The 144,179-nt window shown below is 39.2% G+C and overlaps 4 protein-coding genes across 4 annotated transcripts; 1 reads left to right on the top strand and 3 right to left on the bottom strand.

The window, feature by feature from the left end:
- Positions 1–63,407: 63,407 nt before the first annotated feature.
- gdf3 (growth differentiation factor 3) lies at positions 63,408–66,361 on the bottom strand. Its single transcript, XM_084724044.1, has 2 exons — positions 65,982–66,361; positions 63,408–64,370 (listed from the first exon to the last, which is right to left on the bottom strand). Exons 1-2 carry the CDS (start codon positions 66,358–66,360, stop codon positions 63,517–63,519), a joined length of 1,233 nt encoding a protein of 410 aa, XP_084580170.1. The 5' UTR covers position 66,361; the 3' UTR covers positions 63,408–63,516.
- A 5,535-nt stretch (positions 66,362–71,896) lies between these two features.
- Positions 71,897–96,947, bottom strand: trappc10 (trafficking protein particle complex subunit 10). Its single transcript, XM_084724820.1, has 23 exons — positions 96,783–96,947; positions 90,516–90,597; positions 89,254–89,389; positions 86,782–86,981; positions 86,158–86,353; positions 85,813–85,924; positions 85,435–85,682; positions 85,136–85,282; positions 84,668–84,782; positions 83,593–83,669; positions 83,264–83,355; positions 81,823–81,963; positions 81,320–81,429; positions 80,404–80,933; positions 80,029–80,170; positions 78,732–78,890; positions 77,522–77,751; positions 76,603–76,703; positions 76,243–76,366; positions 75,475–75,639; positions 75,027–75,207; positions 73,588–73,782; positions 71,897–72,392 (listed from the first exon to the last, which is right to left on the bottom strand). The coding sequence occupies exons 1-23, from the start codon at positions 96,841–96,843 to the stop codon at positions 72,145–72,147; spliced, it is 3,792 nt and encodes a 1,263-aa protein (XP_084580946.1). The 5' UTR covers positions 96,844–96,947; the 3' UTR covers positions 71,897–72,144.
- A 1,105-nt stretch (positions 96,948–98,052) lies between these two features.
- cnga4 (cyclic nucleotide gated channel subunit alpha 4) lies at positions 98,053–104,020 on the bottom strand. Its single transcript, XM_084724043.1, has 7 exons — positions 103,732–104,020; positions 103,337–103,438; positions 103,115–103,221; positions 101,635–102,218; positions 101,219–101,464; positions 100,338–100,503; positions 98,053–98,962 (listed from the first exon to the last, which is right to left on the bottom strand). The coding sequence occupies exons 1-7, from the start codon at positions 103,881–103,883 to the stop codon at positions 98,133–98,135; spliced, it is 2,187 nt and encodes a 728-aa protein (XP_084580169.1). The 5' UTR covers positions 103,884–104,020; the 3' UTR covers positions 98,053–98,132.
- A 2,037-nt stretch (positions 104,021–106,057) lies between these two features.
- fhip1b (FHF complex subunit HOOK interacting protein 1B) lies at positions 106,058–135,623 on the top strand. Its single transcript, XM_084724819.1, has 12 exons — positions 106,058–106,382; positions 112,782–113,277; positions 116,739–117,143; positions 118,835–119,065; positions 122,158–122,403; positions 122,920–123,087; positions 124,609–124,688; positions 125,264–125,433; positions 126,655–128,052; positions 129,864–130,042; positions 131,087–131,249; positions 132,518–135,623. Exons 2-12 carry the CDS (start codon positions 113,149–113,151, stop codon positions 132,826–132,828), a joined length of 3,480 nt encoding a protein of 1,159 aa, XP_084580945.1. The 5' UTR covers positions 106,058–106,382; positions 112,782–113,148; the 3' UTR covers positions 132,829–135,623.
- The last annotated feature ends 8,556 nt before the right edge of the window (positions 135,624–144,179 follow it).

Here is a 144,179-nt window from a genome sequence, read left to right as displayed (position 1 = left end):
ATAAAGGCCAGCAGAGGTGGTGAATGTGGCAGAGGCAGGACTAGTGTGAGTCACAGCTGTAAACAAGCCTGGCCAGCCGCAAGAAGACTGGCAACCAGAAACACCAGCTGGCAACCCAACAACTGCATCCAAACATACACAAACAATCCTGAAAAAAAACTGTGTGCAGGGCAGATGTGTGCATCGTCATGCACAGTTTCTATTGTGTTTATCATGTACCCAGCATGCTGCAGGCCATGTGTGACTGCGTGCCAGAGCATCTATGGACAGTGAGTATGTTTGTGTGCAGCACTGAGAGGCAGGCAGACAGGCAGACAGACACAGATCTGGGGTGAAGGAGGGGTCAGACGAGGAGGAATAAGTGGAATCTGTCTCTTTTTCTCTTTATCAATCTCCAGGGAGATTTCAGCACTTCACTGTCTGATTTCCCTTCTCTTGTCATTCTGTCTCTTAGGCCATGTCCACACTTAGAAATCTGAAATTGCATCTTTTTCTGTCTCCATTTTGGAACTTCATCCACACTAATGGGAGCTAAAATTGCTCTTCAATGTTTAGGCATCTGAAAAAATGGCAATCTTACGTTGCCTTTTGAACACACAAACAAAGATTTTCTCTCACCCTCTCATGCTTGGCAATCAATATTCACCAACATGGTTGAAATCTTGTGTGTAATTGGGAAAAACAAAGTTAAAGTTAAAATTCCCCACTTTTCATGTCCAAACAGTGTTGATGGTAAATGTAGTCAACCTAGATTGACAGAGACAGCTGAGTTCTTCTGCTCCAAAATCTGTTGTTCTTCCCTCGTTCATTCATGTCACAGTGATGTTAGTGGCGTAGTGGAAGAACTGTTTCAACCTGGTCTCCTCCTCTGGGTAGCCAGGGTGCATACAAGATGAGTATTTTTGTGTAAAGCTGTGTTTTGGCCAACAAAGCAATGGATGAAAACAAGGGAAGTGATACCCATCAACATGGATGAGAGCAGCCCACCCAGGTACTTTGCACATGCATCATGATCCCGCCCCTTTTTGGGTGAAAACAACATTGCTAATTTGAATGAAGGCTTTGCCAGTTTAAATGAATAAAATAAGAAAACCATACAACATTTGAACTATTAGGAGCCCAAATCCTATGGCCAGTCGGGTGAACGATTATGCTATTCATTTGTCGATCAATTATTGGCATGGTGACATACAAAAAAAAAAGATGCAGGGGTAGATGAGTGTTCTTTCAGTATGCCTCCTTCAAAGTGGAGGAACAATCCCACGAGTAGCTGGAGGTGGTATATCCTGACATATGAAGCTATCTTATTGAATATTGAGGAAATGTATTTCTGACATTTGTCAGCTGTTTTAGTGGTCTGTCCACTGAGGCGTTATGGTAAACTAATTATAGCATTAACATGCATACAACTGACACTCTTTTTTTTAATTTGGTGCCTGCACTTTAACAGCACTTGTTTTCACCCAGAAGGGGGTGTGGTTGAAGTGATTTATAGCTGCTCTTATCCATGGGTGTGTGCATCAGAAGCTCATGTACGATGTATCCTGGTACATGCAGACACTACTGGCATGGCTCCATGATGAGATTGGCAGCATTTACCATCAATACTCACTGGACTTGAATTTTCCCTTAAAACGTTTATTACAGGAAAGATGCAAGTGGATGTGAACATGCACTGATTCTCACAAGGTGAAGAATTTCGGCTTATGTTGAAAATTTCTGACTCCTTTTTTTGAACATACAGAGAAAAGAAAGACTAGGAGAATATTTACAGAAAAACTGCAGCAGTAATGTGCTTCCTCCCATCCTGTTTTGATTATTGTGAAGGTGGCACAGTTCTCCAGACAGCAGGCTGGACAAAGAACAAACACAAGCCAACAACAGTCTTTACTTACAGGTAAATGTTGCATGCTGCCATTACTTCAAGGTAATTAAACACAAGTGTAATGGCTATAGAGCTATACTAACTGTGCCCAGTATTTAACCTCCACGCAGCCAATACTGCAAACATACAGATATTTTGAGATGTCTGATGCTCTGAACGCTCACGAAATGTAACCATGGGACTCTTGAGATGAAAGTGCAGGTATAACAGGAACATCCACACACAGTATCACCAGTATCACTGTACAAACACTTACACAGGCAGTGACACTGCACTCTGAGCTGGACAGAGAAGAGCTACACATGAATGTTTTTTTTTCTGTTTGTACACTCATACACGCACACACACGCACAGAGCCCACTGAGAACACCCCGAACTTGAACACATGACAGAGCTAATTACAGGAGATTTGATTTGAAGCGGTGGAGCCACAGATTGAACAAACAAGCAGGTCTGCTCGACTCATATCTACTGATAATACAGCAGCATCCTCTGAGCCGCTCATAATACCTCAACAGACATACACACACAGACGGACAGACAGACACACACAGACGTTTGGACACATGTTCACTCATGTACACACACTGGCAGATTCACAAAGGCGAAATGTGAAAACACCTAAACAAGGCAAAACCAAAGAAAGTTTTTGGGGGGAAATAAAGCAGTGCTAAGAGGAACTGGGTTAGTTTCTTGAACTAAAAAAAGAGGTTGAGGTGTATTTTTCTGGAGTTAGATGTGTCTACTTGTTTTAAATGGATTAGGAAAGTGAAAACAGACAAGAACAAATGATTTGAGTGATTTTTTATTTTAGAGGTTTATGTTGGAGGACCACCAAATAAAATGAAAGTTGGCGGTGGTCCATGTGCTGTTGATCTGACCCAGAAAGCCAGGCAGCAGATAAATATGGTAAATCTTGACAATGAAATGGCTGTGCACTGTCGTATTGTATCCCCCCTACTGTGCCTCTCCTCTCACCACAGCACACAAGTCACTAAAATACCAAACAGGTGCAGGACAAGAAAAACATTTGGCATGCCTTAAGAAAATACCACTTCACCAGTGCAAAGCTTTCCATGTATCCACAAAAAATAAATAAACACTATATTGCATAGTCAGAAGTGCAGTTTAAAGTTTAGATTTTAGTTTAGACCTTTAGATTTTAATGAAACCAAACCTAATAGATGATTCTATTTTTTTCTGTTATAGCTATTTATGACAGCTGTTCATAGTACAGTGCAAAAAAGTCAACGATTAGCTGACTTCTGTGTTTGTTTGGCTGCACTGTAAACAGACACAGCAGCTGCTCCTCTGTTTCAGACAAAGTACTGTAGCTGCTGGGGTATTAAACCACACATGTTGTTACCATGGTAATCATACATGTCATTAAATTAACCAGCACTTAAATGTTAAACAGACCCCAGGCAGTTCAGATTGGTGTTCTCACCTCCTCCACTCTGGTGCTCAACACTGGAGACCCCCAGGGCTCTGTGCTACACCCCCTCCTGTTCACGCTGACTGCAGCCCCCAACATGGAGAAAACTCTATTGTGAAGTTCACAGATGACACCACCATCATCGGCCGGATTTCAAACAACGATGAGGCTTAATCGTGGGAGGAACAGTCTTGCAGAATAGTGCACAGAAAACAACCTACAGCTCAATGTCAGAAAAAAACAAGGATCTGATTGTTGATTTTTGGAGTAAGGAGGCAAAAATGTGGAGCTCAGAGCTCAGTAGAGCTCAGAAGGCTCAGAGACAGTGTGTACATTGCAGCTGAGATATTTAGTTGTTTCCTGGGGAATTTGAAACTGTAGGCCACAATACTACTTAGAGCAAACAACCAATTCATCCGGTCAGTCAGGAAACAGACCCTGACTGGAAATATCTCAAACCTGCACAGGATGTGCACGACCAAGCACAGAAGGACTCTACAACAGGTCATTGAAACTGCCCAGAACATCATTGGTACCCATCTACCAAGTATCAGCGATATCAGGGAGTTGAGGCGACTGCACAGAGCCCAGAGGATACTAACAGACAACACCCACCCCACCAGCCACAGCCTGTTCACCCTGCTGCCATCAGGCAGAAGATACAGAAGTATCCACGGCAGTGCCACCAGACTGAAGAGCAGCCTGCTCCCCCAGGCTGTGAAACTGCTTAATTCATCTTCAGCACTTCTGCATGTAAATTAATTTGTTCTATATTTTTATTTATTTCCTCAACCAATTCCAATCAATCAAAGAGAGAACTACACAGAAATCTCATTATACAACCTTGTAAACGATAAATAAATTACCTTGTATCCCCATTACAGATTATTTTACATGGTGAAATTACACTGTATGTCAAATACATGATGATTATTGGCCTTTAATAAGGTAATTTTTCACACCCTGATATTGATGTTTCTGAACTGTTTTCAAGTCTTTCAGAGCTTTTTTTTTTCAGACTGTTTTGAGTCTTTGGTTACAGTGAAGTTGAACATTTTCTTTTAAAGCTGAGCTTAAGTCCCTTCTAAACAGAAAGAATTTGTTGACTCCAACTTGAAACTGCATTCAGCGCTGACTTCTGTAACACTGTGGCAGAGGTGCTGCACAAATTTGATAGACTGGTTATCTCAATTACTGATAAGCTACTTAAGTTAAAATTTAGAATGCTGTTGCAAAATAATTAGATTTGCTAACAGCCTGTTAGCAAATGTTTTGTGGCTCTGTACTGGGGATGTCACAGTGTCAAAGGTTTTGAAACAAATACCAGTGAAATTGCACAACTCTCAGTGCCCAACTCAACCACAAAACAAAAACAAAACCTGAATCAAATATACATATCGACAGATAATAGACTGAATGGTACGAATCAGGAAGGTAACCTCGACTACAATCTATGGTTATGTTACGTTGGCCTGAACATTAGCCTTTAGCGTTTAGCCGTTGCAAACATTGTGGAACATAGCTGGCCACACAGCTGCCTTACACTGGAAGTGGTAGTGTGTATTTCGGCATAAGCATAACAATAATTACACTTTGAATACATTGTTAATGAATTGTTAGCGTGAATTGAAACACTCACCATCTGGATGACTGTTTTTGAGGTGTGTGTGTCAGAGGCAGAGGCAATCATGCGTGAATTTCAGGAAAAACCAGGGGGTGGGAACCTCTTGACTCACAAATTATTGTTAAATGAATATGGATCCATATCCGTGTTAGTGCTTCTTACTGGTAGGTAAGAGGAAGGTAGAAACTGATTAAATATTGCAATAGCAGAACTAGAATTGAACATGCTGCTATACACACAACATGTCATTGAGACACTTGAGCAAGACAATGCGGGAAATGTAACTAGCGTCCAGTGAGGCTCTCTGTCTGTGTCCCTACACTGTGTTACTGAGGAGGTGAATAACAGCAGATCATGTGGAGAAGAGGCAAACCCAAACAGGAGGCTGATAAAGACTGTTCACTGGAAAGGTTGACTGTCCCCTAGGGTGTAACACGCACGCACACACACACACACACACACACACACACACACACACACACACACACACACACAGTCACCAAATTTTTTGGTTGGGTTTGTGAGAGAGATTTGTCAGACTTGCTGCGTTCACAGCTCTGATCAACACGACAAATTTCTGTGACGAAAGTGACTCTGACTCCTGATGCCCACCTCCTCCTCCTCTTTCTCACCTCCTTTCCTCACTTCCTCCCTCTCCTCTTCCTCACTTCGTCCCACACTTTATCCCTCTCTTTTCTTTATGCTCCTTCACCACCCACTCTTCTCTTCCATCCGCCCACCTCCTCCCTTTCTTCCATTCTCTATCCCATGTCTTCACCTGTTCTTTTTCTTCTTCCTCCTCCTCCTCCTCCTCACCTCTTTCTCACTTTAAGTCTTCCACTGTCTTTCTCCTCATCTTCTTCCTTACCTACTGATCTTCCTCACCATGTCTGTTTATGTCCTTTAAAATCCACATGAAATAGAAATCAGAGTGCTATTTATCTCTGCATAATTTGTTTCCTGTTAGGAAGGGACTTGCAGTTATCAATGGCGCTTAATGAGAGTGGGAGCTCCCAGTGAACACGGTGACACTGGGACCATACACTGCCTCTTACACTGACAGGTTTGATAACCAGGAATACAATACAAAGGTGGTTTTCACCCGTGAACAGAGAGTTGTGCTTTTGTTCGAATTATAAAACTGTACTTTTGTACAACCAGCCCGTTGTATGCTCTGTGTAGCTAACATTAGGTAGTTGCTGATGCAGTCTTCGTAATCTGCAGTCACAAATACCACGTTCCCCAAAGTGAATGAATTCAAGCCAGCAGGCCTGTAACTTACGTGAACAGAAGAGGGTTTGAGGTGGCAAACACACAAAGACACATTGACAGGCCATACTGTTGCTAGCTGGCTAATTAATGAATTTTAGCCCCCACTGGTTGTGAATGAAGCCTTTGCTCTGCACCACTAAAGGAAAGACTAAAAGAAACTGATTTTGTGGCACATATTGTTGAAAAGGAGCACACTACAACTGGAGATGTGCTCTAAAAGCATTAAAAGCATTTTTCATTTCATCTCAACTTTTCAGGTTTCCTGCCGCCTCTTCTTTTCTTATTCCCTCCTCCTCATTCTATCATTTTTTCAAGACTTTTTGTCTTTCTTTCACCTCATCACCCCTTTCTACACTTGTTTATCTCCTTTGCTCTCCTTCCTCTACTTGTTTTCTTCTCCCCTCATTTTACCCCATTTAACCTCCAACTTCTTCACCACTTCACTTTAATCTCTTCCTCTTCACGTCCTCCACCCTTAGTTTATGTCTGTCTCTGCCTCATCATCACCTCTCCCTCAGTCTCCTCACTTTCTTCCTCCTCTTCCTCCCCCGTTTCCTTCCTCTTTCCTGAAACACAAGTCACAGCCACATGAAGTTACATAATGCATGAACTTACCGCCTCCCCCTCTTCCTCCTCCTCCTCTTCCTCTTTCTCACCTAATCAAACATAGAGCGGAAACTGTCGAACAAGCAACATTGTTAGTTTTAGAAGCTGTACACCGGTTTGGTTACATGAAAGCGCCTCCTACCAAAATGTTTGAATATGGAAATATCTGCTTTGTGTTGTCTTTGGTGTAATGAGCTCCCCGTGTGCCACCACCACATCTGGGCCATTAATAAAGAATGGGTGAGGAGAGGGGGAGGAAGGGGGAGGAGAGGAGAGTGCTGGGTGGAAAAATAGAGGACACATGAAACACAAAGCAATACAGCCGACAGCGATGCCACGCTTTGAAGCATCTCCCAGTAGGTGTGTGTGTCTCCTGGTGTGTATGTGCGTGTGTGTTGATAAGCTAAGGTAAAGCAAAGACACACACACACACACACATACACACACACACACACACACACACACACACACACACACACACACACACACAAATGCAGAATAAACAACAGTTTGTCACTGTCAACTGCTAAATTCACAGAGGCAACTTGCAAGTAAGAGCTCCCAAAAAAGACTGCAGACACACACACACACATGCACACACACACGCGCGCATGTACACACACACACACAGTATTGCCATTTTTATGGATTCTTTACTGATTTGAACTTTTTCTTTCACTAACCCTTGAATCTTAAAGGAACATTTCCAACAAATTTGTGAAAAGTTCTTCACTGGCAAGTAGCCAAAATGGCTTGACCAGATCTGATCTAAATCTCATGCGAGACTCAGAACGGGACAAGGATATAGGACAGCAGATGTCCGAGATTGGCCCAAGAGTTACAAACTGAAGCTCAGCCTGAATCTCTGAAACCTAGGCTGAAGTGGCAGTCATATCTCAGCCACATTTGGTCCCCCTGTCCACAGTCTTATGGAATCCCAATACTCTGGGTATAAATAAAGTCAGTGTACCTTAATAGCTAAATAATTAACATTCCTTCCAAATGTATCACAACCTGTAACCAAGTTTCAAGTAAATCTACAAAAGAGTAAATCTAAATGAATGCTTGTTTCCAGCCACCACCATAATGTAATAATTAGGAGTTGGTTCATATAAATAAGCAGTAGGTGGTGCTAATCCTACAGTCAGAAAAGCATTATTATTATTTGGGGAAAAAGGGTTTAGCAAGATTCAATTAAAAGAGCACCAGTCAAACCTCAAGTTATAAAACACAATATAGAAAACACAACTGACAAGGAACAATTCTGTTTTTATATTAATTTGAAGAAGGTCTTATCACACCAGGCCAAAAAGAGGACTCAGATGCTGGACTCAAACACTGAGTTCTTAATGAAAAACGAGAGCCTGCAAAACAGGAACAAAAAGCAGGAACAGGTCCAAAAGTAGGATATCTCTAGAAAAACTTGTTGAGCTAGAACACTCTCTCAAACAAAGAGACAAACTGACACAGACAAGGGGTGGCACAAGGACTAAATACACAAGGGAGGAGGGGTAATGAGGGACAGGTTAAACCAATTAGGGTGGGGCAGGCAATCACACAGGAGGGAAACACACAGGGGCAGGAAGTGAAGTGCCTGAAACAAGAGACAAGGGTGAGTACCAAAATAAAACAGAAAAAAACTGACAAAAACAGAAAACAAGGAAAACATAACCTTCAGGATGTGACAGGTCTGTGTGGAGTGTGGATCAAGTGGAATAAGTCTAATGACTTGATTTAAGCCACACTTAAGTCATGTTTTTTATCGGTGACTAACATTGATAAAAGACTTGACGTAACTTGGTTTTCATGACTTCAGACCTGACATAGACTTGAGACAGATAACACGAAAGGACTTGACTTTCTGAAAATTAAATATCAGCATTTTTCTAGGTAGTCCAAACAGCTACCAAATCCAAACAGATGTGTTAATAGGCCAAGAAGACATGGTGTGATCCTCCTGAAGGAGAGTCAGGAGGCTAAACATTGTGGTGTAAAGTTTTTGTCATCCTTCACTTTAGAGCCCTTTAGAGCTATAGGGCTATATCATGATTTCAGAGCCCCACTCTCCATTGTTGTTTATGGAGGAGGCTTTTTATTGATGTCACAAAATGTCAAATATCAGAAACTGTTGCAGGCTGCAATACTTTTCCTTAATGTTGAAGAAGAGGTATATAGAGAGGAAAATTATTAAAATAAAACACCATGTGCAGACTTGCCATCATATAAACAGATAAAAAAAAGAGCCAGTTTAACTAAGTAACCTATTGACCCATGGAAAAAGCACAAAAATCAAAGAAACTCCACTTCTGAAATGCTGCTGGTGGGGCGGATGCAATGTGTCCAGTGAAATCAATGGGTTACTCCCACCTCCCAGAAAAAGGACTGTTGGAGTGAAAACATCTAATTCGTTGATTTGTCATGTCAGTTAAATGTTCATCAGAAATGATCATCAGAAGTGTTCATCAGACCCCCCCAACCCACCCACTCCTCCATGTTTCCCCTTTGGAAACACCCCTGCACGGTATCAACAAGTTCATCAGTGCCAACCTGCTCAGCCTCTCCTGTCTGGCGATCTTCTGTCAGTATCCACCAGCTCAACCTTTCAGTGTGAGACAGCAGGTCTGTGTGTGTGGTTGTGTGTGTAGGTCCTTCCCAGCATGTACAGTATCCAATTAAAGCCCAGAACCCAATTTACATTCTGCTGCTGCCACGGCCAGGTGGCTGAGGGGAACGGAGCGAGGGAGAGAAGGGCTGAGAGGGAGATAAAGTCCTCCCCTCTAATTAAAACTGAAACACGGCTTCAGTCTGAAGGTGCAGGGCACTTTTTCTCCAAGGCTTTATCTAGGTCAGCATGGTTGTAAAGTGACATTCAGCAATACAACCAATGGGGGCATTTCATCTCAAATTTAAATTAGAGCCAGAGTAAGCCTCTTGCTGAGTGCAGTAGTTTACCTGCAGCCCAAAACTCAATTTTATACACAAGCATCGCCAGCACACATTCAGATTTATACAGTCATTACTTCTGCACTTCACTGCATAACTTTTTAACAGAGACCTTTAAACCGGAGCTTCTTGCTGGCAGGTGAAAAGAAGCAGCTGGCGATGATGGTGCATCTTGGAGGAAACACATGGTCATTCATTTCCCAGACCAACAGCAGAGTTTGCATAGATGATAATTTGTGAGCTACTCAATTTGATATTTAACATCAAAGTGAAGAGGATTTTGTAGATAACATGAATATACCCTCATATGGTTGATATGGCTCTTTTTCTCTGATTACAGCTCTCCTTCTTTTTCAGATTTTAGTGTTTTAAAGTAAAAACAAAACATGTTTTTTCTTCCTTAATAGACAATAATCGTGTTATCGGCAGAAAAATGTTAAAACTGCATTAATCAGTGTTTTTATACTAACAATAGAGCATCTTTAATCTCATTGTTTTGTTGCTTTGACTCAGTCTTGTGCACAGCTGTTTTTAGAGAAATGGCTCTTGATAGGCTCGTTGTACTATACCTGCCCAGTGCCAAAAAGAAAAAGTGAAACATTTAGCAGCTAAAACGTCAGGTAGTTCCTGAGTTTATAAAGGGATAATGTGTCAATGCGTTTATAGCTTGTTATCCTGCTTCATGTAGCCAAAAATGATGTGAAGAAACAGTGTGTGGGATTTAGTGGCATCTAGTGGTGAACCTGCAGATTATAAGTGCCTTGTGTCACTCTCTCCTTCCAAGCATGAAGGAAAAACTACGGTGGTCATGAAACTGGCAAACCCAGTGTTTGGTTTGTCCATGAGTTACAATAGGAACAGAGCAGTTCGACAGAAACATGGTGGGCCCATGTCTTCTGTAGATATAAACGGCTCATTCTAAGGTAATGAAAACAACAGTCCTAATTTTCAGGTGATTGTACGCTAATGAAAGCATGAACATTGTTTTCCATTGCAACCATCTTCTGCTAATAAATCACTGTAAATCTTACACACTGGACCTTTAATGCAAGTTTCATTTGATAATGCATGAATTGTTGATGATGTCTTGTGACTGTCCAAGAAAATATATTTTTTTCTGATTGGCTGGAAAGTGTAGTTTAACTTTTACCGACTACACATGTAAACAGACATAGATAATTTTTCCCCAGTGGCCACTTGTGGTATTGCAGTGCAAAATTTCCCCGTGGGCACAAAATAAGTCAGAAAAGGCAAAAAATTGCCTCAGTGTATATTCTCTGCACAAAGTGGAGAGTTGCCTCAAGGATAAGCTGCAGCATTTCTGGTGGAATCACAAGCATTGAGCAGATTAGCCACAGTCAGCTCCGGTTGCCATCACACTTCTGGCTCAAATGGTGCGGCCCTTCTTGTTTAGCTTGATATTGCCTAGCAATGCAAACTGTGGACTGTGGGGCGCAGGAACTATATTTTACAATGTTTAAAGCAGAAAAGCAATATACCAATTATTCAGTGACTTATACTTTAAATTGACTATGTATCACTGTTTTTTTTTTTGGAAAGTGGTCACAGTGTAAGCACGTTAACACCCTACAGGATGTACATTCCATGACTATAATGGCTTTTGTGGAGGCAAAACTCTCTGCGTCATCCGTTACCCTTAATAAATCAGGTTACTTTCTCAGGTCTTTCTCTTCAGCACCAAGGACAGCAACATTTCAAAGGTCTGAACAGCCGAGTGCCTTTGCCTGCTCTTGACTTCATGAGTGTTCATAGAAAGGTTCATTGAAAATCTCCTCAGCACACTTTCACTTTAAATTATGAAACAGTGGTGATGAAACTCTCCAGGGAATTCTGATCCTGTCAAGTTGCATGACATGTATCAACATGCGACGTGGTCTCCCAGCAGAGAGCCTGCTGTGAGCGAATGTTTTGTTTTGGAGCTGGCTTCCTGTGTCATCGCTGTTTTAACATAATGAACAAGTATCTGTCAGGACGTCAGCTGGTTTTCACCCTGTGATCAAGTCTGTTTTCCGCTCTCTGTATGTGTGTCTAAGCGACTGTGTGTACTCAGTGCTGTATTATTTATCAGCCTGGGGAGAGGTGCTGTTCACATCTCATTTCTCACCCCTCATGTGTTCTGATTGTCTCTGCTAATTCTGGCTTGTTTAGGCAGGTGAGATGCAAATCCAGTTGCTCTGATTTGCATGCTCACTGAAAAAAAATGGAAGAGGAATTTGTCCAATATATAAGATGTGTTACTGTAGCTTCCCTGTGTAATACTAATCATCTTCTTTCTTTATATAGCAACGTGTTATCAATCATATTTTTCTCAGTCTTACTGCATTATGAATTCCTGTAAAAACCCTGTTTTCTACAGGTTCTCATCTTATCTCATTGGATCAAATGTTTTGTTTAGTATGCTTTCACTGTCACTCTTTGTCCCCCAAATTATGTTTGTTACATCTGTGATTATTTCACACTGTGATGATGTTTAGCATATCTTAAAACACTATTCTGGAATACCCCCTTCTCACTGTTACTATGTAAGCTGGTGATTTTTAGTTAGGGTATGTGTACCCCAAAGGGTACGTCTGCATTTGCCAGATTAATTGTGATACTCGGAGTAGCTTGGAGTAAAAAAATATATCCACAGACTGTATTTGTGTTTAGGAGAAAAATAAATAGGATTAGCAAAAGGTTTGAGGCTTTTCTATAGTGCATTAAATGCCACAATGAGCAATAAACCACCAGCTATGATAAGCTGACTGCTCAATATACGTCTCTCAGACTTACTTTAGCACCATGTGCCATAAGCGAGTGTGAAAAGATTTGGCTTTATTTAATTGGCAGATTTCTGAACGGCATGATCAGTGAGATGTTCACGGTGACAGCTAAGTTCATGTAATACAGTAAACCAGCCAGGTTAAAGCCTGGATATGTACTCTTACATGGACACCCTCAGATCTAATGTGTGCTAACTACACTAACGATGGATTGGAAATGTGTTTTGCCAACACTACATATCAGACAAAAACCATAGACTATATTGTATAAAGTTGCTATCAGAAAACAAGATTATTTCTGAGCTTTAAAGGGCCACTCACTTACCTTACTGCTACACAGCTATGGTGTTTGCAGCTGTGTTGTTGCGCATCTGTTTGGGAGTATATTCTGACTCACACATCTGGGCCTGCAGCTACCTGCACCCATCACAAACGTCTTCACCCAGCAGAAAGGATGATTTGACAAAGTGGAATGAAAAAGTGAGGAGCACTCACTCTGCAGCTACTTCTGAGGACAGAAAGGTTCACTGAAATACACTGCACACTGACTGACAAAAGGAAGAAGAAAAGAAAGACTGTTTGACTTGAAGAAGCTCAAGGTCTTTGATTTTCATTGGGCAGCACTACAAAGTTAACAGAATAGCAAGCAGAGGAGTCAGAATAGAGTCAGAACTCCAGCTGGCAGCAGCACTTATGCAACCACACTGTGAAGGTGATTGATTGATTCCAAGATCACTATGAAAACATATTAAACAATATTGATTTATATATGTTGTGTTGAATAACACCCAAATTCAACATATCAATTCAATGAACACATCTGGTGATGATGGCGTACTTGAGCTCATCTCAAAGGATTGTGGGAGGATGAGGCTGAGACCTGCTGCCATGAACAGGGATGAGCATTGATGTTCTACAGAGGACTAACAGTCTGCACTGCAGGTTTTCATTCTGACCAACCAGCTCAGCAGGTGATTTCACTCATTCCTCCCTTCATGAAGGAGGGATAATCACTGAAATCAGCTGGTGGAGTCTTTGGACCCACACCGCTAACACCGCAAACACCCTGACAAGCTGAGCGGCACAAGCTCACACTTCACTTGGGTTAGGTCTCATCAGCCAAACACCATGTACCTGTAGGCAGGTTTCCATCCAAATGTAGTGCAAATTATATGTGTAACATCAAATTAAAACCAACCTTGCAAATAAAATTTAATTGATCATGTGACATGTGCTGTTGGGTCCAGCAGTGTGCATATTGTTAACTACCATGTTTCATTTGTGTTCATTGTGACCAGTAGCATGAGGAAAGAAGCTGTTTTGGTGTTTGGTGCAGATTTTAAGGCTGTATAATCAAAAATATGATCAGATATTGGATGCTAGGCAAGCTTACAGAACAACACTAAAATACAACAGAAGAATAGAGCAGTTAGCAAACACATGTGCTCTAAAACTAGCAAATAGAAACCATCCAGCATGCAGCTCTGAACTCGCAGTCTTTCAGCTAAGACATCCTGGCCACTACAAATCTAGGATGCTGGAAATTAGCAGAGCTCATCTCCTCAGTGTTGGGAAAGCCCCCAGGAAGTGTGTTGGGATTTGAAGCCAATTTGACATAGTGTAGTGCTACAATGTCACATCATGCATATTTGCTCAAAAAGACTTCCAATGGACTTTGAAGGACATTGTGAAAAAATTGGCAATATATCATTCTTTTAATTTCACAACTCCCACAAAATGACTTCCACTAACATTTGGAAAATCTAGAAAAGTTTGAGAAGTTTTGTTGTAGTGGAGCGTGAACAGTGCCTCTTTGTATCCAGGTCTCCATATGGACTTTTCAGATGGGGAGCAATTGATGTGCCACATGACTCATTTTTAATGGGAGATGAGCAGGCAGGTAGGGAGGCACGGGCGATCACTCAGGCGGCGCAACAAGCAGGTGCAATCCCGTGAAAGTGTCATGTCATACCCCATTTTTTAAGATGATTTTCTTATCAGAATGCTGAATGTTTGGCCTGAAGGAAAGGCAGCCATTGTTTTTAATATTTAATACAGTTAGTGTTTACAGGGAGCAGGAGATTTTTGGTCTGTCTTCAAAGTTCAAAAACACAAGATTTTTTTTTTTTTTTTCAGCAATCAGAGCAAGTTTGTACATGTTACCTACAGAAACTACATGATATCAACAAGGTCTGCAGAGTTACTGTATGTGTGTGTGTGTGTGTGTGTGTGTGTGTGTGTGTGTGTGTGTGTGTGTGTGTGTGTGTGTGTGTGCACTGTTGACAGGCTAACAAATCTACTTTGACATTATAAGACACATTGGTCACCATGTTAAAATCTATTCAGGTGCTGAAACACACTGATGTGTTTTTACCAGATTCTCTTCTCACTTTTTCTCTTGTGTGGGTGAGTTATGATCACACCCTTATGAACACAACTATTCACAGACACCCATATGCACACAAACACACCTCAGCCTTGGTCAAAGCCCCAGATGGCCGTAAATCGTCTTTTATGAGCAGGACTTGATGAAAGCGTCTCCCTGGACACTGGGTTTTTTTGCCCTCTGGCAGGCTGTTGGTTTATTTCTGCACACACCACCGCCTTTATGTGCCGTCTCTATCATTCTGCTCTGACAAGGACCAGATACAAGCAATAGACCACATCAGATGTATATGAATTATTCAGATTTGGCCAAAAGCAGGTGCACAGCTTGATGAAAAGTTTGAAAATTTAAAAATTAGATACTTGATTACCACCTAATTCACTTATACATCACACATACACAATATTTCTTTGGCGTCCTTGAAGGCAATACTGGGTGCTCCCATATTAAGCCCCTAACAAAGAGACATAATGTGTCTAGACAAAGCCTGGTATATCATATTCCTCTGTGCTTTAAAGCCCCATTGGTGACCAAAAATATAAAAATCCTGGAAATACTCACTATATCACCAAATTGGATCAATCAGCCATGGAAAATTGTCCCAGCAAATGCAACAGTTCCTGTCATGTTATTTTTTTGATTGCTTCAGAGCGGTTAAATTGCTCTGTCTGTGTGTGTGTATGTGTGTGTATCTCTCTGCAGCTCTAACAGACAGAGAGCAGAGGAAAGAGACGGAGAAAGTTAAAAGTTGATGTTTACATTTTAGAGTCCCAACCTCACACTTCCCAAAGGCTGAAGTCCAACCACCTGAGACGTTGGGCTGAGAAAATAAAAATAATTATGACTGAGTATTATGTTCATATGAGTCTATACAGTTTTTTGTTGTTGTTTTTTAGGGAAATCCTGCATAGTGCACATTTAAAGTCCTGACACACCCACACAGTTGTGGTCAATTGACTGATTAGACCTTTGCTCAGGTTTGAAGTTAGGAGGTGTTATCATAGACCTATACATGTAGAAGCCACATCGGCCTTTGGATTGTATGCTAACATCACTGCCTTATTGTCCTGCCCTAACAGGAGCAACAAAGCCAACAGAGTGAGAGGCAGTGTAAATCAAGCACAGTCTGTATACACCCACACAGTCTTGAGTAGAGGTCTAATCAGGCAGTGTAAAAAATTGAGTAGGTGTTAATTAAGCTACCACAAATGGAAATGTGATGACTGAAATGTTAAAACAATGGTGCTCTGAAACTACTTCGACATTTTTTTTAGCATTTTAAATAACCTAAACAATCTTACCTAAAGGAAACTGACTCATCACCGTGGTTACCCACTGACGACGTAACCGTGAAATCTTGCTGCAATGGATCTTGTAATTTCCCTTATCTGGCTGCCTTAAGTCACTGCCATTTGTCGTTGCCGTGACAAATTTTTTGTCACAATGTACAGCAGTGAGCATGTCACTCGGAAAACCGAGCTCCCAGTGCCCTCTCTGCTGATTTGACAACTATGAGAAGAAAGATGGGAAACAGGGGAATGCAGGAGTGAAGAGGCTGATGGAGACGGAGAGGTCTGCAGTCCCCTGAGACTCAGCTGTGCTTCAGACGAGCTTTCAGAGAGGAGACGGAGATAAAGAGGGGAGAGAAAGATCGAGATGGAGCCAGATAAACGGAGAGTTCTGGGGGTATGAGAGAGGGAGTTGATTAAAAGAAGAAAAGGAAGCAGTGTGGAAGAGATAAATTTGGAAAAGAGGAAAGAAAAGTGCCCCTAAAACATTTTTAGGGGCACTCCTCTTTCTTCTTCTTTAATTTGCCAGCAGCTCCCTCTGACATTGACCCAGGGGTGTAAAATAATGGTGCTTTGTCTCTTTCATTCTCTTTCTCCCTCTCCTCTGCTACTCTAATAGACCTCTGAACAGACCTCGAAACACAGTGCTTTATATGGTCAACCTCAACCATGCTGTTGACAGTGACAGAGTAAAAGAATAACCCTAACCCATCCTACACCCGCACTTTTTGTCTTTTGTTGTTTATGTTGAATACTAAGTTAAGTTTTGCAAATGAAGCCACTACTACAACTGTTGTGAAAATTAAATTTTTCTTCTCTTTTAAACCATCAGAGTCTGCAAGAGGTGGATGCAAAGGTGAATTATTTAACTTGTATACACAACCTACATTGTCAGTTATTTTGAATATTTGTACTGAAATTAATTAAAAACACAAATCAACAAAGTGATTCTTAAGTTTCACCTCTTATAAGATTGGACAAGCCTGGTTCCAGTCCTCTGAATAACCATCCACATTTTCAATTTCTTAATTCGTTGATCTGGTCTGGCGGCTGTATAATCCAGTACTAAAAAATATCTGATCAGTGTTTTGTACGTCATATTTTGTGCCAGAGCCTGAAAAATAGCAATAAAAAATGCTGATAATCTCTGCAGAATGTTGTAAATTGACTTACAGAAAGAATACGTCTGTAAAAAAATAAAGCTGTAATAACATTTCCACATTAAAACATCTAAAAATGTCAGACCTATGTTCTGTATTTTATGGAACAGAGTACTACCCCAAATGTTTCCAACAGTGTTCCAATCCAGAGAAATCTGTTTTTTTATTTAAGGTAATGGTGCATTTTCTAGCTGCTAGTTGCTATAACTTCAGAGAAAACATATGTTTGATATGTCAGACAGTGAAGAAGGCAGGCCTGGTTCTACAAGGGTGCAAAAGTATGCACTGCACCCTCAGTTTGATATTTTGCAACCTCAGTTAAAATTTGAATAATCATCCATTATCCACAGCTGTCCATATGCATGTCTATTTAGTATAATCAGGACAGATAAACTGTGCGTCTCCATGTGCACCTTCTATTTTGGTCCATGTATGTGCAGCAGCACCATATGCAAAAGGACTGGGTGAAGGTCAATATAGATCAGCAGGTGTGGTGATTTTTAAGTAGTATCTTAACCAATCAAAACACTGGGACTGCAATGTGTTTCTAGGATAAAATATGAGCTACTTTTGCTATGAGCCTTGAAGGACATGTCCTTTATACACCAGCAAAATACTGAGTAATAACCGACCAGTGTGATGTGTATAGAGGTCTCTACAGTTATACTGTAGCAGCCTGGTGTTGCTTTAGGCTTTAATGAACACACTTTACAGAGACTGTCGATATATCAATATATAACCGGTGCACTCTTAATCATAAGCAAAGTGCTGCTCAAACTGAATGACAGGCTGTATACACTTCCTACTGTTTTTTACAGATAGATTTCTATTATCTATAGTGGTTGTTTAAAACATAACTCCCATGATCCCACGCTACTTTACAACTCTATCAATATCATTATTGTTTTAATGTGAGAGAAAGTCTGATGACAGAACTTGCATATTACGTGTGTAAATTAAAGGATTTCATCATTAAAATGTTAACTACTCTCAGTAACCAGGGTGTCAACAGAAAATGGTTTTCATTAGGGAAAAAATGTCAGTCCTCACAAACAGAAAATGGCTAACATGAACACAGTGTCAGACTGAATAATGAAGTGATTAGCAGGCTGGGAATGGACGGCCCTTACAGGGCTCAGTGATGTTGGCTGTGTTACATCCTTCCAAGAGTACAGTCCATAAAGACGATTCTCCTCAGAGGACTAAGGGCCAGAGGGCGTCTCATCATGCTCACAGAGACACAAACTAATGGTGTGTTCAGGTGGTCCTCTTCAGCTTGTAAAGTTGGAAATTTACATGTTTGCCAACAGGAATTTGCATTTAAACCAGCGGATGGTCCCAGGTGAAAGCAACATCAGCGTATGAGCAACAACAGAGTAAGGGCTGTACCAGGTGTGACTCAAATATGTCTGTGAACTCCTGTTTGATGTCTGCATGTGCCAGTATATGCCAGCGTTTGCACCTGTGTATGCGTGTGTGTAAGGAGGCATCCACGGTGGAGCGGAGCAATTTGTTTTTTGTGATGCGTGACCTGTCACAACATGAGGCAAGCAGAAAAGCCTTGGGCTGAAGTTGCAATCCAGACCTTTTTATCCCATTCTCACAGTGCCCCTAGTCTCTAATTTCAACAAAATTATTCCATGATGCCTATAAATCGTATATGTAATAGCTTTGTGGTGAAGGCAGGGTGTTTTCAGCGCTGGCTGGAGGCACAGAGGGGAGACTTGAATCCCTCTGTTCCCTCTAGCTTTTATTATTTACATCCTGCTGTGGCTTTTTCCCTGGATCAGTTCATGTGATGTGTTTACCAGAGACTGATGACCACCTAAACACAAACATCTGGAAAATACAATGAGGTTACATGATACAGTACAAAGTTTTCTGAATAGTTGATGACAGCTGTCAAGAAACACACAAATCACACTGTGAGTTTTAGTAGAGCCCTTTTACCACCATGGTGGCCATAAATAAATATATGATAAATGATGGACTTTTCTGTCTTAGATACTGAGCAAAAAACAGAAATTCTTTGAACTTCGAAGACAGTGGAGCCTGAATTCTATTACAGTTACAACACCTGATATCATGTGATATCTGTGTCATTACAAAACTGTATATATATTAAATGTATAGTTATTTTCTACATCATCTACTGTACATCTACTGTACTTGCCCTCCTTATGTGCTGCATACTACCGGGCATTTTATTGTATTATATTTAGAATTACATTGTTTCTTGTTGAATTCTGTTTTTTGTCCTGTTTTTGTTTCTGTGATTGAAAGCAATTAAACAATAAGGCACTCTATTTATCCACATATTCCTCTGCATAGCTACTATTGGACAAGCTAATGAAATGAAGAGCCTCTGGGACTATTTTTGTTTTCACAGTGGTGCCCCACTTGTTTGAAAAAAACCCTCGCCCTGGGTCAATATTCAAGAAATTTCACACACTTCCTTCACCTCGACTCTGCCTTTGTTTTTCTGTAGAAACATCGCAGTGCGACATGGAGGCCTGTGTGAAAGAGGACCAGCATCCTCTGTAGATCTAAAGGGCTACAGGGGCTCATACTCTAATGAAGACATACCTATGAATAGTATATTCCATTTCTGCCAATAGATCCCCATAAGTCTTACATACTGTAACTTTAAAGGCTAAATTGTATTTCTGACATGTTTTCTTCCTTTCAGCAACAAAAATCTATTAACAGTATATTTGAAAATGTCTTGGAAATTGTTTGCCATGAATACAAATGCTAGAGCTTGTTCTATTCCTATCTCTCTTCTCGATGTTTCTCAGTCACTTCTCTCTCTCTGTCTTTCTCTTCTTATGTACTAACTTGGCAATGGGTCAACAAATTCTATACAGCAGGGAAACGATCCCTCTGAGTCTCTCTCTCCCGCGCTCTTTGTTTTAGTAAAGGCTAATTGGCCCTCTCATTAACAGTATAGCAACCTTCAGCTGTTAATGATGTGGAACTTTTTGATTTGGCTACAGGCTCAACAGACGAGTTGGGAAGTTTGTCTGCGATGTTGGGATCAAATTAGGGGAGGTGTGGACCCAGTGCTGAGGGGGAAATAGTGTTTCCCTCCTCATTTTGTTGTGTTTGCTGTTTGCTGCCATTAAAGCTTCCCCAGAGGAATTTCACTGAGATGCATTATGCAGGTTGCCCTTTAACAGAGACACTTTTCAATTCTGTACAACCCACACTGGTCAAATGAAGGTTAAATTGGTTAAAATAGAACTGATCTCTGTCTTTTATTATCGGTGCAAGGGAAAGGGAGGGGGCAAAACTGTAGCAAACAATGTATCCACTTTATTATATTTGAGTTTTTGTTACCATTTATGTCTACATTCTTTAACTGTCAGCAGAAGGACTTGATGGTCGTCTCTGTGTTGAGACCACTCAACACAAATAAAGATGGATTATGTGCAGTGGTGGACAACCCTTTTATTTGGTTGGGCACCTTGTTCTGTATTAGGCACCCTGCAAAAAAATAAATAAATAAATAAAAGCGGCCTGTATGGCTGTCTCTGACTGGGTGTAGGATTCACGCCTGCTCTAATTTAGAGGAAGGCTTCAACATTGTTGGTGCAGCAGGTCCCATCTTACCCTAAGACCCTTTTGCAACCCGCCCTTGACTGTCATCCTGTAAGGGAACGGGTTGCGTTCAACCACAGGAAGGCTTAGACCTTCCTGGTGCAACAGGCCCCTATGAGTGTTCTACACAGAACACTCAGGCTACGAGTACGACCATCGTAGCCACGGGCCTGTTGGCAACCCGCCCCTTAAGTCATCCTGTAAGGGAGCGGGTTGGCTTGAACTTAGTCTATAATCATCTGCTCAACCTATATATACTAACTTTTGCACCTGTGACATCACTGTGATATCATCAACCGTGACATCATCTGTGATGTCACAGTATATGCTGATGCTTTTGAACTGGTGACATCATCTCTGAGCTCACATATCCTAAAAAAAATATGTGAACTGTAACGTCATCAGTGAGGTAATAAAACAGGCCAACCCTTTGCTTGAACAAACAACAGCATGATCAGACCTAACTAAAATGTCAGAAACCAACTTTGGGAAAAATACACTTACCATGCACTTTGATGTTTTAGTGTGGTCCTACTTATAAACATTGGAGATGCAGGGTTTATGACCTATACTGCAGCCAGCCACCGGGGGGGCGATCAAGGTGCTTTGACTTCACTTTTAGGAAGTTGTCATGTTGTGCATTTCTTTACACACTCAATAGTGGAAACAGCTCTTCTGTCCCCTCTGCCCTATCTTACATTCAGCCTGCCCACTTCAGTTCACCTGTTGACTGCCGTGGCGAACACCACACACACTTCTCCACTATTGGTTGAGGCTGAAACGTTGCCAATCGAAGATCACCAAAGTTGAAGTGAAGACGTAACTTCGCACATGCATAACCGTGGCCTCTCAGTCAGAATTACACTTTCTGCATCTCCAAGTGCATGCTTGTCCAGTAGAGTGTGTGTGTATGTGTAGGCTCTGTGCAGACATCTGTGTAACTACAATTTGTTGAACAGGTATTGATCTACTGTGCATGTATGGAACATATCCTCCAAGCACACTCCAGATAGTAGTATAAACACAATATGTGTCTGGGTTGTCTGTAGCCATCCATGTGCATATCCATTTGGGAGTATAATTCAGCCCTACTGACCTTCTTATTCAGTATCATTTCAAGCCATCTTATTCTGTGTCAGTGTTCTGACTGTATCTGGGTCTTTTCCTAAAACCCTGACAGACAGAATTTGATCATTGAGAAGCTTCTAAATGTTGCTGCCATAGCACCCTGTATCTGACCATGTTTGTGTGGGTTGACAACCAAAGATCAGTATTTTGAGAGTCAAAATTCAGTCGTTATCTACTCACCCTCTCGCAATGTAAGTGAATGGTGACCAGTTTTCAAATGGAAAAAACAACCAAAAAAAAACAAAACAAAAACCAAAACATAAAATGCCTCCATCTTGCTTGTCTAGTCTAAGTCTCATATAGCCCCAACCTGCTAAGATGACTTTAAAAAAATGTCTTTTACACCATGTTTTAGCCTAAATCATCACTGTAGATCCTTAGCTGAGAGCCACTTTCATTTTTGTATGCACACTGTCTGTGGTGGGTGCGTGATGGCGTCCGAACCACATGTTGTGGTTTTGGAAGACTTGGATTACAGCAGTGTTTTATGGAATAAATAACTAAAACCAACCTTCAGCATGAGAGTAGGTAGATAAGACTGAATTTGAATTTTTGGATGAACTTTCCTCTTAAAACAGTGAAAGTGTGAATGTCAAGCCAAAACAGAAAGGGAAAAAATATATATTTTCAAATGTATCTGCATTCATAGAGATATGGTATTTGCAGACCTCAAAGCTCCTCCTATGTTTCTTTTGTTTGTCTTAATGAAAAAAAAATCCACTAATCACAATCAGTCCGAAACATCTCTCCTCATTTCTCCCGAATATGAAGGCCTACAGTACAGTCTGTTGTGTTACCCACACGTCCATCTGTTTGTAGAGCTGGACTGATGGTGATGTGAAGTCTGTTAACACCCATCACACACTTCAGTGTGAGCACTCTTCAGAAAATGACTGGCTGCCCTTCTGCCCACTCAGACTGTCAGCTGTAATGACATTTAACCATCCAGCTCAATGCGCCTCTGTGTGTGTGTGTGTGTGTGTGTGTGTGTGAGTGTCTTCATTCAGGTGTGTGTAGCATCAGTTTGTGGATACAGTGGCAGTATTTTCAAATATTTATTACATGTAAGTTTACTCTGACATCTGGGAACATATATTAAGTGGTTCTTGACCTTTCAGGCCAGTAGAAATGAAACCAGCTGCCTATTCATGTCCTTTTTTATTGTGTGAGGCATATTGTATCTTTCTCCTTTTATTGTTACTTGACATTTGGCTGTTTCACTCTTAAGAGGTCAGGTCAAAGTGTTCACTGTGAATGTCTGAGCCACTGAGAAGATTTTTATCCATTTCTATTCAACTCTTTTTTTTCTTCTTCCATCAAAACTTTGTGATACAGTTATGCAAAATGCAGCTACAGTATGTGTTGTAGTCTGTATATGGGTTGCTCTTGAGCTTAGTGACTGGACCAAAAAATATAAAAACAACACCTTTGACTTGTCTCAATAAAAAGCCACTCCTAAAATGAACAGTTGGATCTAAAAAAAAAAAAAAAAAGACTATTAGAGACGTAATATTAAATGGTGCACAGTGGTGCACAATTTATCTCAAAAGTAGTATCTCAAAATAATAACTTACTTAGCCTATCTCAAAAAAATGATTAAATGTCAAAAGTGAAGTTTCCATAGATGCAGATGTTTAGGAGATGAGTATCTTGATCAAAGAAAATTTTATAAATCACTGTCTGTTACACTTCACATGCTCTCTCTCTCTCTGTCGCTCGTCCTGTGACCTCTTACCAATTCAATCCAATTCAAACTGCTTTATTGGCATGACATAACACTGTGCATATCGTCAAAGCAAAATGCTAATCATATAAAAGCACAGTGAAAAGAGACTATAACAAATCACATATACAAAAAAAAAGAAAATACTACAACAAAGGAGCACATTGCAGAAAAGAATAGCACAAAACAAAACACAAGCATTATCATTAAATATCATTAAATACATCAGTAACCAGCATGTGGAATCAATTAATCATTTTATCGCTCTTGTTCTCCTACAATGGATATTTTTTTCTAATACTTCCCACATCCATGATTAGGCTGTTTTGGTGCCCAGTGCACAGTGGTGCTGCTTTTTCACATCGGGCTACAGATACTAAATTTTGTCCTTGGAGAGCAAAGTCAGGACCTTCCCAACTCTGTCTCTGAATGACTAGTACTGATTGCCTGTGTTGGTTGGGTTAGTTAGGTTTAGGCATGATGAGTGATTTGTTAAGGTTAGGGTGAGAATATCAGGGGCAGAGCAGGTCAGGTAAAAAACAGATATTTGTATCCCTTTGTGACTTATTTACTTTATTTATAGTGTATAATACTTTGTTGACTGTTTAGGGACAGCTTCCTGGTGATGAACCTGAACATGTTTGATTTTCTAATTTTAAAAGAGGCTGCTTAAATGCACCATTAGTTTTGGCTTCTGTGAGATCACAATGTCTTATTAGAGGAGAAGGACGTCCAGCTGAGGCCTCATGTCCTCTGAAGGATAAACCTTTGTGAGCCATGTGCTTCAAGGATCCAGTCCCTCAGCAGGGACGCGGCAGTGGACATCCATCAACGACAGATTTTTGCTGCAGTTTTAAATGCTTAAGTCAACGGGACAGATAAAAAAAAGTGGGCAAAATTTTGAATAAAGACTAGTGGTGTGTGAGTCATGAATAAATTGAAACTTGAGACCCCACTAATTTGTTCACTAACTCGGCCCTCCTGCCTGCTATTAGCTAGTGCAAAGACAAAGCAAGACCACATGCCACTCACACTTATATTAACAGAATTTGTGGACATGTATCAAGTTAGTCTGTCCCAACTCCCTGCCCTGAGCTGAGTGTCTGACACGGGCTGCACTAATCACTCATCAACTCACCTACAAGTTAAATCCCACAGTTGTCCATGAATGAACGCAATCACTGCAAAATAATTCATTTCACTATTGTTCCAATAACATTTGGAAAGTCAAGAGGTAACATGAGGTAGGGCACATCTGCTTTCAGCATTTAAACAAACCAAATCTTTTTCTCATTTGATAAACCTGACTTTTAGGAGACGGGTTTGCAGTAATAATTAGGCCCAACAATTGTAATGTTTGTCCAGCCCATAGTGAGCACATTTCATGACCTCTTTGCTCAAGAAGTCATATTCATAATGATGAAGGTTGTTGAAGTTGTTGTGGATGGATAGCTGCAGAGCAGAGTATCCTTTTATGACACCATTAACATAATGCTGGTCATTAATATGGAAAACTCCGAGACTCATGTAACAAGCAATAAATCAAAAACCGACCTTGAGAGGTTGAGCGATTGAGACTCTTTCCTTCGATGCACTTCAAAAACACTTCACAGGGTCGGAGCTGGCTGCCTGAAGCTCCTTTACCTTTTGGATTTCATACACATCCTCTTGCACAACATCAAAATGTTCACTTCTGGGAATTTCTTATCAATTATTTTTTAATACATATCTTTCCTCTGAGGCTTGATTATTTGGTTTTCTGTTTAGCCTGCAGAGGATTTAAAACAAATTCTTTGATTCTTTGATTAATTTGATGTCTCTTTTGCAGTTCACATAAACTCAGAAATCAAACTGAAGACAAAAGCATCCCTGAAGGCGAAACAATCAGTCCACTGGAAATGGACTTGATACCATATAAAAATAACATGTAATGTTTTGGCAGATGGACAAACATCTTGCACACACATTTGTTTTTGTTGCTTGTTGATTCAAAGAGTGGACTACACCCCTTAGCATAACACTTGCTTGTTTTTACAGTTTGATTCACTTTGTAAGTTCGAAAAAGTTTGAAGTTTGTGGTTCAAACTCTTTGACCTGTTCAATGTCACGGGACCAGCATACATACATTGCAATTGTTCCAAACTAATCCATGAATCTGATTATTAGATTCATCCTGATCTTTAGTGATTTAACCTTGGAAAATAGTTTAAAACCCACAAAGCCAATGAGGCCAAGAGGTTGTTAGAGTTTTTGGCACAAGAGCACATCTCCAAATTCAGTGTGTTTTTTTTTTCCCTCCCACTGCCATTTGCAGTTTCTCATTCCCTGTAGATTTTTAACATTTCCCCCTGACCTTTACAAAATGACCAGGAAATGGGAGGTGTATTCATTTCCCTCTTCTCATTGTTGCTTCTTCCTCCAAATTATCATTTGACCTTCACTGCTGTCCGATTTCCTCGCCACAGCTCAGGAAGGATGCTCGAGTGCCGTCGACACACATAAAGTTGAAAGACTGGACTCTAGGTGTTTACTCCAAAAATAAAATGAAAATAACAAATAGAATGAGTGTTGTCTGCAAAAGTGTCTTTATGTGGAAAAAATAAATACTCGTACTTTATTAATTTGTATAATATAGATAGCTGCAAATTCTAAAAACTGATTGAAATGTAGTAATCATTTTATTTTACCAGTAAGTTTCTCAGTAATTATCCATATGAGACAAAGAAAAAAATACTAGTAACTGATTGCTAATTCTGCCGAATGTCTTTTCTTTCTTTGGATGTCCATGTTCTACATTTGTACATGATTGTGGCACTTAAATAGTCCTATCTTTACCCCCCGTCTTACATTTTCTCTTCACATAATGAGGAAATTTTGTAAATAAACGTACCTGGCAAGTTGCAAAAATGTTGATATTAACATTTACACAATGTCAGATTTTGTTTAAATGCAGCCTCAGTCTGCTCTGCCTGTGTGTGAAACTCATTCTGCAGCTCTCAGCAGATGAAAAAGATCAGAAAATGCAATGTAACCATTGGTCTTTACATTTTTATAAAGTCCCTGTACCCAACAAAAGATGTGAAAATAAGGGAATATGGGCAGAGGGCAGATACAGACTTCATCACACACTTCTAACGGGTCGTACGTGATGACTGAGAAGGATTTTTATTTTTTTTTTAAGGAAATTGTTGCATATTATCCCTTTCACTAAAGCACTTTTATTACTTTTACTATTGTAGAAATCAGAACATAAGCCTTGGACTGTCGCATACTTTGTATACCTGGCATCCACCGCAACTATCTCCTTACAAATCCAGTGCATTACGTAAACGTACCGATTCAAAGAAACTTTGTCTGTGAACACAATTCAGGCAGGAATTTCATTTTTCACCACAATATAATTATGGGGAAAAAATTAGTTATACATGTTATTTCTTGGAGACAGGGCAGGGTTAGTAATGGACATGAAAACAAATGTTTAAAGGTCAGTAAACATCATGTATAGTTACTATTGTAACACTGTGTGGGCTGTTGGTGCGGTGCAAAAACTCATAAAGAAGGACAGATAAATTTGTGTCTTTGGCTTTTTTTTCATGAATATAAATTGTTCTTAGTCTCTTGAGCATGTAACCACACTCAGCTGTGATGTGCAAGGTCTGAGCTGCACAGTGGGTGTGGATAGATCAAGCTGCAACCATTGGCAAAACAAGCAGGATTATCAGCCTGGGTGTGGTTAAATCCTAAACAATCTCTAAACAAACACACGACAACGCCCAGCTTACATATTGGAAATGCATGAAAGGGTTACTTCTACATATTGAATGTGCTTTTATTCATCCCCACCAAAGAAGGAACACCTGAGTCCTGCGGGGGACAATAGACTGGTCAAACTGAGCTGCTGTAATGGCCATGAAAACAGGCATGTGCACAAACCACATAGACCAAGTTTATTTTGATGTCTACTCTAAAATGAAAAATAATCACATTTATCTGCCATTTGTGGTCACCACTCTGCTAACACTGCGTCAAGCATTTTATACTGTATTAATTAAACGAGGATGGACTCATGGACTTACTGACTTTAGATGACTCTGATTTAAAAACGGTTAGTAAGACACTATGAGAGGAATTATAGATACCACATGTATAATTAGGTTTGAATATCTTTTTGCATGTGTATTTATAATCATGTTTAATTCTTATTATGCTTCAGGCATAAAATAATCACAGTTATTATCTATTAAGTTTGAATATTCTGAACTTTAGTGCTTTACAAGGCATCAAAAATATAACATAAGGTATCAGAGATGTGCGTAACAATAGGTCTGTTATAAGTTTAAAATTACAATAAGATTCAAACATTTGGACGGTTCATGAAATAAGAGTAAAACACTAGAGGCAAAGCTGCCTCTGAAAGCTGTCTTGTAGGAAGGTTCACAGAAATAATGAGCTTGACTTGAGGAATATTAGAGAAGGTGGCTAATTTGTAACAGTCAGAAAGGTCAGGAGAGAAAGTGATGCAGGGGGACAGTCCAGGCCAAAGAAAGTCTCAACAGGACAGAGACAAGGATACAATGTGATCTATTCATCATATACAAATAGGCTGTAATATGCGATTTCAGTGTAGTTCCCTCTTTGACTGATTGTTTGGAAGCGGCTGAATAGATAAATAAAAATAGAGAGGAAACTATTTTACATGATGGAGTGCTGAGGATGAATCAAGCAGTCTCACAGCCAGTGGTAAGAAGCTGCTCTTCAGTCTGGTGGTACAGCAGAGGATACTTCTGTATCTCCTGCCTGATGGCAGCAGGGTGATCAGGCGGTGGGTGTTGTCTTTTAGTATCCTTTGGGCTCTGCGCAGTCACCTTATCTCCCTGATATCACCTGTTACATGTGTTGAGTAACCTGGTAAAACAAAGGATGGACCCAAAAAAAACGGCAGACTGAAGTTAAGCTTGAGTTAATTACAAACAGTATCTGAGGAACAGGGTTACATGAATGATGTGGTAGTCCAAAAAACTAAATGAAAACTGGCAAAATCCAACATAAGGTCAAAGTTCCAAATTACAAGAAAAACACAGACAAGGCTCAGATACTCAAGACAAAGGATAACAATGAACTGACCAAGAAACAGAGAAACACATAGACGAGCAATTAATCAGACTGGTGAAACAAGTGGCAGACAAAAAGTGCAGGAAAAGGACAAAGACAGGAAGTAAAGTCAAGACACATGAGGGTGGACCAGGACTACAAAATAAAAGAGGAAATAACCAAAAAAAAAAAACCTCAAACCCTCACAATCACCACTGTGTCATAGATGGATACCAATGATGTTCTGGGCAGTTTTGATCACCTGCTGTACATCCCATGACAGTTTGTGATGTTTCCAGTCAGGATGCTTTCTATTGTTCTCAGTGGTGGACAAAGTACTCAACCCCAGTACTTGAGTCAAAGTATAGATACTCAACTACAAGTGAAAGTTGCTCAGTCAAAATTTTACTTGAGTTAAAGTACCAGAGTACTTGGTTTTAAAAATACTTAAGTATTCAAAAGTACATGTTTTTAAAAATCTTAAGTATTCAAAAGTACAAATTACAAAGTACATTTTCTAATACCAGTACATGCTGTATTATTTCATGATGCATTTACAGAAGCTTGTAATTCTCTGAAACCATCTAATGATGCACTGATGCTTGTAGAACCACTCTGCTACACAAAGCCTATAGAAACACCTATAAAAACAAAAAGGACATAGTTATTGTCATTTTCTGACGTAACTGTATTAAAATCACTGTATAAAAGCAGATTGAAGCCGACTGTAAGGAGTTCTCCAAGTCTGTTAAATAACTGAGATTTCTTTCTGTCTTCAGAGGCAGTATATACATGAATTATGTGGTATTTTTCACCCCAATAAAAACAATCCAACTTTAAAAGCTACCTGAAATAATCAGTAATTATAATAACATCTTAAGATTTAATTTTGTATTTCTCCTGCCATCACCATTACCGCTTTTTGTTTGAATAAAAGAGGGAGAGCTTGCTTGTGCTTGTTAGTGCGCCTGGACGTATTTCTGCTTTACATCAGTCCCATTTGAGAGGAGCTACTGTGATTGGTTTCTTTCTGTGAGGAACACAGCATGTGACCAATTGCAGAGTCAAAAGTACAATATTTGTCTTTGAAATGTAGTGGAGTGAAAGTCATAAGTTTCCAAAAAAAACAAAAACAAATACTCAAGTAAAGTACAGATACTCAAAAAATGTACTTAAGTACAGTACTCAAGTAAATGTACTGTGTTACTGTCCACCACTAATTGTTCTTCTGTAGAAGTTTGTTTCCTACGTTTCCTCAAGACATACAGCCGTTTGTGAGCCATTCTTTACCAGGGTGGAGATGTGTGATGCTCATGAGAAGTTCTCAGTGATTCACAGGAACCTAAAACTGTTCACCTGCTCCACCTCAGCTCCAGAGATGTAGACAGCAGTGAGTCTTTTTGCCTAGTTTCTCAAAAGTCAGCATTTAGCTCCATGGATTTGCTGACTTTGAGCACTAGGTAGTTTCCTGCACAACAGTCTGCAAGACAGTCTGCAAAACTGTTGATTTCATCCCAAGACAAAGAAAGAGAGTCAGGTTATGATGGTTAAAAGGTATATGAATGGTTACTATTTGGTGTGCACATGAGTGAAGTATGAGTCTATTTTATAGAAATAGCCTTTGCTATTTAGGCAATGTCAGTATGGAGAGTTGTGCTGCTGTTTTTAGTTGTGATCAGGACTAGTTTCTTTTAATGTTTTGACCAGCGCCTTCATAACCAATATGACCCAGCACATCTCATATTCTGGCGAACAGCGAAGAAACACCACTGGCATTATCACATTCCTCTGTGGATACACACAAACACACACCAACACAAGCGCCCAAATGCATGAATGCGAGCAACGTGCACACATCTCCCCGGCAACTGTCTCAGGCTACTCTCCTCTCTCTTGTTCTGCCTCCTATAATATATTTCCAGGCTGTTGTGTCTGCACCCACAGGAATCATGTAATAACAGCTTGTCAAGGCTTTTTGTGCCGGGAAACATTTGCATATTCAAATGTGCTGAGGAGTGAAGCTTGCCACGGCTGATTCTCTAATGTGCATATTCACAGAGTGAGTTTGTGTTAACGTTCTGCACAGCTAATGGACGAATCAAGCTAATTGTTTTCAGCTTTCTTCTTATTTTTCACTATAAAATATATCGCAGAGAGCGTGCCTGAATTTGTGTTCCTCACCTGCATATTTATGCTTGTGTTCATGTATGTCTGAAATCCCTCATACCCATGCACAAATACATCTCTGATTTACAGCCCATTTATTCCCTGCCAAGAGACACTATCAGCCTACAAATAAAAGATAATGGAGGCCAAGTAAACACTGGGTGCACTGAGACCATTCCAACTCTGCAGCTTTATCACATCCACACACACAGATGTAGAGATTTCCTTTAAGGGTTTTTCGAATCACACCAAAAACATATTTTACCACTTAGCCTCAGTGGTTTCCAGTCGTGATGACTTTCCGTTTCATTTGCAGTTTAAGGATTTCAGATAACCGTCTCTAAGACTTCTACCACTTCCTCAATGCAATGGAGCAGGATGGAATTTTATTTGTAGCATTCAAGTAATTCAGAATGACATTTAAAACTCAGCAGCGAAGAAAAATCTACCAACCTCACTTTAGCTGCAGATATGAAATTACTTCTGGAATCACAAGCTGCTGTTGAGTTTCCCAAATATAAGCTATTTAAGCACCACACTAAATTTCATCAATGCATTGTGGAAATTTGTGCAGTAGATATGAGCAAACCACAGCAAATAGAATCAAACATGAGTAGATACCACAAGAGGTAATTAGAAACATTAGTCTTTTTGCAATTAGTGTGAAGTGACTTTTTAACACCAGTGTATCAGAACTTTAGTTGACTGATTATTTAATTAAAAAAAATATTTTAAGTTGTCATTTGCAGTTTATTTAGGTTTATGCAACAAAACTATTTAGCCAGGTTTAGGAAAAGATTACGGTTTGGGTGAAAATAATAAGTCAGCATTGACTCAGGGTTTCACATGGGACATGAACAGCAAACAGCAGCATTAACTTTCCTGTTTTTCATAGTGTGTCCACAAAGCCAGCTCCATAAGGAAATGTTTTTTTCATATTCAGTAATGCTCTTGTGGCTGAATGGGAGCAAATCCCTTCAGCCAGGTTCCAAAATCTGGTGTGAAGGCTGAAAGCAGAGAAGAGGATGCTGTTGTAACAGCGTGCTAATTTGCATGGTTTGGGAAAGCAATGTTCTACTGTCAATCGCACATGCCGTGTTCGAATGTCTGCATACTTTTGGCCTTCTAGAGTATCAAACAGTGGCTGATACTGACTGGACTGTGTCTGTCTCAGAGAAAAGGACCATGTTATGAGGAGCCCAGTATGTCAGTGTAACCCTGGTGGGCCGGCTGTATCAGAGAATTAGTTATAGCCTGTCAGGTCTTTGGAAGCTGCTTTAAATGGACTTGTCAATGAGAAAACACATAAACATTTATATTGCTTAAGGCTGAAATATGGGAAGCAATGAGCCTTTCATAAACCCAATTGCTCTCCTAGTGTTGAGTCATCACACACATTAATGACAATTTCAATACCTTCATTAGCACAAGCACACATACACACACACACACACACACACATAATGACAATGCGTGCAATAGGAGCAGTTCTAATATTTCTAGCCTAATTGTAATGGGTGATGTGACTCGTGGCTGTTTAGAGCTATTGACTGGAGCTAAAGACACACTGTTTGTTTAAGTCATCATTAACACAACCTTCAATAAGGGTCACTGGCAGCAAGTGTAACGCTGATTAGTGTGTGTGTGTGTGTGTGTGTGTGTGTGTGTGTGTGTGTGTGTAGAATGTGCTTCAGTAACAGTATATAAAAGAGAGCAAAATGAGTGTGTGAAAAAGCACTTACCGTTTGATGCTGTCTGTTGGTCTATCACCATTTGGAATTTTCTCTTAGGTACAAAAGCAATTTACGAGCAGTGCAGACCTGTCCTAAGAATCATGTGCAATTAGTCTGCCTAAGTTTTTCACTAATAACCGTGTATTTCAGTACTTTGAAGCAATTTTGAGTTTTCAAGTCATATATAAACCACAATTCATAATTATCATATAATCAATGTAAACTGACTATTACCTACTGTCAGGTGTAATGGTCCCATCCCTTGCTGTCCAGGGAAACATTTCTGTTGTAATGCCTGATGGTGCAACATCACCTGTGATGGCACATACTCATACTTGATACCTTTTTCAGGTATTTTACTTTTTACTTTACCATTTACTATTTTCTATTGTAAAAAATGAATCCAAATTTCTCAATTTTAACATTGAACATTGATTTATTTCAAATATTTTGTCATTTATTTGGAGCATTTTACACACCTCATTCCCCTCTCAAACCTGTCCTTGCAATGTGCAGCCTGTCAGTCTTTCACCAGGGCAATGCTGTTGTTTATGTCAGGAAAGGAGCACATGCGATATTCTTCTGTTATGTTACTGTCATTTAAAACAGTTTAAACTCTCCTTTGTTTTCAGTTTGAGAAGATTAGCACCACAATCAGATAAAGAGAGGACTGAGTGGATAGACAGTTGTGACAGACATGACCTGATATTTCAGCAGGTCAAACCTCAAGTCTGTCAAATCCATGTGACTGATTCTTGGTGTTAAGACAGATAAACATCTTTGTGTTTGGAGGGCAAAAGCACAAGTCTAAAATTGCCAAACAGCATCTCCTGAATGGTGCATCTGTCCAGTCAGTGTTGGCTGGGTTGATGTTGATGTCCTCAGTGAAAGAGAGAAATGTCAATCATGTGCTGCACAGCTCGCTGCTAATGTTAAGGTTAGAACAGTGCATGCAGGGGACATACGTGTACTGTATTAAAATGGGATAACGTCAAGTTATATGATGGATGGGACACAGTGTACTGGCTTACATATATAGGCTACTGTAACACTGATCAATACTTGAGTGGTTTTACATGGAGGACCTTGACCTGAATTGATCCAGGGACATTTATCAGGTTCCGCTCACTATGGATTAATGTTTTGTCATTTTTCAAATCTGGAGACAACACTGGTTACATCGCAGAATTTTATTTTTGTTGTGCAAAAATGTTTTTTTTAAAAAGTACCTTTAATCTCAGCAGCTTTCAGTATAAAGGAAGATCACTAAAGCTTTTAAAAATCTAAATATTGTCTACATTTTTCATTCACTCAAACAGGTCTGGTGTTGTCCTCATCTTTGACAGCTGTTTGTACCAGTTGAAGAAACAGTTGACTAAATCAGAGTTTTGCTGGTGGGATTAAAAATAGGGACATCATTTTCCCACTGCTAGCTAGTTGACTACTGACATCCATGAAAAATAGAGACAAAACAGAGACAAGTGAGCATGAGATCTATGCAGCACAGAGAAAGGTCTGGTTTCATACATTATCATTATGCCATAGGTGAAAAAGCACTCTGCCTTGTTTGTATTTCTCCAGACAAATCATAATTGTCTTGGGCGTTGCTAAACCCAGGATAGAGCGACAGCGCCACTGCAAAATTGTGTTTGTGGGGAACTTGTTTGGAATATTTGCCCATCAAGAGACAATCCCTGGAATTAAAATGTCTAAATCACCTCAGAGGAAAAGGTAACAGCTTCTAGTGTTTTTACATTAATACTGATGACCCAGGTGCTAGTTTGCCATTTTCAGCACAGAGGTAGTTGCTGTTTCCTGTAGGGACAGGGTACTTTGAAAACACAGATAGAAGATGCCGACCTCACCGCCTGAAACAGGTGACCAATGGTAGGCTCATCACACAGTTCACAGTGTGTTACACCATAAGTTGACTTACAGAACAAAATTAGAATAATAATTGACCCCTTCTAAGTCACAGTTTTGATCTGTATTCCAATAGAGAGTCAAAGTCTCTGCTGATGGACCGCCGTGGGACCTAAGTTTGGAGAAAATATGAACATTAGTCAAGAGAGAGAGATTAATTATTTTTTGATCCCATTTGAATTGTGGCATGAATTATGGTGTTTGTTAAAAAAATATCTTTTCAAGTCAAGAAACATCGACATTATCTGCTGAAGCTACGATGCCTGTGTCTTTCAAAAGAGGATGTAGTCACATGAGTAACAGGTCTTACTTGTTCTTTATCTTCTTGGCTGAGAAAAGGACCAAGAGTTGCTGACTGAAACACTTAAATTAAGATAATGTTAGGGAGAACAACTTTGGTGTTGACGATGTATATTGTAGGAGATGAGAGATGTAGTTCACTGAGTGGTTTCACATAAAACTCAATTAAATTACGACAAACCTACACCAAACTGCAACTTAATTGTCGAGTAAAAATAAAAATGTTTAAATTGTCAAACAACATATATGTAATTGGTGGCACAAATCAAACGTGATCAAAACTTAATTTGTCTTTCACCATAGATTACTGATAAAAATAATATTTTTTTTCTGAATTTAGGTCCAAATGCAGTCCACCAAATGAGGTGTGACTTCAGCTCTTTATAACAGCAAACTTGGTACCCTGGTCAATGTTTTCTTTTTCCTGTAAAAGCGATATACAGTATGGGGTCTCATCTTAAGTTACATACTGTTAGCTAAATGCTTGCTAACTAGCTAGCCAATGATTGATGTAGATTAACAAGCATTTTGCTGATTCAAGATGTGATGTTGCTTTTACAGGTCCTGCAACAATGTCTTTTAAACATCTTCAAATATAGCATATAGTATATCAAAGTAAAAAAAAAAAACAGGAAAGGGGAAAGTTGACTAAGGTACCAAGCTCGCTCAACTGCTACTGGAGCACAGACAGAAAAGGGGTGGGACTTAGGAAGTATCAGTTATTAAATCTGCATATTTCTTATATACTTGTGAAAAACTTGAAGTTAACTGCACCCAGAAACCACACCCACAGCCTCTGTGTCAACTAAAAATGTTGTTTTTTTCCTTGAGTTTGGTTCAGTGGTTGGCTCTAAATATGGCAACCATCAGCAGCCATTGTTGTGCCACGACACCAGGTTTGTTTCACACCAAAATGCTCCTCGGGAGTTTAGTTTACATCCCTCAGTTCTTATGTACACAGTCTTGTTTTAACTTTTTATCAAAGAACCACAACTTTCTAACACAGTTGTCCATATTTTGCCCTGATGATTTGACTAGGAGACCCCCCCCCCCTCCACCTCACCACCCACCCCCACATCTGTCAGTCTCTACTTGTGGAACCCTGGATGCTTGAAATAGCTCCTCCTCCTCCTCCTCCTCCTCCTCCTCCTCCTCCTCCTCCTCCTCCGCCACCACAGAGTAAGTTACATCATCTAAAAGCTTCCTGCTGTGTCCTCACTCTGGCTGTGCTGTTTTCTGCCCCATGAACTCCACCACCCTGATCTTTCATTCAGCCTCCTTGCTTCCTCCATCATTATTCTTCTCCCTCTCCATGTCCCAGTTCTCTCTCCATTGCTCTGCTCTCTTTTCCCTCCGCCTCTCCTCCCTCCCTCCCTCCCTCTGTCGCCTCAGGAAGAATTCAGCACCAACTGACAGTCTGATTTAGTTCCAATACCAACCTCCCATCTCTCTTTCTCCCTCTCTGTCTCTCCCTCTCTATTTCTCTCTAGAGAGAGGGTGTCGCACATAAATCTCCTCTGTAGCCATCTATTACCTTCTACATTCGAGCCCTGACCTAATTCCTCCCCGTCTCCAATGTGTCAGTAGGTCCAGGATATAGTGGTTCCAATGTAGTCCGTCTCCCTCTCTCTAATCCAGACTAAGTCTCTTCTGTGTTTTATGGTTAATAATTTTACCAACACCGTCTCATATTACCTCACACCACTAATGTAAGATGACAAATTGCCCATATATACTTCATTTCCCTAATCGACTCTTTTTTGTCTCTGGAGATATTCAGAAGCAGTGTGTGAGTGTGTGTGTCTAAAATGATGACATTATATATCTCACTCTTATTGAAAATTATTGCATCAGTACTGTAGGGTAGCAGAATGATAAAAGGGGCAACTTCAGCCATTTTTAAGGGGTCATCATTCCTCTTGAGGTCGAGATTTATTTTCAGTCTCATTCCTAAACTTAAACACCCTCTTTTGGGTCTAAAGCCAAATTTACCTCCAGTGTTAGTCACTGATAAGAATCTATTTTCATCAGCACAGTCACAGGCCGATATATTGGGGCGAGGCATCGTTAGAATCACTGGTCCCTACGGGCCCCGAAACAGTAAATATTGCCAGCCCTGGAGGCTCAGAGCTTGATGTGGGCATTTCCTCACCTATCCGGCCCCCCTGCATGGAGACGCTGGTGACTTCTCATGTGATGACTTTTTATTGCACTTCTGAGACCGCACATGCAATTGTAGTTAATTAGACAATTCATTTTAATTAACAAGTCATCATCAGTTAATCAGAAAAGCATGGTGGCTCAGTGGTTAACATTGTCCCATCGCAGAATAAAGACATGCAGGTCAGGTGAAGTGGAAACAGTTTTTTTTTTCCAACTTTATTGGTAAAAACTAAATATGATTTAAAGGGATAACAAAAACAACATGTTACACTAACACTGGAAAGCGATCGAAAAACATCAACAGTCAAGGACAAATGAGGAATATGGCAGCAAATGGCAATGATAGGGGTCACAAGTGGGTTGAGAAAAAAATGACCAGATGCAGATAGCTTGAAAGATTAAAAAGATGAAACAATTTTGACTTTAGGCCAAGCTGTTTTTGAGATAATTTCCATAATGTAAACTTGATAGTACAGCTTCACCTTGAGGTCAATGAGTGTCATTACATTTCCCTGAGTGGTAGGTTTGCAACTCAACTGCAGATTTTGGTGAATTTTGGTTTTATAATCTCTTTTAGTTTCCTTGCAAGACTCCAGGAAGTTTCCCAGCCAAGAAATTGTCACATAACCCACATGAAATCAGAATTTGTAGTTTTCTTACACAAATAAATGAAATATAACTGTTTTCACATGTGTACTCAAAACTATGTCAGAAGCAGAAGCAGGTTTCTGTTATAACTTGTTTCTTAATTCTCAATTTTTAGATTGATTTTAGGTTGTCAACTTTACCTCTAGCCAGGGATTACATATGAATTCTAATGTCTCCGAGAAATAAATAAATAAATAAATAAATAAATAAATAAATAAATAAATAATAAGACTGTCAGTGTCAGACGTGTTGACATGTGTTATAAATATTCTGGATGGTTTAGATGAGGTGTGGTTCCTGCAGAACATGTAGAAGTCCATGCTGTCTTTACAAACTGTGATGGAAGCAGAGAGGGATGATAGGTGCGGAGATCAGCAGGCTGCAATGTGCCGACTCAGCAGCGATTACTTTTTTTCACAGGATGGCGGAGGCATGTCTGAGCAGAGACCTGTCTTCACCATCCTGGGAAGAATACAAGCTAAGTGATGTGCTGCTTTTTAAGACTGTATTCTGATGTTTTCATATCACAAATAATGAAGAAATGCACTAAAACCTGAAAAAATATAAGATTCATGTAGGCTGACATTCGGCAGACAGTATGTGTGAAAATGAAACCGTGCTTCACAGGTGAGCTGGTGCACACCATCATCAACACACACACTCACTGCTCTGAACATTGAACAGCTGGATTCACACATGTGGCTCACCCAGATTTAGGACTAGGGAGCTGTCAAGGTTAAGTCCTGTTTACACATGCAGTAGTTTAACACGTGGTAGTTTATGGACAAATGAGTTGCAGTGCATGTGTGGAGGAGGTTTTAGTGAGGCTTACTGGTGCTGGTAGGTAGACTTTGTTACCTTTGAACAAAGCCAGAGTACACATTTACCCCTGTTTCCAGTCATTATGCTGAGCTAAGCTAATTGGCAGCTGGCTAATGGACAGACATGAGAGTGGTATTGATCTTCTCATCTAACTCTTGGCAAGAAAGTGAGCAAACTTTCTTCCCTTACTTAAGCAGGTATAGAAAATTCACAGATATGTGGTTGGATTTTCTTATCAGTCTCCATGTCTTTGTAATTAACTTACTCTTGCAGCTACAAAAGCAAATTTTGAACACTCCATACTGTGATCCAGTTTGACCCTAAAATTGTCAGGCTTACACTAAAATCCTCCTAACTCTTTGCAGCCTTTTAGGGTCCTTTTTTTATAGAAAGTGGATAAGAAAAAGTACATTTTATAAAAGAGAAGAGCATCTTCATCTGTGTTTTAGCTGAACGTCTTGGTTCACAGTGACCCCGCATATACACATTAAGAGCACAATACAGTACTGTGAAATAAAATAATAATTACAGGGGAATGATTAAACATGGAGATCTGAAAAAAAAAAAGAAAATTATATCGACTCAAAACGTATTTTCAGTTCTTTAAAAAGCAGTGATTTTGTGTTTGTTTTCTGTCTTTGCCACAAGTTCTTTATGGAGCCTTGTGTGTGTTGTTATCTTGATGAATGTGTTTCTTAATTTGCTTTGTTTTTTATTCACTGGCAGCTTGCTTACTTAAGTTTTACATATTTGCTGTCAAAGTGGTTAAATTGTTTTTCTTAATTTGCTTGTGTTTTCTGAAGTTGCGGTGTATGAGGTCTTGTCCACTCCACTTTAGGCTGTTGACACACAAAGAGAATGTGGTGGTGATCCAACAATTGGAATGTTTCAGGCTTCAGACAAAATAAACATCAACACAACATCAACAAGACAAGACTGACACCACAACAGTCTCTTGCAGTCTGCCTGTCAGGGACCAAGCAGTAAGGACAGGGAGAATTTTAAGGCTTTATTTAGCCAAATCAATCCATACATCAACAAAATCTTAATGTTTAAAATGCATAAGCAAAGGGAAAGTATCAACAAAAATATGACTCAGGGCCCTTTAACTAAATTGAGGTCATCAAAACAATATGGCAACAAAAGTCTGAACTGAACAAACCTGACCTCCTGAATGACACAAAAGAAGCTGTATACATACACATGGGCTAGTCTACATAGAAAAGAAAGGGGGGAAACCTTAACTCCATACCATTTAAAACCTAAAATAAACCCAACTACCAGTAAAGACCAAAAATAAAAAAAAAACATTTGACGTTTGTTTCCATCAATGAACGTGGCCTCACACCTTATTTTTCTCAATGTATACCAGATGAGAGGGGATTAAAATATATGGAATAATTTAGAGTAACAACAGACTCTATTTCTGATAATTTGCTATTACTATTATAAAGATCAGTTACAGATTCTGAGGATGATATGAAGCACAGCTGCATGAATCATTACACACAAATGACAGGTGAATTACTGTGATTTTAAAGATTTTTTTCAGCAGCTAAGATTGTCATTAAACAGTAGGAGCTTACAAACACATTTTTTAGAAATGTTTATCATAATTTCCTCCTGCAGCAGTGGCAGCTGCACGTTCTGTCATCTGGTTTAAACAGGTGGAATAACATCAACAATCTGTTATTTAATCCAATCAGCGCAATAGATCAGTGAAAACACAATAATACTTGAACATATTTTACAAAAACAAACAGGACATTTTTTAACGACTAAAAGCAAGAATTGTGGCTATGCAGGTAATTTGATCAGAATATTTTCAAAGAGTGAAAAAATTGATCTAATTCATCTAATCCATGTGGATTTGTTAATAACTGAACGAAATGGTCCTCTCATTTGAATTTAGAGTCTTCTTTATTCTAGCGACAGCAGCAGCTTGTTACGCATATGACTATTAATTATTCACAATACACAATAAGGTTAGTGCAGCATTTTTCAATATTACTGTGACATTTAGCCAGATCTCCTCAGCATTCTGGCCTTTAAGTCTCAAGTTAAGTCTCACAGAGACACAGACAGTGAAGAAACAGAATATTTGCAGTTTGCATAATCTGGGTTTTAAGAACTTGAAGATTCTGTCTATCTATCTATCTATCTATCTATCTATCTATCTATCTATCTATCTATCTATCTATCTATCTATCTATCTATCTATCTATCTATCTATGTGTGTGTCAGCCAATCAGAGTCAATGTTTCTGACTTACCAACCAATAAGTAGCTCTGTACCTTACTTATTAAGCAGTCAGAGGATGTTTTATTGAATTGTGTATGACAACACTGATCCATAGATGTATAGATTGATGCGCTGAGCTCAACGTGGGATTGACCTTTCAGTGAAATTTGAGGTTGTGATAGTAATGTTCTCACCCAGCAGGAGGTATCACATGACTCACATGTCACATGACCTGACACGAGCCACGATTTAAATGTCTGCATTCATGCATGCGTGCCTCATAGGTGCACTCTAAATAGCACTACACCTCTGATGGTATGATAATAGATATCAAGTTTTTCATTGAATGAATTTGTCTCTTACCCTTTTTACCAGCTGTTATAGTGATAGAGAGGTGGAGGGCCTGCAACAATTTCAATTTAGACTCAAAATGAAGACGTACGCTGCTGACATTCCTGTTCTTTTTAGTCTTTATCTCAGAGCTTTCAGGTGGGTGGAGGTATGAAATGGTCAATGGCAGCTTGACATGAATGCTTTATCTACAACAGAGGAAGCAGAAGCAAGAATGTCACCGTAAAAGTGTAATCCAGAAATCTTTAGCACATCTTTTTGTTATAAAACTTTTCCATATCACCTGAGCACAAAACCTTTTCCACAATATTTCAGCTTCAAGTTTTTTTTTTTACACTTAAACTGAAAGTGTGCATCGAGGTGGGTGGAAATTCGCCACTGACGTGACTTTTCCGGTGTGAATTTCAGGTAAAGGTAATATCAATGTTGACAGGTGATATTTAGGTGGAGGAGAGCAGAAAGGTATTTCTGGACTTTGGAGGAAGGTTTAGAGGTGGTTTGAAGGTTGGCGGATTAGAGGGGAAGGAAATAGGTTGACAGGGACAGAGGGACAGGTGGATAGGAAAAATGAAGGAGAAAGAGGAGGGAAATGATTTAGTTTGAGTGAGACAAGCAGAGAGGGGAGGTGAGAGAGGAGGATTTGAGATGAAATGTGGAGAAGGGGGATTCAACTCAGCACGGAGCGTAATGAAGAAGATGGTAAAAAAAAAACCCAATATTTAACTTTTGTCTCCTTATTTGTTCCCTTGTGGCTATGTGAGTATGTGTGCACTTATATGTGTGTGCTCTTGTATTTCTATGTGTGATGTGAGGATCAGTTTGAGTTTTATAACTTGATGGCAAGGACATTAAGGACACTTCAGGAAAGCAAGAACTGTGAGTGACATTATGAGTTTCTCTCTGCAAAAGCCAACATAATACACCGAAGCTACTCTCTCGCTATAGACTATAGTTAATATTTTTAAATTAAAAATATATATATACCGGAAGGGGAGGGTGTTTGCATCACTATTATAGATTTTTTCCGTGCCGATAAAAGTTTGACGTGGTCCGAGCCATCTCAGCAAGTGTTGTATTGCAGAATTTATATACTGCTGCTTATATACTGTGTGTGTGGATGGGGTTTATTCTTTGCATTTAAAGCAGCAGAAATCATAGTTATGATGTAAACAAATAAATCACACAGTGCTCAGGCAATTTGGTGATCACCTCACAGTTGTGGTCTTGACCAGTCTTGAAATAAAATCCAGAGTCCTCTTTGTCTTGGACCAGAACACAAACAAGTAAAAGTGCCAATGATTCAAAGGTGGTCTTGAGACTAAGGCCAAGCCTTAGTACTACAACACTGCAAACACTGAAAAAAAACCCCACCATCTGCACCATTTTTACCTGCCAATAAGCAGCACCAGTTACCTCTGCTGCCCTCCCTTCCACCTTCTCTGGCTTTGTTTCCTCTCTTCTCCCATATCCTGGCCTTTTCTCACCTCCTCTCTGTTGTTTTCATCTGCTTTTCTCATTTCCCTGTACTTGTCTGTCTTCTTTCCTGACTCCTTTCCTTGTTTCTTCTCTTGCGATCATGTTTTGTCATTTCCTATTTCCTCTTCATTTCCCCTTCTCTTCTCAGTATTTCTCTCCTATTTCCTTATTTTTTTTTGCCTCTATTCTTCACTCCTGCCACTCTCCTTTTTCCTCTCCCCTCTCCTCACCTCACCCCTTAATGTCTTGTTCCCTATTTCCCCTCCCTTCAATCCTCTTGTCCTCTCCTTAGTTCATGCATTTCTGATTTTTTTTCTTCTGCACTCCCTTTGCTTCCCTTTTCTCCTGTTTCCTCTCACTTTTCCACTCCTCTCCTCCCCTCTGTCCTTTCCTTAACTTGTTTCACCTCATAGACCCCCTCCTACCTTCTTCTTGTTTTCTCTTCTGTCTTCTCCTCAGCCTTGTTTTTGATTTCCTCTCCTTTTCTCCTCCCTTCTCTGTGTTTCCCATTCTCTCCCCTTTTTTCTACTGGTTTCCACTCTCCTCTACTCTGTGCAGGATTATTGATGGCCTGCTATTCTCTGTGGCCAGGCAGACAGGAAACAGAGACCCCTGCAAAGAGTGAAACAGCATCAAAACCCCTCAGGCAGGTGACCAGGTGAGTGACTCTATATGTGTGTGTGTGTGTGTGTGTGTGTGTGTGTGTGTGTGTGTGTGTGTGTGTGTGTGTGTGTGTGTGTGTGTGTGTGTGTGTGTGTGTGATGGGATTTGTGCCCAGGCTGGAGTTATGGTGGTTGCGCTGACAGAGGCAAAAAGGTAAAGGGGGGAAAAAAGAGGAAAAAGAGGAAAAGAATTCATTTTCTCCAGTAGGATGAGAGGTTTGTGTGTGTGTGTGTGTGTGTGTGTGTGTGTGTGTGTGTGTGTGTGTGTGTGTGTGTGAAGAGTAACAGTGGACTCCTGCTACCTCCAGCCTCACAGGCCTCAGGCCTCTCAGAATAAATGGATTTTCTTTTTCTATTCTAGGACGCACTGGACCTTATTTCCTTCTCATTCTCTTCTCTCTTTCAATCTCTGTCTCCATCTCTGTTCTCCTCGAGCTACAAGAACATGCTCACAGATGTTTTAACCCTCAGCTCCATTATCTCATGGAGTACCATTAATAGACTTTAATTTAATTTAATAATACTTTATTACAGAAGACTATAAAAAGGAGCTGAACCAATCAAATCAGGGAAGATGTTCCACTCACGGCACTTAAACTAAGTAAGGTTAGAACGCACTAAAAGGATAAGAGGGATAAACAGAATGATAGCAATGGTAAAAGAATGATAAGCATCAGTATTGTTGCTATGGTTACTAGCAGATCCAAATATTTCATGCACTGCAATGGTTAAACTGTCTATGCTTAAGAGGTTGTAGTATACAGTTTTAACAGACGCATTTCAACCAGTCGGAAGCAAGTATTTTCTGTGTCCAAGCAGGTCTATAAAGTAACACAAGAAGGTTATATGATCATAGAAGAATAGCTGATTCTTTTCATTTTACTTCCTAAGGAAGTGCGATCCTCAGTTAAAATCCTTTTCATGTTTGGATTTCAGATCAGATACCGACTCGTGTTATGACAAGAAGCCAAACTACAGATGGATAAAACAGGTTTTCTCAGTTTTTTTTTTTCTCTGGAACCAAGGACACTGCTTTTGACTTAAGAGATTATTATGGCCATATTCCTTCAAATGTCACTGAAATGTAGGTGGTAACACTGCATAACATCACACTGTCACCAGAAAAACACCCATATAGGTCATCTGTACAAGCAGCTTATTACAGCCCATATTTAGTTTTCATGTTAGGAGAAGGAAGTGATGGAAGTGATGTAGTATAAAAAGCAACAAAAGTTCTATTCATATGGGACTAGTATTATCTGGGGACCTTGGGTAATTTGTTATCATTTTAAAGATTGTCTGTGACTTTAATCCCATGCAAATCTGTCATGTCTGTAATTTATAAAGAAAAAAAAACTAGCACAGACTACATACCATATATCATCATTAGTCCTGTGTGAATCAGCATTTTGCTGATTTGGGTTGGTCATTTTTTAAAAAATCTTTTTCTGTTGTCAGACAAATGAACAAGCATGAAATCTGATTGTGGCTCATAATATGACGAACAGCAGTAAACAGCTCGGCTGTGAAATCAGCTTTATTGACATTTATAATGAATGATGATGACAGAGATGGTTCACTGCAAATGTGTATTTATGCTTTCAACACAGGATGTAGAAAAGTAGAAAGTTGGCAAAACAAAGCTTTAAACTATATTACCAATATACCAATATATCGATATCAATGTGCCTGCTTGAGAACAGATGCTCCGCCTGTAAAACACTGATGTTACACAGAGTCTTGACATCATATCCAGGGAAGGTTTGCACCAACGTCATTGTTTGGTCAGTTAACATCGACAAGTGGTCATTTTGGAGATGCTGGGACGTAAACACAGATTGAATTAAATGCTGGACATTCAATTAATTCAAGCTGACTTCAGGATGTCTAAACCACAGAAAAGTTCAGGAAATATGTGGAACCTGTTAAAACCTACAAAGAAGGACTCGGTCAGCAGGAAAGGCCACAACAATATTTGTTGAAAATCCACATGAGCTGACACCCTCTTCTATTTTCTATTTCCTATTCGGACATAGTGACCTTGTTTTTTGCAAAGCCCACGCACACCTTAACTATTACAAAGGTTTCATGGTGTGTGGATGGTGAGAGAGGCACAGTATCAGCTCATCAGTGATATGTGTATTGTGACAGCCAAGCCAACTTATTTTTATATTTTGGACATTTAATTAAAAAAAAAGTCTTAAAGTCTTTTAAGATTTCGCATCCTGTCTACCAGTATAACTTTTCACATCAAATTTCTGATTTGACATAACAATAAAAACATCTCTATCCAACCAAACTAATTTGTTATTCTTACGGGCTTATATTAAATAGTTAACCAAAACCTGCCTTTAAATGGAACATGTTTGCAGACAGTACCAACAACATGGCTGCCCTCTGGATTGATGGGATGATGCTATGAAAACACGCTATAGCATTAGTCAAATTTGAGTAAAATACTTTGCTTATCCAGTGCTAATGCACTACATGACTCACTAACACTGCAACAAGAAATTAAATTTAAAAAAACAACAACTTATCAACCAAAAGAAACATAAATGTGCAATTTGTCTGTTTTTACAGAGCCCACTTCTCATTTGAAATGGAAAGCATTTTTCTTTTTACTATATTGAAGTCCACAAGGTTTCTTATATTATCAAGCTTACATTAGCCAAACAGGATTAGCTGTGCTGTGTTTTGTGTTCATTACTGGTTACTGCCTTTGTTCTTGTGTGAATGATGTCTCCACACTTGATAAACATAAGTCACTGCCTGCCACTAGCTTTTTAGTTGAATTCATTTGAAAAGGTTGGATATTGCAGCTTTGCGGTAAGTAGTGCGCTTTCTTGTTTAAATAATGGTCCTCTATCCAAAGTCTTACTGCTAACACAAAGCTGCTGAGCTGATGTTTATGTAAGCTTTGTCATTTAGCATTCACACTGTTTCTTGTAAGGCATACTGTTAAAAATCCTGCCCTTGAATTTGACTTTTTAAATTCTGGTGTAGGCGTGTAAGAATCGTCCATCTGCTTTGGCTCTCGGCAGCTCTCAAGCCTGGAATCAAATCTACTGACAGACAGAGAGACAGAGACTCTTGACATTGTCCAGAGAGGATCCATCTCCAAGTGATTGCCATGGTGATAACTGCATTATGTCACAAGGAAAACTGAGGCAGAGGAAAGGATTCAGTTCCATCACAACATGCACGTTTAGACATGAGATACACAAGTAAAGTGAGAAGACATGATCATTGATTATATAAATATAATACAGATAACAGGTCTTTGTGAATATGTGAATGAAATTTAACTTACACGTCAGCTGAGTAAAATCCCACCACAGTGATTGACTGACAGATGGTGTTAAAATGTTTTACATCTCATAGTTCTGGTCCTCATGTGGACAAACTGCTAAATAAGTAAAGCATAATACCCAACAAAGACTGATGAGAAAGGCCTCATTCACCTCCATATCAAATATTTTCCTCTCAATGCTACGTTCAACTGGTTGCCCAAATGCAGATTTAATGTCCCACCTTTGTTTGGCAAAACCACCTCTACTTTGCATCAGGTGGTTCTTGACCCAACGACCCTAGAATGGACGAAACACTGGGTCTAATGTCCTAATTCCTAATTTTTCTCCATGATATGGTTTATCCGTGGTTTACATTTTTGGTTACCCTGTCCTGAATATTTTTCTCTTCTTCATTCTTAAATCTGACTGTGTGGTCAAACATTTGGAAGTAAATAAGGATTTTTAAGTGATAAATGCCAATATAAGACCAATCACAGATCCACACATCCGCGACAAGTCCATGTGTTTTCCTGAGCAACCCTCAATCATCAAAACTCCTGTCCTACACACATGGAAGGGGAGAGTGAGATGATATGTTCACAATCTGCCAGTTCACCACTGGATCCCACAAAATCCTGCACACTGGTCCTTAAAGTGGAGCCATAATACCACTAAAAAAAATCAGATTTTTTTGATCAAGTTGAAACATTTTTCAACTCACATGGATACATCTTCCCCTTTATTTATCCTACTTAGAGCAAATCTGTGTCTGTCCACCTGCATCTTTCCACTGACTTTGTGTGCTATTGTGACACCTCTAAAATTTGCTTCACCTTGAGTCTGAACATTTTCTTTTAGTCTGACCATGAGCTATAATTTGTCTCTTACCTTACTGTCCATGCTGCTGTCTAGGAGCTGTTGCACTCCCTGGTTTGCCAAAGAGCGGCGAACAGTCTAAATTGGAGAAACTGAATTACAATACGAGTACAACAAGGCAGATAATTTCAACATACCAGCACAAACAAAAGTGTAGGATCACTTCACTCTCAGTCAAGGTGAGACATGTGATTATTTCCGCCCCCCTCTGATTGAAGCTCTGCTGCTCTCTGTGGCACATGGTTTCACAGGTTTCACAAACAATCATGTTCAGTTTGATTGTTTGCTTTAAACCTGCCAGGAGCAGCAGATGGGCAGGGATAACCGATTTCAAGATAGACTACTTCATCGTTTATGTTGCCTGGGGAAAATTCAGTGAATCCCAGAAAAGTAATCGAGAAAATATTTTGTACACGCTGTGCATGTGGATAAAGTGAGTGTTTTGGTGGTGTAAGTTGCAGGACCAAAGAAAGAGGAAATGAGGAGGTTTTGCAAATCATCCAGAGAGCCTCATTAGAGCACATCATTAGTTCCCTGCTAGTCTGGTATGAAGGTATTTCATGAATGTTAATGAGATTGTTTCAATAGTTTAACCAAGATGACTTCAATGGAGTTCAACAACATATATGCATGAGTACCATTTATAGTGCACATCAAGTCTACGTATCAGTGTATATACATACATATTATATGTATATATGCATATATATATATATATATATATATATATATATATATATATACATATATTTGCTGACATTTCTAATTAATTATTATTTCTCAACTCTCTGAAAACAATTGTTCATCTTCAGAGTCTTATTTGATGTAACACAAAAAATTATATCTTACAGGGTGGTGAAAGAATCATTTTTATTGATGTAAGCATTTCTTCCACAGGAGAGCTTATTGAATAAAAGAAAGAGGAAATAAAGGACATCAAGAGGATTGACCAGGTGCAGTTCTTTATTTTATTTTTTTTTTGCTGTGTTTCAACCACTAATTGATTGGATGGAAAGTGTTGTAATTGCTGCTGTACAAACAAATGAGAGACAGATCTGGTCTCACTGGTATCCCAAAGTGTACTCATGTAATCGAAAAAGATGAGACCACCCCCAGCAGAAATGTGGTGCTGGGTGTTTCTGTAATACGGCTTGATCAATATTCCCAGGAAAAATAAAAAGGTTAAAAAAAAAAAAGCCTCTTCCTCCTCAGGGAGGGGACAGGTGATCATCGTCTGCTGCCATTTTTCACCGACCTACAAACCAGACGCTCCTCAGGCCTCGTGACAGACGTTTTTTTTTTTTTCTTTTTCTGTAGAGTCAATTTTCTTTCTCTGAGGAGAAATTAATCACTTCTTGGTGAGTGCACCTACTATAAGCTTTGTGTGTGTGTGTGTATGGTCTGACTTAGGCTACCTTCAGGGACACATTTTTCAGGCTAAAGACCAGTTAATTGGAAACGGCTTGTGCAATTGGGGACAAGAGCTGTCTCCCCAGTTGGGAAGAAGCTGGACGAGTAGTGGTTACGGTTAGGGAAAAGCCAATAATATGCTTTCCATGTGTATGTGATTGTGCAAAGATCCACTGGGGTCTATGTGGCATAAATTTTGTCATCAGGGGGTTTACACCTTTGTGCGGCCATCCACATTCCTCTGATTTGTTGTGACTGCCCAGGCTTGTACACATGCTGATCTACTGTGCATGTGTTGAACATGTTCTCTAAATGGACTCCAGGAAATGGTATACACAGAACTAACACAGGTTTTTGTGTATGTGTCCATCTGGGCGTAGCCTCTGATCCAGTCCAAGTCTCCAGGAAATGAAGGTAATGTCCCCAGAAGTGACCTAAGTAAAGGTGTGTGTGTATGTAAATGTGTGTGCGTGCGTGTGTTGGATGAGTTAATATTCAGGTTGTGGAACAAATGCTAATTTAATCAATAAGCTGTAAATCCGACTGGTTGCTTACTCATGCTGGTCTGAGAGTTCCCACAGGGAAAAACACTGAAGCTGTGTATTCACACACACACACACACACACACACACAGTTCACACACACACACACACACACACACACACACACACACACACACACACACACACACGCACACAGTTCAACCGCTCCCAGATCTATATATAGGTCTTCCCGTCCTCTATATCTGTTGTCTCTCTGGTTCAGGTTGTTGCTCTGTGTGTGTGTGTGTGTGTGTGTGTGTGTGTGTGTGTGTGTGTGTGTGTGTGTGTGTGTGTGTGTGTGTGTGTGTGTGTGTGTGTGTGAAATGTTTCCTGGCAGCGATTCCCCTCCATCACCTCAGACTCAGACAGACTAAAGCCTCATTCAGACAGGATTTATTTCTCCAGGGGAGATTCTGATTTAATATTGCATGTGCTGATCAGTGATTTTAATCCTGTCCACAGCACATGTGTCTGTGATTTTCTCACTTTCTTCTAGCACTGATTAGAGTCCAAAATATGTAAAATATATTCTTTTGCTGGGTCCCCCCGAACTGGAGGTACCAAAAGTGATTTTGCATGTTTTAGCCTATTGAAACAACACATAGTTAATCACCATTTTTTAAACCAGGTTGTAAAGCTGTGTATGGCAGCCATTGCTTCACATTTTTATATAGTATAAAAAATCATCACACATACAAATCACACTTAAAATTATATGAAAACTTTAAAATGTTAGCATGAAATAATCTTATATGCTTGTAGGCTTACTAGGAGCATCTGTTGTTATCAGAATAAATGGCTGGTTGGTGTCAAAAAGTGACGCTTGGGCCTGATTCATCATACAACGCAAGAGAGAATACACAACTGCTACACTGGCAGGGCATTTCTGATCTCTAATAAACATTATTTGCAAGAAGAAAGGACCTTTTGTTTTCTTGTGATAACAGGTTGATTATCCTGTTATCTTAAGATACATTATCACATTTTTCTTGAGATAATAAGATAAATTTACCTGCTATCATCAGAAAACCAGAATTGTTATCTTTCATTCATTCATTCATTCATTCATTGTCCGTAAACGCTTATCCTTGATGTGTCGCGGGGGGCTGGAGCCTATCTGAGCTGACATTGGGCAAGAGGCGGGATACACCCTGGACAAATCGCCAGTTCATCACATAGAGACAGACAACCACTCACTCTCACATTTATGGACAATTTAGTCACCAATTAACCTATTATGCTGCATGTCTTTGGACTGTGGGAGGAAGCCGGAGAACCCAGAGAGAACCCACGTGGACACAAGGAGAACATGCAAACTCCACCCCAGCACCCCAGCCGAACTCAGGACTTCTTCACTGCACCACTTTGCCGCCTGATAAAGAAGTAATTAACCTGTTATCACAAGAAAATCATACCTGAAGAGTGACCTGAAGAACCATAAAAAGTTGTGATTTTTAAAACAGAATGTACTGAGTACTACAACACAGAATAAACAGCTTATAGTGAATTACAGTATAAGCAGAATACAACATTATTTCACATTTTTGTTTTGATTTTACACTTCAACAAAAAACAAAATAACCTCAAGTCGTTTGCTCTATGGTTTGCAAAATGAATTCAAAGCAACAGGAGATCAACTAAGGCGATTCACCCTCTGGCAGTTATATAAATGTAGGTCAAGACAGACTTCACACTTCATGTCATAGAGCTGTCTCACTGAACAAAAAACATTCTTTATAAATATGACAAAAGAACACATTAACCTGAAACAGGTCAGTGACCTTAAGAGTTTGGTGTGTCTGACTATGTGACACTGTTGTTAGATCCTCATTATAATCGTATTTGTGTCAGAATTAATGTGAATGTGTTGAACTGTATCAGCGTGAAGCCGGAGATCCTCCGTATGGTTTGTAATTAAATACTCCAACTGCCGTGGCCCCTCCCACTGTGAACACACACACCGACACACACCTGGACACACACACACGGATGCAGGCTGTAGGGTCAGGGGTAATGGTGTCACCTCTGTCTGCTGTGTGTCTGTGTGTGTGTCCATGTGAGCTGTCGGCGGAACCTGCTGCCACCTCATTACAGGACGCCGCCGGCTACAATTCACGCTGACATCCAGGGGCCATATTCACAGAGTATTTTATTTTACCACCAGGAGTTCTCCTAAATGGCACCAAAAAGTTCTGAGCTAAGAGTTTTTCCTCTTAAGAGCCATTCACAAAGCTGCTGGGAGCAACTTTTACTGAGGAATGGAGAAAACTGTCAAAGGCAGAGCCATAAAAGATACCCTCTCTGTGTTCTCATCCTTCTACTCTCTCAAATGTGTTAACAAAGCAGTTTAAAGTATTTAAATATCAGGTTCCTGTTTATTCACGTAGAAATTCATTATCTGATCAAGTGGTTGTGGACAAACGAACCCCTCCCATTGTTAAAACCATATTTTTTCTTATTAGTTTTTAAGCATAGTAGTTAACAGACTGATATAACTGGTTCAGAGGTGTTTGGATTACAGGTCCTCTTGGGTCCACTTGGTTCCCAGAACCCACCACCAGACCCATTTATTAATCATCATGCTGCTGCAAAGTCCCTTTTAGATCAAATATCTTTTTAAAAAACATTCATTTATGCATGTTAGGTTGGGTAGGTTTTCCATGGGCCCCATTCCAACACAGTCTCATCCCCAACTTGTCACCACCCCTCATTGTAAACCTAACCAAGTAGGCTAAACTGCAACCATTTCACAGTGTTAATCACATGTTAACAAGGCTTTCTGTCTTTCTAAAGGGCACCTTGTGCTTCTTATCAGAAGGTGAGAGGTGGTGACAAATCATCAGTGTGTGACCTGTTGGGATGCATTTCATATAATTTTGATCAGGTTCACAATTTTAGATCCAAAACTACCTCTGGTTTTGGCGTTGGTTGGCAAAAATCTTCTGTGCATTTTCCTTGAAAGGGTAATTTTGGTATTCTTACACCTGGCTGGCTGTTTCTACAGAGTTTTGTTGTTATAAGTGTCACTTTGCCATAAAAATGCTGCATTTTTTCATTTGTTCCCTCTGGATCCAACAACATGGATGAGGGACATGTGGCTGGATGTGAATACGAAAACAACTGTGGCTCTCCAGAGACTTGATAAGTTATGCCCACGTTTGAGCGATCAAATAAAATTCCTGTACAATTTAATCAAAACCTTCACAGTATATTTAGAATATTTTCACAGCTATACCTTGCCGTCAGATAACCTTTTCCAGTTGGAAACCAATACTACATAAGCCAAATATTGCTCTCTTCAACAAAAACAGTCATTTTACCTCCAGAACATGGGGGTTGCTGGTCTACTGCTGCCTTGATTGATGAGTTAACTTATTGTGTGACACCTGCATTTTTAAGGGGTGGTTTGGATTCAGATACCTATTTACACATGAGCAGGAAAGGAGCAATATTATGAGCCCAATATTTAGTTTTAGCTCTGTTTTGGCCTCCATCAACTCCTGAGAATTAGAACTGGCTCGTTAATTGCTTAATGTTGCACTTTTATCAACAGCTAGTAGCTAACTTTTTCAGATTTATTGTTGAAAAAAGCTGCCTAATGCTGCAGGAAAAAAGGTTGACAAGAGCGATGAGACTGAACCAAACAGTTAATGTGTTCATCAACACATGTGACACCTTTTTCATATAATGCATTGTTTATATTAAATATCAATGTTGGAGCTTTATTCATCATCAATTTTCTACATGGTGTGTAACATCTGGTTTAGTGTACATACATACATGTTCTAACATGCAAACATGTGTATGTGTGTGACCAAAAGTGTAGGTTAGCATGTTAATGACACAGAGGCTTGTGTTACTAGGCAGGATACACTGTGATTCCATTATCATTGATTAGGTGGCAGAGTGTGTGTGCCAAATGTATATGAGTGTGACACAGACTGTAAAAGGATTAGAAATATGGGAGCCAAGAAGTGTGTCTGTGTCTGTGTGTACGTGTGTCTGTGTCTGTGTGTGTGTCTGTGTGTGTGTGTGTGTGTGTGTGTGTCTGTGTGTGGTGACAGACCATTAGTCAGAGTGCTTGTCGTATTACTGTACTCACTATGGAGGTCAATGGAACGATGAGTCTGTGTGTGTTTGAGGGAGAATAAGTGCCTCACTGTCATCTTAGCCACTCATGTGATCGTCTGCTCATATTAAAGGTGCTGTAAAATGTGCTGCAACTCAGCTTGTCAGTGTTATTCGCCATCTCTCCATGAGTGAGATGGATGTCAGTCTCATGTCTCGGACAGCACTGAGCTGGAGTTAGGGCATGTTTAGCCGAGCTTAGCATTAGGACTGGAAGCAGAGAGAAACGGTTCAAAAATACTCCTACATACACGTAGGTAAAAGATATAAATACTTCCTCCACCACTGAACATCAGTTCCTACAGTCACACTTTTTCTTTTTCTTTGGGAAATGCGTTATCGTGGTCTTACGAAAATGAGATCATATACACTCAAAGAACTAACTGCATGTTTCTTATTGCAGTTGTAGTTTCAAGTGGTGTCGTACTGGACTGCATTATCATTAGAGCTGTTTTTAATATTATGGCCATTCTATTTACATACATTACAGGGGCAGAATAACAGAAACACCTGTCAGTATAATTCCCTCCAATGCAACACCTCCACCCACTATGATCTCACTCTGAAAGGTAAGATTGTTACCTTTCTGACGGTGTCAACGAAAACTGAAAAGGCACTAGTTTTGTAAAAGTAGAATTCATGGCAGACCTGTTACATTGTACAGAGGTCAGTGAATGCATATTGGCACTGTGGACACTATTGTCTCTCATAGGAGACAGAGAGAAGAGTCGGTGTGTAACTGTGTCTCACAATCTATTTAAGGACTTAGTTACTTTTCACCACAGCAGGTGTTTTAGTTGTTGTTTATTGTTATTTGCCGGTGTAAGTGATGAGGAACAAAATCCACAGTCTTAATTCTGTTTAGAAATATATTCCAAAGCTTCTAAGTTATCTGAAGTCACAGTAATATGAGGCTTCAGCTCATCTCAACAGGAAAACACTCTCCAGGGAAACACAAAGACAAACCTCCATGCTAAAAACACTGTAAATGGGTCTTGGAACTAATGCCAACTGTAAGATGCAAAGACTGCAACAGCAAGAGACATTTATAAGGTTAAATCTTCTGTTTGATACAGTGGAATGATCAACAGGATGTGAACTTTTTTATTGTCTAGTGTTATATTAATGACTGATATCAGCATCTTCCAAAGTGGAGAAAAAGATCAAATCAGGCAATGTCATGGTTCTGTCTTCTCATATAGTGATGCTTGATTAATTAAACTTTTTTCCTTTTTATCCAACAATTAGAGCTCCCAGATCAATATCTTATGTCATTATTATGACATATTATGTCATGATTATGAAAACAGCCTGGTTTCTTTAATACAGTGTGTTTCTATAAGATCAAAAGTGAATTACGCTTTATCTCATTTCATGGAGAAAAAAAAAAAGAAACCATTGATATAACCCCGTAGCTGCTATAACCACAATTATTGTTATAATTATTATTTTGTATCTCATTATCTCGACATCACAAGATAATTATTTGACAATTAGTTCATAATAACACACTGATTATCTCATTATCATACAAACACAAAAGATTTTTTTCTAGGATAATGGCTTAGTCTTATTTTCAAACCCAACCCAAAATGTTGTTTATTTGCTGACAAGTGAATCTAAACCCAATAAAAAGTAATCCAGTTAATCTGCATCTTTCATATCGTGTTGTTATCAATAGTTGTTAACTGTGTAGTTAACAGTTACTTCTATGATCTTACCCTTAAAAAGACTTGAATAAAAAAGATAAAATTATCTCATCTCAACACCAAGTTTCTTTCTCAAGATAATTATCTTGTTATATTGAGAAAACAGTCTTTTATTACTTATTTTAATGAATCCTTTATTTCAAGTTGTTATCCCTAAATAATAGGATAATTATGTTGAGACAAACAAAATTATTCTTAGGAAGGTATTACTGTTATTCTCTGGATAAAGGTGGCGCTAGAGAAAAAGTAGTGTTAATTTGATATTCACTCTTGATCTTCATGACTCCTGAGGGAAAGTCTGCTTTTTAAAAATATTTTTTCAAAAGCATTTCAGGGATAATTGACGTAGCTGAAGAGTTTGGGCTTGAGATAGACAGTTTGCATTTTTGTGTATATCATGTTATGCCAGCAAACATGATTAGAGTTGCACAGAGACATCATTATCTGTATCCGTATCAATATCTGTATCTGCTCAACAGACAAAATGACATGTCTCAATATCTGTATTAGGATAGACGACTGGAAGTGGGCATAGTTTATGCTCGACATCACGGGCAAATGCTTTTTTTGCAGTAGTTGTGAAGCATCAAAATTATTTCATCTAGGCATTTCATTAATTATGAAATATATCTTCATGTCCTCACACTGCACTTTATTTCTGTCTTTTTTATTTTTAGATAAAGTTTCTGAACTGTCTGAAGGCCACCACCTCCCTTTTAATCTGGGGATCCTGCAAAATCAGAAACCAACATGTTTCAGAAATTGAAAGATTCTGTTCAGCGATGGATATAGAGACACTACCACTGAAATATGCAAGTTTATAAAAATATCCTTCAGTTGAAGCGAATAATCTTGGTGCATTATATCAGTGATTGATTAAGGTAGATACAACCTTTTTGAGCTATGAATAATAATGAGCAACTTGGAATAGAAGAAATATCTGTTTCCATCACATTATTTATGGTTTAAATGGTAATATATTCAGATCTCTAAATATGATGTTAATCAGTGTAAGTCTGTATTTTTAATATCCTGTCAGTCAATTTGGAAATGATGGCAGTTTGCTCCTTGTGTTCTGATTTTTTATGATGGGGTGACACCAGTGGTTATCACGACAAATATGAGGTCTGACTCTGCTTTGTTGACACACTTACTCCTAAATGTTAGTAGGAGATTATTTAAAAAAATATACCATTGTGCCCGACACAGATACACACAGACAAACACACATCCAGTCCTCACTGAGATTCACTGCTGATGGGCTCTGCAGTGGTCAGCTCAGCACCTACCCACTGCTAACCAGCTACCTCATGCTGAGAGTGTTCACACACACACACACACACACACACACACACACACACACACACACACACACACACATCAAACCAGTAGATACAAAGACAGCTCCAGCAGCGGACTTTAAGCTGAAGCCACATTGCCCCCTGTTGGTTGACAGAAGAATATTTCCTCTCAGTGTCACACGAGTTCAGATCATTTACAAAAATAAAAGAAACTCCACAAAGTATTCCATCAAAGTAAAAGTGAACAAGCATTTGCATTAAAATGTAAACAAGTGTCAAAGTAACTCTTTCAAAGCATTGTTAAATTATTTGGTAACCCAGAAGCAGTAATATATAATGATGTAGTTGGTATTTTGAAATCAAGTCATATGTCTAACCTCATTCAATACTTACTTGTTAAATGTTTTTTTCTGTGAAGTACTGTAGTTGAATTGTGAAACATTGTCTGGAATTTAGTTAAGTATAAGTTAAAAGTAGTATAAAATGGAAATATTAACAATAAAGTACGAGCATGTTAAAATTGGATTTATTTACAGTACTCAAGTAAATGTGGTTACTTTCCACTGTTTCCATTGTTTTCTGGTTTCTTGTTTTCATTCTTGTAATGACTGTTTATTAGAGTAAATGTCATGCCTGCCACGATAGGGAGTTACCTATAATCTCTTCGAAATTTAAGGGGGTCTTTCCGTAATGCCTGTTTCCTTGTTTAATGTGGAGTAAGAGCAGCAGCAAATCGCAGTCGGCCCAGCAAAATTATGTCTTCACATCCTCTTCTATGGGATGAATCCAGTGCTACATAGAGAACTGAAAATATAAATTGGCGTCCTGGTACCTCAAGAGGCAGAGCAATAGCCCCATGTACTGCAGCTTGAGTCCGGCTTTGGGTTTGACTCCTTTGCTGCATGTAATTTCCCCTCTTTCCTGTCATATCTTCAGCCGTCCTATAAATTAAAGTTGGTCCATTCTAGGGACTGTAGAAACATGGTGGTGCAACTGTCATTCTTATGTAAAATGGCTCAGTTTAAGATAACAAAAACACAATGATTCTCCCGGTGATTATATTAATTAAATCATTTATATGAATATTATATTAAATTTCTGCCAATAGATCCTCCTAAATGTTGCACACCTAAGCTTTGAAGTGTGGCCAAACATGGCCAGGGATTGTCACTGTAAGCTTCCTCTGGTTCTGGGTTTTGCTCCGTCATCATCACATCATGGTCTACAGACAGGTGGTGCTTTCTTCCAGGCAGCTTGTAGTTTGTAGACGTGCTCCTTGCGTGCACTGCTCCCCTTTCACTCAATCTCCACAGTAAATGACAAATTTAGTGAAGCGAAAAGCAGATTACTGAGTCAAAAATAGATTTAAGTAAAGAGTAGAGTTTAAAAAAGAACATGTGAAGTATAAAAAAAAAATTTTGTACCATGTTACCATGTGTTAATAATAAACTTAAATAGAAATTTAAGAAGAAGTTCAACATTCAAAAGATCTATCTCCATTTTTGACCCAAGCAACAATTACAATTACCGAACATATCATTCTCAAACCATGAGCATTAATCTGCTGCTTTAACAGCCTCTACTCCTCTAGTTTCAGGCTTTGAAAGAGATTTTTGAACCTGGCTCCAGGGATTTGCTCCCATTCAGTCACAAGAGCATTAGTGAGGTCCAACATTGATGTTGGGTGATACGGTTTGGCTCACTGTCAGCGTTCCAGTCCATCCCAAAGTTGTTGGATGAGGTTATGGTCAGGGCTCTACGCAGGCTGGTCAAGGTCAGGCCTTCCCCGAACTGCTGCCGCAAAGTTGGAGGTACGCTATTTTCTAAAATATCATTGCATGTTGTAGCATTAAGATTTTCTATCATTTCTTCTCTACCTAGGCCACAAGAGAGAACAGAAATTGATACAGGGACTGGAGACAGGCATACAGCCGGACGGAGGAGGCCACATCCAGTCAGGATGGCTGAGTCATCCTGGCTCCACAGGCTCCATCTCGACTGGTATTGATTATTCATTTCTCATTGACTGTGCACATGTGGGAGAGTGAAACTGCAAAAGACTGAAGAGAGAAAGAGAGACAAGCTATTATCCACTAACATTTGACCAGTCGATGAAAGCATATATTTAACAAACGTGTGTATCTAGTTGTATTATTTGCAATCAACAGTAGATGCAAAATTCCATTAGTTGTCCTCGTGTAATAGCCTTATTCCCAAACCATCCAGCTGATAGCTTTGTTAATTAAGTCAGTAGTCTGCTCGTTGATTTCAGAAGGTAAAAGTGTAATTAATGATCAAGTTAAAAGAGGTGTCCTGCAGTTATAAACCCTGTTTTCACTCCCAGCTTGGTTTTTCTAGATAATTTATAGTTAGAAGTAATTGAACACAATCTCTCTTCTCATAGCACTGTTTTTTTGTTTGGAGAAAAATGAGATACAGCTTAATTAGGGCTGTGTTGATTTTAACATGCTAATATGGTGGTATTTCAACACAGTCTTATAGCAGGTTGAAATTAGGTTAGAAATTAGGAAATTCAACTTACATTTGTGTATGTGGGTACACATTTTCCTTTTCCTGTGACATTAAGCACAACTTTCAAACTAATTTATTATCCGTTCTTCTCATTCAGCAGCAATAATAAATATGAAAGGTCTGGATACACCTTCAAAATGCTTGCTGGGAAACGTTTCAGGTGATGGTTACAGGTTGGTTATAGGCACGGGCAACAAAACTACTTGGTTAAAAGATCATGCAATGAAGACTGACTATTTGTAAAATCTGAGATGACAGTTTGGACAACTTTAGGCTACTTGGACACTGGAATTGTACATTTTGCAGCACTGATGATCTCAACAATCCGACAGAATCATTCATCAAACCAAAACAAAACCCAAAACAAAAATTTAAAAAGAAGTTCCCACTGAATAATCACCACCTGTAATGAATACATAAATGAAGGTGGACTGCAGTGGTGAGATAAGATCCTTTTTGAATACAGATTATAACCTTTGTCCCAGACCCAGTGACAAAAGGTTCACCTCTGTCTCTTGTTTTCTGGGTGTGCTGAAGAAGCTCAGGCTGTCCCTGGGCGTCACCACTGACGTAAAGCGTAAAGATGATTTAAGTTTTCTTAAAGTTTATCAGATTCAGATTCGGGAGGAGGAGAGACAGGCAGTCTTATTGTTTTAGAGACAGGAAGAAAAACACTTCTGTGAGTCTGACTGTTACAGAAACAGTAGAGTGTATTGTGAGCCCCAGAGGGTGAAGTGGAAATGACTTTGTCTTTGACAGCAAAGTGCTGCTGAACAGCCTGAGGCGTCTTCCTTCTCCTGTCTGTCTCTTTACTGCTCATTTCTCTCTGTCTCTCTTTCATTCATCCTCTGTTTCAGTCATGTTACACATCAGAGCAGAAGAAGAAAGCAGTATGATGAAGAAAACTGGCAGAACAATAAGCAGGAAGCAATAAAGAAAGAGATGCGCAAAACAAAAACCTTCTCAACCTACACAAATCTAAATATTTCACTGTTCTCAGATCAAGCATCTGTTTTATGTTTATGTGTAATTTATCCTGGTTAAAGGAAAGGTATCAATAAATAATTATCTTATTTTAAATAAAGCCATTTTTAGTATGGCCAATATGGGGTCCACTGGTCCACTTGGGAGCTTGACCTGGGCTGTATTATCAATCACATACTAATTTACTGTCTTCTTCACTGTGGACCACATACTGCCTACTAAATGAACAATTAAGTATGCCAGCAGACTGTTCATGCTGAAGTATACTCAAGAAATACATCACTGCATTACATTACTACTCCGAGTTGCTGTTGAATGTTTATTAAACAATTTAGTGTTAAATATTTTTTCTACAGTACATTATATGTGAGCTCCTACTTTTTACTCTTAACTGTACATTCACGTCCTCAGTCCTGAGCAGCTCCTGCTTCACGTTCACTTGCCATCATTCTTAATCTTTTTATCCAATCATGCCATTCACTCTCTACAGGACAGAGGATGTCCCACTCTGTACAGACAGTAAAGCCTCCTGAAGCAAAAGGTGATTTGTGGTATTGGGCTATACAAATAAAAATTTAAAAAATACAATGCTGTTGAAATGCACTACATAGGATGCTGGAGTGCCCCTTTATTGGGTTGTCAGTATATGTAAAAACAACAAAAAATAAGAACAGAGCCCGCTAGTGGCTCCGCTGTCCTCCCATAATGTCAATTTCAAAAAAACAAAAGTATTTAATTCAACTCTATTGAAAAGTCAGTTTTTGTCATATTTGAAGCAAACATTACATTTTCAAAACTTTCTTTTGCATGAATCCTTATGCACCTTTCTACCAGCTGTGCATTTGGCAACATTTATGAGTCCGGTGTGTAAGATTTATTGGGATTTACTGGCAGAATATGGCAACCAGTGTGGCTTCCAAAAATAATGTAGGGCCTAGCATTTTTCAAACATGGCAGAACTTAAATTTTAACGTCATCCTAACATCACAAAGATACCAAAAATCCTGAAATAATTTGTATTTTAGGGGAATTTAAATGAAATGATGTTCATATCTACAACAGCCCCATTGACACAGTTTTGTACCAATAAAAATGTTTCCTCCTGTCTTGAGTTTAAACATTTATGTCGGTATTAGAGTTTGTTTGTTGTTCAGTGAGAGTTAAAGAGTATAATAGTGTATAATACAGCACACTACTGACAGTATCTAATCATTTTTTTTCTCAATTTAAAGGGAAATCAAAAGTTTTGGTTGTTTTAGAATGTTTCAAGAATGTTCAGTAACAGGAATGGCAAATAATGTTCTTACAAAAAAAGAAAGATGTGGTAACCTTAAAAAACAAACATATAACATTGCAATAACCCACTGGGAACATTAGAGGAACATTCTGAGAGCCAAAAACTGATTACTAGGTCTCTTCTTCTGTCTTCGTTCACACCCCAAACTCTCATCGTCTCTCTCACTAATTACTACAACCTGTCAGCCTCTCCCGGTTGCTGTGGCGACCAGCCATCGTCATGGCAACCCCAGTGGTCTGTCTGGCTCAGTGAGGGAGGCGGTGGGGGTGTTATCAGGCAGGAAGGTGAGATAAGAGAGTTAATTTCTCCTTTAGTAGATAAAAGAGTAGCTGGTCTCTGTCAGTGAAACATTTAAACCACAAGAAAACACGTTCTCTGTGTTTGGTCATCTGGATCTTTGCTGATTATTGAATACTTCAATTATGAGGGTTTAAGCAAAATGCACAAGTCATGGCAGGAGGAATTTATTAAGGTATTCTATTTTCTGTCAGGTAACTGGATAATTATTTGAAAATTACCATTTGTTTTCCAAGAAGATGCAAGTTTTATCTTTGGGCCACAGTTCTGATATGAGTATCTGATTTATTTATTAGTCGATCAACAGAAATCATTTAGACAAAAATGCAAAACTGTCTGTTTTGTATCTTCTTAACTTGACTATTTAGGTTCGGACTAAAAGACACCCCTTTGGATCTTGTAATGGGCACCATTTTCTGACATTTTATAAACTAGAAAATCCACTGAATCACCATGAAATTGCCAAAGCCCCAAAATCATTTGTTCCAGCCCTAATTCTAATCTTAATTCCCCATTTTCATATTTCATATTTTTTATTTTAAAGTAATCACTTTTTAAGCAGTATTTCTGTACTAAACAAAGCAGTATACTGGGTACATGAGAGAGGAGAACAGAAGAGTCCTGCAGCTTCAGATCAGAACTGATATAGAAATGATGCATCATGATTGTTTGATTGAACATCAACAAGAAGCTCAGTTCTGTTGGGGGGAAGGATGCTGAAAATATAACCTCAACTGATGACAGAAAATCTTTTTAGTGACAAAAAACAAAACATAAAAAATGAGAGAGGTGTCTCTCAGTAAAAAAGTCAGTACAATTTTTTCCCCTCACTCAATGGCTGGATTGCTGCTCAGAGAAGAGTATTGCTTCATCATAGTTAAAATTGTCTGTATACGGTCGAAATTTATCATCGACAGAAAACGCTGGATTCTTTTCCACCAAGTGTTTGAGGAGCCCCATAAATCTGATTTTCAGACTCCTGGTTTAGAGAGTTGATTATTAAAGAAAGCGCCACCAAAATTGGAGACTCACAAAAACTGAAGAAAACACTTTTTTTTATTAACAATTTCATAATAAAAGATTGGTCTACATTTCTGTGAGAACAAACTAATACAAATTTTAAATTCTTTAAAATCAGTGACTGCAAACAACACATTGAAAACCTAAACTGACAAATTATCAAACCGCATTTAAGAGACAGGATTATTTGAAGTGGGGTTGTATGAATTAGTTTCAGCGTAAACTATGTTTAGAATACTTTCACCACTTAACCTTGCAGTCAGACAGACAGGAAACCATCATTAAATTAAAAAAAAATAAATAAAATTAATTTCACCTTGCAGAACACTGGAGATATTGGTCCACTGCCTTGATCAGTTAATTTGTTTGTGTCAATATGTGACTACCGGGCAGCGGTAGACCAGCAACTCCTGTGCTCTGTGAGGTAAAATTACTGATTTCTCCCGTGGAGTTTGGTTGGTTTGGAGCTGTTGGTCAGAGCAATACTTGACTTATATGGCTTATATATAAGAGCAGCTTTCCCTCTGGCTGACTGATGGCAAAGTAAAGCAGTGAAAATATTCCAAATATAGAGTATAGATATTGATTGCTTGGCCTCTGTGCTGTCCCTTTAAGTAGACATATTAAGAAACTGAAACTCTTAACTGTAGACCAAGAAGAAAAAAGAACATGGTAGATGTTTGTTAGTCAAGCATTAATCAGAAATGTCCACCAAGCTCATCGACACCCGCACTCATCCACCACCATGTCCTGATAATGTCGAAGCACCACGTTGTCATTGTTGTCATAATAGAGCATGGAGATTGGTGAGAGACGGATGGGGACGCAACAGGGTTGTGGTGTGCCGTGCGGGTCCAGGGAGTGCACCAGGGTCTGCAGGATAGCGTGGTTGGTACCATTCAGGCTCTCACTGAGCGGGAACGGGCACTCGCCGTGGCAGTAGTTGGCCATGTAGCCCTGCGGAGCGATGATCCAGTCCTGCCAGCCAACGTCTTTAAAGTCAATGTAGAGGCGGCGGGCCTTGCACACGTTGCTGGGCGTCACGGGGAGGTGGACGGCGCTCCTTCTCTGCCTGGAGCGACACTGATGGGGGTTGAGGGACACGGCCACCAGCGAGGCCTGGATCAGCGGCAGGGTGAACGCTGGTTCCAACGGGAGGGAGTTTCCAGGGTGAAAAGAAAGAAGCTCCTCTGGGTCCGCATTGAGAAGCAGCAGCTCTAAAACCAAACCGTAGTTGCGTCCCGGTTTGCGCCAGTTCTCTGCCAGCGCCGTGAGGTCCATAGTGATGGAGGATGGCTCAGGCTGCAGTTGGACCGACTGGGACAGCAGGAGCCTGCGGTTGGCCTGGGGATTGGCTCCCCTCAGCGTAGCTCGAATCACTTTATACAGAGACACACTGAGGGCCCGGGGCCCCTGCAGGAGCTCTGCAGACCTGAAGGGCTTCCAGTGGAACTTGATCTCCAGCTGAGCCAGAGACAGCAGCTCCACAGGCTGCAGGACGGACATGTTGAAGAAAAGCTGCTTCTCCAGACAGGCCTGACAGCTGCTGCTCCAGCCAGACACCAGCCGGCCTGCAACACATCAGCAGGGAGACGTGCACTTTAACAAGCACATCACACTTTTTCAAGGGTTTATCAGCTTTTTTATTTAAGTGGAGATTGAGTGCATGATAGCCTAAATCACAGAGAAGAATAATTTGTCATGACCAATTACCTCTCTCTCAAACACACACTGTGGCTGCACTCACTCTGCATTTTTAGCAGCACAGCTGAGTTTTACTGAAGCACATTCTGCAGTATGATTTGGTGAAAACACCTCAGAATAACAAGCCTGTCACAGAGTTGTCATAAGCTTTTATTATCCGTTTAAAACAAATTTTGATGAAATGTGTTTTGATTGCTGTGCCATGTTACTGAATAACACTTTGATCAATAAATAATAGTGTATATTCTCTGTATCTCACACCTGTGTGCAAATTGTTTTCATTATTTCACTTCTTTGGCTGAACCTGCTTTTTTACTTTTAAGGTGTGCCAAGCCAAAAATGTTCAGGTCGGAGAGCTTCCCGAGCTCAAACTGAGTCTCTAATGCAAAATTCACAGAGTGAGGAATGATCTGCTCAAAACTCATCCAAAACACTGTTTTTTCATGAACTACCTGCAGTTATTGTGTTCACTATTTGGGTTAAATTACAGATTTCATCTAGTGTTCTGCACCGTTATAAATGTTAAATATGTTCAAATATGTTCAATATAATGTGAAATATCTACACCACTTAGTCAGGGGGTGTCAGTTTAGTCAATGATTCTTTCCCCTTTTATCCTGTGTTTTATCATGTACTGTTTTTTTTATTATTGTCTTATATGCTGTCTGTGTGATATATGGGTTTATGTGTTTTAAGTGTTCCTGCACCCAATTTCCAATGTAGGACCTATTGTAAATGGTGAATAAACTGACTGACTGACTCTGTAAGAAAAGGGGTCCCTTTAGGAAAAGGTCTAATGGAAGAGGAAACAACACTTTGGGACCTTCTCTGATTTAATCTTAAAGGGATAGTTCACCTAAAAATGAGAATTCCATCATTATTTACCCACCCTCATGCTGATTGAGGGTCAGGTTTATTTTTAAGTTAGTACTTATCAATGAAAATGAAAGGTGATCAGCTTCGTACTGCTCGTCTGGTCTAATCCAAGTCTCTTAAAGTCCTGAAATGCTGTTTACACACTGTCACACACCACACAGACAATTCAGATGGTGTGTATGTGAATGTGGCTCCAAGCTAAGGATCTACAGTGGAGACTCAGCTTAAAACATGGTGTAATAATTTTTTTAGTCAACTTGGCATGTCAGGGCTTTAGGATTTCGCCAGATGAGCAGTATGGAGGCATTCTTTGTTTTTATTCTGTTGTTTTTTTAATGTTTGAAAACTGGTCACCAATCACCTCCATTGTACAATGCTGTTTTCCTGTCAAACTCCAGCAGTGTGTTGTGCACTAACAAAATAAACCCAACCTTCAGTCATCATGAGGGAGAGTAGTTAATGACAGAATTTTCATTTTTGGGTGAACTGTCCCTTTAATAAATTAGTCTTATTTTTTAAACATGAAATGTGCACATTTTAAGAGCTGTATCTGAAAAGCATAATTTACACTTCATGTTACAGCTCGTCTGTTTTCTGCCTACCTTGGTCCTGCACGTATCGGATGATGTTGCCGCGGACTCCATACTCAGACACCGTGCAGGGGTCGCTCCCTTGGGCCTGAACGTTCTCTGACCTCCGGAACATCCTCCAGAGCGTGGAGGGGACGCGGCGCCGCGGCTGGTGGCTCCCCGCGGGCCGCGGCCGCCCGGAGAGCCCGAGGGAGCTGAGGAAGAGCTGCTCCTGGGTCTTCATCTCCTCCACATGTGAGAGGACGCACACACCGAGGAAACACACCGCTAACAGCAGCGAGGGAGGCAGCTTCGGCCTCATGTCGGAGCTCTGTCGGCTGCTCGCCTGTAACGTTGCCCCCAACGAGGACGTTTGTTTTAACCTGTGAAACCTCCCGGTGTGCAGCTGCATGATTAGGCTCATGTTAATGAGAGGCGGCCAGACAGAGATAAGGTGAGGGGGGCGGGACTAATCTCAGGTCAGGCAGGTCAGGAATCGATTAAAAGTTTATTCTGATGTGTCCAGTTCCTTCTCCATTCAGTGTCCCTGTAATGTCCCCATGTAAGGTCCAATCAGTATTTTGAAAAGACTAACTGATTTAAGGTCCAGTCCACCCAAATGATAAAAAAAAAGAAGTTTGTTCATATTAACTTTTAACCAACAAAGAGATCAAATTCATTTAAGTTTAAATTCAGTCATCTAAACTTTAGAGGCAGCAGAGGAAAAATACTCTACACCAAAAAAGAAACTTTCATATCTCACATCCTCTGTTTAAGAGAAATGACCATGCTCCTTTTCTACAGGTAGAGAGAGCATCCTACTGATGTGTCATCACTCTAGTTTGTTTCTGACTGGTGGAACTGAGTGTGTTACAATTTCCCCCTGTTACATTTGCCCCTGGTCTCCCCTACTACTTTGTCGTCCCAGGGGATCTTCTGTTCCTACTCTAGTACGGTGATGCAATTTAAAAAAAAATTGGTGCTCAAAACAATAAATAATTACATTTAATAATGTTAAAAGCAGCATCACTGCAGATATAGTTGAGGTTATTCTGGATGAATTTAAACCTCACAGCTGAGACTAATGTCAAACGAAGGAACAGTCCCACAGAAAACACTGATAGTTAGTGGCATCACATGAAGACACAAATGTCATTCACCTTCTGTAGATAACAAATGTCACTCCCAAATTTTGCAACCACTGAGTCTTCTGAACAATGTGGCTAAAAGTTATTAAAAACAACTAGAACACTGTAACAACATGCACTGCCAGAGGTTGCCTGAAGTCTGTTTTATTTCTATACATATTTGTTTCAAACTTTTAAGTCACCCTTTGTTTCAACACTCAACCCCCTCAAACAGTCAAGTCTCACCAGATTTGTACGTGTTGCGTTTTATAATGCAACAGCAATCCAGAGAAGTTTGGTTTGGGGATAAAAACACTTGGTTAAGGGGTGCTTGGATAGCTCAGTTGGTAAAGTGTGTGTACCCCAAGTACGGAGGCTGTGACTCCTCTGCAGCGGCCATGGTTTGACTCTTTGCTGCATGTCATCCTTCCACTCTCTCTCCCCATTTCCTGTCACATCTTCAGCTGTCTTGTCATTAAAGACATAAAATGCCAAAAAAAAAATATAAAAAAAAAACAAAACAAAAACAAAAATGCTTGGTTAAGGTTGGGTTGGGTTAAAGTAATTACTCCTGAGAAATGTGTCACGGGTCTGAAGTTCCCATCTAAACACACCCACTTCTAACCCCCTCACATACAGAGAATCTAGAAATGAAAACCACTTCCAGTGGAACAGAAAAAAAGAAATAAGAAAAGACTTTGGCTCCCCCTCGTGGTAATTATTAAAAATGACACTATCACCGCAGATTGATAATGAGCCACAGCTCGTCTACCTGGTGTCCAGAAAAGGACTACAAAAAAAAAAAATCTAAAAGTTGTAAAAGAGGGCAGCACATCAGACTGGTGCTGAAGTTTCTATTTATTCACCAATATTCCAATACAATGCTGTGTTGTCTGCAGTGTGTTTCTGAACAGTCTTCCAGCAATTCTTCTGTTCCAGCAGTGAGTTTATTATACCGTCTGCAGTCCACTTCAGGGACATTTCTGATTTGTGATGCAGTGTCATAGTCAATAGCTCAACCTTAGAGTTTCAGAGTGGTGTTTCAAATGCCCAAGGCAGTAAAATATTCATTATTTCACAAAAAAGCAAAAAGGTTCTCCTCAGCCCCCAAAATGTTGTTGATTCTTTAAACTCAATTTTTAGTGCTAAAATTGCCACTTTTCTGTTAAAGTAAAAAAAAAAAATAGAGCCAGGACTCAAGTGACTATTTTTTCACTGAACTTCCAGATGTAACTGATCTTCTTAGTTGTGCTCAAACATTATTACATCATTCCCATATCAATCCCTCACTTCTTGTCTTGACTTTATAGCTCATTGGTTCCCAACCTGGGAGCCTGGGCCCTCATTAGGGGTCACCAAACTTTTACAAGGGGTTGTAAGGATTTCTTGATTTTAGGGGGTGTTAGAAAACTTTTAAAAAATATATACAGTAAGCCTATATCTTGGCATGTCATTACTTTATGCGAATAAAACTAAGTTCAATTGTTATTTTTAATGTTTAGATGTATTATTTAATGTATAAAGTTTTAAAAAAGTTTCTAAAAATGACCAGGAAATCTCACCTCAGATGCAATATTCACAGGAAATAATCTGCTCCAAATTTATTCAATCACTTGTTTTACACAAAATTCCTGCAGCTATTGTGTTCAATATTTGGGTTAAGTATACAGTTAATCAGCGGTTATGCAATAAATATAATATGAAATAGAAATAAAATGTATCACTTATTCAGGGATCATCAGTCTACTCAAAGACAGACAAGTGTTTGTTCAGGAAAAAGGTTGGGAACTTGCTTTAGCCAACATGCTTTTTATAAAAACCACACATCGAGTCAGTTCCAATGATTTTTTAATATAGTTGGCAATCAAAGATGATTTTGATTTGAATCATTATTTACAGATCAGTATGTACAGTGGTCAAAGAGGAGCAGGAGGCTGTAGTTACACTGTGTGTGTGCGCCGAGGGGAGGAGAGGAGGGGGGGAGGGGGCAAGAAGTAGCTGACATTCATTCTTTCAAATAAATGAATGAATAAATGCAGTCACGACTTACTTCATTCATCTATTCAACACCTATCGGTATGTGTGCATAGCTCGGACACGGATTTGGCGACGCACACACACCCCACACACACACAATAAATATACACACACTGTATATGAACAATCCACTGGTAGGTAAGACAATAGATAGACAATAATGTGCACTGGCTGATCCTTGTTTAAAAGTCTCACCTGATCACACACACACTCATACAGACACATACACGTAGACCCTCGCACATACACAGAACTACAGCTGAACAGATACACACGACACACACCGCTAGACTCAGTCCGAGCCTCTCTTGTGTCATCAGTGCTTTTATATTTGAGAGTTCTGTGCTGATGTTTGCATTCGAATCAGAGAATATAAGTCACTGTTTTTGTTAAAAATAAATAGAAATAAAGTACTTTAGTTATATAAATCTTACAGCATTGTTTGAAGAGACACCCATAATCACCACAGATGTTTCTATCCTGCAGGTGCAGCAAGACTGTAATAAAACTGATATTTAGAACAGAGTATATAGTAGTGTACATTTTCACCGTGTTACCCTCAAATATATTTTAACCTAAACTCCGTTGTGGAGGGAGAGCAACATGTTATAGATGGTTTAATTTATCTGAATAAAAACCTCACTACATGAAATAGTTTGTGAATGTTTTGAGAATTTATCATAAAAAATAAATTATATTATTATTATCCTTTTTGTTAAGAAAAAAGCAGCCAAAAGTGCAGTAATTATTGACTGAGGCTCGATTCGTCAGTGAACAAGACAAATAAACTTTGGATCTTGTGTTTCATTAATCTAACAGGCACCAACATTAGTTAAAATATTGCAGTGTTAGTTCAAGATTGTGTCAGAATTTGCATTTTATCTATTTGGAAATCTTTTCATATGACTACTTGGATACAAAATTAATGTTTTTGTTCACTGGTTGGTGGTTGTTCAAATTTTACCTGCCACTCAGCCTCTGAATAGTGTTAATTCTGTGGCCTTACAACTGTCTAAATTGTGGGCTTGTGGTCATTTTGGGACAGAAGATTGAGAAACATTTCCATAGACTGACACTAATGACAGCCTGCCTACCTTTTCTACTGCATGGATACCAAAAATATTCCCTCTAGTGTGACAAAAACTTGAATTTTAACCTGTTTTTGTTGAGGTGCATTTCCATTTATGTAACAAAGATGGCAACCATAAATGACAGCTGCTTACTCATCTGGAAAAAGGGGATATGAAGGGATCAGACAGCACAAAATTATTCCTTTCTGCATGGTCGCTGCATCAGATGATTACTGATTACACAGTCAAAGACTCTTGGTGTTTCTTGCTCCGTAGCTTAATGTTGGGGATGTCCAGAACACCATATTTTGGGCTTCAAAGCATGACATTCACTCGTTCATTGGTGGGAGTGAGAGAGGGGTCCACCAATGATTTCCACATTCTATCAGTGCAATTAAAAAGTTGGGCAGTTCGAGTGACAAAGCAGTAGGGGTGTCATAATTCTCTAAATCCACAATTTCAATTAAATTTTAAGGTCAAGATTTGATTCAATCAAAGATTTATTTATTTATTTTAGCATTTGGCTATGGCGTTGTTAGACTATCAAGTCTTGGTTTGTAAAGATCACCAGTTTTATATTATATTATTATTAGTTTTATTTTTAAAAAGATAAGCTACGCTGTGTCGTCATTGAAATGTTGTTTTTTTCTTCAGACACACGATGCAGGTAGGCTGGGGTGGACAGAAGAAAATACAGCCAGGATCATAGATTCCACCTATGATATCTATTGTTGAAACTGAAAGCTCATTTAGATCGTTTTTCAATTTAATATTGAAATTGTGACACCCCTACAAAGCAGAGTTCAAAATAAGTTATTAAAAACATACATTCCCCGCAATCATCTGGTGTCTGACTCTTAAATAGGGAGAGACAGGTGGGCACGCAGCAACTTCAGCATGAGTTTGACAGGCAAAACACACTGGCCTGAGCAACAACATATATATGTATGAATAGCCAAATACAAATTTTGCTGTTCAAAACTCATGGCAACAAATTAAGCTTCAAATCATTCGGTACAGCTCTACTTGCCACGTTACACAACTTGAACGCAGCAAGTTGCCAGTGACTCAATGTCAATGCCAAACCTCGATGTTACAGCACCAAGTAGTTAGTTAGTTAAACTTTGCAGGAGGAGAACTTTGAGCTCCTCCTCAGCACTAGTGAACACATCGTAGAAGTTATCCGAGAAAAGTCAAAAACAACAGATCTTCATGAGGCATCCCAGACGTTGTCTTCCATGATGACCGACTACACAACACTCATTTTATTCCTGGGGCCTCCTATCTGTTGGCTCTCACAATTATCAGGCTGACATTAACTAGTCTGATCCCAGAATTAATTGTTCTACTTAAACATACACTAAAGAGGGACTATTTTTTGTATCGGCACTTCTGTAATATTTTTTGAAAAAAACAGCAGCTTACTTTGGCAACTTGAGTGTAATCATCAAAGCAAAAGTCTCAAATGTAAAAGTGATGACTACCTGAGAGGCACAGGAACAGCACGTACAGCTGGACACACTCAGTCAAAGTTACAGTACTTGAGTAGCTGATCGAGGCATACACACATCTAGGGCTTTGGTGCATCATGGGACAATCAGGACTGTTATTCTTCAGTTCGAAGGAGCACGACAGGCACTGATCTGATTGATCAGTCCATATATATATTTATATATTTATAACTATAAATCCATCCAATGAGCTATGTACAAAGTATGGCAAAGAAAAATCTTTATTTAAATTTTATCAGCAGATGTCATTGGCTCGTCACTGTGTCTAGTCCGTAATGTCTCCAGTGATGTGAACGTTTCATGCTTAGGGGTGAGTCCATACCGGCAACCTGCAGCGGTCTTCGACATGGACACATGGACCCGGTTTGCCCCGGAGCAAAAGCTCAGCAGAGTCCGTCCAGGGCCCGGGTTCAGTTTGATAAGAAGGGGGCGGGTGGTCTTGCCACCAGGGTCATGTGGCGTTGACCTCCATGATGTGGTCGTCGGTGGCGGGCAGCACCAGGACCTGCCGCGTGTGGCTGTGGTTGAATACCTGTCCGGGGCTGAAGGGCTCCAGACGCGGCATGGCCACGCCCTTCTGCTGCTGGTCGCCGCTGCCCACAGAGTGCACGCTGCCCCGGCTGCGGATGCTCGCCGTGTCTGCTTGGTCGTCCAGCGTCTTGTCCAGCAGGGACAAACTGTCATTCTCCACGCAGCTGTCTGAGGATGGCAAAAAACAAACAAATTACTGCGTGTCCACAGGATGAGAAAGAACAAAACAAATTTGCAGAAGTCCATTGGTATAATGATGACAAATTCTTGCTTTTTTTTAATTGTTTTTTTGTTGTTATTGTTTTCATGTCTTGGGTCTGAAGGTTTTAGATTGGACTATAATTTATTTCTGTTTTAATTTCATTTTACTCATCATGCATTGATGAACAGTCCAACACAACAAAGAACATAAGTAATCAGACAAAACAAAACTAAAATTGGAAAAACAAAACTAATGAAAATTAAAAGATTAAAATTCTGTTAAAAAACAAACTCAAGTATGTCTGCTGGTACCAGTTTTAGATGGGAAAAAAATCAACAAATACCAATATATCATTATGTTCTAGAAGTAAAGTTTTCATGTCGGTGCATATTAGGCCTGTATTGGCCAATCATTTGAGTCAACCAATATATCGGTCGGGCTGTAAGATGGATTTGCTGAACCATCTTCTTTAAAACATGCTGCTTTATGACCAGTGTCAAAGACAATTCATTTGCATATTATTAAGTCATGGCTGGCTACTTTTATTATTGCATTTTATTGGTATGAATGGAAAGCAGAAACACTTTATAACAATAATATTAACTTTATTTATATAGCATCTTTAAAAACTGAGTTTACAAAGTGCTTTGACAGACAAAGTCAGGGGGCAGAGGAGCAGGATAAGTTAAAAGGAAAAGCAAATTTTATACAAACAAAAATTCTGTACACATTAGATTTATTATTTAATGACATTTTTCTGAGTCATCTTTTTTTGTTTTGTTTTTTTAATATTGCAATAAATATTGTGTCATGGACTTTTCATCATAGTATTATTGTACCTTGTGTTTTTGGTATCATTACATCCCTACTTTTAGGACATCTTAGTACAGCTTCTCCTCAATAAACAGCAGTTTATTGTTTGCTTATTGCAGTTTATTACAGCTTCTGCCACACTACCTGCTACTGCCGGGTCATCAGTAGAGAATAATATTGTACCTGCTGCCTGAATGAAATTTAAGTGGTCATCCCTGCTTCTTCTACTACATAACGTGGGATAACAGCAAATTCAAAAAGAATGCATCTACTGTTTCCCAGGAAGTTAAAGCATCCTTTCTTTCACGATGAAATAAACATTTTACAAAGATCTGTGGGGGGTCTTACCAGGGTCTGGTTGGATGGCCACAGCTGCAGTGTGAGGAAGGTACTTCAGCACTTTGATCTTGGGGAAGGGCAGATGTCCTGCAAACAGAGGCATCACCTCGATCTGGACCTTGTGGGTGGCACTGGCCGCCATAGGCATCGACACCATCCCCGAACTCTTCCCACACACCGCCCAGTTACTGCTGCTGTCAGCCACTGTGGACACACACACACACACACACGAGCTGAAGTCACAGAGCTTGATGTTTTTTCAGTTGTACAGCTGACAGTAATGACTCTACATAAGAACATATGCATACTAATATGAAAACAACTTGATCTACATAGTCATCAATCTAATCCTAGAAATATTTGGGTGTCAAATTGATAAAAAATGGTGATGAGCCCTAGCCGTGCCTACAAACTGCAACTCATCATTTTCTTTAATGATGAACCTTTCAATTATTTCTTTCATCAAGCTGAATGATTACTTAGTCAATTAGATATCAGACATAATGACTGAAAAGAGAACAAAGGGTTTATCACGAGACAAAACGCTACAAACAAACACATGAGAGATGCTGGAGCCCAGAAATGTTCGGCATTTCTATTTGAAAATTTGCTAATTAATTTTATGTCAATTGACTAATCCATTTATCAACAAACCAATTTAGCTCTAATTTCATTTTCTTTTTGACTCATATTAGTTAAGTATGTTGTCTGACATTCCTGGAACATTTTCCCTTAATCTTATAAATTGGAAATAATGATTCTTTCCATTATCTTTTTACTTAATTATATTATCATTTTGTTTGTATCATAAATGGAAGGAGAAAAATAAGGAAGAAATATGTAACATATTTACTGTACTGAATAAGGAAATGACCATTACATGTCCTCAGGAGATTAAGAAAACGTGCTTAGTTGAATACCAGCTTCTCACCCTTTAATGCTACAGCCAGCATCGTCTCCTCTGATTTGAATTTCCATTCCAGACCAGAATAAGTATTCTTGTTTGCCCGTCTCATGTTTATTCCGAGTTCAAATTAGTGTCTGTTTATGAGTCGTAACAAATTGTAAATAATCTCTATGAAGGAGGAGTTTATAACAGTTACATTGAACAATATGTTAATGGAATCTGGCAAGCAGTGAGACAGGCAGTCACTGAAGTACAACTTCCGGGTGTGTATTTTCAGAGCAGAGGGTTTTTGTTTTCAGGATTACTGGCTTAGTGTAGGACTCATCATGTTTTGTCAGTGTCAATGTGTAATCTTGTGCCCCTCTTGCACTTCTGTTTAGTGTCCTGTTTTGCAAAAATGACACAAAATATTCATGTTACTGGACAAAAAAATGAATCAATTGAAAATTCACTTTTTTATTATCCTCATTCCTTCTGCTTCTTGTTTATCCTTTCAGAAAACAAACAAAAAAAAAAAAGATAAGACGTTCTCCAGACATACCTTCATACATGAGTTTGGTGGTTTTGAGCCCATCAGTGTCAGTCTTGCTGTCCTCTGCTATCTCTCCCTCTGCAGGTTCAGTCAGTCGTGTTATACACACCTCCAGCCCGCAGAGCAGACCAGAGCGACAGTGCTGCTCACCAGCAGGAGGCAAGATCTCAGCCCGCACACTGTACAACGTCTGCCAACATCAAACAAAAGTTATGTATGGTAGGAACCATCCTTTAATGTGGCAGGAGTGCCTGGATAATCTAGAACCCACAACGCAGCACTGAATATGCATGTTTTCATACAACATTAACCTTCTTGCACCATATGTGGAATTAACCATTTTTCAGAGTTGTCCCTTGCTAACGACATGTGTAATTTGCCTATTTGATATTTGAGTTACTGACAACCCAATTAAAGCTTCACTTGTTAATTAGAATAAAGGCTGAAGTGAACTTACAGTGACTCTCTCAAGCTGGAATTGGTAGTGGAAGGGTTTGAAGGCAGAGACGTCTTGGTTGAGTGGAGAGAAGTCGGCGGAGAAAACACACTGGAGACAGGAGGGCAGGTCGTCCTTCCACCTCACCTCCCACAAGCAGAACACACTGTGCTTGCTGCACAAAAGCTAAACAAACACACACACACAAATAAAAGCATACTGGACATTAAGATGAATTCACAGTTGATGTAGTTTCAATCGATGTATATCAGTTATGTGACAAACGGGGCTCTTTTTTTTAAAGTTATGTTTTGGGGCTTTTTATGCCTTTATTGGATAGGACAGCTGAAGAGCAGACAGGAAACAGGGCGAAGAGAGTCACACAATAGCACAGACAAACTAACAAATTAAGGCAGCAACAGACCAGCAATTTCTGCATTCTGTGAGGTAAAATTGCTGTTTTTCCTTAAGGAAATGTTATGAAGAGAGCCAGAGTTGGTGATCCTGGAATAAGGCTTTCAACATACTGTAGATCAACTGCTTAATTAGAGATCTTCAGGCTCAGGATGAAACTAAGGAGAAAAAAAATATATTTTCCTCTTCAAACTATATGTATCCTCATTAGTGTGAACATGGCTGTAGAACCTATTTTTCTCATTTCTATTATTTCCCCATAATAACCCACAAATATTATAGTGTTCATATTTCTCCAAACAGTAAAACAGTTTTTCAAATAGTAGAAGTTCTCTGCTGATCCATCCTATAGTCACAGACATTTGTTCTGCTCACCTGTTGTGTTTTAGTGTTAAGGGACTGCAGCTCCAGTGATACATGCTGCTTCTCTGTCAGCTTCACTTCTGCCAGCATGAAGTTCACATCTGACACATTCTGCACACACACCTGGATGTACTTCCTGTGGGGTCAGGTCAAAGGTCACAGGTCAGGAATGAGTATAAGCAGCTTGGGGAAGTGTTGATTTTAAATTAGTAAACTACAGGTTCTTACATTCTGAGAATTTTATGAGAAAGATTTTGTCATGGATTCACATGGATAAACGTTGCTGGTTCAACAATAAGAAATCCAGTGTAATGTGAATGTGATTTTTTTTTCTACTTGTGACACATATAGGCTGTGACAATGAAGGCTCACCTGTTACCAGCAGAAAGCAGTGAGTGTTTGGTCTTGAAGGGGATGTAGAAGGTGAGGGCAAGCAGTGTAGAGTAGATCGACCATGGACAGTCGATTGACATCTGAGGACAGACACCAGCAAGACTTAACTGTCAAATCTCAAATTTTGTGACAAAACAGCAAACTAGCCCTCTCACAAGGAATGAATATTTCTCTAGCACTCAACAATTGGGGCTGCACACTTGCCCAGGAAGACTAAAATGTTGTCGGGCTAGTAAGTATTAAACTCTTTTAAAAATTGATTAGTGATCAGAATTATTTTTTCAAGCAAAAATGACAGAAAATGTTGTTTTCAGTTTCTCAAATATGGAGATTTCCTGCTTTTTTCTGTTTTTTCATCATATCACTTTTGTCTGACATTTTATAGATGTTGCAGGGCTAAATTAAACATAAAAATTCAGTTTTTGTTATGCAATAACCACTAATAAATAAAACAATTTATACAGGGGCAAGTAAAATCTGACTTCAGGTGAGTAGATTCCTGACCCAGTTTCCTGACTGGGCAGAGAGGGGGGAAAAAACAAAAACAGTTAACGCTGAACACTGCTATCGAGTTGGTTCTGCTTCTGAAAAACCATACAAGTGACTTAATTTTTACTTGTTTTGCCCCAAAAATATTCAGTTTACTATAAAGTAAGACCAAGAAGAGAAGGATATCCCTACATTTGAAAACCTCATAATTTTTGCTTGAAAAACAACTTAAAGAACTAATTGATGTTGGCAATAATGATGACTGATAGACCACTCAATTAATCAACAAATCAGTGCAGTGCTACAGAGTATCCAAAGTTAAATTCAGCTGGACCAGCAGAGATGTGACATGCCTCCATCACATAAGTTTAAAATCATCTCTAAAAGTGAGTTTATTTGAAGAACCCACCCGCTGGTCGATGGCGGTCATGGGTGTGTCAGGATGACTGTAGCTGCGTGGTCGGTGGCGGACCTCCCCGTTGGTCAGCCTCTCATTGGCGGGCCGGTCGGTCCCGGACGGGATGACACACAGGACTTCCAGCTGGAACTCCAGAGTGTGGTAAGGAGGGGTGGGGGGCAGGCTGATGCTCGTCACCTTCTCAGATGACTGGATGGACAGGACGCTTTCACCCACCAACTCTGAAAAACAGGAGGGGGATGGAAGCCACAGAACTTTAAAGCTGTATATCCATCAGTCAGTCAGTGTGTTTACAGGCACGCAAATACCTGGTTGTAGTCAGTTTTCTGCAGTAATGTCATTATATTAAACATTATACATACAAACATGGCAATTTTCACCGCTTTACCTTGCTGTCTGACAGCCTTTTGCAACTGGAAACTGGTATTATATAAGCCAAACATTGTTCTCTCTCACTCAGCCAGACTCCAATAGTGAAATCAGTCATTTTACTTCACAGAACACCAGAATTGCTGATTTACCGCTGCCTCGATCTGTTAGTTTGTATTTCAGTGCATGCAAGCTAACCTTTTAAAACACCCTAGTCACACGAGAACACACATGAACTAAAAATTAGTGCAGTGGTAGACCAGTAACCATGTTCTGCAAGTTAAAACGACCGATTTCAACAGCTGTGCAGTTGAGTGCGAAAGAGTGTTATTTGGCCTATATAACAGTTTCCTGTCCTAAAAGGCTGTCTGGTGGCAAGGTGAAGTGGTAAAAAATTCCTAAATATAGCATTCACTTAAACTGATATTGATCTTTTTAGATGGGCCTTTTTTAAGTGGCCAAAGCACATTTTCCTGTTCACCATGCCCACAGTAATTCACTGCTTGCCTTCCATGATGGTATTCCTCTATGCTTCTCTGCATCTACTGCAGGTAATACACCGACTATGGATAGGTATCTCATACAACCCCACTTCAAATAATGCAAACTATCCCTTTCAGAGAAAAGCAGTTAACAGAGGTAGCTCTGTGCTGGAGAAACCAGATTTCTTGGCCATTTAGATGTGTAGCCAGTTTTCAAACATGGTTTTTACATGTGCAAAACAAAGATTTTAGACAGGGAATGAATAACAGAGATGACAGGAAAAGTTCAACCCCAAACTATAAATTATTAAGTCTACTTCTAAGTTTTGAAGAAAATACAAAATCCTGACCAGCAGCAGGGTTGCTGATGCGGGCGGTGCAGCTGGTGGAGGGCAGGATGGGCATGGTGTCTGTGTTACTGAGCTGCAAAGCGTCTCCTTTCTTCACAGTGTAGTGACCCGTCAACAGAGTGAACTTCACCATCTGAGGCAGACCGGCCAACAGTGGTTCTGGAAACACAAACACAACTACAATGAGCAAAACACACACACACACACACACACACACACACACACACACACACATTGCTATATGGTTTATGTACAATCATAAACATGATATGGAGGTAGAACGGCAGCATGGAGCAGTGGAGCTGATATCGCTGGCCTGATATGGGTCTATTGAGGATATATCAGTGTCTGTGTACATCTTTACTGATAAGTACTGATACATAAACTTTTTTTTTTTTTTTACATAATATATGATACAGACAATGGGGAACATTTATGAGAACAAGAGGAGCTCCCTGGCAGGTGTAAATGCACAGACGTTATGCTTCTCTTTTACCACCTGCCCCTCACTGACTGACAGTTTTGTTTTATTTTTTATTTATTCTTGATTTTGTCAGTGTTCCTTTTCACAATTAGTTGGCATACATATATGTTAAATTCTAACATTCTATATTAAAGTGACCTGTTTGAGAAAACACCCTGCTGAATACCTTTGCATCATCATGTTGGTGCAAAATCAGTGCACAATCCACACAGAAAATGTCTGTTTTTATTGCAGCTCAAACTGAAGCAGTAGAAGCACAAAATTAACTCAAGTGTTTGCTTAGTCGTGTTTTTGTTTGCCAGCTGCATTTTTGGGTTGTTCAATAATAATAATGCAAGTTCAAATGTTAGCACTGCAAGTGATTTTGGGAGCAATTTAAAAAAATGTGTCTAACTGTATAGCTATATGAAAGAGCTGGCCACCTGTTGAATCCTTACTCCAAACAAATGGGGGGCAGCATATCGGGGTCAGTGGAGTCAGCTCTGGGGTACCAGGAGCCAAACAAGAAAACCACTGTGGAGTTGTTGGACTGAGGGCAGACTGAATTCTACAGTGACTAAGTATCACCTCTTAAGGTACAAAGTGGTATTAGTAGACAGGACGGGCTGAAGCTAGCTAATTAGCAGGCTAACTAAGTTAGATATCCTTGCAACACAATATATAGACATCTCAGACATAATGCTAAAACTGTGATTTCTTCACATTCTATTGATAATTAAATTTTTCATTTTAATCTTGGGTTTTTTTAAAACAAAATTCTGACATATAGCACCTTTAAGCATTCCTGTCACCCATCATATAAAAGATTCAGACCTGAGAGAGGCTCCACGGTGAGTTGAGGCTCCTGAGAATAGACTTCATACTGGACCGATGGGTAGATATGAGGAAGTACAAACTGCACCTGACCCACCGTGGCATAGAGCTGACGCAACGTGTAGGTACCTGGTTGTCCACTCTACAGACACAAACAGAAAAAAACAAGAGTGACTTAGTAAAAGACTGAAAATAATAAAAGTGGTCTAATGAAGCAGATCAGTAAAAGCTGAGAGGGAGGAAGTGTGACAAACATGCATTAAAAAACAACTGCATTTCCAATTTACTTCTTAATACATCAGTTAACTAGTTAACCGTTTCTAATGGTGCATGTTTGTTTTTTTGCATTTGAAGCAGCAGCAAACTGTCTCTTACTGGTGCTGTGAATATGATGCTGTTATTTCCAGGCTCTAACGTTACATCCTGCACTTTCAGCATCTGTGCTCCTTCCTTCATGGCAACAGCAGGTGGGCTGATGCAGTTGGGCGTGTCCGGCGGTGAGTTGCTGTCATGACGACGCATGACCAGATGAGTGTTTTTACACACCACCCCTGTAGAGTTGAGAGAATTGTCCGAAGGACTCCTGTCCTGAATCTCGTCTAGTTCTAAAGAGGGGCCTGCAGCGGAAGAAGGGGGGCCCGCTGAAGAGCTACTATGGTGAAACTCTACTGTCCCTGGGTTTGTTTGTCTCTGAGCTCCCTTGGACCTTCCATTAGTCCCTCCACGCTCCAGGTCAAAGTGAATGCTAGCAGCTAGTTGCTGTATGCGCACTGACACAGGCATCAAACATCGCAGAGTGAGCTCCACTTGCAGGACGGCTCCAGAGTGCACCGAGGCTGTGGCTGGACGGAACTGTAGCCGTGTGAGTTGAGTAAAAACACCCATGCTGAGAGTCACTTTTTGAGCTGTGGAGGAAGAAAATAAGTTGTGGCGTTAATGATGAGGATGTTTAGCATTGTTGGGCAACATCATCAGCTGCTCAGCGGGTCTGTCTTAAACTTTGGTTACTGTGGTACTCACAAAATACTGACAAAATCATTCATATGTAACCCCCAAATTATCAGTGTGGTCCTGATGAGTCTGTAAGCAGTAGAAGATTACCAGATAATCTGGGACAAACAGATAAACATCCGTACAAATAAAAGTCACAACCTGATTGCCAGGAGGGGGAAATCTGAGATAAATCTGAAAAAAACACATCCTGTAGCCCAAGCCCAGTTTTACTGATAACACATCCCTCTTTTTGTGTTAATACGTTAAATTTGTTCCAGTAAGGAGCATTAACACTTACAGTGATCTCCAGACTTTCCAGCAAAGGTCAGAATTTCTTGACAAAAGTGCTTCCTCTCCTCCGTGGTCAGGTTCACATCACCAGCCAACAAGGCACTGGTCTGCAAGTAGCTGTGGGGGGTTGTAAAGGAAACTAGAGCTGCAACTATTCTGATGATCAATTAATTGGTTTAAGTAAATTTTTAAAAAAAATTCTGATTCCAGAGTCTTAAATGTGAATATTTTCTGGATTCTTCTCTCCTAAAGTTTTCAAATAATTAATGATTTCAATAATCGCCTTAGATTGATGTAATTATTTCTATTGCTTAAGTAATATAATAAAATACACATAAAAATATACATAAGGTGTGCTATCCTACTCCTGAATCTTTCAGTGCCACAGAGATCTACTTGTATTGACCCTTTTTTCACACTAGAGGTTATTTCCTCGAACAATTTTTTCCTTGTCACTACAGTAGTGTTGACATATTTGGCTGTAGATGGCATGTGTGATTTGAAGGATACTCTTCAGTTCTGCCCAGCAGTTTCTGACACTCTGCGATCTGCTTCCTGGTGTGAGTGACGGGGAGGCTCCATCCCTCTGACACGTATGACTTCAGAGCTTCTTGTAAGAAGCTTTCTGCCCGCTCAGGGTCCCCCTTCCTCCTAAAAAACACACACAAACGCATCACCTTGCTTTTCATGTCTACAGAAACAGAGATTATCAACAGAATGTTTGCATGTCTACCAATATTTTCAGTGCTTTATTTAATCAATTAAAAGTCTCTTTTTTGGTCCACAGTAAAGGCAGACAACAGATTCTAGATATTGATAATTATTGAATGGTACTATTTTGAAAATCACAATACATTTAAAGGCAGACTACGCAGGATTTCCATCCAAAAAAAAAAAAAAATCATAGACCCATATAAAAATAATCTCTCTCAATCATGAACAAGACACTAGAAGTGTGTTGTGGCACAAAAACAAAGGCTCTGCTGTCCACCTGTACTTTCTCATTTTCTCATTATTTTGAACTGTTCGGGATGCTTTACCTTCCATTAGCCTTACGACGTCTTTAGAATGAGACTCAATAATCAACTATCTTTCTGTTGCTTTTAGAAACAGCAACTGCAGGGTTCCCTCACCCTTTTCAAAGTCAAATCCAAGCACTTTTCAAAACATTTTAAAGGCCATTTTTCAAGCTTTTCCAGCACCTTACAACTGCGGTACATTTTCATGTTTATATACATATACTCAAAATGATTATTTCACTTCTTGATCACATTAAAATCAGATGTTTGTCCTATAAACAAACAAAATTATGTATCTAAAAAGTAAACCATTCAGTCAGGTAAGAATTTATTATAAAAGTAATGCAATTATAATTTCAAGCCGTTTCCAGCACTTTTCAAACCTTGAAAAAACTACATTAAAATTCTAGTACAAATTCGACAGCAACAAATCCCACTTCTACCTTTACAGACTCTCATCTGCTGCGAATGAAAAATAATGCATTATCCATCTGCTACTGGCTGGTGGTTGGCATCAGGTGATGCTATGATCTGTATTTTAAAAAAGAATGACATCATACAACATCAAAGATCAGCCAATAGCAGAGGCCCATTTTGTTTTGTCTTCTTTACCATAAGACGCCAGACATGTTTGGGTTAAAACCACATCCATTAAACACAGTGAAAACAAACTTGTCACTGCATGTTGACTTAGACATCTAAGAAATGTTTCAACTGCAGTTTTGCAGCTTCACATTGATTTCCAAACCCCATCACGGCCATTGTATCACATTAGTGTTTTCATTTATTCTGCCTAATTCGACCTCAGGAGTGTGTGGGAGTTTACAAGAACTGACTGACTGACAGTTCTACAAAAGAGGTCTAATCAGTCAGAGTAAATGGAAACAACTGTGTGGATGTGCATGGCCTTTAAGAACTGCAGGATTCCTTACATGTAAAACTCAGCAAGGCTTTTTCCCACCAGTCGGGCAGACCTCAGCCGGCCGATGGCCCTGTACATCTCCATAGCAGCATGAGAGAGTTCCTGATGCAAGAAGTAGCCAACAAGGTGGTGGTGGTGAAGGAGGAAAAAGGTGCGAGGGAAGGGAAGAGGAGAGCAGAGAGATAATCAACTGAACCGTTTTCACAGAGGTTTTCAGGAGATTACATCAGAAAAAATTTGATTTAAAAAAATCATGATTGGAATTTAGAAAATGTGTTATCCTCCTGTTATGCCAACTACTGAAATGAAACACCAAGCGGTGGCAAGAAACTGACTTACAAGATAGTGTCTTTCAAAAGCTTCCACAGATGACAAGGCTTCTTTCAGCTTTTTGTAGGGGCTCTGCAAACTGTTGACTGTGGAGGAAGACAGAGGAAATTAAAACAAGGCACAGACAGACATTTCATATCTTTCAAATACCAGTCAAGCTTCTTCATTACACATTAATCAACATGTTTGGCCAAACAAGCTCATTCCTCTTCCAGTGAAAAGGAAATTCCAACCCTGAAGGCCCTGACACTCCAAGCTGTTTTTAAAGAACTTGTGCCAACACAGAACATCAGGGGCATTGCTTCATATCTGCTGTTCAAAGCTGCACTTGAACACACTGCAGACCCCTGATAAGGGCTGATGTGCACATACAGTTTGTATCTATTTGTAATTCAAAGACATTGCAGAGAAACACAACACAGACTGACTAGAGGACAATAATCATACTTTTAATCATAATAAAAATTGTTTGGAGAATTTGAACATAAATTGACAAAATACTGTGTATGTCTGATAAAGAGTTGGAATTTTCTTTACAGCCAATGGCCGTTTGTTTATGGAGGAAAAAAGAAAAACAATGTAAGAACTAAAGGGGTGAAATCAAAGATCAATCAGGATGAACAGCCAATCAGACATCCAGACAGAGCTGAAACAGCTGAACTGCTGCCAATGAGGGTCAGTTAGAGTTAGAGTTATGGTAAACTTAATTGTCCCCAAGGGGAAATTTGTCTCGGGCACAGTGCTTGAGTCTGTCATGTTTTTAGGATGTTTTATGTGAAGCAACTGTCTAGCTTTGTGTCAAATGTTTTTGTTTCTGTGATGTTTTTATCTTATTTTATGTGAAGCAACAGAGACATCTGACTATGTATTTCACATTGACATCACTATGACATAAAACAAATTAAAACGCCAAAAGTGCTAAGCGCTAAAATGCTTGTGTATTTATTACTATTGCAATAAGATTACGCATTAGAGTTCAGCAGCATGATGGAGGCTGGAACAAACGATAGTTTTAAGGTTTGATTTGCACTCTGGCACATGGAGTCTTAAAATGGAGCAGCGTAGGGTCCCAGCTGAAACTCACCTGTCTCAGGCCTCTCATCCCCGAGTCCAGCCAGCAGATCCACAGTCCTGTTCAGGTCCTCAGATGTGGGTCCCTTCTCCGACACCAGGCCACAGAGTTCCCCTAGAGACTTCAGCTGGAGAGGGCAGACAGGAAAATGAATACAAACACTTATTATTCTGAGAAAAATATTTTCTATTTTATAGTGACTGCTTACTATTTAAAGCTATAAGGAGTTGTTAACTGGTTATAAAACTGTCTCAATTCATGCCTCTATATAACCTACATAAGCAAATGTGGCCATCCACAAGAAGACTGTCTGTAATTGTCAACAGTTTTATTCTTTGCTTTTACTTTCTTTTTTATCATAGTTTCTATTTAACATTATTACAGTGTTCACTTGTTCTGTCTTAGTGTCAGTCATCTGTTAAGCACTACTACACCAATGATCAAAGGCAGAGCTACATGATTCAGTATTTTTTTTGTTACCTTGTCAGTGGCGTAAGCCCACAGGCCGACAGTGTGGGAGCAGTTTGCAGCTAACTGGGCCTGATCACAGCAGCCTTCGATCCTGTGCAGAACCTCCAAGCAGCTGAGAAACACCCAGCAGTCCAATGCCCCCTCCAGCACTGACACCTGATCAAGACCAGCATAGAGTATTATAATGAGAGACAGATCAGTTCAAACCATATTTCAAACCAAAAATAGTGTACTTTCACTTTGCTTTTCTATATCTGGCTACGCAGGAAAAGTACAAGAAAAAAATGACACTATAAGAGTCTGTGTACCTCCAGCAGGCGTAGCTCCTGGACACAGTTGTGCAGCAGCTCCAGGGCTCTCTGGGTGACCTCCCAGGGCCTCTGGAGGAAGATGAGTAAGGTGCACTGGCGGGAGAACAGGTAGCTCCTCAGATCTAACAGACTGGCCTCCCCACGCTGGATCCCATCCCTCTTCTCCATGTCAATGGGCCGCCGAAGCAGCAAGCCACTCCAACTACGCACTGGGGCGCAGAAAGAGCCCAGCCAGTTAGCTGTATCTGTGGACAGAAAGAGACTAGTCAGACCAAAACCGAAAGTAGAATGGTATGTTGATCCTGAAAACAGAAAATGTGCATGTTCTTTGTGAGGACTGCCATACTGAAACAAACTTGAATGGTGGTTACTTACCTCCAGCTCCAAAGTTAAGGACATACTGGGTAAAAAGAGCATCGAGTTCATCATACTGGACCAAGGCATCTTCAAACTGCTGCAGCATCTCAAAAACAAATGCCAGCTCCTCCTGCACAATCATACACACACACACATAAACACACATCTGAGTCCCACTGCAACAAAATGATGAATTCTTACATAATTACTCGTATTTAAAGGTACAGAAAAAAATCTAAAATCTAAAATCCATGGGACATGTAAGTTTTAAATCCCTTTCATTCATGACAGAACCATAACTTCTCGTTCTTTGCAGGCAATCCACTCATTTAACCAAAGTCCACATGCCATTTTCCTAAGTACCTGGACCATAAAGTATTCACAGAAGCTCCAGCCAGGCTGGGTGCGTTTCTCTCGGAGCGTCCGCATGTCGTCTTCAAAGCGGCCCAGGTTCTTGGTGAAGGACATGAGGAGGAGGGTTCGCAGCTTGAGCAGCAAGGAATTCCAGGATTCCTGAGACCGAGACGAGTCCTTCAGTGGGTCCGACAGCACCACACACCTGCATCCAACAGCAATAAATTTTATATAATCAGGGAAGGTTGAATCAATATTGTTTCTTATATTCAGCAGGTATTGATTATGTTGCATGCTATGGTATGAAAACAATCACAATAAAAGATTATTTTCATTATAATTATTTAATATTGCAAATATTTTTCAAGTAACTATTTTATTACTAAAACAGCTTGTTTTGTCTGATCCAAAATTCAAAATCCACTCTATCTAATTCAGCTCTATTTAATTCAATTTATACAACAAGGAAAAGCAAGAAGTGCTTACATTTGAGAACCTCAAACCAGAGACCATTTGTTTGCTTGTTTTTTAACAAATTCCAAGATTATAAACGTAAGAAAAAATTACAAATTGTCATCATCTTCTGCCAATATCACATAAATTGACTTGCTTCTCAGGAAGGATTGCCCTCACCTGTCATTCTGCTTGTTGCAAAAATCGCTACGGATCTTGTCCACGATGGATGACCGAGGCAGGATGTTGGTTTTGTTCTTCTTCTTGTTATCGTTTGTCTCCACAACGATGATGACCCAGTCTGCTGAGCCATGAGCCCGCAAGCTGTTCTGCCATCGCATCATGTCCTCCTTTACTGAGCTCTTATACACTTCTGTATCCTGCAAATCAGTAAAACACATTTATTATTCAGGCAAAATAACCGTTCTTCACCCTGATTGCCTCACTGCCCTCTAAAAGGTATGTTAAAACATGAAAATGATACACATGAAGGAATATTGCATGTAAAACTCTTGTTAATGCTCATTAAGTAAATCTACATGTTTTACCCAATGGGGAAGTTTCAACATCAGATGATTTCAGAGGATTGACACTATGAGAAGAATGTTGGCCATCAAGCTTACATTTTATGACAACTTAAGTTATTAACCTGGAAGTTGCTGACTCTTGCTGTTTTAAATTGGCAGGATCTGAGGAGAGCTGGAATATAATATGTGTAGTGAGTTATTATGTAACAGTGCCCACTGGCAGGGAGAGGAAGTGAAGCCCTGCTGTTGCACAATGTTTTGGAAGTGAAGTTTGTAGAATCAGTCTTTGGTTGTGAATCTTGATCAGTTGAATGACACTGCACAATAGATGTTGACAGAAAGGATTTAATTTAGTCCTTAACACCTCAATTGGGTGCTTTTAAGGATTTATTTAACTTTATTCCCACTGAAAGTTTGAGTTTATTTTATATAACTTGCACTTACAGCCTGCACACACCCATGAAAATATGTGTGTTTTCAGTTATCCTGAGTGGGGATGTAACAATATGTCAAATATGGAAATATGGCAATAAAAAAATGTCTCAATACTGTAGTGGACTGTAACAATATCTACTGTGATATTGCATGATAAGTTATTTTATTTTATTTCTTTAATTTTATTTTCTAAAAGGGCTGCTATTGACAGCTGCATTGCTTTGCAGTTGTACACGCATACTTCAAATATTAATTAACACAGTTCATGCCAATTGCAGCCCCAACTTGTTGCTGCATTCAGTCTGTTTTAATACTGTCAAAACTGTGCAAATGTCAAGACTGTGTTAGACTAGTATTTCCCTGAATTTCCAGTTAACTTTTTTACACCTCTTCCAGCAGGACAACCTGTACCTTTTTACATCCCATAGTTTATTTTATTCACACCCTCTCCTTTAAAACGGAGTACACGATTCTGCTGTGACTGTAACAGTGTGGTTGAAACTGTGTGGTTAAGTGTTAATGAGAAGGGACTGGTCGGAAAAACTGGACAATCTAATATAATCTGCTCCACCTACAGGCCTGTGTTTGTGCACAAATTAAACTTATTTGATTTATGTGATGAAAAGTATCACTTTGAGAAGGTTAGAAATTTCCAATCAGCACAAAAATGAAAAGGTTTCAGGCACTCTGGTGTTGAGTGCCTGAAACCTTTTTCATTTTCCGAGGTACAATTAAATGTGACAATTAAACACAACTAAGATCTGACAACTGAATAAAATGAATCTGTTGCTATTCTCCCCTTTCCATAATGCATAAACATACAGGCTCACCACTCCCACACTAGAGCTGTAGTCCTAAGGAAATGTCATGAGTCACGAGCTGATGACAGCACTTCCTTAAACTAACCAGCTGCTCAGTCAGCAGCAGCGGGTTCCTGCTTCCTATCTTGTTTTTTCCCCCATCTGTTTTCCCTTCCCAGTCTTGCAAAGTAGATGTCAAGTAAGCTCAGTTTAGGTTGTTGATTGCAGGCTCCTGAAAGTGCATCACATTCAGTCATGTGTACAATAATGTAGATAAATTTGAAAACTTTTTTTTTTTTTTTTTTTTACACAAAACGCTCTACAATGGAAATGCATTTGAAAATGCTTTTCTCAGAGTCTTATGTGGACAGGGAAAATAAAGCTATGCCACTATGATCTTAACTCAGTGAACTTGCAGACTCTGTGTATCTCATATTATGAGTTTGCATATCTTGCATAGAGAGCTGTCTGTAACCTATTTTTGCCCAGATAGGATGCCCATAAATTTAACATATTCTTAGGAGTAGACAAACAGGCCTTTCCCTATCCTGCAAAACAGATGGAATAAACAAACTTTATCAAGATTCTTGTGACCCCCAGGACAGAAAAAGTCAGGTAGCAGCAACATTAAACAGTAGGCTTTGATCTGGCAGCAGGATGGGGTAGAATTTATTAGAATTGATTAGAACAGAAGAGGTAAGTCTTTGTGGGAGCAGTGAGCTGCAAAATTTTGAAATAATCCTTCATTGTATCTTAATACAGTCTGTTAATACATAATGCAACACGGAATGTTTCCCAGTTTTGTTAATGAAATTACGGAGTGAGTCATTGAATAATTGAGGTTGCTGTGCAAAGTGTGTGTGTATGTATGTGTGTTTCACGCTACTCACACAGCAGTCAGTCCAGTAGATGTGGAGGAAGGGGAAGGTGAGGAGAGCCTTGTTGCCCTCCTTGGGGAGGAGCTCCTCTTTAAACTGGACAAAATTAGCTTCAAGGTGGATCATTTTTGGTGCACGGCCGTACGTCCTGCACAGACAAGAAAGCAGTTTTATAGGATCAGTTACATGGAAAACTATGTCTATACTGTACCTATGGAATATCCATGTTTGCATTATTTTCATAAATTTAAGCTCCACATTTAACCCAATAAACACAGTCAGATTCTAGAATAAACACTGGTTCCTGAATCTGTCACTGGACCAGCAGCTTTCTTAGGAATTTCAAAGTGTTTAGAGGGAAATTTTAATGTATTGTCAAAGTTTTAACTAATAAGAATAATAGTAATGTCTTCAAACCCCGCACACCAAAGTCTTTATTTGAGACAGGCAATTGAAACTAGACACAGGGTTGTGCAGTATTTCTAATTTCATCTGTTTTATCAGTACTCTTTGTTTCATGAGCCACATGGTGCAAAACATTGACAATAAGAACCAGGATGTAAAATTTAAATGTTTTTCTATAAAATTAGATCCTTTCCTTTAACCTTCAATATGTGAACCTGTGGCCTGTGTTCATTCTCAGTTTATCTCACACTTCAAACACCGCCAGAACCGAGGTGACAAACAGTGTCCAGATAAATTTGTGTAGATTAAGGAGTCAAGTCATCTCCTTCTAAAACACAATGACATCATATACCAAATCTCTGATACTCATCCCAGACATTCTTCACTGACTCATTCAAATTTCTTGGCACAAATAATAAATAACAATCTTAAATAGGATATTGATACAGACATCATAAACATGAAAAGAAAGCCAACCAACACTTAACTGCCCGGGTCAGCTCATAAAATTCAAGGTGAGACAACATCTCCTGCTCCATTTACACTCAGTCATCATAGGAAGCATCTTTACATCAGACACAGCAGTGTATTACAGCAGTCTGAACTGTCACACCTACATTAAACTCCAGCACATTATAAATGAGTCACCCAAAATCATAGTGCATGGTGTGATGATGATGTTGTACTGAAAACATACCCACTGACATTAATGGGGGTGGACAAAAATTCAAGAGCAGCCCATTAACTACATCATAAAAAATGTCCAGAGACCTCTCTGACACAGCAACAATGAAAACTGAAAACTAAAAGCTTTATAAGGATATTTATCACCATGTTTTCCCATCATGCATTCACCGGGCACTACTCACCTCCTCCACTCCATTGGTTCCCTGGGAAGTTGTTGGGCCAATGAGGTATAGAGAGACGTAAACAAGCTCTGGTCTCCAGCACCTGTGATGAGAGGGGCAGCACAACGATCATTTTAAAAACTGGCCAGAAATGAAGAATTCAAATAACTCACATGGAAATCAAAATCTATCTATATTATATTTATTTAGAACCCAAAGTTTCAGCACAATAAGACAGACATGGAGGATATTTGGGGCAAAGTTATAGCTGAGGTCACACTACGCGATTTTAGCCCTGATTTTCTGCTCACGGACAGATTCTGGATGTCTGCAGCAAAAGTCCGCCAGACCAGGGGCAAATTGATGCTCGCCCCAATGAGAAAACCTGGAAGCTAGAAATTTTGGGTGGCTTATGTGTCAGGCAAGCCGCTCTCAATGAACTGACTGAGTGCCATCTTTGCATACACTATCTAGTTGCTTATAAGATGTATATTATTTTGCACTATGGAGGCTTCATATCCAGATTATTTAAGAAACTTGTGAGTGAAGCATATAACAGAAAGGAAACGGGCTCTGTCTTCACTCCAGACACTTGGGCACTATGAGTGTTTCATATCCAGGTCATATAGCTATGATTGCTTCATTATTAATAATATAATGTCACTTCTAGCATGTTTTTTTGTGACTAAATGTAGTTCAGAGAGCAGACAGACGGGATACGGGTACAGCATTCCTCAGATGAAAGATCTTGCAGTATGTGACCTCCTGTCTCTGATCAGTTATGTGGTGTGAAAAGCACAAAAACTTTAAGATGCATGATTACAAGAGAGAGAGTTGTGCCGTGTGAACGCCACATTGATCTGAACAATTTGAAAGACAGGTAGTATGACCAAGTCAACAAAATAAACCGCCTTGTAGTGTGAGAGTGTGACCAAGGCTTAAGTTTGCAAATAATGTGAAAAGCAAGGATATAAAATAAAAAGGGTAGGAATGCTTCAAAAAAATATTTACAATATAAAATCTTAATGACTGCCAAAATATAAGAACATTTACAAACAAAATGCAGATTTCATGCAAACATCAGGAGTCTTGTTCTTGCTCTCACATTCAGCCACTGAACTGCTGTTTTCAGGCTCAATACATTTACGCTCCAAAACAGCAGCGAGCTTGGAAGAAATAATGGGATTGTGTGGCATTACTGGGGAAAAACTGTGTCAGGAAGTTTATCTATTTAGAAGGTCTAGCAGGGGTGAACATCCTGTGGTGCTCTCTGTCTCTTTATCTGCTCTCTCCTGTTTATTAACAGCCCCACGGAGCTACCTGATGTGCTCCTTTGAATGGGTAAACTTGTTTTACCATTGATGGAAGTCTACATCAGGATTTGCAGGATAAGTGTTTCATCTCCTTCAAAAACACAGAGATGATGTTTCTCTTACACTTTCTCTTTCTCTTTTGATAGTCTTGGGAACTGCTCACTTGACTATTTTGTTATTTACTTGTTTTGACATTTATGATTGAATAAAGGATGCAGACAACAAGTTGACTAAATAACACTGGGAGCACCAGCCCATAAAAACTTAATTCACTGAACAACATGATTTTAATATTTTTCATCTTAACTGTGTTACTGATTATTTACATATTTTTAAAACTGTAACTTCTGTCTTTTCTGCAGAAAACTGGCTAATGTCTGCTTCCACAAAGCTTTGAAAATTAGCTCTGTATTGCTATTGAGTCATATGTCCAGGCTTATTTCACGCTTTCTACAACTATTCTGCTTTAGGGAGTTTCATTCTGACTTGAATATGTAGCTGATCTGACAGGGACTGTTTAAAACCTGTTTAAAACCACTGAGAACAGACAAACAGCCACGCTTAATGTGTCGTGTGATATACTTAGACAACTGTGATGTATCATGTCAATCAGTCTGTTTTAAGAAGCAGGAATCAAACCTGTGCTGTATGCTCTATGCAGTATTCACAGCATTACGAAGAGATTTCAGTCTATCAGTCATGATATTTAGGCTACACCCCAGAATCACAAAGTTTGTCTCTGAGGGCCTTACAATCTGCTCAGCATGCAGCACCCTCTATCCTTAGACCCCGATTCATCGGCACGTCATCTCTACATATAGTATGCACCCAAGTGCACAGAGTCCGAGCCAGTTTATGACACATAGCATAAGAAAAAGAAGAAAGCAGAAAAGAGGGTCTCTACCTCACAGACAAAACAAAATGTTGGTCACAACAGACACATTACTATGACAGAATATGTCTATCATTGAGAATACAATTACAAAAACACAAGAACAGGACAAGCTGTACAGCAAAAGAATCTGTACTGGTATCTACTATCATAGTTTATTGTTCTACCCTACATAAAGTCATTGCAACCACATGAAGTGTATTAGCCACTGGAAAAACAAGCATTTGGTACATTTTGACATAACTGGCAGCTGAGGCCTGACCAGTACTTCCAGTTCATCTCATGCTGCTCAATATGGAAGGCTGTCCTCACATTCTATTTTAGAAAATATGACTGTGAGACAAAAAGAGTGATGTGTAGCAATATTGCATGCAAAAATGAGCACTGCAGTCAAAACAGCAAGTTGGAACCATAGACAGTGCAGTACATTAAGTATGTTGAAACCCTATATATTATACAGTTCATGGCAGAAGCAAGTTGTTTCCCCAACTCTCTCCTCCCCAGACTCAGGAAAGCTCTGGAGGCTGCAGAAATGCTGCAGGGGCACAAGACAAGACAACAATGTGTCCTCCACTGTAAGGTGATCAGTTGCTTATAACTGTCATGTGTCTGTCAATGTAAATTTAAGGTTGTTATCCTGAAAAGAAAATCACACTGCTCCAAAAATACACAAACCAGACTTTGAGTTATGTCGCTGCCTGTTTCACTGCCTGCCATTAACATATTGCTCAATATAACTCTTATAAACATCTATGGCTTCTACAAAATTAGAGACTTACTCATTTGGTGAACATTCAGTATCAATTTAAATTCTAATTAATGTTATTTCAGTCTAGAGTATTTAATACTGATCATGCTTCCTTGATCTCTAATGACATATTATGGCCAATTTTATGACAATTTTATTACAATAAGCATATTACAGATTTTACTTTTAAGGTGCTGACATTCAGATTTAATTTGAGGGGGCTTACACTCTAGGACTGTGTGAATTTGAATAAATGAGAATCAGTCAGTCTTCTCTCCAATATGCTTCCTATGCTCAGTCCATTGTCCAAATCAACACCAGTCCTGTGGATCAGGCCCTCACCTCACCACCAGTCCAGCTAAACGATAAAATGACTTCAATTTCACAGCCAGTGGCCCATTTTAGAATCAGCAATTCATAGTAGCTGTGCACATCTTGATAAACAGTGACTTACAGGACTGAGGTACTTGTTCAAGCCTTTAGAAATAGGCCATATCCAATGAACCGTGTAAAAAGCCCCTTTTATAGATGTCCCCCAAGGCTACACCAGACTACTGGTCTTACACCGTTCACCGAGTGTTAATGTAAACACCCTCAAACATCCTGCAAGATCAGCTGCAGCACTTAAACCTCATAGTGAGCTTTATTTGAATCCAGTGTTTTGGAGTGAGGCCAATACATTTCCCTGCTCTGATAATATAACTGCATTGCAAATCAATTAGCCTCACTGCGCGCTGTTTTAACACCTGCACAGATCCGAAGAAGCATCACTGAATGTGGAGTTTTGCTGTGTGGCAAACACTTTTGCAATATCACAGTACAACGATATCCAAAATGGAAGACAATATCAAGTCTTATATCAATATACTGATATAAGATTGATATATTTCAAAGCCCTACATATAGGCTTACCTATTGCATCATATGCAATAAGTCAAAAGTTGCCTGCCAGCAAACACTATAATCAGGTAGCAATTTAAATTTTTCATTAACCACAATAAATCTGTATTCTGATCCAAAACTAGAAGCTGACTGCCATTTTTACAATAAAGCAATACAGGCCTACACATTTACTTAACTTATGCATTAGTATATACCATTATCTTTTGCAGGGTCTCAAAGTGTCATTATACTCCAAACACAACTGAACTTTGAATGTTCACAAAGGCTATCAAAACTGCCATCAAATACAACCTTGTAAAGCAAACACCAGTACAATCCCTGAGCGCATGTGACTCAACCTTACCAACAACGGTCAAACAACAGTAAAGCTACAAAACTGCTCATCTTGCTGACACACCAGTATAACCAGATGCAGCACAGAGTTGCACACTCAAAACTGCAATGTAAGTTCTTTATTCATAAGATGTAGAAATCAATCTTTCAGCATGTGCTAATTTCTTTAGGATGAAACCACACTTCATCGAAGTGAGACGTAAAATCTAGAGGTGATTTAAATGATCTCTCAGTGGAATCATTATGAACATAGAGACAGAGTGTGAGAGACACCTGACATCTGTAACCCTACTCACAGAATTCACAGGTGTTTTCTGCATCCAACTTTAGGCAACTGGTGACTTACACAGCTACCTAACAATCGATTCCAGTGTCCAATGCACAGTATTTCAGCCATAGTTTGTGTCTTTCATGCAATCATCAGTTTTACATTTAACAATTTGCTATGACAATTACACTGGACTCCCAAAAATAAGCCACAGTTTGAAAGAACTGGCAATTTTTTTGTTTGTTTGTTTAAGCACATCTCACCTCCTTGTTTCAATAAAACCCTTAACTAAGGCTGAACAGTTAATCTAAATATTATCAAAATTGCAGTATTGCCAAGTGCAAAATCCAAACTGCACAAGCTGCAGTTTCTTGAAAACAGTAATTGTGCGGCAAAACAGCATTATGAAGAAGTATCATAGTGCTACAGACATGCTCTGACCTACAAATATTGTTTTCCAGATGTAAGAGAACACTTATAGCTTTTTCAGTTAAAATGAAAATAAAATTAAGTAAATCATATTGCAATTGTAAGATCCAACAAAATAGTCACAATTTTTTGTCATATTTTACAGCCTTAGCCTCCATAATCTTTTTAAAAAATATTCCTTCCACAATGTAGCAAATTTGAACCATTCCTTGACCAAACAATGTTGGCAACAGGGGAAGATGTTAATTTGTTGGGTTGCCCTCTTTTCTTTGTTTAGACAAGGCAGAATTGAGAGAAACTGACTGAAATTCTACATCACTGTTCACAATAACTTTACAGACTTTGGGAAACAAACATGCACCCTAAAACACTACTGTACAACTTCCAAGGTATACATGAAAATGAGAATGAGTATTGAGAAGCGGTATTAAACTGATGATGGTTCCTGACTTGTCATTATTTTTGGCACCAAATTCAGACAAGTGGTAGCTGTAAAAGTATCCATTTGTATTGGTATTGATAAATTATCAGTGCTGGTATCTGTATCAGTAAAATCAAAATGATTTCTAATCCTGCTTACAAGTAATTCATATGTGTGAACCTAAGAATCATTGAAAACAAACAAACAAACAAACAAATGTGACACTGGTGATTTCAGAGGCAGGTGCCCGGGTTAGGACACCTGATAACCCCGCAAGAAAACCCAGGTGTGACCCTGAGTTCCACTTAGAAAACCTATGACATGGATTTTGAATCCACTAACAAGTCCCGCTGGTTTAACGCTTTAGATTTCCTTCCATATTCCGACTTGACAATGCCTCTGTCTACTGTCTACACGGGCACCTTTGGACCACTCGGTCCTAAAAATGGAGCAGCCTGCGGAGTGATGTGAAGCTGGCACCCAGTGCCAGAGTCGGCTCCTAAAATAACCCCTCAAAGAAGCGTCCAAGACTCCAAGGGATTTGTGAATGGCAAACTGAGCCCGACGCTCATACATTATAGGGCGCCTACTGTCTGGACTGTTAACAGCGTTAACTGTGGCTGTCCAGCAGGGAACAAGGTGATATCCTTCCCCAAACTGCAGCAACTAGCCGTGACGTTGTATCGTTAGCTAGGCCTGTTAATCAATGTAGCTACTAACTAGCTAGCTAGCTGGCAGAGATACCGTTTTCTATGTGAACATTTAGCCCCGACAGCGGTGTAGTAGACCAGCATGAAAACATTACAGCCTTGACAAGCACAAATTAAGCCACGAATCGCCACACACACACAGCGCCTCCAGGCTGGTTAACATAAAGGTACCAGCTAGCTTAGCTCAAACGAGCTAATGAATATAGCTAGCTTGCTAACTGTCAAGACCAGAAAAAATAAGACTGAACGTCTCCTTTTAATAAACACTCACATGTCACAATCGGCTTGTTTTCCATAGTGTAGATGATCGGCTTTTCCTCTTGACACTCCATATGTGTTAGCGGTAGTACTCCATGAAAATGACATACAAACAGAGCTTTATTATTAGTAAATGCTTATGTATGCAGTTGTGTTGAATCGATGGGGCCTGTGTCCCCGCTGCACTTCCGGGAAGTGCGTAAACTGTGCGTCATTAAAGGGCCGATCTGATCTTTTTTTATTACATATACAGTACAGGTGTATTGTCGAGTTAAAGTGAGTTTTTTTTTTTTTTGTTTTTTTTGTTTTTTTACAATAATGGAAGTATTCAGAACCTTTGCTTAAAGGGACAGTTCACCCCAAGATCAAAAATTTATATTTTTCCTTACCTAGTGCTATATCTCTGTTACTGGAGATACTGAACAGGGGTTTTCTGCCTTCTCTCAAAAGTAATGCAACTAGATGTCACTTGGCTGTCAGTGCTCAAAGGTAAAAATAAATAAATAAATAAAAAGCTGTTTTGTTAGCAGTTTCATGCAGCAATTATTTTACTTCTACCAAACTACACTTGTCACTCATATCGCCTTCCAGAAGGAAACATGCATCTACTCGTGGACCAGAGGCTAGTGTTCATGTGCAGGATGCAAACATTAATGCTGTCTTCCTTGCCTCAGCTGTAACATTAGCACCATGAAGGTAGCAAGGATGTTGATACAGTTGGCAGGAGCAATTCAGTAGAAAGAAAATCGTGTTCCTGACAGTGCTAAATTAGTAAATATCATATTGGAATATCAGATTATTACCATGACTGTAGGTTTCTTTGTGGTGGTGTTGTGGGACTACACACTTTTCTAAGTGTGGATCACAGCTTGTAAGGCTGTGGATCTCTTTCTGTAATCATTGTTATCAATCAAGCTAACGCTTGAGCAATTATAATGGAATAATACTGGAAAATATGAGCTTATTTACCCTGTATCAATATTTTTTAAATTACATAGCAAAGCAAAATAATATTTTAATCATTTAAAAAATTGCTGTTGATGTTGATAGAAGTCTGATGACATCGGCCGTTAATAGTCTATATAAATGCATTTCCAAGACCAAGAGAGGCAAATTAAATATCAAAAGTGTCAAAATGTGTAAAATACCATACAATAAAAAAAAAATATCATCTCATGTAGTTTCCGCACCTTGTTCTGCTTTGATGATAGACATTTATTTGAGGATACAATGCTGCCATCTAGTGGTATAAGGTTGTATTGCATAAATCTGTCAGTGAGACCTTGAGGTTTTCAGTAATTTTATTAATCTAAACAGACAGATATACATTTGAACTTTATTCAGACTTTGCTCTCCTTTTCAGTTATGTATTTTTTTCATTTTTTTTCTGCCCTTCATCTTTTGGCCCCATTTCTCTTTTTTCTGAGTCTTCTTCAGCATTTCCTCTCCACTTTTCAGATTCACTCTCTTCACTTTTCTCTTCTTTCTCATCTTCAAGTTCAATCTCAGCTCCATCTCCTTTTCCAGGTCTGTCATCTCCTTTCTCTCTGTTTTTCTCTCCATCATCATCTTTTTTATTTTCCTTAACATCTGGTTCTGTCAGCCCAAATTTATCTCCCTCTACCATCCTTTCTACATCCTCTTTTGTGCTTTTAGTGCTTTCTCCATCTCCATCTTTGGTCACATCATTACCCTCTTCTCCCTGTCCCTGTTTTTTTACCTTTGCATCTGAACCCTCTTCTTCTCCCTCTGCCTCTTCTCGCTCCCATCCAACCTCTCCTCCAACCCCTTCACCTCTTTCCTGTACTCTTTCTCCTTCTTCCCCATCTTCAGGCAGCTGAGGCCCCAGTGCCGCCACTTCCCACTCCAGCTGCTCCACCCTGGCCTGCATCTTACGGTTGCTGGACTCTAATTCCACCATGAGTCGAGCTAGTTTTGTCTGGAGGACTTCCAAGTTGCTCTCCAGCCTTTGTATCTTGGTTTCAACTTTTTCTGCTTCGCCCTCCTCGCCCTCCCCACTCTCCTCCAACATGCCCATCTTGGTGAGGATCTGTCTGCCTTTCTCCTCCAGGTGACGTTTGGCTGCAGGGAACTCAGAGAGCACATCTGTCAGGTCCTCTTTAGACAGGCTGAACAGGTCAGAGTGGCCAATACTTCGGATGTTGGCAGTGCGACGATTGCCTGACTTGTTACCTAAAATCAAACATGTTGTCATTTTTTCGAAAAGTTCATTGAGAAGGAAAGATTCAATATTACCAAACCATGTTATATTATACAGGACAAGCCTATTTTAGAGTATAAAGGAAATTATTTTTGTTGCTGTCTTAAATATTTTACAGTTGTCTGAATGGTTTATGTGTTTTGAGTGATGATGCAATAATTTTACAATCTTTTCAAACAATAACAAAATGCTAACATTGTACTTTATGTCTTGTGCTTAATACTGTTCTGCACAGCTAATGTGTGCAAACTTTTGTTCATCTGTGCTTTATTGCTTTGCAATGAATAATGGCTTTTATATTATCAGTGGTGGACAAAGTACTCAACCCCAGTACTTGAGTCAAAGTATAGATACTCCTGGTCAAATATTACTCAACTACAAGTGAAAGTTGCTCAGTCAAAATTTTACTAATTTTACTTTATTTTAGTTAAAGTACGAGAGTACTTGGTATTAAAAATACTTAAGTATTCAAAAGTATGTTTTTAAAAATACTTAAGTATTAAAAAATACAAAGTACAAAGTACATTTTGTAATATCAATATATGCTGTATTGTTTTCATGATACATTTACAGAAGCTTGTAAGTCTCTGTCCCATTTTAAAGGAGCTACTGTGATTGGTTTCTTTCTGTGAGGAACACAGAATGTGACCAATTCCATTTTAGAAAAGAAAAAACACCAACAGCTGACTTCAACGATGTGCTCAGTCAGTCAAAAGTACAATATTTGTCTTTGAAATGTAGTGGAGTGAAAGTCAGAAGTTTCAAAAAAAAAAAACAAATACTCAAGTAAAGTACAGATACTCAAAAAATGTACTTAAGTACAGTACTCAAGTAAATGTACTTTGTTACTGTCCACCACTGTATGTTATTGCAGCAACACTTACTACTTTTTGATGAAAATTAGCCAGCAGGTGAACATTGCCACATTAATAGACATGTTTAGTGTATGTTTCACAGTTATACAACCAGTACAGAGAAAACAGAGAATGTCTTTGGTCTAACTTTGTATACAAAGTGGAAGGTGCAACTCTTATTTAAAGGTCCAGTGTGTAAGATTTACAGGAATGTATTGGCAGAATGTGGCTGAAATGGAATATAATATTCATAATTATGCCACGAAATCCTATACATTGGGCCATTGGGCCTGATTATTATTGATTGCTTGAATGTATAATGTATATATTGTGTAATGTGTCTCAAATTTCAGCTTTACCACAACCAACCAGATTGTCCAGTCTTGACCAGTCATAACACAGTAGGTGCTTCATGACCATTCATCACTATTGATCACACACGGATTAGTAAATGCCATATTAACCTGTGCAAAGTACTTGTCACTTGACTTACCTTTGATGTTGAGGATACTAATTTCCCCAAAGAAATTCCCTTCACTCAGCACAGCAAACTCTGTGACCCCATCATCTGCTACCACTGCAAGTTTTCCGTCTTTGATGATGTACATTTCATGGCCTACATCTCCTTTCTTGCACACATACTCTCCTGGACTGAACACCTGCAAGGCAAAAGGCATGAGAAACTGCTTCATCCTCTAACAGTTCTTTACTCAAAGTGATGTATGAGATTAAAAAAACCCCAAAAACTAGGCAAAGCAGGGTTTAATTCAAGTCTGCGTGATATGAATACAATTGAGCTATTGTGTATTGACCACGAGAGTAACAGGCAGCTGATAGCCCTTCAAACTTATGGATGCACAACATTAATTGAACTGTACTTCCTGCATTGGTATTTGGCAATTTTTGCCAGTGAGATATCCTCTTTTGATTTTGCATTCTGTGCTTGAGTTGATGTTATATTATTCTGGATGCATGTTTTAATTGTTTATATTTCTGGATTTATTTATATGGGTTTTATCTGTATTTATAAATATTAATATTTATTATAATATATTTTGATATATGTTACTAGTTTATATATTGTTGCGTAGTTTTATGGTTTTATCTTTTTAATACATGCTTATGGACCTGTTGACTTGCATGCTTTGTGGACTGATGGACAATATCAGCTGATAACTGACATCCCACCGAGACTCATGATTGGCCAGCACAGGTGTTAAAAATCAATTATTTAAAGCCACCATTTCAGTCGTCTTTTTAACAGTGGAAATACATTTTGCTGGTATAATTAAGAACCTCACACCATTGTGTATTATCAACACATGCCAACAACATTGCAAAATCCCAACCCCCCAATCTTTTTCCCCCTCTGACCTGAGGTGTTAGTTTCAGCACCAGCTCCTCCAGAAGACTTTTCTCACAATTTTGGAAGATGGTAACTTTGGAGAGTGTGGGAAGGTGAACGCTGACGGCGATCTCTGTCCTCAGGTGTAAGGGCAGCTGCTGCAGGATTTCATTCTCTCGCATGATCTTTTTATTGATGTGAAGATGCTGGTACCAGTTGTCTATACGCTGTCGAAGCTCCTTGCTAATGTGATGGCTACGCAAGTATGCCTTCACCTGGGAGAAGAAGAGAGAACCTTATTTTCTATAGAACGAATAGTGTCTAGCCAAAGAATACAATTAAGCACAAAGTTTCAACACCTTTCGTACAGTTTACTGATTGTAAAACTGTCATAAGGAAGACTCAGTTCAGAAACAGATATCTTTCTGACTGTCATTCAACTCACCAGCTCATGGTTTGGGAAGAAGACATTATCACGGTCCCTTAGGCTTGTGATGACATTGCCAACATTACCAACAATTGATGCAAACACTAGCACAGCAATGAGCAGGTCTGTAATCATAAACAAGTATTCCTCTTCCCTCTTTGGTAGGGGGGTGTCTCCTACTGTGGTGAAAATTTGGGCAGAGAACCAGAAACAGTAAAAGTACTGACGACGCATGGACGCAAACTCTGGGTTGGTGATGTTGGGGTAGACCCAGCGATCACTTCCAAACCCGATGTAACTGGACAGTGAAAAGTAGAGACAGGCATTCCAGTGGATCAGCACAAAGATGTAGATCATGAGCTTGGAGATACGGAAGGTGTTTGGGTAGGAGGTTCTCGTCTCCATGCGATCCAGGGCCTCGTTGAGTCGTGGCATACGCAGAAGGCGGTTGATCCTCACCAGCGGAGTTTGGACACCAAAGGCAAAGTAGAGAAGGTCGGTGGGCAGCAGGGAAACCAGGTCTCTTAAGAAACGTTTGGAGTGCAGGTAGTGCTTTTTCAGCTGAGTTAGGTCCTTGACCAAGATGCCCTGATCCAAGTAACCTGGAAAGGGGAGAATAAGGTTTTTAAAAGCCCAGAGTATACTTTATACACAGGTACAATTACCTAGTCCAAGGGTTCCCAAACTTTTACTATGGACCCTCAGTGCGAGATGATTTTGTCTAAAATGTCCAGTGTATAGGATATAGTGGCCTCTAGTGGTGAGATTGTAGGTTGCAACCAACTGAGTACCACTCGCCTCTTCCTACCCTTCCAAGTATGTAGGAGAACCTATGGTGGCTGCAAAAAATCTGAAAGGTCCTTTCTAGACCCAGTATTTGGTTTGTCCATTCTGGGCTACTGTAGAAAAATAGCGGTTCAACATGGCTGCCCCCATGGAAGAGGACCCACTGCCTCTGTAGATATAAACATCTCACTCTAAGGTAACAAAAAAAAACAACAATTCTTATTTTCAGATGATTACATACAAATGGAAACAATAAATATTTTATTTCTAACATAGTCTACTATTAGATTCCCCCAAATCAAACTAGGACCACTATAAATTACAATCATTTGAAATATTCTATTCCTCCTTTTGCTGAGGATCTCCTAAAACCCACTCTAGGACCCCTGTTGGTCCCCAGACCCCAGTTTGAAAACCACTGACCCAGTCCAACCATAGTTGGCACTATCTATTAGGAAAGTATTACTTTTATGCTTTCGCATCATGACATGTGAGCTCTCATCATCTGACAACCCAAGATGATTGTTTGGTTTGGTTTGGTTTGGTTTGGTTTGGTTTGATTGTCTGCAGAGTTGCTCTTGTGTTAACATACTGTCCATGGTTGGTATGGCACAATACCCACTGATTGTTATCATATTATACAGAACAATGGACTGAGGCAGCCATGCCTGACTGCTTTTTCAATCAAAATTACAAAAACTGAAACATTTACCTGTGTGAACAGTGATGATCATGTCAACAATATACATGAGGTCTGACAGATAGTCCAGCGTAAGCCACACAGGCATGTAGCTCATTGCAATTGTAGTGAAGCACGTCCTGAGAACACATCATCAATAAGACTTAAGTTTAATGAATGTCAAATGATTAGGGATATGAGCTTTTATATACAGTTTGATTATAATTTGATATTCATCATATTCCATTTTTTAACCTCAAAATGATGATCACCGAGTTGTAGACAATGGGCAAGATCATGACCTGTAGCCAGACGTAATAAAACTGTTCTGCTGGATCCACCAACCATTCTTGCCAGCTGAGAGGGAAATGATGATGAAGAGAAGAGAGAGTGAAATGAAGATTCACAACTTGATTAGTCTCGATAATGTGCTGTGTCTCTAAAGATAAGTCATAGTTTCTTGTTTTCACAATAATATAAAATATGTGTAAATATGTTTAATTTTTCATCAGTCCAGTCTGAATGAATTTATAAAAGTCATCACACTAAATGTATTTGCATTTGCCTACCAGATATCCAATTAGCTCAGTGATTAAGAAAATTCAGATATTGTGAATGTCTTTTCGCAAAAATTTATAACAATTACTCACCTAACTTTCAATTTCTGACTCAGACTGGTGTTAGGTTTCCCTTCATCCTTGTCTCCATCTTGTCCCTCCTCATTCACTTTCTGTCCCCGACGCCACCTGAGCAGTCTCTGCCATTGGTTACCTCTGCCTCTAACATCACCTGTTTTATCCATTCTCCAATGTATAGCCTTAGATTAACACATTTTTCAAAACAAGGATGGCCTTTGCTCTTGTTCCCTCCAGCAGGAGCGTTGCACTCTCTTGGACAATGATTCACACAACCTTGTTGACTTGCATCCTGCAGCAGACATCCAACAACAAACCAGGTGTACCTGCACACTGCCTGGTGATGCAGGTCTCTATGGAAGGAAACCACAACAGATGTCATGTGTCCTCTGGGAATTCCTCCTTCCCCTAGAAAACCAGAGAGGTACTCTGTCATCCCAGAGACTGCATACAACAAACAGCAAGTGGAGTATAGAGCACACGTTACAGCAGATGTGTTACTGTCAATCTATAGATAATATAAGTATGCCACAAATGAAAATTAAAAGACATGGTAACACTTTATTTTACAGTACACTAACAAGAATGCTGTAAAATTTACAGTAACTTACTGGCAGCAATTAGCTGGTAACATCTCTGATCAGATGAACCAGAAATCAATCATGAAGTGAAAAGGGGATAATGAAACTATCAGGACAACACCCACCGAGACCCACTGTTTCCTCTGTGGAAACAAACCATCAGCCGCTGACTTAAACTCAGTCCATTACTCTGGCTTCAACTCTGCACACTGATTAGCTACAGCAGCCTCAAAGGGTCAAAACTGGCTTTAAAGACAAAGTGGAGTCACTGGAGGGGGAGCATGCATACATTTTTATTGTTGTATTTTATTCATGATTTTCTTATGGCACTAACTTGATGGGCAGGAACATTGCTTTATTTTATTTCTTTATCATCCTATTTTATTCTTTTTTATTCTTTTCACTTGTAAATCTTTTATTTTCATATTTTAGCTGCCTAATGACTTGTGGATCTTCATGATGAACAACTACAAAACAATAACTAATTATTTCCAGTTTTTCTTAATCGCTCATTATTTGAGACACCCTTAACATTCTGTAAACCAGGGACACTTACTGTTTTTTGCGATTGCTTACACACTAAAATTAAGTATAACACACAGTCAGTGAAACTTGACACCCAAGGAGCAAAACCCCAGCCCAGATCTGCACAACTATAAGAAGATTCTCAGCCTCACACTTTTTGCAAAACACTAAACACAGTGTTTTTCAAATCACTAAACACACATCTCTACATTAGACACGGAAATCTAATATCATGTCACTTCTTTGCCCTTTCAAAACACTGCCTTTTAAAATAAAACACAATTCAAACAGTGGATCAGTGAAAGCCATCAGGTGTACAGACACTTAGATACTTAACTGTAAACTCTCATAAGACATAAGTCAGGGTCTGAGATGTTAACCTCTGCTGTTCCTATCTTAACCATTCATATAATCTGTCTTTTGTGAGTCCCCCAACTTTATGAAAGTACAATATTAACTTCGATTGCTCCTTTAAGCCAGCACAGGATGAGAAGTTATATATCAACAGCTGCTGAGGTCACATCAGTATTTCTATTGTCATGACAACTAAGACCATGTGATACAACTGAAAGCACCAGGGAAGCTAGTAGACTTTGAGCTGGGACTGATTTGTCAAACTCCAAGGTTCAGATGTTATGGGTTGATTTTAAGCCTTGATATCTCATTTTTATTAGTTTCTCCGTAGTAATGGCTAAAACAGAACCCTATCAACATTAGTATGTTACACATTGTACACCTGGCATTGTTAATATAAATTAGGTTTTATAAAGCATTTAAAACACTTATAATATTGTTGTACAGATGACACACTTTTAATTCTGCCTAAATTAACTTATTTTGTTATTTATTAAGCAGACAAAAATGTTCTATGGTGTTTTCCTGGTGAGAGGAAAATGGCCTGTTAATGCAGTCTAAATGTATTTATACCTCATTTATGCATATGTTTTCAATAACATACACCAAAATAATGTAATGTGATGCAGAAATGTCAGTAAAAATGTCAAGTAAATTCATTTGTGCACAAATTGACTCCTTTTTTTTTTTTTTTAGCAAGGCCTATTGTAAACTGGCATGCGATGGTATGTCATTTTTAAAAAGTGGGTCCCCAGAAAATTTTGCAAGCAATAAATTAGGTCACAGTCTTTGCTCCTTAATTTTGGCACTTTAAAGCCTTCATACAGCAGAGGGGAGCCGCGTCGCTGTGGGTGTGAGTCAGAGAAGCCGTGTGGGAGGAGTTAAAGTAAGATGGCTGCGGGAGAGAGAAGAGTGTTTGAGAAATCATCAAATGGGATGTTTATCTGTCGCTAACAGGATGCACAGCAGCCCGAATGAGGGAGTGGTTAATTTTTTAGCTCCCCCGGCTCAGTATGGTCTAGCTCACCAGTTGTCTCCAGGTTACCTGCGTGCTGCTCGCCCGTTTACAGCTCTGACATTGTGGAATTCATTAGCAGCTAGTCGTTAGCAACCCACCAGCGCTAACTCACTAGCAGCCAGCTAGCAGGTATCCGTGGAAATCAGCACCTCACAACAACTGTTGAGGCTCTTACAAATATATTGAAGGTATGTAACTTCGGAATTACCAAATATTAACTTAAACTTGATGAACTGACGATACACGTGGCTGACATTTCCAAGATAGCCAATTATCTTTGCAGTATCAAGTAGCTTGCTATATCATCTCGCCATTGACTTGCATTGATTGTTGTTTTCCGACGGACCCTAACGTGAAGCTGCGTCGGTTGCCTAAGTTAATGTTAATATAAGACAATCTGGCACAGGATGGTGATTTCAAAATCCAAAGCCCAAACGCTGTTAAGATAGTATTAATTAACCAATCGGTTTAAAGGCAAGGTCGCACTGTTTGGCGGTTGCACTTATGAGCTTAGGTGTGCTAACAGACTGTCAGACTGAGGGCGACTCATGACCCAAAACACTGCAGTGATTGATGTCTGAATTTGTATGATACGATCTGTAAACGAATTGCATTAAAATGATGGATTTTGTTCCCCCTCCAACTTAATCACAGGCATTGCTCTGGTAGTCATCTTTATCCTGTCAGCTGTGACAAAAACATCTAATTCTTCAATGATCTGTCATTTATGTACACCTAAACATTGAGTAGACCAGGTCTTTTGATCAGTGGCAAATGACTGAAGTGGCACTCTGATTAAGTGCACAGTACTGATAGATACAGATAACATTATATAGCTCTAGAAGAATGAATTCACTCAAGTTTAGGGCTGGATATCCAATATCAATGCTGTTTTGAGTATTGACTGAAATGTGTCTGTAGCAGAGTTTTGAAAAATGAGAAAAAAGTATGGAAAGCAACAAATGCTCAGTCAGACTTCTAGTTTTTTTAAAAACCTTTTCTTTGATCACATATTTACTCCTGTGAATCATAATTTTTCAGGCGTGCACAATATGGATTTTTTTTTTTTTGATTTTCACTAATAAGATTATTGATAATTACACATTTTTGTATTTTAAAAAGAAGTTTATATAACTTAGTTCATGCACACCTGAGGGTAATAAAGGCTGAAATGTAGTGAGCAAACCCTAACCCTTTAATATTCCACAGCTCTGACCAAACAAAACTGACATCACTCTTACATTAAAAAAAAGAACAGTTCTGAGTCTTAAAATGTTCATTTATTTTTCTGTTAAACATAAACCTTTCACAAATATACTTGCTTTTATTGAACATGTTGCCTAAGAATCCAAATTAAATGCTTTGACATAACCTGTCACTTTATATACTAATAAAGCCGATATTGAACAGCTTTAATTTCATTATCGGAATAACAAATGATAAAACTAAATTTCCCATTATCACCTGATAATTTATTTGCTGTTGTGACAAACTGAACTCAAGATCCTCTTGCTAGGTATTTCCAGATACATCTCACAGTTTTCATTAGCAAGGCCAAGAATGCACTTCCACGCTCAAATTATTTTTAATTTTTCGTAATTTTAGATTGAATTAGAGCTGAACCAATTACTTGATCAACAGAAAATATTAATCAGCAACAAATTTAATAAATGAGCATTCTTTTGATAAACACAGATTTGACAAAAAAATTGCTTGTTTCAGCTTCTGCAATGTGAGCATTTGCGTTCTTTTTATTTTTTTTAAGCTTGTTGATAAATATCTTTGACTTTGAAGTGTTGATTGTACAAAACTGAATTATTTGGAGTTCTTACACACAAGTGATTGAAAGTGCCTCACCTAGGCAAATTATGACAATAAAATATCTCCAGTGTAGATGTCTGTATACAGTGTTTTGCTTGATCAGCTCATTTGTAAAGCTATTCTCTCAGGATAGGTTTGGAACAACTTTTGAGTGTTGGTTGAGAAACTGGTTGCTGTAGTTGGGGGTGGTGGTTACAGAGCGGAAGTACTTGAGATCAGTAAACAGGCTACAGGAAATAAATTATTGCATGTATGGAATAGATGGCACACAGGTGACAATGTTTTCTGGGTTGTGATTAAGATCACTGACCTAAAAATGCATGTTAAGGTAAGGGGGAGTCTGTATTGACTCATATCTGTTCTAGCTGACGTTCAGAACGTGATCTAGATTTCTGTCGCATTTGTCCCATCTCCTCAGTGAAAGCTCACTGACTCTACCACTGCAAACACAGCAGTGATCAGTGAAGTTCAGTCTTAAAACAGACGGGGACAAAATAGAAATGTGAAGAATGTGAGGGACAGAACTTGGACTTTGGAGCTCTGCCTGTATTCACACCTGTGTACACCTGGATAATTCCTGCAGAAAGCAGGTGTGGCTGTCAGCTTGTCCATTGTGGCAAGTCACAGACTTTGGAATTAAGCATTTCTCCTCTTACAGTCTGTTTGAACTTCTGAGAGAGTATATGTTGACCTCTTTTTGGTGTGAGATTGTAACAGTCAAGATGAGCTGTAGCTTGGTGTGTTTGATCAAAACTTTAGACAAACTCTCTTGTCTTTATGAAGGCAGCCTCCCTTTAGTGGAATCTGTAGTGAACTTTAAACTCATTTTATGGGCGTTTTTTATAATGCGGTGTGTGTGTGTGTGTCTGTGTGTGACATGAAAATAAAACGCATTTTGAATTTCCGTATGTGGCATACTTCATATTAGCTGGGTCCTGCATGTCATGATCAGTTTGGTTGGTTGTAAAAGCTGAAGCAGACTGGCTTACGTGTATTTAAGGTAATATCATTTATGGTTTATCCTAGGTAGGTCCTATTTTTAGTGAGCTTATTGTCAATCTGTTATTTTGCTTCGATTTCTCTGTTTTGGGTCTTTGTGGGTTGAGTTTCTTGCCACTTTGGATTCAGTTAGTGTATTTAGAGAAAAGATTAAATTTTCTCTGAACAACATGAGTATCATTAACTTCGACTCACCTGCTCAGGGCTGGTGAATCATTAAATACTGAGTGGATATTATTTTACCAGCCTTTTTTCAGTGCGTTTTGTGTGTAGATTTCATACAGCTACTGTATGAAAAATTCAATAAAGAAGGCATGGAGCCTTATTGATTTAGCAAAGTCAAGCCTGAAGTCATCCAATCTGTTACCAGTCATGTGGCTTAGTCCACATCATGTGGCCACAAATCATAATAAATACAGTTGTAATCTCTTTATAGCTTATTCATCTACACTCATTAACATATTGAACCTTGCAGGACCAATCACAGGGTATTATGAATTATCTTTTACTTTAAGGGACAGTTTACCCCAGAACCAAAAATACCTGTTTTTCTTCTGGCTTGTGGTTTCATTTATCCATCTGTACTGTTTTGGTGTGAGTTGCCCATTCTTGGAGATGCTGACTGTAGAGATTTCTGGCATCTCTCCAAAATAATGGGACTAAATGACACAAGACCTGTGTTATGCCAAGCACCAAAAAATGCATTTCAAAAATTCTAAACCATTGTCTCTTGCCAAAAATCATGACCATGATGAGTTTAAAGTAATCCACAGACATTAGAGCAGTTTCATGTAGGCAGTACTTTCTTTGCACTGTAGAATGTGCCTGAAGTACTTTAGAATACCAGTACTGCTTCTTTGTAATAGAAAGAAAAAAGTTCCTAAATGAAAGTGCTCACAACAAGGTGTGTGAATTATCTTGAATAACCAGGTCATGATTTTTGGAAAGAGACACTGGTGTTGAATTTTTCAAATGTAATTTTGTGGGTGCTTGGAGCAACACAGGACTTGTGCAATTTAGTCCCATTATATTGGAGAGATTATTGGGTGAACTGTCTCTTTAAACAATAATAGATAAAATACAGAAATAGGTTTCAAGCTCCATCAACTAATGCTTGTGACATAAACGCTGAACTAAATGCATTACAGTGAGATCAGGCTTCTCTAGCAGGCGGCTTACTTTGATGCTGAAGTTTCTCTTAAAGGAATATCTCTTTTAAGTAACAAATAGGCCTGTTTGTTTCAAAGGTGGCATCAAATTTTTGCTCTTTGCTCCCTCTTGGAAGTCAGCAGCTGTGATCAGCTTTGATTCACAACAGATCACAACAGATTCCAATAGCAACACAGACTGAGTCCCAGCAGAAAAAAGACATCAAAACATCAAAACCACTGTTGCAACATAATCCACTTCTCAACTGTTGATCCATCTGTTCAGTCATTTCTAAATAATCCTCGCAATAAATCACTAAATACACTACTTCCAGCAGATATTTTTGGAGATATTAGGATGTTATAGCCCAGCACGGAGGTATTAGCCAGCTTTAGCTATATTGTAGAAAAACTGAATGTTGTTCAGTCCTAACAGGTGGAGAGTATTTGGTACTGTAAACATTTTTGCTATCACATGTCCTTAAATTCCTTATCCGTTTTGTGCAGAAAATTGACAGTAACTTATAGGTTCCTTTCTATCATATGAATCATGGGACCAGTAATAAGGTCTTAGGGATGTTAATATTAATTAGTGGATCAAAAATCCAGTTAGTGACAGTGCACAAAGGTGTTTTTTTATGTAAACTCTTGCTGCACAACAAATTTCCCTGTGGGGACAATAAAGAAACCTACCTATCTGGGTTAAGAGGATTTGTGCATCCCCTGGACACTGGTTCAGCCCCTGCAGGTGTTTCCAACAATTACAATTGCTTGCTGAATTTCCATCTCCTCAATGTGATGGTAAAGGTGTCACTGACCAGATTTTCTCATATCAAAACTACTTTAAAGGAGAAATATGTAATATGTTTACTGTAATAAACAATAAAATGCTCATGATATGTCATCAGAGATCATGGAAACCTGTGAAGTTGTAATACATGCTTCTCAGATAACAACGCTCCAGCTGCAGTGTCCTCCTTTGAAGTTTTCATTCCAGGCCAGATTAACTTTTTGTATGCCTGTTTTGTGTACTTAGAGTTCAAATTAATGTTGAATGTTCGAAGAATGAGTTTGTTTCTGTTAGAGTCATAAGAAATCATTTAGCCCTAGAATCGTACAGTGCAGGACTTTTTGTTGCTTGTTATTGTCAGTTTACAGTGTTGCAATCTTGTTGTGCTCCTGCAGTTTTCCTGCAGCCTGTCTGAGCTTCCTCGGGTCTGGGGAGGAGGGGGCAGGGCAAAGCAACTTGCTTCAACTATAGATTGTGTCCTAAATATGATCTCAACCTATTTAATATAGCATCTATGGCTTCTACTCGCTATATGAACTGCAGTACTCATTTTAACCATGCACAGTTGCCAAGTATTGCTCCTTTAATTTGTTGTCAGGAGATCCAGACAGCCCATTACAACTTATTTGTTGATACAAGAATGGATTATGCTTTGTTTTAAGTGCCTACATGTAGTGTCTCATCTAATATGGTCTTCAGTATAGCCTGTAAATTATGCAAAAATGTTTTGTTAAAGCTTCTTTATTTTTGGGAAGTTTGTTTCAAAAAGGTTGGTTGGAGCAGGAGCAGCCATTTTGAGTGGGCAGTAATATTTTTAATATAAATAGTTGTGTTAAGTAAAACTTTAATTAAAGAAAAGGGTGTATCTCATATTTTTATAAGCTTTAATGATTTACCTGTCATAACCTGGCTAATGATAGAAGGAAGAGTAATGGTTGAAATTTGCATCCGTAATCCAGAAGGGACAGTTATTCTTGTGTTAAGTAGAAGTTGGACTGGCAGTAGCTTTTTCTCAGAAGAGCCAAATGGTTTCCGTGGTAACAACATACTGTAGAGGCTGACTTATGTTTGTTTAGGAAAACAGAAAAAAACACGTCCACTCTGCTGTACAAATGATATTATTTCTGAATGAATTTGTATTAAGTGCGGTTGGAGGGCAGGAAAATGCATAGGCAACTGACAGTTTAAGCTTTTGGACTGAGGAAGTTATCACCTCAATATATGTCTGGTTATTTGAGACCATTCCATACTATGCTGCAAATGAAGGCGTAGACCTGCCTTAATGGAAATATATTCCATCTATATGTTTCAAATATTTAAGTCATATTTCAATTGATTACCCTATCCATAAAAATGTTCTCTGTCAGGTTTTAAGAAAATGTACCTTTTCATAATGCATATTTTGAATTCATGGTGCTAAATTTGAAATACTGCAATTAACAATTTTATTTACATTTCCCAACAGCTGGCATGAATAATACTCTGTAAGAATTGGCCGTACTTTTGGGGAGCTGTCATATTATCCAATGACAATGGTTAAATATCAACGATTATTTTATATTATATATTAATGGTTATATGTCAGTGGTTCAGACTAATCCAGATTCTGATCAATGTGAGGCTTTGAAAAGTCTAGTTGATCCGTATAAAAGCTATCAGAGCCAAACAAAAAGAAGTTCAGGAAGATATTCAAGTCAAGTAAGTCAAGTATACATTCGGAAAACACACTTGTATATTTTGTGGGGCTATTTTTTGAAAACATGTTATTGATTGTGTCTTCAGGTTTGCATGTTGATGTGTATGTTGTTTTTTTTTGCTTGTTTACACAGCACAGAGTGCCTGTCCTGACTGGCTATGGAGTGGTGTTGGCTTCAGACTGGATGACAGGGTCTACAGGGAGGACAGGGTCACACAGATTCTGAAGCAGCAGCGGGCTTTTCCTGGACCAACACTGATTGGCAGTGACAGCGTGTTTGCAGCTGACCACCTTCCCCTCCTTCTCTCTGTTCAGATACACTTTCCCTCCCCTTTCTCCCCCTCTCCTCCTTCCCACACCATCTTTTTCCCTTTTCTCCCCTCTCTAATTTCTCTTTGCCTTCTGTTGCATCTACACTCCTTACTTTTTTTTTAGTGGCACTCCTTCTCTCGTGTTTGAGCCCTTGTGATCTTTGATCTCTGCCTCTCACTGGGTCCACTATGAGCTGGCTGAGCAGGTTAAACCCACGGGGTCCTGGGAATCGGTCCAGCCGGAGTACCGCCCCCTCCAGTCCCTGCACTGCTGACCCGGAGACCTGTCTAATGGTGTTTGAGAATCACTGGAGACAGGTGAGCTGAAAGCACACCTCTTATCTTGAATCTTGACAGAATTATGCACTATTTTGTTATGATGATAATAGAGCTGCAACGAGTAATTGAGTAGTTGTCAACTATTAAATTAATCACCAACTATTTTGACAATCTATTAAATTGTTTTGAGTCATTTTCTTAAAGAAAAATGTCATAATTCTTTGATTTTGTCTTCTCAAATGTGAATATTTTATGGTTTCTGTAGTCCTCTATGACAGTTAACTGAATATCTTTGAGTTATGGACAAAACAAGACATTTGTGGAGTCACCTTGGGCTTTGGGAAACATATTTTTCCACTATTCTTATATTTCACAGACCAAATGACTAATTAATTGAGAAAATGATAGACAGATAAATTGATAACACGAATAATTGTGAGTTGCAGCTTTAGATATTAACTTATTGTACACTGTAACTTCAGCCTAACATTTTTACAACCTGTATAACATTTTAGTCACCCAACTTCATACCTGTGATGGTATGATATTTATTTATTTATTTTTTTCTTTTATATTTTTGGGGGCATTTTATGCCTTTAATGATAGGACAGCTGAAGACATGACAGGAAATAAGATAAGATATTCCTTTATTAGTCCCACAGTGGGGAAATTTCCAGTATTACAGCAGCAAAGTGGATAGCAAAAATAGAGTAACATCAATAAAAAAAACAATAAATAGCGAACAGTCAGTATAAACAAGGAAATATAATGGGGAAAGAGAGAGTGAGGGAATGACACGCAGCAAAGGGCCATGAGTGGGAGTCAAACCCACAGCTGCTGCGGAGGACTCGCAGCCTTGGTACATGGGGTGTCCACTCTTATCAACTGAGCTATCGAGGCACCCCGTACTTGGCTTTATTATAATGTGCACAGGGCAACTCACCTGTTGAAACATTATCCAGACCACTATACTTTTAATTACTGTAATTCTAAGTGCGTGCAATAGAACAGATATCATTACCTGTGTCCTCCTTCAAAATAAGTGTTTTGGATTGTTATGTTAAAATGGGCATTTTTTGGTAAATGTATCACATCAATGTATCACTCCTTGCATTACTTAAAGCGATGCCACAAATATGTTTTCATCCTCAGACTGCAATGAACTGAGTGAAATTGGTGCTAGAAATAATTACCAAATGAACAAAATCAAAACAGAATTTCCATTTAACAAAGAGGATTTCAAACTGTGAGGCATAGCTCCCCAGGGAGAGTAGTCCACTTCTGAGTCATAACTCATTTAAAGTCATTCCGCGGATATCGTCTCTGATGTTATGACAAATTAATGTCCATAAACCCACTTAGAATTCATACAAAAAGATGGTCCTCATAACTCCAGAACCTGCCTGTGAATCATCATTTTTTCAACTTTTCCTTAGTATCAAAATAGCCCAGTCATGGCTGTTGCAGGTCTCCCCAGGGGGGATTCAAGTAGTTTCGAGGGAGGCTCAGTGAATGGAAGTAATAAAAAAATATATTATGTTGTCTAAAGTAGATCACAGAGAATAGCCTAAATGTGTGTGATTTGGTTAAAGAGATAAATCAGACATAGAGTTGTTTTGAGGAAACTGATACTTGCCTCTAGGTAGACTTTTTTTATGTGTTTGGTTTAGTCTGGAATTATGTTAAAGAGCAATATTTGGCCATTTTTGCTCAATTGTCGTGTGTCTGTGGGATAAAATAACGAAATCATGATCCAATAGATATTCAGGAATTGAGCAAAAGCAGATAAACTGAGGGGGGGGGCATCTTTGCCAAGCTTTGTCTGGAGTCTCAGACTTTTAATAATCGAGTCGGGTTAAAGTTGGGGATTTTCAAACAGCTTTCATTTAACAGAAAATTTATTCTCTATTGATAAACTAATTGGTTAATCATTTCAACTTTGTTACACCCCTGCACACTTAAGTAATTTACAGTGGCTGAGAAAATATTTGCATGTGCTGTTTTCTTTGTTTTGTGTTGAGCAGCATGTAGAGAAAAAGAAAATGTTCACTTTTTTACAGTTAATGATAATGAGTCCAGTTTGAATTTGAAGGTTCTTTCTTTGTTTTAGTGAATGATTATTTGTGCAGACACCAAGTGTGACAAGTTCACACGTTCATCTGGCTGTACCAGAACTGATGTGAATATGTAGTCAGTCTGCTTTAACAAAGTGACTGTCTGCTGTCCAGTCACTGGCTCAAGGTTTTACAGGTTACAGAGCCTTGCTGCTTCCTGACTGTTGAATTTCCTCAGAGGCAACATAAGACTGAGAGATACTTATTGGTCTGTAGTGGGAGGTGGACATGCTGCAACTAAATTGCAACATATCCACAAGATGTTAAAGTACTCCTCCTACATGTGGATTCTTAGCTCCCTGTCATTTTTTTGAAATATCATGACATAAAAAAAGATAATAAGTGGCTTTGTGAGTAAAGTGTGTGGCCTCTGTACTCCATCTCATATGTTTACAACACACTTCAGGCTGCTAAAACACAAAGATCTCTTATCTGCACAAACTGCTCACTGATCTGCAAATCTGTCATTGCCATAGTCATGCTGACTGATAGACCTGCTGATGAATGTTGTGAAATCTCTTCCCAAAATGTTGTTTTTCTCACACCATTATGCAATTTTGTTGCATTTTATATTTAAAAAATAGCCGTGTTGCAGTGCCAATAATTATTTTTTATCATACTTACATGTAAAATTATTTTGTCCAATTTAAAGTAGATATTTATGAAAGTATGTTTAAATATCTTTTGAAGGGAAAAAATGCAGCCTATGCATTTTTCAACACATCAAAAGGGACAAAGTTAAGAGTTTTGACAGTTCATCACATCTGTCATCCATGACAACAGACCTTTTTCACAGCAGCCATTTTGAGCTGTCATAGTAGAAAAAGCACAGGTGTTACTAATAACATGAACATATCAAGATGCTTAGTGTGGCATTACATAAGCAGCATCCAAAATCACTCACTCTTTGGGTAACAAACAATAGTTGACTCTCCAAATTTATCATCATTTTGCATCATCACTGACACCTGTAGTGTCGCATTACTGTAGTATTTTTTCTCTATAAAATGCACCAAATGCCATTGACATGACTTTTTTCTTTTGGAATATTTGAGGCTATTAGAGCCTAGGTTTCACAATCAGAGTTCAGACACTTAAATAAAGTGTGTTATTATAGTGACACAGCTGCTGTCACAATGAGCCGTAGACAGTACTCTGAAACTGAAGTAGCTAAATGGGCTTCAGCCTTCATTAATTTCATTGTTTACACTCGTGCTTAAACTTAAAAAGTCTAATAACCAAGAATTCAAAATCTGTTCAGAACTGAATTGAAATTGAATGAAGTGCCATTTAGAGGTCACATTTTATTATTATTTTTATTTATTTATTTTTTTATCTCCAATGCTATAATTTTAACATTACACTAAACACTGTTTCTTTATTTAGGTCTCTTGGGTGTTGGAGCAGCACGAGCCTTCATCCTCCAGTGATGACCTGACAGCAGTGAGGAATCACACTGACCAGATGTTATGTCTGCTGGCAGAGGAGCGGCCTGCCGAGAGCACAGAGGGAGGCGCCACTGTGCCACCCATGGGCCCTATTCTGGAGCTGGTGGTCACTGAGAACATTCTGGAGTGCCTGGTTCAGTGGCACCTCCGCCGCGGCCTGGACCCTGACAGCCAGGGGGCGCTGCTCAAGCTTTTTGAGATGCTCATCGGCCAGTCCCAGCAGCCTCTGCTGCAGCACACCGCCATCCTTCACCCCTTGTTGAGGTTGCTGGGAGCTTGCGCCGACCCAGAACTTGGTTGTCCTTCAGCGCTGGAAAACAGCCTGGTACTGCTGCTCAATCAGGTACATTCACATATGGTCTATACTTCTGCAGTAGCTGGCAATACAAATATGAACTTGTTCACTGTTGTCCTTTGAGACAAATTTTGCAACAGATCTACAAAGACTAAAAAATGAGCGCATGTTGAACAACTGAACCAGACAAGATTAAAGGCATGTCATTTGGCAACTCCTGAGATTTTAGTTTTAACAGTTTAGAAAAACAGCAGGAAGTTTACCTTGCTAATTAGGTGCAAAGTATAAGGCAAAAGGAAAGAAAAAAATAGTTTTGGTAAAATGGTGGATTTCTTGTGAATTTTACTTAAGCTCTACAGTTAACTGTTCTAATACTAAAAAATGTTTAAATTAATTCCTATGAGGACAAAAAGCAGCCACTGGATAAGAAAAGCTAACTTAGAAAAATCAAACCCCACACTCCATGAATCTCCCAACTGTCAACAACTAGTCACCCACACTGGAATAGTCTCGGTCCAACTTGGATTGATTAGATGTTAAAATCCAAAAAACTTTAATTCGGCTCAGTAATCATTTTGTGTATCCAACTAACGTCATGGTTTCCCTGAGTGAGAAGTTTGAAATTGTGGTCTTTGCTGAAGTCAGTAAGTGTTCAAAATGTTTGAATGTTTCTCAGTCCTGCTTGTATCACTATGTACTGTAGTTACATAGTCGCCATGGAAAGTCTGATCACCTGGCAGCTTTTTGTTTAAATCATACACTTTAAATATTGTTCCAGTCAAGAGTTTAACCGTTTTCACAATAACTGATGTAGAACAATATTGATATAGCAAGGGTAAAGACAAAGACGACAGCAGTCCATTCCATTATTTTTATATGCAGGATTCCTACAGGTGCTGGAAATCCTTTAAATGTGCCGACTTTAAGGTTTGAAAAGTGCTGGAAACTGCTTGAAACTGTAATTGCATTACTTTCATAATAAATAGCTATCTGACTGAGTAGAATAGTGATAAAGAGTTTTGGTTGCCAGTTTTGGTTTTAGTTTTTTTCTGTTTTTTTTAGTTTAGTCTACTACTCACATTTTTGGTGGAGGCCATCATTAGTAGTAGTATTAATAGTTAATTAATAGTAGTAAAGCAGTAAATATGTGACTGAAATTGAAGTTATTTGTCATTTTTATTTATGAGTGATTGTTTAAGTGATAGGATAATGATATAGTGATATTGATTTTTAGTGATATCATATATACAGTTACCTAGGATGCCATGTCAACTTCGAGACAGGTGAAACATTGTGGAACTTATTATTTCATTTTTTTTGTTTTTCTTTAATTTGGCACCCTTATGTAGATAAGTAAAAAAAAAAAAGAAAAAGGCTATACTATAAAACTTTGTGTTCTGTTTAAAGAAAAAAGTTTTCATACTGGAGTGTACTGATATTGGGCCACATTATGTATGTAAAAAGATAAATTACCACAGCTGTGAGGTGCTGGAAAAGCTTGAAAATGCACCTTCAAAACACTTAAAAAGTACTTGAATTTAAGAAAGATGTAGGAATGCTGTTTATATCAAGACATCTTGTAATATATTATCATTTATTGTCATATATAGTTTTTATTTTGACTGATAAAATTTGTAACACCCAATGCTTTTTGATCTTCTGACACGTCTCATCTTCATCACTATTATGGACCATACTAGAGTACTGTTTTTAATTGTGGCTCTGCAAATCCTGACCAGGTCTGTGTGTCCATGGCCCGGCAGCCTGTAGTTTTAGAGATGTTGTTCCGGGCTGCACCAGCTCAGCAGGGCTCCACCAACCTGCTGATATTCTCCCTCCTCGTGCCATTCATCCACCGAGATGGAGCCATCGGGCAGCAGGCCCGAGATGCACTGCTGCTGGTCATGGCAGCCTCAGCCAGCCACGAGGCTGTGGCACGTTACATCGCTGAAAACTCCTACTTCTGCCCGGTGAGTGACAATGCTCATGAAAACTATTTTGTTAAGGGAAGTGTAGTATTTCAGACGTTACTTTGGGTTTTAAGAGAGGATGTGGTTACAGATGGTCCTGAATGTGTCTTGACATTGTTTTGCTGAAAAAAGTGGGGATGTCACTGAAAAAGATGTCTGGATGACAGCATATGTTGCTCCAAACCTGTATGCACTGTGAAGCAACTATGGGGCCTCCACAGATGTGACATTTAGCTATGCCATGGTGCTGACACACCCCCATACCCTCACAGATGTTTGTTTTAATTTTTTTTCTCCAGTACACACTGTAAGGGACACAGCATATGGTTCATAGCTGAACTCACTGGAGTAAAATCAAGCTTCAGTCAAACTCTATTAGAAAGCCAGTGACGTAGGACATTTTGACTCATATTCAAGCATTTATTATTGATCTTGTTCAATTATTAATAACTCACAACTCCATAGAAGAGCAGAGATCTGATCATTTTTATTTGATGGTTTATAAATATTCTCAATAACCTGTCAGGTTTTCGGTTTCCATCCACAAGGTGGATCCCCCCCGAGGGAAGTAAATAACTAGAAATGTACAACCTGTCTTTTTATTTTTTTTTTTACACTATGGAATATTGTCCAAAACATGTTTTATTTCACCTCTCTAATTTACTTTACTACACAATACTATGCACGTAATATCAAACTGTAGTCTACTCAGCTTGGTTTCAGCAATGCTTTTAAGAGAGGGAGGTGTTTGCGTGTGCATGTGCGTTAATGTGCGCGGGTGCGTGAGCGTGTGTGTGTGGTCTAACTGATGCATCAGTGATGGTGTGTTATAATGGAAAGGGAAGGACATGACTTTGCACTCTAACAGACCATTCATCCTTATCTACATCCTCTCAGCTCTATCTATCGGTGTAGAAGGCTTCCTGTAGACATCTTAAAAAAATAACCACCTCACCATCAGCAACACTACACATTAAAGATGAGATACCAAGTTAAATTTAAAATCCTCTGTATCATACAGACTCTTTAAAGATGCTGCTGCTTTACACAAATCATTCCAAACTACCATGATGATGGGATGGAAACAAATTGATCTGAACCCAAACCACTTTATAAAACATTGTACTTCATGTAGCACACTTGTATGTTTTAGTATATTTCTACTTAGTCTTCAAATTATAAAAAAAGGCTACGGAGGAAGACCAAGCAGCTAAGTCTGCATGTGTTATTGTACTTTCTTCCAGCTGCCACTAGGTGTTATAAAAGAGTCACATTTTGCTGGTTGTGCTTGAAAATGTTTGTCCACTAAGGAAGTATACCCGCTGGATTTCAATTTGATAGTGACGCAGTGCGAGGTGAAGGTGCGTGTGCATATATTTGAGCATCAAGACAGTCTTTCTAATTACAGTCTTGACCACCAAAATCTGGTCACAAATTACAACAACATTTAGCTTCAAAACTGCATAGTGAGAGTCAATGTGTTTTGCGTGATAAGTATGTATGTATATCTTAGTTTAAAGTCGTGGTCAGTACTGTTATCTTTTCCTCTGTCTGTTCATTCTGGTGTTAAAGAGCTGGCTCAGCTATTTTCCGCTCGTCCTCCTTCCAGCAGCTTCAGTCTGACCTACTTACAGCCTAGAAGGACCAGTGGAGGTGGCATCAAAGACCAAATGCTCCCGCTGCCCGAGTCTCACTATTTTCTGCCTGTGTAATCTCCCACATTCTAATCAGCTTTGTTTGACATTTTTGGATCGAGCAATAGATTCTTAGGAAACTGTGATCGTGCTCTTGACTGTGTGGTCCTCTGAGCCATGCTCATCAAAAACACACTTCTCTTTTCTCCCATCCTCTATTTTTTGATTATTGATTTTTTTTTAGATTTGCTTCATCAGGCAAACAGGTTCAGATATTGCCACCATATATTTTCCCAGGTCCAGTAAGAAAAATGCAAAAACACAGTTTCCTAAATGTCAGCAACGGTTGTCAAAACACCAAGTAACATGAGGGCTATTACCTCAACTGTAAAGTGGGAACTTGTGCATCATGTCTGTATGTACTGTGTAGTTATTTTTCTTATCAACTCCCTTCTCAAGGCTGCAATAGATTGTACATGTACAACAGTTCTCTATATCATTATTTGTATGTTGGGTCCTTTGTGGTGTTATAAACAAAAAAAAAAAGAGTTTCAGCCAAAATACAAAAGAACACTGCCAAGTATTATGCATGCTGTAAATATGCCATCTCTGTGACTAAAACAGGGAAGGTAAGGTAGGATTGCCTTATGATCTGTTATAGGGCTGGATGATAATAGCTGAAAAAAATATTGCAAAAATATGTTTCCTTTAAGTTGATGTTGATAATTTTTCATGACCCTTTTTATTAAAGACCAGGAGAAATATGTTGAATCTAACCATTTTACTTATCAGTGCACACAAGAAATAATTTTAATTTTATATATATATGTTGAAAAACAGACACAAATAAATAAAAACTAAATTGGAATAAATGAATGAGCTCCCCTTGAAACACGTTAAGTACTGGCAAGCTGATCTGTCTGCTTTATTAACAATTTCCTCACCATCTGCACTCATTTTCTTAGTCCTTGCTATTTCTGTAGATGTGTCACATCAGTGGTGCAACTGAACAACACACCTGTTCAGTGGTCGTCTGTGTGTCACTTGTAGTACATTCCATTATCAAGCGATATGATTGGCTGTTAATGAGCAAGGGTGTAGTCATTATGTGCTATCATGGTTGTTTGCATTTATTGCATTTAACTTCTATAATTTAACAGAATGTTAAACAATTTTCTTATTACCACTGCTTAAGTGATTGCTTGGGGATTAAATAATTACCATTTGCACGATAAACCAAGATAAAATTCCACTAGTGGTACCATTTTAAATTTTAATTATCATGAATACCATGTTTGATTGCCACAGTTTTAAAAACTCATGGTGAATACTGTCCAGCATCAACTAAAGTTAGCAACAGCCTCCCAGATGCAGGCACAGAGCTGTCCAGCATTTCAATCACCCACTGGGGCTGTTGAGAATCAGCTGTCTTATCTGGATCTCTCGGTCTCTTCTAAGGTTTTGGCGACGGGCCTCAGCGCTCTCTACTCCTCTCTGCCCAGGAAGATTGAGGTCCGCGGTGATGACTGGCATGCCCTGCGGCGGGAGGACTGGATGAGTGTGTCATCGCTTGTGCTGTTCATGAACTCACTGGAGTTCTGCAACGCTGTGGTGCAGGTTGCTCACCCCCTGGTCCGCTCCCAGCTCCTGGACTACCTCCACAACGGCTTCCTCGTACCTGTCATGGGCCCTGCGCTGCATAAGGTAGGAGAGGATGGGTGCAAGAAAAAAGATCATGGTTACTCTGGATAATCACAGACCTCTCTGTCACCAGTTTACATTGGAACCATCATTTGTTAGAAAATAGTTCCTGAGGCTTTCTGCATGGCCAGATACCGTTAGGGGTGTATGGGAAAGAATTCGTTTTTTTATTGATTTGGATAAACTCACCCTGTAAGGAAAACAGGATGAGGTGGACCACAAATTAAGGACCAGAAGAAAATTGACCACTTGATTGTGGCTCCTCTTGAGTTACTGGAAGACATATTTTATCGTGTGTTTGAAGTGAATTAGTGGAGATTTAGAACAATTGTGTGAACTGATTTGTTTCATTGACTTTCTTCAACAAATGAGTCAGAGTATGAGTCAAAGCAAAAAATGATCAGTAGAAATTGTCTCATTGCCTGTTTTTAATCGTAGACTGTATCTTACTCATAGGACAGTTGTTAAGCTGCCTTTTTTTTGCAGTTTTGATATAAATTTTTGTGTGTGTGTTTATAGTCATCAGTGGACGAGATGATTGCCAGCACCGCCTATTTGGACCTCTTTTTGCGCAGCGTGTCGGAGACTTCCCTTCTCAAAACCTTCCTGCGCTTCATCCTGCTACATCGTCACGACAACGACACCATCCTAGACACACTGCTCACACGCATCAGCAGCAATTCAAGGGTATAAAATATATGTGTGTTTGTGTGATAGAGTCTTGAGACCCTTATATGAACTCAGTTGTGTGGGTGGTGAGTGGGCTGAGAGCAAAAGTTGATTGAAAGTGACTCCAGCAGAATGCAGAAGTATCATGCTGCACATTGTTTTTAGCTGGTAAAACAATCCCCAGTGAAATTTCCTCCAAATAAATAAAGTCTCTCAATTGTGGGGTTCCGGGAAAAAAAACAGGATTTCATCACTTCACTGTCGTCTCTGTTGTGGTTTAACCGTCATTTCAGAGGGCAACAAAGGAAACAAGACAGAAAGAAAACATTTAGACTTTAAAGGAATTCTATGGTTGACAACTTGAGTCTTGAACTGAACACATGATTCTCATATGTCCTGTAACAAGAAGATGAGTTGTTTTTAGTTGTTACTGAAATTCACCTGGAAAATAAGGGAAAAGATTAAATGTGTCACATCTTTCTAAATATGTGATGACAACTTGTGGCAAAACATAAGAGTGAGTCATACAGCCTGTTGTATCACAGTATTACAAAAATAATAAGTGATACTCCGCTTAAATCATGATTCAGTCTCTTTTAACTCTATTGGCTATGAAAGGGAACAAATTAACAAAAAACGTATTTAAAAAAAAAAGATGCATTTATTTGCTCCAGATAGGAATGATAAGGTATAGAGTTGTAGCCTGCATCATAATGTAGGTTAATTGGTAAATATAATGTGATTAGACTGGATTAGGCACCTCAACAGCATTTATTTGGCAGAAAACCAAAGCATATAAATACAATATAAGCACAACATCGATCAGTACATTTACATACAGCAGCGACAGACACACACACACACACACACCAGCGTAACAACAAAAACAGCTGAACTTGTGATGAAGTATGAAGTTCCACAAAAAGCAGTGCAATGTCCCACATCAAGACACTCCCCTGGTTATTTAACTGGCTTCAAACGAAGTTTAACGTTGACACTGCATCTTGTGACTGTCCCTCAATGTTATAGCATTAGTCTACCATCGTCCCAGTTTTTCCATTGTTGTGGGGACTTTTCCCATCAAATTAAGTTCATCAGTGGGTCTTGACTTCCTCAAATGGTGAAAGTAATGTTAGATGAAGATATTTCTGTTAGGTCATGCAGCTAACACAGACATTGGCACGCTTTACTTTGTCTGCATGCTGTACCAGAGTCAGCGGTAGTGAGGCAAACAGTAGTTACTGGATGTAACTCCAGTTCTACAAGTACGCGCATAGCTCTCTCACTGCAAGTTATCACAACCACAGTAAAGCACATTAGTCCTAATATGCCAAAACATTTGTCATGGTAATAATTGTAAAATCTGTAGAGAACGTGCAACTGCAAAAATAAAAAAGACCACGGTTATTTTAAAAAAAATTATATAGATTATTTATCACAGAAATAGAATATACCATATTGAAATTGGCTTTCATATATGTTATTCTTCCGGATAATAAAGTGTTTTATGAGTAGTTTCCACATCTGTGTGTGTTGCAGCTCTGCATGGTATCATTGAGCCTCTTCAGGACTCTTCTCTCCCTGAACTGTGAAGACGTCATGCTGCAACTTGTTCTCAGGTATGTCTGCACACCTCAGCATGTCCTCCCAAGTGTTGTATTTTTAATAGGCTCATTTAATATGCAAAACTTTTTTTTTCTCCCTACTCAGGCATTCAGATTAACTGTATGTGTCTGTCCTCCTTTCAGAATGTTGAAAAATTGAACAAGTGTGTAGCTTTGCTTTCCTCTTTCCCAGAACAATTAGTGATGAGGAACAAATCCTGCCCACATTTGAAATTAATTTACAAATTTTTTGTGAACTTCCAAGGCCAGTTTTGCCTTTGTAATTTTGTCCTCACGACTAAAACATCACATCCAGCTGCCTGTGACTCTGTACTTGATATTTTATCACCAAGATGATTGGTAATTACGCATTAACTTTATTTTGTAACAGCAGTGGACCAGCTGGCCTGTTAAGCAGGATAGAATAGCCAAATTTGCCAAAGAAAATGTGGTGTTGAAAATGACATTTCACCAAAACACAGAACCAGCCTGCTTAGATTTCCAAGTAATTATTTGTATTTCCATCTGAATAGGGGATTAACTATGAAAATCCTGATTAAATGTTTTGTGCATGTGTGATTTGCTCCCAGGTATCTGTTGCCATGTACACATGTAATGCTGAGTCAGCGTCGTGCTATCAGAGAAACTGACATGTACGGAAAGTCAGCAGACAAGTTCCTGTCGTTGATCCCAGAGTGCTGCAGGCTGTATGCAGTGCCCTCTGCTGAGCGAGACGAGGACAATGCATTCTGGGGCAAAGGTGAGCAACAAACTCACACTTGCAGCTGTTGCTGTAAAATAAAGTGCATCGCTATTTATATATGAACACAGAAAACATATTTTTCATTTCATTTATTTTTCATCTACTGAATCTTTTAAATCTATTCATCCGAAAATATTATTTTTCTAAACAATAATTCAGTCATGTCTTAATACAGGCTTTGTAAGGATCACAAGGCATCGACCGAAAACAGTAAATGCAGAGACCTGTGTCAGGATTAATATTGTAAATATGCACACAAATTAGTAAGTTGTGCTCATGAATTACTGTCAAGTAATTGTTGTAACAGGAACCGAAGTTGCAGGTTGTTGTTGCTGCTCTGGTCAGTGAAAGGGGAAAACCCAGAGTGTTAACAGCAGGCTAGCAGCTTTGTTTATGTTTCAGAATTGCCTCGACTCTCTGTTATGTGTTGTGTTTTGTGATAGTACACCCGTTTCTGATTCAGTAGTGCTGGCCAGCTCTGGCTGCTGTCAGTTAGGTGCACATACAACACCGTGTAGTCTGGGCAGTGTGAAATAATCAGTGAAAAAAAGGTTTTCAGCAGTGAATGGTCTGATCTAAATAAACAGCTGGGATTTAATCCAGCAGCTCATTTACATGAACCTGCTACCTGTTAAACATAGTTAAATGTTAAAGAGCTCTCTCCTACAGCACACACATTGGGGATTGCCTCGCCCCGCCTCTTTCAGTTTCTCTCTCTGTACACTCTGTCTGATCTGTTGACTTTCTTCATTACCAGGATGTTTAATAAAGTTGCTCAAAAAAACAACTCGCATTTTGGATTTTTTTTTTTTTTTTTCACACGCGATTCTGTTTTTACAGCAGCAGGTGAAACATGTGTGGAGGCAGCATCAGATCCTTCTTGTATAACAGAACAAACAGGTATGGGAGGGGTAGACTAGAGCACTAGTAAATTGATAGCTGAGTGGACTAGGTGGAAACATAGCAGAACTTGCGTGTTTTGTGTGGATGTAGCCTGAGTCGTCACTCTGAGTTCATTTGGTAGACTGAAAACAAATTCAAGTGTGCTCTTTTTTTTCCTCATGACAGCTGGTGACCCGACTAATTTTCTGATATAAAATTAAGGAAAATGTGTTCATTGTATTACAGTATGTGTGTATATGTTCTTTTTCAGCCTTGTTGTTGAGTTGATGTTAACTTGTGGTGTTAAAAAACTGTCTGTCTTCTGTCACCATACAGTACTGAACAGCCCCAGCACAGAGTCTCCAGCCCCGCCCAGACCCAGCACCCCATCTCGCTTAGCCTTCTTCATCCGTCAACAGAGCAGTGGAGGTGGATCAGGAGGAGGGGGTCCCTCTACTCCTACCAGCATGGAGCCGCTGCAGTCGGGGCCTGCCGGCTCCCACCCACTGTCACCTGACAGCCCAATGCACCAGCAGCAGGCTCACACTGATTGTCTGGACTGGGATTCAGGTTACCTGGAGTACCTCAAAGACGCCCGGCGGGGCATCGAGCTTTGCTCCTGGGCCTGCCGTGACTGGTCGGCACCCTATGATGGAGAAAATCCCTCCCCAAATGCAGTCCCTCCACCACCTCCACCCCCTACATCCAACCCCTCCATTGCTATGTTCCCTGAGCACTTCTCTCTCCAGCAGGGAGGGAGTAGTAACAGTCCAGGCCAGCAAAGGGCAGCCATCGTGGCTGCAGCGCGATCCGAGTGGAGCAGCTCAGAGCGGGACAGCGGAGAGTGGGACATTACGATCGGCAAAAACAACTGCATAAGCCTCACGCCACGCTCCAAGAAACGCAGCTTGCAGAGAGAGGAGCACCTGCCAAAGCCCGTTCCTCATCTTGTCCCCTCCTCCTCATCTTCAGCTACCCCTTTATTGGCGTCTCATCCTGGCGTCTCGTCCCCAGCTCCTCACATTCCAACTTCTGCCATCACGGTTAGCTACCAGGCCATGTATAATGGAACTATGGGGCAGGGGGACTGCTGCTCAGACAATCGGGACAGAGGACTAGAGGTAAAGAAAGTGAAAAGAGACTTGGGGGAGCAGCAGTATTTGGATGAAAACGCAAATCAGAATGGATCCCTTGTTACCTGCCCCTCCAAAAGCTGCAACACTCTCCAACAGTCCATTTTTAGCAACAGTGAAATGAGTGATGCAAAATCTCTCTGCTCTAACCAGATCCCTTCTCAGAGCTCTGTCACCCAGCCAACAACCGACACCAAACTGCTGACCAGCGACACCTCAAACCCACACAGTGGATCCTCAGATCTTCCAGAAGCCAACCAGGCACAACAGTCTGTAGAGAGTCTCATCCAGGAGCTGCTGGAGCAGGCACCAGGAGAGCCACAGCTCCCTGGAGACTCCAATGGCCAGGGCATCAGCATTGAGGCCTTCACACAAGAGCTAAGGGAGCTGGAGGACCGCGTGAAAGAGCGCAGCAGAGCAGCCTGCCAGCTGGAGGAAACTACCAGGGAGTCCTTATCTGCTGAGCGGCAGGAGGAGGAACAACAGCTGTCCTCAGCCCTGGAGGCGAAGCTGACAGGTGACACAAAAGGAGAAGGGTCTGCGGTGGGCATCTGTAGTCCTGCTCGTCCACTAAATCAGCCAGCCTCTCAGCCGTACACAGGTGAGACTCACATCAGTGATGTTGTTCTGTGTCTGTGTGTGCTTTCAACATAGACTTTTTAATTGTGGAGGGGGACTGATAAAGTGTGATGTATTAGCTTTTTTGTTTTTAAGTTGAATTTTTTTTTCCTCTTATCTATGCCTATTTGTGCAGCATGATGTCACCATTAAGGGGTGGTATTTTATGTAGTGGTGTATATCTCTGGCATGCTTGTTCCCTACAGATGGCTAAATTATTTCCTCCATTGTTATTTCATATTCTTTATCATAATTTCCCAATGAAAATGTACCTTCTGCCACACAAACAATAGGTAAGGTCAGCCATACATTGCATATCTTCATTTCAACACAAACAAAATAAAACACCAGGGCTTAACAAAATGTATTGCCCGTTTCGCCAATTAAAATGCCATGTTGGGCTAGTAAATCTAGGAACTAGCAAAAAAAGAAATAAGCTAGTAGGCTATTTTGATTATCCATTAGTCATGAAAGTAATATAATTACTTATAATATATATTATATAATATAATTACATATTAAACTGAACATTTTCTGAAATTTATAGACATTGCAGCTCTAGATTAAACATGACAATTAATTTTACTCTTTGTTGTTATTTGATAACTGTTAATGAACAAGCCAGTTTGTTTAGGAGCAATTATAAAATTGACCTCAGACAAGAAGATTTCTGACCCCCTTGCCTGTTGACATTAACATTAAAGTTGAACTCCAAACTCACCACTTGTTGGAGAAATCACCAGCTCCAACAATCACCAGCTCTAGTTGTTTGGTTGAAATAAACCCTTTGTTCACAGAGGTAGATGCTGTATGAATTGCTTCTCTCCACTGCTTCTCTGATGTCAGACCTCCTCTCCTCTCCTGACAATTTTACATCCAATGCTGTGCATTAAGTGTTTCTTTGGAACACATCAGAATTGGTGATTTTTGGGAAAATGTTGTTTCTGTTGAGTATGAATGAAGATGACAATGACGATGTTAAATTTAAACTTTCTAGATCTAGTTCATTCTAGTTCATTTGGTGGCAGCAATAAAACAGCTGTTCTGGTTTAAACCAAACCTTACTTTTTTAATACAAGTCTTATTTCTGTAAGGATCCTTTCCATAATGTCGTCAGACATGCATAATAATAATCTGAGCCTGTCAGCAGCAAAAACAAGAACTTTTATTGAACTTACTTTGATGGTGTGCAATTATGGGAAAACAGGGTCCAGGTTGAAAAATGCTGAAATGGAGGAGTTTAGGGGCCAGGTAGAAATAGCATTATCTGGTAATGCTGGTATGACTCGTCTTGAGTTAACTGCTTCTCTTGGTAACTTTACTGTCAGCCCCTGCTAAAATAATTAGTGATGTATGTAGTGCCACAAGCAGATTGCAGCACTTTTTTCAATACTGCTTATGCATGGCAAGGTTATACAAGGTAGTCTTGAGTACCAGCTTCATGCTTCAACGGCACTTGAATAACATTTCTTGTCGCAGTATCAACCTGAAGACTGAACAATTCTGCTTTGTAATAACCTTTCTTTATAGGCACAGTCTTTCATTAAGTCAAAGCGCTGAATTCACAGGGAATAGATCACAGTTTTAGTGTTCAGTTATTCCCATTTAACCTCTACAAGCTGTTAAAGCACCCTGCTGCCTGTTTTTCACAGTTTGACACGCTACCATGTCAGTTATTTTAAAAACCTGTCAAAGATGCCTCTGATTTCATCCCTGGTTTGTTCACACGGAGCTGAGCTTAAGTTGTGTCTTCTATCTTACCATTCAGTGATCCATCAGTCTTTCTCTGTGCAGGTCCATTCATGGTGGTTCTGTTTGCCAAGCTGGAGAACATGCTCCAAAATTCACTGTACGTCAACATCCTGCTCACGGGCATTGTGGCCCAGCTGGCCTGCTATCCTCAACCCCTCCTACGCTCCTTCCTGCTCAACACCAACATGGTCTTCCAGCCCAGCGTCAAGTCACTGATCCAGGTATGCTGCATCATGTAAAACCTGGGCTATATTAGCTGAGGATGGTCTCCATATTCTCCATTGAACTTAACATTTACAAACCAGGTGCTTGGCACAAACTGGAGAAAAAAAGAGGAGAAAAAAGTTTCTGTATTTGTACTTGAAGTGATGACAGTTTTTAGGCATCGTTGTCCACTTCCAGCCCACCTCACTTCTGTGCAAGCTTCTCTTCCAAAAGCATCAGGCCCACAATGCATTTGCATAAGTGTTTCTTTTCCATATTCCATTTCTGTCCATAGATATAGTGTTACAACCCAGCTCGATAGAGGAAGCAACACAAAGCCAAAGTGGTAAAACAAAGTTATTTATTTGTAAGGAATTTGGATAATTACACATACAAAAAATGAGGTGAACTATAAAGGAAAAAGGGCCTGTGGGTGTTCTTCAAATCAAATAAAAGACATGAAAAATATTGGATGAAGATAATGCACTGTACATAAAAGAAACCAAAATTAAAATCAAACCTCACTGCCAGAGCTTACCCGATGAAAAACCCCAAATACTCCATGTAGTGTATTTTCTTACAGAAAAGCACCAAGAGCATTGGAATGAAGGCGTCATCCCAGCAGGCGTTGGCTGCGGCCATAGCATACTGTAAATGGATACCGAATACTGGACTGCACAGTATAAAAATGAGCTTTCTTTTTCCCTTCTTGTGGAATAATTGATTCACACTAAGCCATGACATTCACAATCACAAGTAAGAAAACCCTTCAAATATAAGTGACCCCATGGCCTTTTCTCCAGCTCCACACTGGGCATGAGGGTAGTGGTAATAATTGTCATTAGAAGAGCGGAATACTCATTCAGCACTTAAATCTCTGGACGGTCATTAACATTACTGCCTCCAGGGACTGCTAGTGCAGCTTCAAACTGTTAGTCGAATCTTCTTTGTCAGAGCTTTTAAAGTTGTAAGTGAAATTTACTGACCAAATAATCAGACGAAAACAAGCCAGCTGCTTGTCAAGATCAATGAAAACTCTAAAAGTTTTTTACTCACCTCAGGTTCTAGGTTCTGTGAAGAACCGCATTGAGGCGTTTGCAGCTTCCCATGAAGACTTCCCTGCCATGTTGAAGAAAGCCCAGCAGTACTTGGTGGCCCGAGGCAAAGTGGACTGGACTGATTCGCCTGCAGCAGTTCCTCCCCTGCGGCGCTCTGATTCACTAGGTGAGGATGGAAACAGGAGAACTACATTCCATATTCCATACATATCATACTGTGTATGTGTGTGTGCATGTCTGTCATTTTGACAGACAGGTTCGTAAAAATGCTGTCATAATGTATTTTTAACCCTCATTTTGATTTCATTTTCTAAAGGAGAAATTTGTATTTATTGTAATAAATCATAAAACAACCATGATATGTCATCAGAGATTAAGGAAACATGCTAAATTTAAATACTTGCTTCTTCTGTTCCAGGCCATAACTTGTATTATTGCTTTCCTGTTTCACGTTAATTAGACTTCAAATTAATGGTGAATGCTTGCCAAATAAGTGTTTGAGAGTCTTGAGAAATCATTAATAACCTTTAAGAGGGAATAGATAGTTATAGTGCTTAAATTTAGCAATATGTTAACACAATCTGGCAGCCAGCAAGGCATACAGTCACTGAACTCCAACACACAGACTGTGTTTTTGGAGCAGTGGACTTTTGACACAACCTCTCACTACATCAGGTTGCCTCAGCGTTTTAATCTGTGAAAAAGACAACTTTCAGATTTTTCAGTCATTGTAAAAAAAAAATTGTCAATAATGGAAAATATTCAGTTAATGTGCGTGCATGCGTGCATGCGTGCGTGCGTGCGTGCGGTATGTCCATTCTGTTTAACTAGTGCAGAATGTCATTTAATCACCTTACAATAAACCTCTTTGCCCATGATTTTAAAAAAGACCCAAACATTTTGTCTTGTTTCAAGATGCGAACATCAGTGGTAATTGTGAGAAAATGTTTTAAAGCAAAGCAAGATCATCCGTGAGAAGATTCACTATGTCTATACAGTTAGATCAGAAACATACTTGCTGTTTAACCACACATTTGCACAGCATTGTTTTCACTCCAAAGGGATGCAGGATACGCAAGGCTTATTCTTAATGCCTGCCACCAGGTTGGAGTCTTTGTGAAATCAGATTACACCAGCCTGTGTTGGCAATTTCCTACGTAAAGTTACATTGAGTAGTACATTAGCCAGTTAAAAGAAAGTAGCAGATTTTTATTAAGATAGCTTTTTGACATTATGTTTTGGGTTATTATGATGGAAACACTACCATTTATGGAAATAATAATTAAACATAATAATCTGAACTCACTTTGTACTTGCCTTAGCTGTGATTAAAAGCCCTTAAAAAACGTTGTAAGCTTTTCAGTTCATTTCAGATCACATCATCCTCCTTATCACTAAGGTGATTTTTTTTAACACAGTGTCTTCTTGTTCCAGTGAAGAGTCGTAAGCCATCTCTTGGAGACCTGATCCTTCGTCACACCAACAGCCCGACACGTGCTCGACACGCCGCTCAGCTGGCCCTGGCACACGTACGGGATGGCAGCCAATCACTGCACAGCGCTCTGTTTAGGGGCGGCGGAGGCGGAGGGGCCTCTGGCCTGGAGAAGCAAGCTGAAGCACTCCGAGTGAAGAACGCCGTCTACTGTGCTGTCATCTTCTGTGAGTTCCTCAAGGAGCTGGCTGCCCTGGCTCAAGAGCACGCCGTCTCTCTCCCTTTCCCTCACAGCCAGGAGGCGGAGGAATAGACGGTAAACTCAAACTCCACAAATTTAGCTCTTATCCTCTATTTCTTTTGTTTAGGCGGTAAAAAAGAGTTCTGTGGGATTCTCCCATCACCAGAGGACAGACTGGAGCACTGAGACTTTTCTGTCACTGATGTGGGTCGTCTGCAATGACGCAGACCAAAAGCAAGATGAAAACCGTGGCGTTTTTCTACCAAAATCATTATAGGATACCTTAAGGACTGGAAGAATTTTCCTCATCTGTACACTTCTATGATATTGTGCATATCATGTATTATATTTACATTCTATACACAGAAAATCTCAGTAAATGCTTGAGATTTGGGAGCTTGTACATACACATACCATGTCATGGTATAATGTGACACAGTAAAGCCACAGATAAAAGAAATAGGTGCACATATTGGTGCTAGTTGATACTTTATGTTTTAAGTTGAAAGGGTGCTTTCAGGCGGCACAGAGGAGAAAAAGGTTTTGTCCTCAACAAAATTATGACGAATACCAACCAAATATTTCTTGGCAGGAAAACATAAAAAGTGTAGGCTGGTCAATCAACCACAAAGTGATCCAATCAGCTTTGTGCTCTCATTGCAGAGCTTTTCGTTCCTCTATCAAGGACTGTCTGTCAAGGCCGGTAATGAAAGCTCACACAAAAACAGCAAGCGTCCATTTTTATTTTTGAGAGGCTGCACTGCTGCAAAGGCTGGTCGGCAGTGAATGAGATAAAAACTGGAACACACAGGTGAGTTAGAGCGCCACTTTCTCTCTTGTGAATCAGCACGACCGCCAGAAACATACTGGAAAACGTTAGATGCCATTTTTTTTAGATATTTTGTTTGAAATGTGTTTGTCTTTTGCATTTGCACCATTTACTAGACATATCAGCAACAGACAGGAGCAGGTGTGTCTGTCGTCGTGTGTGAGCGAATTACTCCAGGTGACACCAACTATTCAGGCCATCAGTAAGACATTCACCTGTTGCCATGAAAGAGGCCGTGAGATTGAAAAGACAGCACTGCTTTAGAGTTTATACCTTTTGTGTCATTTAGTCTTTTTGAAAGACCTGAGAGTCTGTGAGAGAAAAGGCAAGAAGGGAAGGGATTTTATTTCAGTGTAGTGTTGGCACAGTTTCCATTCACTTTGAACAGACAGTTTAAAAAGGTCCTCATGAGGCATTCACTGACTTTTTTTTAAAAAGATCTTTGTGAGCTAAAGATAAAGCTTGTAACAAGTGATCTCCATTTCATTTTTTTCCATTTTTGTTTTAGCTTCAAAGTTGTGTCTCTGTTGAATGAGACAGGCCAAACTGAACATGCGTGTTCAACTTGGAACTTAACATGCTGCTATTTTTTTTTAACACTAACACCCATTTTTATTAGTGTCATAGCTACGAGCTCTTCATGTCATTGTTAGGTACCAAGTATAAATGTGTGTGTGAGGATGTGGAGGAGTCAGTGCCAGTGTTGTGATCGGCATTTAATTTATTTTCTTGTGTCTGAGGTTGAATGAAGTCGCAGCCACACAGTGTTAAAAGCTTTTGCCAAGACAAAATTATCTTTCAACTTTTTTCTCTTTTCAACATGCAACATTTTGAGGCTTTGAATTGTTGCATGTTTGTAGTTTGTTTTGTAAGGTTGTCATTCTTTGTTTTACAGGACCATAATTTTCAATCTTAATAATTTTCTTGTTCTTTTCTGTAGAAAAGAAATGAAATTATGAGAAAAGTACTGGTCGATTGCACTGGGCACAGTTACATTGTGTTCTGGTCTCTGGAGCAGGTCGCAGACATTCTAGACAGCACATGTAATGCCACCAGAAGTGCTGCAGTGAGTTTGAGAAGCTTCTCTCCACTCTGCGCTGCTGAGAATACACACCTAGTCTATTTTTGTGTGGAAGCCTCATCAAGCTGCTCAGAGCAGATCAAGCCAGGCTGGAAGTTTGACACAAGGAACCCCCAAATAAAGGAATATCACCAAATCAACAAAATCTGAGAAAGTCAACAAAATCAAGTGAGAAAAATGCTCCCGGTGTGGCATGCTGCCATCTAAAGGAAGGATCAAAACCCAACTCAAAGTCATATTGCTGTGCCTGGTGGAATCAAGCAGTTATTAACTGCTTAAAAGGACGGTTCATCCCAAAATCAAAAGTACATATTATTCATCGTAACTGAAGTGCTATTCATCCATCTAGATCGTTCTGGTGTGAACTGCCAAGTTTTGGAAGATCGGCCTTTGAGATTTTTGCCCTCTCTTGAATATAATGGGACTAGATAGCACTCGGCTTGTACTCAAAATACCATAAATTCATTTGAAAAAAATCAACAATAGTGTTTCTTTGCCGAAATTGTGACGCTGTTGCTGAAGATAATCCACAGAGCTTGTTGTGAACAGTTTCATGTAGTTCCAGTAGATTCTACTGCAGAAAGAAAGTAGTTCCAGTTCTACCATAGATAGAAAAAGTTCCTACATAAAACTGCTGACTGAATTTTTCAAATGTATTTTTTGGCCCAAGCAGAGTGCCATTATGGTCCTTTTCATGTGGGTAGTAGTGGGTAGTTATAGTCGTGTGTCACTTTCAGTAACAGTTCCATCTTGTCGTTGATCCAAGCAAAGAAATCTCTGGACTTTTCACCATTACTGTTCTTCGTCCATAGTATTCTCTGTAACTGAGATACCATCCCTGTGCTTTCTGTTTATATCAGCACGCACATGCCCAGTGTAAATGTATGGTCACGAGATGTCCGTTTTCAGCCATTTAAGTATGGACACGGATTCTAAATAAAACGGTGCTGACACACTCGTCTGGATGGAGATCCTTTAAGTTTTAAAACAAAAACATAGTAGTGTGTGGATGTAGCCTCAGTCCCATTATATTCCACAGCACACAGACTTCACTTCGACTGGTATCTCCAAAACTCTGCAGCTCTCATCAGAACAGTCTAGATGGATAAATGCCACTAACGGCCAGAGGCAAAATATGATTTTTCAAATTTTGAGGTGAACTGTCCCTTTAAGAGCCTGTGAAATTAATCATAACCTGTATGACTGCAATCATTTAAAACTAATCTAATTATGACCCAGCTTTTTGTGAGATCCTTCGGTTTTCTGCACATACTAGCCATTCTCTCAAAACGTATAGCAGTAGAGAAACTGCTAGAAGCTCCTGCCATCCTGCAAAGTCTTAATCTTTGAAACTGAAAACCAGACCATGTTTTGACAACTGTTCCATCTTCCTCAACTTGTCAAAGCCATAGTTTGTAAATGTAGAACTTCATTACTGCTGTAACCAACTTTTCTATGAAATTTCTAGATACATTTTGTTTCTTTTTTAAATACCATTAGTTAAGAGTTTCTGCATGCCAATTAAGGCCAGGTTTATAACTAAATAAGAATTAAGTAGTGTAGGTTAAGTTTTCTTTGGTTTGTGCAATAGTGCTGAGCTCAAATTAGCTTCCATTCAGTAGGGTTTAGTGGTTAGTGAGTCATCCTGGTGCCTGCAGAGATCAGCGGCGGCAACAAGAACAAGTTTCACACTGAATGTTTCCTCTCAGCTAATTAAATTGGTAGAGAAATCACTTCTGTATTTTATCCACCACCATCCGTCCATCCATCTGTTCACCTAGTCTGCTGTACATCCGTGTGTTCACAGTAAGATTAATGTTTCCCTTGCACAGAAAATACAAAAAGTCCTCACCAGGTTCCTCTACTTTAACACGCAAGATTGTGCTTTTAACTAGACTATTTTTACAAACATTTCTGTTAAAGTTGGATCGTAGTTTGAGCATAATGTAAATGCTCAGCTTTTCAGCACTATCACTTACTTGGTGAGTCTGTCAGTCACATTGTAACTTGGTTTCAGTCAGCTGTCTGTATTTCTGTGATACATTTGTGGACACCAAAGATTATCTTTCCCTCCAAGTATATGAAACTCCCGATGTCTCTGTTTAAGCAATCGTAGACAGTTGCATGGTACACAATCTGAACACTGTAATAAACCTTATTCATGTAGCGCTTTTTAAATGTTGTGCTTTCAAATTACACGACAAAAAGGTGCCAATGCCTAATGTAATACATGTACAGTAGAAGATACATGGCCAAAAAGAAGTAAAATATTGAAGGACGGAAATCACTATGATAAAATTGGACTCACCTGTACTCACCGCAAGTGTGTTGGTGCTGCAGCATTGTCAGATGATGGTACCGATGGCCAAACCTGAATACCCAAGCTGTAATAAACCAGAGTTATCCTAAAAAGGTAATTTTTGCCAGGTGAAGCTTATTAAACACAACAGGACATGCTTTTGAGATTTTTTTTTTTTAAGGGAAGCTGCTCAGTAACTTTGAGTTGCAAAACATTGTTGGTATTGGTCCTCTGAGACTGAAAAAATTTAACCCATGTACACCTGTCTACACTACCCGCAGTCATTTTTCACTGCTTACTGTTTGTATTTTTTCTTTTTTTTATATATATATATATTGTATTTCATTTTTAAGAAAACAAAGACATAGATATGACAAAGTTTGTAATGGGGTGTTTTTATAAGGGATTATTTCCTACCAGAGACAGACATAACCAGAGATTAATTCAGTGCAGCGCTGATATGGAAGAAGGCATCTAACACACAATGAAATAAAATGTGGAGTTTGACAACTGTAATCAAGGCTGCATGGTTACAGTGGTGGATTACCTATCTTAATGGAAGTTGTTGTTCATACTCCACAAGAATGAACGGCAGCAGATAGAAAGTGAGCCTTCCAACTGTTCAGATACCAGTAGAGATCGTGGACAGAGAGACAGCCTGTTTAAAATTACACACCATTTTTGCTTTTAAAATAAATACATATTTGGGAAAGGGATTTTGTTTTTTGACAGCAGCTACCACAGCTGGATGCTGAAGCCAGTGCAGACATATCTCTACCTGCAGTTCTCGTAATGGCCACCAGAGACTGCCAGCAAAAAACTTACTGCAATGACACGACAGAGAAAGCCCTTTTTTTAAAGTTAAAGGTCCAGTGTGTAATGGGATTTATGGGGGTTTATTGGCAGAATATGGTAGAAATTAAATAGTGTATTCATAAATATGCTATGTTATTGGTGTATAATCATTTGGTAATAAGAATCATAATGTTTTCATTACCTTACACTGAGCTGTTTCTGTCTTCCACGGAGGCCACAGTGTTGCACCACCATGTTTCTATACTCTTAAGAATAACTAGAACCACATGGGGATCTTTGGCTTATCCCCATAAGAGAACCCTTTTGGGCCACTTAGCATCCTAAAGGGTTGTACCTAAAAGAAAAGCTGACATGCTCACAATCTCACCGCTGTAGTCTTTGCCACTTCCTACTTGCTCTGACAGCAGCCTCCAGCTGCCTCACTCAGTAAACTCTCTAGCCAAGGGAGCATGCAGATGAACTCTCATATCCCTGCCAGGCGAGCATCTGACATATATACTATGCCGGTTAAAAGTGTCTTTATCTCCGCGCCACAAGTCTGTAACTGCATTGTCTTGAGCTTGAAACAAAGTTAGCTGGCTAACTATATTGAGGAAGTTGAGCTATGAAAGCAGTAGCAGCATGATTGAGAGACACACACAAACAGCGGCTCATAGAAAAGAAACACCACTGCCCCTAATGTAATCAAGCATCATGGGTTCGCCAAACTGGGCAGGTTTAATGAGAAAATGATAAACGGGACAAGGAGCTGTAACGTTCATGCAACAACCAACAACAACAGCTTCTTTTGTTCCTCCCCCTCAAGTCAAAAATGGAACAAAACTGCTCTAATTTGCTTTAATCGCAATGTTTCTGTGGTAGAGGGCTCAGTAGTTGATGACTGTCCGTCAGTGGTGATGGATGATGGCATCAACCATCGACCCAACCCTAACCTCGAAATTCTGTGAAAGTTTCCGCCCAGGATCCCCTATGACAGGTTCTACAGAGAACCCTTTTGTGGTATAACAGTTCCCTCCAGAACCCTGTCTTTTCCATCAACATGAAACCAGCCCTGTTCCAGTGCAGTATCCTGATTTTGAACCATTCAGAGCTTTTCCACTAAAAATGAACTGGTTCAGAACCAGCTGGAACCAAAAAAATAGCAGGTTTACCTTGGGAACCAAAGTGGGCGTGTCATATTTTACCAGTTGTGTAATGCGCAGCGCCCTCTTTTGATGATGTCCTTGACTACAATGGTTCCACTCAAGACTGGTGGAAATGAGGGCTGGTTCACTGGATAACACCAAGGATCCAAGAACAGAACCAGATCAAGAATCAGAACTTATTTGGTGGAAAAGAGATCTCGGGGGTTCTATCTGGCACCTTTCCTCCTTTCAACAAGAACCCACCCAGGGTGTCAGCTGACCTTCTTCTAGTTCATGGGTGTCATGTAGAACCCAGCCAGGATGATCTAACAGTATATTTAAGAGTTTCACCTATAGTAACCCTTTTTTCTTCAGAGGATTCTGCAAAGAATCATGTTGTATTTTACAAATGAGACAGATTTTAACTGTCATAATTACCATTATTTAAATTGGGAATGCATATTTTAACACCCATACTTTCAAGAATCCTTCAAAAACTGTTTCGTCCAAAAAGGGTTCTTTGGATGGAAAGAATTCGCAATGGAACCCCTAGTCATAGAAAGAACCCTTGACAAACCATACCTTCAAAATTGGATTGAAGCAAAAGCAAATGATTCTGGGTAGAACCTCAGCCCTTCAAAAAGAACACGTTTGGAACCCATATTTTTAAGACCATACTGTAGTCCAGAATTAAGTGTTGCAGCCACCATAGTGTCATCTACATGTTTGGAAAACGGGGGTGTGTTTGCAGTCTGCAAGTTCACCACTAGATGTCATTAAATCCCACATACTGGTCCTTTAAATGTATGTTTATATTTACTATAATGGGTTTGGGCCTCAAAATGTATCCAATCAGAAGTTTGTGAACGTGTCGGCTCGGCGTCTCAGCTATGGCAGCTGCTGTTTCTTTGTTTCACCTCAACTCTACTCAGACTCCATTCATGTACTTGATCCAAGTTTGATTTTCTGACTCTGTTAACTGACAAAGATGATGGTGGTGAGCGGTAAACCCAAAGCTAAGCTTCAGAAAATGTTGTGTCATGTCACAGATTTTGTGTGGGGGGTTTTGTCTTTCCTTTTTTTTTTTTTGTCTGCTGTCTGCTTCAGACAGATGTACTTGAACACTGCAATTAATCTGTCAATGAGTTAAAAGTAGAATGTTTAACATCCTTCCAATCTACGTTTTTTTTAAAGTTGTGGCTACATTCGGAACATGTTATGAATTGAGTTTCTGTGTTCTGTATATTCAAGGTTGCACACCAACACACAGGAAGTGTTCAGCTGTCAGCGACCTTTATTTAACTTATGGCACGTGCTTTTGTTTCAGAGTGGATTGGTTCGGGTGTTCCATTTATTTCTGGAAGTGATTTTGACTGTATGAACTTAATTGAAACAGTTTTGGCTATTTACATGTGAAGGGACTCAGTTGCTGCTTTGAATTTGTTTTCACACCTGATTTCCGAACACATTTTGTGCCATGTTTAAAATGGATTGATCATGTGTTGATTTGTAATACCTATGACAGGATGTACAGTATCTTCTCATTTTCCTTTTTTTCTTTGAGACTTTGACATTTGATTTCTCCCCTGTGATCTATGCAAAACATGCTCTGGTGTCCCACCCCCTCTGTTTAAAGCTGAAAGATGATGTGGATTTAATGTGTAAATATTGTAAAAAGCTATGGGTCAAAAATGCAAAGGTATGTGAAATTACCAACAGGACAGAATGAAAATCATGCTAAAAATAATGTAATGATGAATGTTGTCAGAAATATTTTTCTATATTTTGAAATCATTAGAAAAAAAAGGACAAAAATACAAAGTGGGACAAAGCTGTCAGAAGAACACTACAAAGGGAATGTTTTTATTAATTTATAAATTCTTTGCCTAGCAATATCGCATTTGTCCTGGTGTCGTTTCTTTGTTGTCATGTGACATGTCAACTCTACCCTGAATGGTGGTGGAGACTGTTAAGGTGATATTTCAGATTATTTGTAAGTAATGTCTACTTATGACCTAATCACAGAAAATGTATGGCTTTGATGTGGATATAAGGAGGTGGATTTTCCTACTTGAATTCATCAATTTAAAAGATTCTTAGATGCTGGAAAAGGTGAAACCATTCAATGTTTGACAAGAAAAACAGCAAAAACAGAGGAGTTGAGTATGAATTGAGTCTGAGCCCCTGAAGAAAACCACTGTTACGGACTGAAAAACACTCTAGTGAGCATGTTAATATGCTCAACATACAAATACTAAGCATTGTTCATTCATTATGTATCTGTTTCATGTTTACACATAATAGTTTCAGTATGACTGGGAGCCTCAGGATGCCAACCTTTTTTCCCCCTACTATTCCTACCTTAGGTTTGACTACAACCACCCTCAACTCAGGCTGTGAATTTAAGACATGTTTCTGGTGAAATTTTGTCAATGCAAATATTAAGGTAGTATAAATATATAATGGGTCAAACAATTATGAAATGGGAGAGGTAGGATCCTGAAAGATAAAGGGGAAATCTGGGGTTTCTTGGATCTACTCTATTTAAAAGTATCACCCACCACACCTCCAAAGAGCAACAATTACTGTCCATGTGGCAGATTCTCATCAAAAATAATTATTTTCCAGCACTTAATGGTGAATATCAAGGTCTTGTATGTAGAAAAATACAGTTTCATAGGCTTTAGTTTGAGCCCAAGATGAAATTCTTCACTATACCTCAAATTAGAGAAAACATAGCTTTACCAAACAGGATTCCTCAGATAGAAGTTAAAATACTGTGTCATGTAACACCTTAACCAGGTTTCTGATCTATTTGATTTTCTTCCTTGTTCTCATCTTCTATACTGGTGAAGAGATGTTGGAGGAAAGAACAGAAGTGATAAATGCAACAGTGTCCAGGCAACCATAAACCAAACCAGTTGTCAAGTAATCAATTTCAAATAATTGTTTAAAAATAGTCCATATTCCTGCTTATCTAATATGAGGATTTGCTTATCATTATAAATTAAATATCTTTGGGCTGTTGGTTTGAGAAAGCAAGTAAATTGAGGACATCGCCTCAAGCTGTGCAAATGTGTGACCAGCATTTTTCACTATTTATATGATTAATCCTGAAAATAATTAGGATATTAAAAGATAATAACCACTCGTTGAAGCCCCTATAGTGTTAGAATCATGTATGGTGATATTCTAAACCAGGATAAAAAATGTTCTCAAAGCATATTCAGTGAGTCACCAGTAGAGCTGAAATAATAGGCAATTATTCAATTATTAATCAACAGAAAATTTATCAGCAGCAATTCTGGGAATCAGCTCAGTGTTATTCATGATATTTCATTGTTTCCAGCCTCTCTGTGAACATTTGCTGGTTGACAGTGAATTACAAATCTTGGGGTTTTGAAGATATTTGCACACAGAATGTGTGATGGAAATTTTTCACTATTTTCTGACTTTCAATGACAAAGAAATTAATCAGTCAGTTGAGCAACTGATCTGTAGATTCAGCTTATAATGTAAATAATTGTTAGCTTCAGCCCAAGTCACCATTATAATAATAGAAACATGGCTCAGAGAATTTAAATTCTGAACTGGCTTAAACCCAGAACTGAGTCTGTGCTAAATGACGGTATGCTAACGATACGAGAAATCAATATTTTATGCAGATGGCCGCATAAATTAGTCACAATGGGAAAGCTAATATGCATCATACAGCTCATGTGTTCCTCACAGAAAATAGAGAAATGTCGGTTCCTCAGAGATCAGCTGGTGTGGTTCATATGAATTTACCCCCTGCCGTGACTTGTCATTATTTCAATTGCCATTAGTTCACAGCTAGAAGATCAAGAAAAATGTCCACTGTGGATGCACACTCTGAGTTTGCATGAAGAGGAAACTGGAGTAAGCTTGCTGGTCTCCTAGCAACAGCCAACAAGAGTGGAAACAGCACAGAAGGAGGGCTGGACGTAGTAAAGTGAAGAGATGCAGAAGAGCAGAGCATGGGGTTGTAGCAGTACTTGTACCTGACTACAGGTAAGACAAGGTGATGGATTTGTGTTTTCTCTTTTTCAAGGTCAGATATTAATGATTTTGTGATAAAGCACAGCTTGAGTGTTCTTTGATTTCTATTTTGTGTAAAAATGTGAACATGAAAAGTGCACGGCAAGGTCATTCTTTACAAATATTTGAATTATAGAAATAATCCATTAAATCACAATATTTTGATTATTTCTATCAGCCTTACTTACTTTGACAAACATAGTCACTGGCTGTTTTTTTAATGTAACCCAGTTATCCCACAGCACTAACAAGATGAGCAACTGGACCCTCCTCATCTATAATGTAGTTTGTAACGCGAGACGAAACCTGGTCTGTGACACAGAAATGGGACAGGTCCTCAGATACCTGTCACTTATCTCCAACAAACTGGCTGCTGGAAGGAAAATTCAAAGTCTATTCTCTTAATACAAGTAATTACACAATAAAAAACAGTCAATTGCAAGAAAACATTCTGTATTCAGTATTTTAACCAGTTACAAGCCAACAAAAACATTCTCAGTATCAAAAGTACAAGTAACTCCCATGAAGAACAGAAACTTCTTGAATGTTTAATTAGTAATGAGTGTTAAGTAACTTATACTGCAGCAAGTAGACAAATGTCACACTGACTTAAAAATAGTAAATACACTCCTTCAATTACTAACATCAACTGCTGCTCTGACAGTTTATTAGCATTACTGGTACTTGGTGCTATATTCATCTGTGGATTGAAACAAATTTGGTGCTCTAATGAGTAATTATATTATCAGGGTGGTGTTTGTGGGACTGACTCAAAACTGACTGTGTTGATATGATTTATGATGATGACGAAGTACGTCATCCAGTGCAGCAGTTGAGCTTACCGAGATGTTCTTAACAGATTTTGGACAAGAATGGAGAGCTTTGCTATTCATGTGGCTCAAACTATAAGAATGATAAGATGTTATGTAAACTGCTAACTTTGTCCATCACAATGCAGTTTTTAAAGCTACAACAAGTAACGTTCATGTTGATTATTGTTGATTTTGGAGGCCCCTTTGGACAAAAGCAGTAGTATTTCCACCATAATAAACACAAAATATAAAGTTGTTCATTTGGACTGGGTAACATAGTACTCACTGTTTGGAAATAAACACAGGTTTGTATATAGAAGCTATATAGAAATAGACAAATTTTGCATGAATGTTCTTGTTTCACTTACGTAGGTCAGATAGAGGCATTAGTATTGAACTGAGA

This window comes from Lutjanus erythropterus, chromosome 8 (genome assembly GCF_056507025.1).
Source record: "Lutjanus erythropterus isolate fLutEry1 chromosome 8, fLutEry1.hap2, whole genome shotgun sequence".
Lineage (NCBI taxonomy): Eukaryota > Metazoa > Chordata > Actinopteri > Lutjaniformes > Lutjanidae > Lutjanus > Lutjanus erythropterus.
Note: the sequence above shows the minus strand (reverse complement) of the source record. Positions and strands in the feature narration are given on the sequence as shown.

Bases quoted from the DNA above. Each gene is read 5' to 3' on its own strand.
- gdf3 (XM_084724044.1), bottom strand. From the start codon at position 66,360: ATGCAGCTGCACACCGGGAGGTTTCACAGGTTAAAACAAACGTCCTCG. The intron at 64,371-65,981 runs GTAGGCAGAAAA...GATGTGTTGCAG, and splicing joins CCGATACGTGCAGGACCAAG to GCCGGCTGGTGTCTGGCTGG.
- trappc10 (XM_084724820.1), bottom strand. From the start codon at position 96,843: ATGGAGTGTCAAGAGGAAAAGCCGATCATCTACACTATGGAAAACAAG. The intron at 81,964-83,263 runs GTAAGGAATCCT...TGTGTTTTTTAG, and splicing joins AGCCTTGCTGAGTTTTACAT to GAGGAAGGGGGACCCTGAGC. The intron at 76,367-76,602 runs GTGAGCCTTCAT...CTGACCCCACAG, and splicing joins CTGCTTTCTGCTGGTAACAG to GAAGTACATCCAGGTGTGTG.
- cnga4 (XM_084724043.1), bottom strand. From the start codon at position 103,883: ATGGATAAAACAGGTGATGTTAGAGGCAGAGGTAACCAATGGCAGAGA. The intron at 103,222-103,336 runs GTTAAAAAATGG...ATGTGTTCTCAG, and splicing joins TCGGTGATCATCATTTTGAG to GACGTGCTTCACTACAATTG. The intron at 98,963-100,337 runs GTAAGTCAAGTG...GTTTGATTTTAG, and splicing joins TAGTATCCTCAACATCAAAG to GTAACAAGTCAGGCAATCGT.
- fhip1b (XM_084724819.1), top strand. From the start codon at position 113,149: ATGAGCTGGCTGAGCAGGTTAAACCCACGGGGTCCTGGGAATCGGTCC. The intron at 119,066-122,157 runs GTGAGTGACAAT...GTCTCTTCTAAG, and splicing joins AAAACTCCTACTTCTGCCCG to GTTTTGGCGACGGGCCTCAG. The intron at 125,434-126,654 runs GTGAGCAACAAA...GTCACCATACAG, and splicing joins CAATGCATTCTGGGGCAAAG to TACTGAACAGCCCCAGCACA.